At 40.2% G+C, this 140,158-nt stretch overlaps 3 protein-coding genes across 4 annotated transcripts; 1 reads left to right on the plus strand and 2 right to left on the minus strand.

The window, feature by feature from the left end:
- Window positions 1-1,543: 1,543 nt before the first annotated feature.
- obscna (obscurin, cytoskeletal calmodulin and titin-interacting RhoGEF a) lies at window positions 1,544-68,558 on the plus strand. Its single transcript, XM_087783647.1, has 87 exons — window positions 1,544-1,675; window positions 3,033-3,113; window positions 3,179-3,445; window positions 6,392-6,553; window positions 7,836-7,940; window positions 8,989-9,255; window positions 9,315-9,584; window positions 11,008-11,274; window positions 11,336-11,599; window positions 11,658-11,924; window positions 11,980-12,249; window positions 15,268-15,534; window positions 15,596-15,862; window positions 17,367-17,639; window positions 17,696-17,959; window positions 18,023-18,289; window positions 19,457-19,723; window positions 20,862-21,131; window positions 21,212-21,478; window positions 22,881-23,156; window positions 23,222-23,488; window positions 24,030-24,296; window positions 25,199-25,465; window positions 25,525-25,791; window positions 26,655-26,921; window positions 27,560-27,826; window positions 27,891-28,157; window positions 29,259-29,528; window positions 29,600-29,878; window positions 29,946-30,203; window positions 31,603-31,869; window positions 31,932-32,198; window positions 33,487-33,753; window positions 33,810-34,076; window positions 35,058-35,324; window positions 35,470-35,736; window positions 35,812-36,078; window positions 37,189-37,455; window positions 37,531-37,797; window positions 38,902-39,168; window positions 39,286-39,552; window positions 40,161-40,427; window positions 40,492-40,758; window positions 41,869-42,135; window positions 42,205-42,471; window positions 42,532-42,798; window positions 44,198-44,461; window positions 44,534-46,885; window positions 47,778-47,850; window positions 47,918-48,012; window positions 48,086-48,198; window positions 48,931-49,131; window positions 49,221-49,303; window positions 49,384-49,557; window positions 49,626-49,785; window positions 49,847-49,933; window positions 51,801-51,965; window positions 52,033-52,191; window positions 52,254-52,431; window positions 52,500-52,613; window positions 52,691-52,858; window positions 53,996-54,098; window positions 54,165-54,294; window positions 55,281-55,386; window positions 57,042-57,141; window positions 58,392-58,513; window positions 58,593-58,705; window positions 58,855-59,023; window positions 59,083-59,170; window positions 59,240-59,440; window positions 59,499-59,559; window positions 59,619-59,696; window positions 59,762-59,934; window positions 59,994-60,020; window positions 60,099-60,251; window positions 60,537-60,582; window positions 60,651-60,728; window positions 61,935-63,597; window positions 63,664-63,789; window positions 63,864-63,986; window positions 64,520-64,685; window positions 64,763-64,870; window positions 65,925-66,164; window positions 66,230-66,453; window positions 66,704-66,800; window positions 66,948-67,097; window positions 68,137-68,558. The coding sequence occupies exons 2-87, from the start codon at window positions 3,074-3,076 to the stop codon at window positions 68,315-68,317; spliced, it is 20,757 nt and encodes a 6,918-aa protein (XP_087639773.1). The 5' UTR covers window positions 1,544-1,675; window positions 3,033-3,073; the 3' UTR covers window positions 68,318-68,558.
- Window positions 68,559-68,773: 215 nt separating this feature from the next.
- guk1b (guanylate kinase 1b) lies at window positions 68,774-74,610 on the minus strand. 2 transcript variants are annotated; one of them, XM_087782578.1, is made up of 9 exons: window positions 74,534-74,610; window positions 72,951-73,066; window positions 72,812-72,853; window positions 72,547-72,660; window positions 70,754-70,850; window positions 70,228-70,366; window positions 69,026-69,110; window positions 68,877-68,962; window positions 68,774-68,813 (listed from the first exon to the last, which is right to left on the minus strand). In XM_087782578.1, exons 2-9 carry the CDS (start codon window positions 73,060-73,062, stop codon window positions 68,781-68,783), a joined length of 708 nt encoding a protein of 235 aa, XP_087638704.1. In that variant the 5' UTR covers window positions 73,063-73,066; window positions 74,534-74,610; the 3' UTR covers window positions 68,774-68,780. The 2 variants fall into 2 exon arrangements, with proteins under 2 accessions (XP_087638704.1, XP_087638705.1); XM_087782579.1 differs by lacking the exon at window positions 72,547-72,660.
- Window positions 74,611-76,653: 2,043 nt separating this feature from the next.
- rnf220b (ring finger protein 220b) lies at window positions 76,654-113,976 on the minus strand. The gene is made up of 16 exons (XM_087783670.1): window positions 113,842-113,976; window positions 111,369-111,967; window positions 87,822-87,948; window positions 87,257-87,299; window positions 87,094-87,186; window positions 85,896-85,938; window positions 85,511-85,600; window positions 81,946-81,989; window positions 81,702-81,783; window positions 81,335-81,431; window positions 80,878-80,934; window positions 79,363-79,421; window positions 79,174-79,258; window positions 78,267-78,375; window positions 77,140-77,214; window positions 76,654-77,078 (listed from the first exon to the last, which is right to left on the minus strand). The coding sequence occupies exons 2-16, from the start codon at window positions 111,958-111,960 to the stop codon at window positions 77,007-77,009; spliced, it is 1,668 nt and encodes a 555-aa protein (XP_087639796.1). The 5' UTR covers window positions 111,961-111,967; window positions 113,842-113,976; the 3' UTR covers window positions 76,654-77,006.
- Between the last annotated feature and the right edge of the window lie 26,182 nt (window positions 113,977-140,158).

The raw sequence follows: 140,158 nt of genomic DNA on the forward strand, positions 1-140,158 counted from the left end.
TTCATTGAAACCAGGTCACACATTTGCTTTCGGGCCTCTAGGTCACCTTGACCCTGAGATAACACAAGGGATACCAAAAACACATTAGGTTAGGTTAGGTTAATAAATATTTGTATTATTAGGTGTGATATTATGATGCCATCTGTCAATATGATGTCTCTGATACAAGCTCCAAAATAATCTTTCGACGAAGGACAAGAGGTCACATATTAGGGTTGGGTCGTGGTGGTACCAGCCAAAGCACAGATGTCCAGAACTCAATTCTCGAGCTCTTCAGTTCAGGTGTTTCCAGGACATTCAAGAGAGACTCTCCTGCATCTGCCCTTGGACCTCCTCCCAGTTGAACATGCCAGGAAGTCACTTCATCAGGAAGGCAAGACAGACGTACCCTTGAATTTAAATTGTTCTTAACAAAGTTCAGCTTTCGATAAATGTGTATTTGTTCCACGTCAAAATAATAAAAGACCTTAAGCGTATATGAGAGAGAACTCTGTGTAATACACAGTGATGGCCACTAGAGAGCGACAACATCCTGATGTGGATATAACGATTGAAAGAAAACAAGTTAGTAAAGTACACAGTCCGAAGTAAAATTATTTCACAAAGCTTGACTTTATTTAGACATTCCAAGTTACAAGGTCATCCATGAATGTGTTGATAGCCAACGTGAGTAAAACTTCCATTTTAGTTTGAGTAAATATCAAGAGGCTTAGATGGAGGTTCAGCTGTTTTCACTCCTCAGGGTATATTTAACTGGATACTTCGATATTTGTGTAGTATCTGTGGGTCTGTGACTCTATGGGAAGTGTCGGGTCATTGTTGCCCACCAGTCCCCCCCCCCCCCCCGTCTCCCCCTCAGTGACGACAAGTTGTTTTCGGTGTCACGGCGGGACAGATCATGGCTGATCCCTTCGATAGAGTTTCACTGGACTTGGAAGTGCTGGGACGCACATGCAGCTGTCAATCAAACACGGCTCACACAATAATGACTTTGTTGTCTCTGCCCTGAGCTTCAGAGAGATGGTATTATGGAGGTAGTTTTGGTTCTGACGGTCCATAAAAATATAAAAATATAATTGAGCCCTCGACTGTTAAAACAATGTGATGTTGAAGTAAGTTGCTCTCGAGATGATGACCTTTGACCTGTGGCGGTGTTGGAGGTTCCCCGAGGGCTTTAATGCATTTCCATCGCCTTAATTTAAGATGAAGGATATCGAGACACACTTAAGATTTGAACCCAAGATCCTCATAAATCAGACTTTTTTTTGGCTTCTCTCTCCGACTTCACTTCTCACCCGGTTAGACGATTTAAACTTTTTTTTAATTTTTCTGATTTCATACAAGAAAGGATCGACAAATCATTAAAGACAAAGCTATCTTTGCCTCTCATCCTGACAGAGGGGCTATTTTAGAGTTTAGTATGTGGGGAGAGATATGTCAGCTGTCGAGCGGGACCCTCCATCGTAGAAAAAAAGAAAGGCGACAACGGCGTCTGGTTTAGGACGAGCGGAGCAGCTTCTTCTTCTTCCTCTTTTTATTTGTAGAAGAAACGATTTGGACTTAATTTTGGTCATGGTTGGATCTTTTTTTTCAGGGTCTTTGTGTCATCCGTGAACGATGGAGACTTTCAAGGAGGGGGGACTCTTCACAGACGAGCTGAACTAGTTTGAATCAGGTGGTTTTCTTCTCTTTTCTGCTTATTGTTTCAGTTTATTTCCTTTGAAAATGATCGTAAAGTTGATGTCGGTGTGTTTTCACAGCATCTTCAGCAGAACATGAAGATATTTGGTGTTTATTATTGTATTAACCTTTGTGTTGTCTCTGGGTCAAGCTGACCCGGAGGCCAGAAAACAAATGTGTTTGTGGTATCCTCTTGTCACCCATCAGAAACCTCATATTGACAGATGACATCATAATATCAAACCTAATAATACATATTTTTATTAACCTTGTGTTATCTCAGGGTCAAGATGACCCAGAGGCCTGAAAACAATGTGTGACCTCCCTGGTTTCAATAAATACATATCCGGGGGTGGAGGTCGGCCACCCCTTCCCAGACACAACACAAGGGATACAACTAACACAATTTTTTTGGGGACTTCAGGCCACCTTGACCCAGTGACGACACAAGGGATACCACAAACACATTTGTTTCCTGTTCGCCGGGTCTCCTTGACCCGGAGACAACACAAGGGATACCACAAACACGTTTGTTTTTTGGCCCTCAGGCTACTTGACCCAGTGACAACCCAAGGGATACCAGAAACACATTTGTTTTCATGCCTTCGGGTCACATTGACCTTATAATAACACAAGGGATACCACAAACACATTTGTTTTCAGGCTTCCAGATCACATTGACCCTGAGATAACACAAGGTATACCACAAACACGTTTGTTTTCAGGATTTTGGGTCACATTGACCCTGATATAACACAAGGGATACCACAAACACATTTGTTTTCAGTCCTTCGGGTCACATTGACCCTAAGATAACACAAGGTTTACCTCTAAATACAACTTTCTTAAGTTGTTTATGGCCTTTTTCTTTTATTTCTTTGTCCTTAAAAATATTTCTGTCCCCCAAAAAATAAAAAAGTAAATATTTTTTGTTTACGAAAAAGATTTTAAATATTTTATTGACATATTTAGGGAAAGTTCATTTATTCATTACTTTTACTTTGCTTTGTTTTTCCATCATATTTTTGCTCCTCGCTCCCTCTCTCGTGTCTTGACGGCCCCTAACTGTAGTCACAGTTATCAACTGTGGCCCCTGGTCTTGTGTTTCTTGGCTCCTACAGTATCTTCATGAATAATTTATTAAGAATTCAGGAGAAACGGCTTCTATTCTCAGTTGCAACGGAGGAATTCAAAGGGTTCTATATCGGTGGTGCTGAGCTCAGAGCAGCAAGGTGACAGAGATTACTCCGTTCTTCATTACTAAGAGGGTTCTGGAACGTCGTCATCAGGATCCGAACCCGTGCAACCGATGCCGTCGTTGACCTATTTACGAGTCCAGTTCATGTGTGCAGGTCCGATGGGTTGTTGTTCAGCCTGAAAAAAAAAATCAAAGATGGGAGACAATAAAAGCGGAGGAATCGTCGCAGCTGCAAGTAAGTGTTTTGTCTTTCGCTGATGTTTTCCACGAGGCTCAGCTCGTCGCCCTGTCGCCCCCCAGAGAACCGTCTGCAGGTGGTCCGGGGTCTGGAGGACGTGGAGGTGGAGGAGTGCGAGAGCTGCTCCTTCGAGGTGACCCTGAACCTGGCCTACGTGGAGGGCACCTGGGCCCGGGACGGCGTCCGGCTCAAGTCCAGGCCCAACTACCGCATCAGCGCCCACGGGAAGAAGCACGCGCTGATCCTCAGCCGGGTGGCGCTGAAGGACGCCGGCGTGATCTGCTTCCAGGCTGACGACGTCCAGACCTCGGGGCGGCTCGGGGTCAGAGGTGAGACGGTGGAAGACGCTCACACTTTAGATGATTGTGGGCATAACAAACATTAAAATAAATAAAATAATAATTGACTTATCAATGGACAGGTTATTACAACAGATACCACTAGACTTGATAGTACATATGCTGTATATTCAAGTCTTTTTTTGATACAATGTTTCAACTTTAAATTCAGTCTTTTGAAGAAATTCCTGCCATTTTGTTGACACTGAAATACATTACAAAGAGTGCAGGTAGTACTGCTTTATATGGCATAAGGATCTATTTTTTATTCTAACTTTGGACTCGCACCAAAAGCGATCGCTGCACAGTTTTTTTTTTGACACGATTAATTCTCTCGTGTCTCCTGCTCCTCAAATCACGGTTGTCTTCTGTGAAGCTGACAGCAATGCATTGTTGAGATTTTTCATTGACAAAATTAAATTGCTCAAAGAGAAAATCTCTCCCCCTTTGTTTGGAACCCCTAATGTCTCTGAGCCTCTCTCCTCCTCTTGGTCTTCCTTCACTGCTGTATCTTTGGGTGATATTTCGGCACTAGTGAACAAGATGAAACCCTCCTCTTGCTCAGATGACGTCCTTCCTTGTAGGCTTTTTATCAAAGTATTTGATGTAATTGGCCCCTGGGTTACCAATATGGTGAACCTCTCCCTTTCCACAGGGGTTTTTCCCAATGCATTTAAACATGCCATTGTAGAGACTCTGCTCGAAAAGCCAGGCTTAGACCCAACTGACCTCAGTAATTTCAGGCCTATTTCTAAGCTCCCTTTCTTGTCCAAGATCTTGGAGAAGGTGGTGTCTGAGCAGCTGTCTTTGTTCCTGGATCAGAGCGACATCCATGAGAAGTTTCAGTCAGGCTTCCGTAAACATCACTCTACGGAGACAGCTTTGCTGAAGCTGTCCAGTGACATCATGATGTCGGCTGACTCAGGTAAATTCTCTGTTCTGGTTCTCTTGGATCTGTCCTCAGCCTTTGACATGACACAGTTGATCACCAGATCCTGCTGAGAAGACTGAGGGATGAAGTGGGACTGTCTGCGTCTGTGTTAGAATGGTTCTCATCATACCTTTCTGGGCGCAGTTTTAGTGTATCTGCCAATCAAATGAGGTCTGAATCGGCAGATCTGATGTGTGGAGTACCTCAAGGTTCTGTTCTGGGTCCTTGATTGTTTTTGCTGTAATAGATTCCCCTCGGTAAAATCATTCAGAGATTTCCTGATGTTTCTTATCACATTTTTGCTGATGACATCCAGCTCTACTGCTCTTTTGATCCAACTGAGCCCCAGAGGCTGAACAGCTTAGTCAATTGTTTGCTAGAAATCAAACAATGGCTGAGTGAAAACACTCTACAGCAAAATGTGGACAAAACTGAAACTCTGGTGATTGCTCCTGATGATAAGATTCCAGGGTTGAGTCAGTACTTGGGTAACTAAGGTTAGTCTGTCAAACTGAGCCTGAGAAACCTGGGTGTTGTATTTGATAAAGACATGTCTCTTGTTCGACATTGCAGAAAACTGACCAGAAACGGTTTCCTTCAACTGAGAAAAATCTCTAAATTTAGGAAAATGTTGTCGGAACATGATCTGGAGCTTGTAATCCATGCGTTTGTTTCTTCTTGCCTGGACTATTGTAACAGTTTATTTTCATGTCTTAACAAGAAGGATCTTTCTCGTCTGCAGTTGATACAAAACTCTGCAGCGAGAATTTTGACCCGCTCAAGTAGAAGAACTCACATTTCTCCGATCCTTAAAACTCTTCACTGGCTTCAAGTTTCTTTCAGGATCAACTTTAAAATTCTGGTTCTTACTTTCAGATCTATTCATGGTGAGACTCCTCCTTACATCAGTGATCTGATCCAGCCTTACACCCCAGCTCGGGCTCTGAGGTCTGTGGATCAGAATCTACTTATGGTTCCATGCACACGGTTCAGGACCAGAGGAGAGAAATCCTTCCAGACTGTTGCTCCTAAGCTTTGGAACGATCTTCCTCTCCCTCTGTGTTTGATGATCTACTGACTCCTTCAAGAAACATCTTAAGACGTTTTTATTTGTTCAGGCTTTTCCTTGATTTTCTGGAACTCCTGTTGTGTTATCAGTTTTATCTTGACCTTTAAAGTATATACTTTATTGAATATTGTTTTGATTGTTTAAGCGCTTTGTGACCCTGGTCTAGAAAAGCGCTATATAAATAAAATTACTTACTTACTTACTTACTTACTTACAGTCCAAAACAACTCACACGAAAACCCTTTTTAAATACCATTTGGTCTCTTTTTATCCCCTTTATGTCGCAGCACTAAAACGTTTGGACGAGTATCAAACATAAGAGTGTGAAAATGTACAAAATTAACCTCTTTCTGTAGCTTTTTAATTCTTTATAATACTTTATAACCGGTGATTCTTCATTTCGAAATGCCAGTTTCCTGTGTGCTAACATTATTGTGACTAAGAAAGCAGCCCATTGGTTCGTTTTGTAACTGTTGGAGGGGCTCGTCCAATCAGCCTGATCTTCACAAACATCGCTTCTAATTTTTTAATGCGATTTTAATAGTTTGTTTCCAGGCAACTTGTGGAGTTTGTATTTTCTCCCAGTGTTGCGTAGGTTTACTCCGGTTTCCTCCCACAGTCCAGAAACATACAGAGGTTGATTGAGAACTTGGGGGAAATTATCCGTAGGTATGGGTGTTTGTGTGAAAGGTTGTGTGTCTTTGTGTGTCCTGCGACAGATGTCCTGTCCAGGGTGTCCCTCGCCTCTCACCCGAAGAAACTGGGATAGACTCCAGACTTTTGTCTACTTCTGAATGGCAACCTTTCCAGGGTGTCCCTTTTCCTTTTTTTGAATGAATGAAAACAGGCATTTGTAGGAACTTATGTAGGGATTAACCATGAAAGTATATTGATATTCATGAGCCTCACAGATGATCTTTGTTCCGTGTCTCTGCAGCGAGGGACATCCGTATCCTCACACCGCTGGAGGACGTGGACACCATGGAGCGTCAGTCCGTCAGCTTCTTGTGCGAGGTCAACCAGCCGGATGTGGAGGGTCGCTGGTACCGGGACGAGTGTCGGATCAGACCCGGAGACAACATCAAGATCCGGCATCAGGGTGAGACCGTCCTCCGGAGGTTCTTACTGTTCTTACGCCATGATTCACTTATAACTTATTTTTATGAACTATCTTGGTGTAGATGGAGCAGCAGGAATGTCAGCAAAAGACTTCTAAAGCGGTTGCAACTTGACTGCTGCTTAATTGTCTAGTTTGTCATGAAAAACCTACTCAAAGTAAAATGAGTAATTGTGTTGATAAGCACACTACCATTTTTTCTGTTTATTTTTGCAGAGACATATTTTGGTCATTATATAGATTTATTGTTATACATGTTATTTCATGAATCTCCAGATGATCTATAAGAACCAAAAAATAATATTCTAGGGCTGTGTATTGACAAGAATCTGGCGATACGATACGTATCACGATACAGGGGCAGCAATACAATATATTGTGATACTGTAGTATCAAATATATATTTGTAGTGTCGTCGAGTACTTGACTCTGGTGTTGCAGAATTTGCAGACCACATTACTCTTGACGAAGTCTTAACTGTTTTCATTTGTTTTCAAACCAAAATATGTTCAAACATTAGCTTTAAAAGCTGCTGGAGTTACTGTATCCTCTTGTCCTCAGTCATTACAGGGATCTCACAGGTTTTCATTGTTCCTTCAAATTTGGAGGACGTAAAGACTGCAGTCGGTAGTTTAATTGCAACACAAAAAATGAACCAAAAAAATAAAAGCAAAAATTTACATAAAAACAAAGGCCAAAAATTAACACACAATTAAAACAAAAATGAACGCAAAAATGTACAGAGAATTAATACAAAAATGAACATAAAATAAAAACAAAAAAGGAACACAAAATAAAAACAAAAATGAACACAAAATGAACTCAAAATTAAAAAAAAAATGAACACAAAATCAAAACAAAAATGAATGCAGAATAAACACAAAAATGAAAACGAAATCAAATAAAAAAAATGAACACGAAATAAACACAAAATGAAAACATAAATGAACACAAAATGAAAACAAAAATGAACACGAAATAGAAATGAAAACAAAAATGAACACAAAATAAACACAAAATTAAAACATAAATGAACACAAAATGAAAACAAAAATGAACACAAAATGGAAATAGAAATGAACACAAAAATGAACACAAAATAAACACAAAAATCTAAAACAAAGTATTAACAGTGTATCAATACTTCCTCACACATCTAGTATATGTACAAATGTTTGGGTCTCCAGGGTCTGATGTCAAATCACTGCTACTAGTAAATCATGGACTGTTTCTCACACAAATGTTTCTCCTCGTCATCCTTCAGGTAAAACTCACAGTCTGTCCTTCAAGTCGGTGCGACCGGAGAACGCCGGACAGATCCGGTTCACGGCAGAGCGAGTCTCGTCTTATGCTTCGCTCACAGTTGAAGGTGAGAACCTTCTTGTCCTTGAGCCGGAGGAAGACTATCCTGACCGGAGCGATCTGCAACTACAACTGTTAGAATATATAGAATATATTCATGTTAAGTTAGGGATTTTCTTTAAGAAATCAAACGTGTTGTTTGGATGTTGTATTCTGTAATGAATAATAAGATAAAAGTTCAAATATTTAACTTTTTATTTTTTTTTAAATATTTTAATATCATTTAAAGAAATCTTTTTATTTTATTAAAATAAAAAGGTATAAGTTACATTAGCAAGACTCCAATATTTAAGATAATGCTTTGATTTCTTTATTTTATTTAAAATGTATTTTATTTTATTAAATTAATTAGGTAGAAATAACATAATGAAATCATAAATTAAGAATTATTTATTTATTATAACAAAATAATAAAATCAAATAAATAAATAAATTATTGAGACTTATGTATTTAAGATAATGGTCTTATTTCATTAAAATCATAATGTAAAAATTAAATTATTATGACTCATATATATTTAAGATAATGGTTTTAATTTATTAAAATAATAAGATAAAAATTACAATAATGAAACTCAAATATTAAAGATCATAATTTTATTTTAATAAAATAATAAGGTAAAAATTACATTTCTATGACTCATATATGTAAGAGGATGGTTGTATTTTATTAAAAATAATAATGCAAAAGTGACATTACTAAGACTTAAATATTTAGGATAAAGGTTGTATTTTATTAAAATTATAATTTAAAAGGTAAATTATTAAGACTTAAATATTTAAGATAATGGTTTAATAAAATAAGGTCAAAAATACATTATTGAGACTCAAATGTTTGAGATAATGGTTGTATTTTATTAAAATAATAATGTAAATATACTCATGTATTTAAGATAATGTTTGTACTTAAATAAAATAAGGTTAAAAATAAATAATTGAGACTCAAATATTTAAGATAATGGTTGTATTTTATTAAAATAGAGGTTTTAAATGTACATGGAAGAAAAAAAACATTAAATCCATCAGGTTTCTAAAGTTCTGGTTTCACCCTAAAGAGCTTCCGGTCCAGATCCTGCGACCTCTGAGGGTCAAGATCGCCATGTATCGTCACCGGGGTCTGCTGGAGTGCCAGGTGTCTCGCGCCAACGCTCAGGTCAGGTGGTACAAGAACAGGAAGGAGCTCCAGTCCAGCAGGAAGTACCAGCTGATCAGCCAGGACGTGTACCGGCAGCTGACCATCGCCGACGTCTGCTCCTCGGACGAGGACACCTACACCTGCGACGCCGGAGACGACAAGACCTCCTGTCAGCTCCTGGTTGAAGGTTCGACTTCGACCAATACAGTCGGCCATGAGACCCCTGACGCTGACGTGTGTGTGCAGAGCAGGCCATCACCATAGTGACGGGGATGAAGTCGGTGGAGGTGACGGAGCCGGACGCCGCTCTGTTCCAGGTGGAGACCAGCCTGAAGTCCGGGCGACCTCCGCGCTGGACCCTGAACGAGGAGGTCCTGGAGGCCGGCGCGGTGGTCAACATCTACAGGGAGGGCACCGTCCACAGCCTCTGTCTCACCTCCACCGACAGCTCCATGTCCGGCCCCGTCGTCTTCGTGGCCGGCAAGAGTCGCTGCACCGCTCAGCTGAAGGTCAAAGGTCAGTGACTCAGATACAGTCGCTGAAGACGTTTATTGACACAAGAACTAGCAAAACATATTTCATATTTAAGTTATCATAGATTGATAGATGGATGGATGGATGGATGGATGGATGGATGGATATAAAGCCTAATAGCACGAGGAAATAATGATTCCCTGAGTCTATAAGTGTTACATTATGGGAGGAGCAAAGGCCAGAAAGAAAGAAATTCACATGAATGTCCGCATGAATTTTACATAAATTGGATTATTAATTTTTTTAAAGCAATATTTATCTTTAGTTATTAGGTAGTTGTTGTTTTTTATTTAAAGAATGTAAATGTGTTGGTAAGATTCAAGTTCAAATATTGATACTCCTACTTTTACTACTGTGTAATACATTTATTTAAAAAAAAAAAAGCAAGATAGAAGTTACATCATTGAGAGTCAGATATTTAAGATTATGTTTTTTTAACCAAATAATAGAGTAACAATTTAATTAATGAGACTCCTATATTTAAGATAAAGGTTGTACTTTATCTTAAATATAGTAGGTAATTCTATTAACATAATGGTTTCATTTTACTCAAATAACAATGTAAAAGTTGCATTTTTATTACATTTTTCAGGTAAAAGAGACATTATATTAATTTATTAAAATAATAAGGTAGGTAAAGATAGAAGTTAAGATATTGAGACTCCAAATTTTAACGTAATGGATATATTTTATTAAAGTAAAAGGATAGAAATTACATTATTGAGACTAATATATTTAGGTTAAGGTCGCATTTTACAAGTAAATAGTGGCAAAAGTGAAACTAACTGAGTCTCATATTTAAGATAAAGGTTTTATTTTTCTAGTTAAAAATGTATTTTAGATAAAGAATGCATTTTAACAGAGCAATAAGGTAAAAATACATAATTCAGATTAATTTATTTAAGATAATGTGTCAATAATATGAATACATTACTATAAGAATGTGAAAGCTAAATACAAAAATATTTAAAAAAAAATAGTCATGTCAGACTGTCAAAAAAAACTTTAAAAACTCAAGGTAGAAACAACAAAATACACATAAAATTTGAGGTTAAAAGAAAACAAAAATTGGAATATGAAGTAAGCAATTTTTGCTTTTTTAATTCTGGAAAAATGTTAATTTATTTTTCATAAAATCCTGGTTAAATATTCTATATGTTTAAAAATAAATGTAAGGTTCATTAGTGTTTACTAGTGATGTGCTGATGGAGCTTCATGAAGCAGTGTCATGTTGTTTAGAGGTCAGTAGGTGGCGCCATCAGTTTCAAAATGATATTTCATTAGAACAGTTATAAGGAAAAATAATGCAGAGACCGCCATCTAGTGGACTATAAATAATGACACTGTTTCATGAAGCTTCATCAAACCATCAGTAGTATTTCTAGTTTTTCCTTCTCTCCTCCAGAGCGCCCTCTTCAGGTCGTCCAGCATCTAGAGGACGTGGAGGTGAAGGAGAGCAGCTCGGTGACGCTGAGTTGTGCGTTCGCTCCGTCCCCGCGGGTGGTCCGCTGGTTCAAAGGTCGCACGGCCCTGAAGGCGTCCAACAAGTACGGCATGAGGAGGGAGGGGCGGCGAGCGGAGCTGACTGTCCACGGCCTCATCGGGATGGATGCCGGTCAGTACCGCTGCGTGGCCGGGGGCTCGCAGAGCGCCGCGCACCTGAGGGTGGAAGGTGAGTTTGTGTCGAACTTTCAGCAGCAGAGAAAACATGTCTATCAACTTCTTCTTCGCAGTCAAGACGCTGAAGTTCGTCAAACACCTGGAGCCCGTGGAGATGGAGGAGGACGGCGTCGCCAAGTTCTCCTGCGAGCTCAACTACGTGGTCCCCAACGTGGAGTGGCTCCTGAACAGCGTGCGGCTCTACTGCGACGCCTTCAACAAGATCCAGCTCATGGGCACCATGCACAGCCTGAGCGTGAAGAAGCTGCGCCCTCAGAACAGCACGGTCACCTTCAAGGCGGGACTCCTGAACGAGACCACGTGTCTGAAGGTCAAAGGTGAGCGCGTTGGATCTGGTACGTGGTCGGTTGTTAACTGAGGCGTCGGTTTTCCCAGAGCGCCCCGCCGTCTTCCTGCGGCCTCTGGAGGACGTGTCCGGGGAAGAGCAGGGCGAGGTCTGCCTGCAGTGCGAGACCTCCAAGGAGTCGGTGACCCCCGTGTGGAGGAAGGACGGTCAGGTCCTGATGGCCGACGACAGGCGTGAGATGTGTCAGTTTGGGCGGCGCGTGGCTCTGATCCTCCGCGGGCTGAGCAAGGACGACGCCGGACATTACACCTGCGACCTTGGGACCAGTCAGACCAAGGCCAAGGTTTCCGTCCATGGTAGGTGTAGGTCCACGTAGAAGACACACGACTTCCTTACAATCTTTCCTTCCAGATCTTCACATCAGCATCTTGCATCGTTTGAAGACCACCACCGTGATGGAAGGAGAGACCTGCTTCTTCGAGTGTCTTCTCTCTCATGAGCTGAGCGACGGCGCCTCCTGGACCATCAACGGTCAGACCGTGGATCCCGACGGTCGTGTCCAGATGGTCAACAACGGGCGTAAATACCAGCTCAGCGTTAAAGACGCTTCGCTGTCGGACGCCGGGGAAGTGGTCTTCAGCATCAAAGAGCTGAGCTGCAGGACGATGCTGTTTGTCAAAGGTTTGAGTCATCAACGTTCATTATGAGCTACTGTTGACACTGTTTCCCTGTATGGGTGATGTGTGTCTAATATGTTTCTGTGTTGTAGTAGTATTTGTTTCTGTATGTTTTTGTTACTGTGTTGTGGAGGTTTTGTTTCTGTGTTATGAGAATGTATGTGGGTTTTTTCTTTATGCGTAGTTGTTGTGGGTTGTATTTGGATAGTGTGTATTTCTGTTCACATTTTGTGTTGGGGTGGTCCTTATGTGTGTTTTTTTATGTGTGTTGTGGTATGTTTCTTTGTTGTGGTGGTGTGTATTTCTGTTTTCTGTTCACATTTTTAGTTTTCTGTTGGAGTTGTGTGTATCTGTGTTTTTATGTGTGTGACAGTGTATGTGTTGTGGTGGGTTAATGTGTTGTGGTGGCGTATTTATATGTTGTGGTGGTGTGTTTACATTATGTTTTCTGGTGTTGTGTGTTTTGGTGGGGTGTCTACAGTATATGTTGTGGTTTTATGTTTCTGTGGTGATTTTCTGTAATTTAGTGGTGTGTGCATATGTTGGTGGTGTATGTGTATGTGTTGTGTTTATGTGTTATGGTGGTGTGTTTATAACAATCTTTAAATACAAATAAAGAATTCATGAGTGAGGTCAGGTCCACAGGAAGTGTAAGGTCCACAGGAAGTGTAAGATCAACAGGAAGTGTAAGATCAACAGGAAGTGTAAGGTCCACAGGAAGTGTAAGGTCTACAGGAAGTGTAGGATCCACAGGAAGTGTAAGGTCCACAGGAAGTGTAAGATCGACAGGAAGTGTAAGATCAACAGGAAGTGTAAGGTCCACAGGAAGTGTAAGATCGACAGGAAGTGTAAGGTTGACAGGAAGTGTAAGGTCCACAGGAAGTGTAAGATCGACAGGAAGTGTAAGGTTGACAGGAAGTGTAAGGTTTACAGTAAGTGTATGGTCAACAGGAAGTGTAAGGTTCACAGGAAGTGTAAGGTCAACAGGAAGTCTAAGGTCCACAGAAAGTGTAAGGTCGACAGGAAGTGTAAGATTAACAGAAGGTGTAAGATCAACAGGAAGTGTAAGGTTGACAGGAAGTGTAAGGTTTACAGTAAGTGTAAGGTTCACAGTAAGTGTATGGTCAACAGGAAGTGTAAGATCGACAGGAAGTGTAAGATCAACAGGAAGTGTAAGGTTTACAGTAAGTGTATGGTAAACAGGAAGTGTAAGGTTCACAGGAAGTGTAAGGTCAACAGGAAGTCTAAGGTCCACAGGAAGTGTAAGGTCAACAGGAAGTCTAAGGTCCACAGAAAGTGTAAGGTCGACAGGAAGTGTAAGATTAACAGAAGGTGTAAGATCAACAGGAAGTGTAAGGTTGACAGGAAGTGTAAGGTTTACAGCAAGTGTAAGGTTTACAGTAAGTGTATGGTCAACAGGAAGTGTAAGGTTCACAGGAAGTGTAAGGTCAACAGGAAGTCTAAGGTCCACAGGAAGGGTAAGGTCAACAGGAAGTCTAAGGTCCACAGAAAGTGTAAGGTCGACAGGAAGTGTAAGATTAACAGAAGGTGTAAGATCAACAGGAAGTGTAAGGTTGACAGGAAGTGTAAGGTTTACAGTAAGTGTAAGGTTCACAGTAAGTGTATGGTCAACAGGAAGTGTAAGATCGACAGGAAGTGTAAGATCAACAGGAAGTGTAAGGTTTACAGTAAGTGTATGGTCAACAGGAAGTGTAAGGTTCACAGGAAGTGTAAGATCGACAGGAAGTGTAAGATCAACAGCAAGTGTAAGGTTTACAGTAAGTGTATGGTCAACAGGAAGTGTAAGGTTCACAGGAAGTGTAAGATCGACTGGAAGTGTAAGGTCAACAGGAAGTGTAAGGTCGACAGGAAGTGTAAGATTAACAGAAGGTGTAAGATCAACAGGAAGTGTAAGGTTCACAGTAAGTGTATGGTCAACAGGAAGTGTAAGGTTCACAGGAAGTGTAAGGTCAACAGGAAGTCTAAGGTCCACAGAAATTGTAAGGTCGACAGGAAGTGTAAGATTAACAGAAGGTGTAAGATCAACAGGAAGTGTAAGGTCCACAGAAAGTGTAAGGTCCACAGGAAGTGTAAGGTTTACAGTAAGTGTAAGGTTCACAGTAAGTGTATGGTCAACAGGAAGTGTAAGGTTCACAGGAAGTGTAAGGTCAACAGGAAGTCTAAGGTCCACAGAAAGTGTAAGGTCGACAGGAAGTGTAAGATTAACAGAAGGTGTACGATCAACAGGAAGTGTAAGGTTGACAGGAAGTGTAAGGTTTACAGTAAGTGTATGGTCAACAGGAAGTGTAAGGTTCACAGGAAGTGTAAGGTCAACAGGAAGTGTAAGGTCCACAGAAAGTGTAAGGTCGACAGGAAGTGTAAGATTAACAGAAGGTGTAAGATCAACAGGAAGTGTAAGGTCCACAGAAAGTGTAAGGTCCACAGGAAGTGTAAGGTTTAGAGTAAGTGTAAGGTTCACAGGAAGTGTAAGGTTCACAGGAAGTGTAAGGTCAACAGGAAGTCTAAGGTCCACAGAAAGTGTAAGGTCGACAGGAAGTGTAAGATTAACAGAAAGTGTAAGATCAAGAGGAAGTGTAAGGTTGACAGAAATGTAAGGTCCACAGGAAGTGTAAGATCGACAGGAAGTGTAAGATCAACAGGAAGTGTAAGGTTGACAGGAAGTGTAAGGTTTACAGTAAGTGTATGGTCAACAGGAAGTGTAAGGTTTACAGTAAGTGTATGGTCAACAGGAAGTGTAAGGTCCACAGGAAGTGTAAGGTCGACAGGAAGTGTAAGATCAACAGGAAGTTTAAGATCAACAGGAAGTGTAAGGTTGACAGAAAGTTTAAGGTCCAAAGGAAGTGTAAGGTTGACAGGAAGTGTAAGATCAACAGGAAGTGTAAGGTAAATAGAAAGTGTAAGGTTGACAGGAAGTTTAAGATCAACAGGAAGTGTAAGGTTGACAGAAAGTGTAAGTTCCACAAGAAGTGTAAGGTGTCCAAACTCTGTGTTGTTCCTTCAGAGCGGCCGCTTCACATCTTCCGAGACCTGCTGAACGTCAAGGCCGTGCCCGGTGAGGACGCAGAGCTCAGCTGTGAGATCACCAAACCCGAGGTCACCATCCACTGGCTGAAGAACGGCCGCCTGCTCCGAGCCAGCCCGAAGTACGAGATGAGCGTGGAGAAGAACTCGGCGCGCCTGCTGGTCCGGAGCACCACGGTCAGAGACTCGGGGGAGTACTGCTGCGAGGCCGACGGTATCGCCACCCGGGCCAAGCTGGAAGTCAGAGGTCAGGACTTTTCTTCTCGTGGTGATGTGTTTTATTTTTTAAGTCGTCCGTGACCTTCCAGAGCTGCAGCACACCTTCGCCCGCGACCTCAGGGAGACCCAGGCCGAGGAGAAGAGCCGAGTGACCCTGGAGTGCGAGACCCGCCTGCCCGCCAAGAAGGTCACGTGGCTGAAGGGCATGATGGAGCTGAGGTCGGGACGGAAGTACGTCTTGAGGCAGAAGGGCGTGGTCCTGTCTCTGAGCATCGCCTGTGTGGAGCGCTCGGACCAGGACCTGTACACGTGTGACGTGGGCACCATGCAGAGCAGAGCCCAGCTGACCGTCAGGGGTGAGAACTCTGATAGTAATACACAATTATTTAACAAAACAAACAGATGAACACTATTCTCAAACATATGGAACAATTCTTTATTTAAAATGTGTTGATTTCTTAAGACAGAATTGTTCTTTTGAATGATTTAATTCAATAATTTGTTTATATTAAAGGTTAAATGTGTATTTATCTAACAGATTAAAAAATATTTATTAAAGGTTGAATTTTGTATAGTTAAATTCAATATTTACTTATTAACACATAACACATTATATGTAATATTTATTATATTGTGTGCAGGTTAATTTGTTTAATTTTCTTTTAATAATAATTACATTTTAAATCTGAAATTATTGCAAAAAAATGCATATATAAAAATAAACTTTTTAATACATGGCCCTTTAAATTCAATACAAAAACTGTCGTACGATGGTGCCAGCATTAATATATTATTATTAATTACAAAAATAATGCTTAAAAGTTTTAATTTGTAGCATTTTAAATTCACAAAAAAATGTGGTTTAATACTGGCAACATAATAAGAAATTAAATTTTTTTAATGCCATTATTTTTACCCTTGTGTTATCTCTGGATCAAGGTGACCCAATGCCCCCAAAACAAATGTGTTTTTGGTATCCTTTGTAATATCCCTGGATCAAGGTGACTTGGATCAAGGTGACCTGAAACAAATGCGTTTGTGGTATCCCTTGTGTTATTCCCTGGGTCAAGGTGACCCGTAGGCCCCAAAACAAATATGTTTGTGCTATCCCTTGTGTTGCCTTCAAACTTTCAACACTTGTTAAATTCAACTATTCAATACTATAATGGGACTGATATTCTTTCACAAAAAAAGAGAGGAGAAAACTTTCACCCACTCGTGTGGTGCGTTCAATAACGAAAGGCAAAATGAAGTCCATAAAGAAAACTGAATGCTTACTGAATAAAAGTAAAGTTGTTAAGTTACTTTTCAGTCCAATTCAGGAAGTTCCTGCTCACTCTTGATTCATGTTAAATCAATATTTCAGGTTTCTTCTTCTTTTTTAATGTCAAAGTATGATCATGTATAAAAGGTTCTAATGCATTTAAAAAGTGTATTTTGTATTTATTATTCATTTACATTTTCACATAACACTCATTTACTTTGTCCCTCCTTTTTGTTTATAATGTTTTAAGTATATATTAATCCCTCAAAATAGTTAGTTAGTTAGTTAGTTAGTTAGTTAGTTACTTCAAAGTTAGTTGAAGAAGTGTTTAAAAAAAACTTGTATATGCAATAATAAAATTGCAGCTTATTTATCTTAATAAATGTCACGGCCTAATGACGAATGTCCTTTTTTATAAGGATTTTCTGGTCTTTGTTTTTTGCTCGACGGCCCCCTGGTCTATAAGGTCATACAAAGTGTTGATAATAAGTTGTATTACTGAAATGTAAGAGAAAGTTTTCATCCATTGACAGGTTTCTTACTTAACAGTCAGAGAAACGAGTAAAATAATCTCTAACATGTGACACATGTTCCAGGTCAGAAGGTGCTGATCCTGGATGAGTTGGAGGACGTGGAGTGCCTGGAGGACGACACGGTCACCTTCCGGTGCCGCATCTGTCCGAGCGACTTCCTGGCCGTCAAGTGGTACCTGGACGAGACTCTGCTCTACACCAACCGGCTCAACGAGATCCAGGTGGTGGCGGGGGGATACCACACCCTCACGTTCCGGCAGCTGGCCCGCAAAGACACCGGAACCATCTCCTTCTCGGCGGGCGACAAGCGCTCGTACGCGTCTCTGCTGGTCCGAGGTAGGACCTCTTTTCTGGGTTCAGTCACAGGATCAGTTATGGTATGTCTCGTCTAGAGAGACGCCCGACCATCTGTAGGCCGCTGGAGGACTGTGAGGCCATCGAGGGCGGCGGTCTGGTCCTGTCCTGCGAGACCTCCAAGCCGTGCCACATCCTGTGGTACAAAGATGGCTGCCTGATGTGGCACTCCTCCAGATACATGGCCACGCGTTCGGGCTGCGAGGCGAGACTCAACATCCGGGAGGTCTCCAGCTGCGACGCCGGGGTGTACGAGTGCAGCGCCGGGTCCGTGACCACGAGAGCCGTCGTCACCGTCAAAGGTCTGACTCAGAATTCTTCCTTCTGGATTCCTTTTTTTTTTTAAAAGACTTGTTCTTCTCAAGCTATCCCTGCCGAGTTCATCCGCCCTCTGGCGCCCCTGGAGGCCAACGAAGGTGAGACGGTGACCCTCGGCTGCGAGTTCTCCCTGCCGGGCGTCGTCGTCCACTGGAGGAAAGGTCGCGAGGGTCTCAGGCAGGGAGACAAGTTCGTGATGAGACAGAAGAAGACGGTCAACTCGCTCACCATCAAGTACCTCAGACCGGAGGATTCTGGAGAGTACAGCTGCCAGTGCCGCGACCACCTCACGTCTGCAGGCCTGAAGGTCCAAGGTAGGAGCTCCTGGTTCATGTTCCTGACTGATAGATGATTGTATCAAAACTTTATACAATACTTTTAACTACTTATTGTTATATTTTTATTATTGTATGCACTTTTACTAATAACTCAAAAACAAAGTCAATAAAGTTCTAAAATGAGTTTTCTTTTTAATAATTAGAAAATAAAATCTAATATAAATATGATTTATTTTCCAATTTAGGATGAAATTAATATATCTTCATATAAGGTTTGTGCTTAGAAAAGTCACAATTGTGTTAATATACACTTAAGTTCAATATTCTAATAATTAAATCATAATAATTACAGTTTATAAAACATATATTCAATATAAAAATGTCGTACAATAGTAGCAACATCAATTATTTGTTTTAATAATCTAATTACGATAATTAAATGATTTGATAATAAATGATTTAGAAATTTAAATTCATTCGGTCACATCTGTAATTGTAATAATAATAGTTGAAAATGGTGAAGAAATGCAAGTCCTCTATGATGATGAAAACGACAACATCAATAATATTAATACATTTATATCTTCATTTGATCATAATGGGTTAGCTCTGAAAAATATGTCTTCAATAGTCTTTTGTTACCATTTCAGTAGAATTTCGTTTTACTTTATATAATTATTTTTTAATTAAATTTTTTCAATTATTTATATGGGTCTTAGATTAATTTCTTTCTATTTTTAATACACATTTATAACATTATTATTAAGTCATTCTGTTAAGTATTATAATAATTATTTCCTCTGTTATTGTGAAAATAACCTGTTTATTTCACAAAAGATTACCAAATACTTTATATAATTATAAATTATGCATGTTAAACAATATTTGTTTTTCTTTTTTGTGTGTAAAATGTTCCCTTTTTTTGTTTCAAAACCTTATATATAAGTGTATATTATCGTTTTGTGTTTTAATAAATTGCAACATGTAAATAAAATAATTAAAAAATCATGTTTTTAGGATGAAATCAATACTGTACATCGTTGGTACCATAGATTTGTGAATTGAAAAAAAAGTTAAGTCAGGAATGATTGATACACTTAATATTTATACCATTATCTGACGACAACAATAATAATAATAAGTTGTTAACCATTAAAACAAATAAATGTATCACAGTTCTAAAATGAAATTCTTTCCCTGCAGCTGTTCCGATAACATTCAAGCAGCAGTTGAAGAACGTTCTAGCAGAGGAAGGGAGCAGCGTCATTCTTCGATGTGAGCTTTCCAAACCTGGAATTCCAGTGGAATGGAGGAAGGGGAACGAGCTTCTGCGGAACGGGGTTAAATACCAGATCAGGAAGATGGAGACGACCATGGAGCTGCTGATATGGAAGCCTGTGTCGGGAGACAGTGGGATTTACTGCTGCGCGTGTGCCGATCAAATCACATCTGCTATCGTCAAAATCACAAGTACGTACATTAGTTTGGTTCAGTTTAAAATGTTCCATTTAAAGTTAAAATATATATTTTTTTATTTAATCATATATGTCAGGATCAGAAGACAACGCATTAAAAATGATATATGATCAAATAAAATTAATTTTATTTTCAACTGTAACAAAACACGCTACTAAAAGAAATCAAATCTTAAAAAATCCAGATTAATAGAAAAAAAGGAGGAAGTACAGAAAACTAGATGCGTGAACCGCTAAACCAAAATTATAAATAGAAAGTCAATGAACAAAATAAAAATCACCAAAACAGAGTAACTAAAAGCGCTGACAAACAAGAACCAGAAAAGGTCAAAAGAGTCTCGCTTCGGCTTGTCTTTTTCCACTTATCTGGGTTCGGGTTACAGGGCAGCAGCTTTAGCAGGGAGGCCCAGACTTCCCTCACCTCAGCTGAAAGAGTCTAGAAAATCAAAAATCCAATATTATTTAACGAATGATGGAACGACAGAAAGTCAGTCATACCAGTCAGAACAGTAAAACGAGCTGACGCTGATCCACGTAAAGTCCTGCGTATGAGATGGGTTGGATGATTGGCAGGGATCCCTGCCAGCCGTGCCATATAAGGGAGACCCTGAAACACCGCCTGGAACAACCACCGACATCTGCCAATAACACGAGGGAAAACAATGGACAAGACAGGAAATGCCTTGAACGTCATTAGAGGGAATCGTCACAGAATTGGGTCATACAGAGAAAATACCTGCAATAAAATTGTTGTTATTTCTTTAATAATGGAACTGTGTTGCGTTAATAGATATAGAAAGATATATTAATCAGTTATTAAGTACATTTTGTAACTGGAATGTTTTTTTTAATTGCTTCAAGTAGATTTTAGTAAAGGTACTTTGAATATAGAGGGTCAAGATCCTGCTTGTATCACAATCATGATGGAGATACAATAAAATGTCAGGCTCTGGACAAATCAACAATAGATATTATTAATGCTTAAAAATGAAATTGAATAGAAATGATTGAAACAACGTAGGGGGATAAGATTGGGTTCAAATATTCTTATGGGTTTGTATAAAGGACTTATGAAGGTCAACACGTTCATCTGTGCTTTTCTTGTCGTTTTATTCTTGTGAACTCATCCTCAGGTCTTCCAGTCACCTTCAAACAAAAGCTGAGGAACGTGACAATGGAGGAGGGCAACACGGCAACACTCCGCTGTGAGCTCTCCAAACCCAGTCACCAGGTGGAGTGGAGGAAGAGGGGAAACGAACTCATCGAGAACGGAGACAAATATCAGATCAGGCAGAGAGAGACGCTGATCGAGTTGAGGATCTTCGACGTGACGCCGGACGACAGCGACATCTACACCTGCATCTGTGGAGGTCTAGAGACGACGGCGACGCTGACCGTGAACGGTAGAACCCACAAACCTTCAACAATAACCACCTTCTGTTGACAATGGAATGATGATATGATTTTAATGTTTCTCTCGCAGCCATCCCCATCACCTTCAAACAAAAGCTGAAGAACGTCCAGACGGAGGAAGGAAACAACGTCTCGCTCTGCTGCGAGATCTCTAAGGCCGGCGTTCCCGTGGAGTGGAGACTTGCTGGAGAGCCGCTGGAGAACGGGGAGAAGATCCAGATCAAGCAGAGGGGGTCGGTTCTAGAGCTGACCATCAGAGACGCAGAACCCGAGGACAGTGGAGTTTACACGTGTGTGTGCAGAGAGCAGAAGACCAAGGCCACTGTCAAAGTCCTCGGTGAGGGAGTCTCTTGTGAAGTCACTTTTCTTTAACTTTAATTTTTCATTTCGACATTCAAAATATGAAGTTTTTTCTGGCTTTTGCATACAATCTAATTGTAAATAGTTGAAATTATAAAGCAAAAACTTCATTTAAACTTTAACTTTATTTAAATATAATTAGTAACTTGTCAAATGAAAATCTGGAATTCTATTTTTTGTAGTCGTGTTTATTAATTGGAAGACATGGCATGAGACACCAAACCCCAATGAACTAATAAAGTTAGAAATAAGTCAAATATGTTCTTTTATTTTTAACATTATTTTATATTGTGAAAAACTGAACTTAAAGATCACACACAGAAAAAGTAATTAGTAATAACAAATAAAATACAGTAAAACAAGTGAAAAAATTACATACCTGAATTGAAAATACATAAATAAATGAAAGTAAAATTTTAAATAATAGGTGGTTGGAGAGAGATTTGATACAACCATATGATAGAGATTTACAAAAACATACATACTTGGCAAAACTAGTCTAAGTGTATTTCAAGAGATTCAAAATTACAAATTAAACTTTGCCTTTTTCAATCATTTTCATTGAATGCTTAGTTTTTTCTCATTTCAAAAAGAAAACACAAATATATTGGTTTATTTTTGTTCAACAAAATTGGACATTAATCATATATAACATAATTTCACAAATTAGTAATATTCAATTTTTTTCTTATGAAGGGGAAAATGTCTAGAATGATTTTATGGAAAATAAAAATCTTAACAGTACCTTCTGCATTTAATTAATTTTTCTTTTAGCTTAATTCTCTTTAAGGTCTTTTGTAACTATATAGTGATAAGTTGTCTTCTGCCTTCTGTGTGCAGTGACTCTACTTCCACCTGCTGAGCTCATTGATTCACAAATGCTGACAAGGAGAACCACTTATAAAGAAAACATACATTTAATGACAATTTGGATAAAAATGTTTTACTTGGCAGATCTATTTACAACTTTTTTAAAACTATTTTGTTCCACATTAAACCTGGGCGGGCTGGATATTATCCTTGAGTTTGAAATACGTGTTACTTAATGTTTACTCGCAAAATAATGACAATCTTTGATTGACACCTGTCACAGCTGGCGCCTAGTTTTGACTAGTTTAACACTTAAATAAAATGAATGAAGGACAAATTCTTGGTACTTTCTCAGCTCAACTTCGACAAAAAAAATACTGAATTTGAAACATTGTTATATAATAATAATAGCTAGTGTTGACATGCTATATTATTAGCATGCATCCATTTGCTCATAAATATCCACTTTTACTCAAGGGTTTAAACTTTTTAGAATGCCATGCAGGTTTAGTACTGACTGCAGCTTTTCCTGAGAGACAAGCGTTGATGGTGTACAACCTTCTCTGCAGCAATTCCTGCCACGTTCAGAGTGGGTTTGAAGAACCAGGAGGTGGAAGAAGGAAAAGTGGTCACGCTACAGTGTGAGCTGTCCAAGGGAGTCTCAGTGCTGCAGTGGCAGAGGGACGGACGGCTGCTGTCCGAGGAGGTTTCTTCAGGAAAGTACAAGATCACTCTCGGAGGCAAGACTGCTCAGATGAGCATCGTGAACCTTCAACCAGAGGACGCGGGAAGATACAGCTGCATCATGGGAGACGAGAGAACAACGGCGGAGGTCAAAGTAAAAGGTGAGTTGAAAAGAAAAAAGAAAACTTCTTTCGTCTTATTTTAAGCCTTAATCTGTTTGCAACAGCTCTTCCCATCGCGTTCAAGAGAGGACTCAAGTCTCTGGTCATCAAGGAAGGAAACAGCGGCGTCTTCTGCTGTGAACTTTCCAAACCAGGAGCTCCTGTGACCTGGACAAAAGGCAGGAGCCCCGTGAAGCCTGGAGGCAAATATGAGCTGAGGCAAGAAGGACCTTATACTAAACTTGTCATCAACAACGTGGAAGAGGGCGACGCTGGGAAGTACACCTGCAGGACTCAAGACAGCCAGTCCACGGCTGAGCTCACAGTTCAAGGTAACTCAGACTTCCCTTGAAAATGAGGCTTAATCACAACTAGTGATTGTTGTTTGACAAAAATAAAGTTGTTAACATGTTCTTAGCTAGTACTCATGTAGAGACACGAGTCATCGGCGTATACGGTGTACGTTCACTGTAATATGATTCATTTCATGCCAAATAAATAATAATAATATTATAAAAACAAGGGCATGTTACATTTTTGCTTATGTCCATTTAAATGTGCAATAGATAGATATTTTCATTTATCTCCGGAATAGTGAGTTAAGTCAAAATAAGTAAATGACATAAAACGGCTTTTTACAGATTTTCTTTCTTTTTTAGAGACTTTTATTTTGAGAGGTAGGATTTATTTTCACAGAAACATTTTGACAGTGCTGATTTGAATTGATATAATCAATTAAAGTTGACTAAAACATCTCATGTAGCATCCCATCATGAGAATGAGTAGATGCGTTCGACTTAACTACGACTTCTTTATTAGCCTTTTTAACCGATAGGATGCTATTAAACGTTTGGAAACACTTTCCTTCATCAGGATTGCCCCCCAGTTTCAAGTTGCCGCTTGTCAACCAGGAGGTGACGGAAGGCAACAGTGTGTTTCTCCACTGCGAGCTCAACAAACCGGCTCCGTCGGTGGAGTGGAGACGAGGATCGGTGCCGCTGAGGACCGGAGAAAAGTTCCAGATGAGGAAAAAGGAGCTGCAGGTGGAGATGAAGATTGTGGAGGCCGCTCTAGAAGATGCTGGAGAATACAGTTGCTTGTGTGGTGAACAAAAGACCACAGCAAAGGTGCTGGTGAATGGTGAGTTTTGCAACGTTAGTCACTTTAGTTTAGAGAGAGTCGAGCTGTTGAACAGAACCTTGGTTAATACTGGTCTGTATTAACATGGCTCTCCTGGGATAAGAACCCAAACCAGCCTATAGAAATGTTACTGGTGTCATTAAAATGATTTCTGAATTACGTGTCTAATATACATTTAATTTATGATCACATGTTTATTTTTATTCACTTATAAAAACTATTTAAAGCCATTTCAATTCATCCTCATAGCACTATTAGATCATTATTCAATTAATACTTAATATTTCCATGTTGCATCTATTAATTTGTTTTCTACATAAATGTTTTATATTTTTAGTTTTTTTATGGTACACACTGTTGATGTTTTTTAACAGTGCCTTTGTTAATAATGTGTTATTTATATAAAATTAAATGTCCTTTGTATTACTGTACGCAGACGTGGACTTCTTTAAATGAATGTATGATCCAGCATATTATTTAAAAAACAAACATATTTCAATAATTCACTTTTATATACTGGACTTTCTCTTTTTACCAAATAATTGAATGTATTCATTTCTTAAAATAAGCTCAATACCACAACATTTTAACATTAGATTGTCTCAAAAAGCATGAATACCATGTCCACAAGAGTTGATTGGGTAGATCCAAAAAGTCCAAAATTCCAAGAAGTATCTGGGAACAAACAACTGGTGGCAACTTGGAGGTGAAGGCAAACAACTAGAGAAAACTGAAGCTCAAAGAAACACATTTTGTCACAACATGATACAGGAAGTTTCTATCAATTGTAAAACATGCAGGAAGTAAAACCGTTCAGGAGAGTAAACACAGAGAATGCAGGTCATAATGTTATGGTTTATTATCTGTAATCCAGTGATCAGTGAGGTTCAATCTTCTTTTAGAGCGACCCATCAAATTTGTCCAAGAGCTGAAGAACGTTCAGGTCCAGGAGGGAAATGGAGTGACTCTCTGCTCCCAGCTCTCCAAACCTGGGTTCATGGTCAAGTGGCTGAAGGCAGAGAAGGGGTTGACCAACGGTGAGAAGTTCCAGATGAAGCAGAGCGGCTGCAACGTGGAACTTCTCATTCGGAAGAGCCAGCCTGAAGACAGCGGCATCTACAGCTGCATCTGTGAGGATGTGAAAACATCTGCCACCATAATCATCACTGGTTAGTTTTCCAGTCCAGATGCTGATTTCACACGTCTCATCGTGACTCTCACTTCTCAGGAATTCCACTGACGTTCAAGCAGAAGCTGAAGAACATGGAGGCGGTTGAGGAAGGGAGTATGACGCTGCACTGTGAGCTGTCCAAAGCAGGAGCTCAGGTCCAGTGGAGCAAAGATGCTCAGCTTCTGAAGCAGGGAGGAAGATACCAGATGAAGCAGGAGGGCAGAGTCTGTGAGATGCTGATCAATGATCTGACCTTGAAGGATGCTGGAGAATACAGTTGCTTCGTTGGTACCACTGAAACATCTGCAGACGTCAAGATAAGAGGTACTTGATCGTGGATGGATGGATTATGGACGAATGGTTGCAGGGATGGATGATGGATGGTTGAGGAATAGATGAATGGATGAGGGATGGATGATGGATGGATTAATGGATGATGGATGAAGGGATGTATGATGGATGTATGGGTGGATGGATGGATGGATGGATGAATGGATAGATCAATAAAGGTTGGATGGTTGATATATGGATGGATGGATGAAGTGATGGATGATGGATGGTTGAGGAATGGATGAGGGATGGATGATGGATGGATGGATGGATGATGGATGAAGGGATGTATGATGGAATGATGGGTGGATGGATGGATGATGGATGGATTAATGGATGATGGATGAGGAATGGATGAGGGATGGATGATGGATGGATGGATGATGGATGAAGGGATGTATGATGGATGGATGGGTGGATGGATGGTTGAGGGAGGGATGATGGATGGATTAATGGATGATGGATGAAGGGATGGATGATGGATGGATGATTGACGAAGGGATGATGGATGGATGAATGGGTGATGAATGAAGGGATGAATGGATGAATGGATAGATAAATGGAGGGTGTATGGTTGATATAGGGATGGATGGATGGATGAAGTGATGGAGAGAGGGATTAATGGATGATGGATGGATGGATGGATGGATGGATGGATGGATGGATGGATGGATGGATGGATGGATTGACATATAGATGAATAGATAGATAGCTGGATGGATGGATGGATTGACATATAGATGAAGGGACAGATAAATGGAAAGACAGATCGGTGGATGGATAAATAAATGGATGGAGGGATGAATGTCTATGACAAGTGTTTATTGATGCAATCATGTGCTTTTATTTTATTGTAGAACTTCCTGTAACGTTCAACCAAGAGGTCAACAGTTTGGAGGTGAAGGAGGGCGACTCAGCAGTCTTCTCCTGTGAGATCTCCAAACCCGGAGCGCCCGTGGACTGGAGGAAGGGGAGGGTGGTCCTCAAGCCTGGTTACAAGTACGAGATGAAGCAGGAAGCACAACAGGCGACCCTCATCATCAACAATGTGGAAGAGAACGATGGCGGGAAGTACACCTGCAAGACCAGGGACTGCCAGTCCTCGGCCGAGCTGACTGTCAAGGGTGAGAAGTGTGTGTCAGCAAGAATCTGGTGTTTCATGATACAGGTGCAACGATACAATGTATCGTGATACTGTAGTAGCAAGAATATATTTGTACTTGACTCTGGCTGTAACTACTTTCATTTGTTTTGAAACCAAAATATGTCCAAACATCAACTTTAAAAGCCCAGTCATAGTCGGAGATCTCACATGATTTTATGGCTACGTTTGAGGACTGCTGCCATCTAGTGGTTACAACACTCAAATTAAGAAACACTTGTATATTAAGAAACACTTGTAAATTACAAAAACATAAAAAAAACCGAATTATTTTACTTTATACACTCTTCATTGAACTATAAACCAAAAAAAGAACTATGATAAATAATAAAATAAAGATAAAATAAAATAAGACTTGGAAAAGAAAAAATGAAAAAAGATAAGATTCCAATAAAAATATGAAAAAAATGTATTTGAGAAATCGATACAGTGTAGTTGAATATTGATATGGTAATGTGTAACAAAAAAGCTCTGAATATTTAAGTATATATTTCTTTATATTTTCTTACACCTCTACAAAATATTATAGTTTTTTTTCCAATAAACCATCCTTTATTATGTTTGAACTGATGCACATTATTTTCTCGTCTTCATCAACAGCTCCTCCCATCACCTTCAAAACCAAAGTGAGGAACCAGCAGGTGGAGGAGGAAGCCACGGTGACGTTGACTTGCGAGTTGTCCAAGCCGGGCCTGAGTGCGGAGTGGAGGAAAGGCGAGGAGGTTCTCAAGAACAACTTCAAGTATCAAATGAAAAACCGAAGCGGCATGTTGGAGTTGATCATCAAGAGCTGTCAGGTGGACGACAGCGGACCTTACAGCTGCGTCTACGGTGATGTCAAGACTTCCGCCGTCGTTACCGTGAAACGTGAGCAGAGAAAACCAACGCACGATCATGTCGAAAATCCATTCAACTTCTTTTCCACCCACAGCGATCCCGCTTTCATTCCGAATGGGTTTGAAGAACCAGGAGGCCCCTGAGGGAGGAGATGTGATCCTGCGCTGCGAGCTGTCCAGGGACGGGGTTCCTGTGCAGTGGTGGAAGGGGGAGGACCAGCTCTACCAGGGGGGACGATACCAGATGTCACTGAGAGGAAAGATGGCAGAGATGCAGATTAAGAACATCCAGCCGGAGGATGTCGGGGAGTACAGTTGCATTTTCGGCGAGCAGAAGACAACAGCTGAAGTGAACGTGAGAGGTAACTCCCTTCTTTACAACTCACATTACTGTGCATGAATTGGAATTTACCGTTATCTGGACAAGTGGGACTAATTCTTCAAAAGAAAATAACTTATATCACAACAAAAACTGATTCATCCACACCATGTGCCATGAATGCCCCAATAAGTAAGAATGATCATTTAATAAAAGTTGTTTCTGGCACCCCCTTGTGTCAGAAAAGTGTAAGTGCAATGTCATACGATAAATCTTTTTGTAGATAGCTAGTGCTCACATGACACTCACAGATTTTCTGAACCATGACCTTCTACTAGTGATGGTCTTGTGAAGCTTCATGAAGCAGTGTCATTATTTTCCGAGTCCACTAGATGGCGGTCCCTGCACTATTTTCCTTTGTTTTAAAGAACTATTCTAATGAAACATCACATAATTTTTAAACTGATGGTGCCACCTACTGACCTCTAAAAAACATGACACAATCACAGCACATTGTTCCGGCAATATAAATCTATAGTAGCTAGCTTTGTCCCGGAACAGCAAAGCACTTTGACATTGTCAACACTGTGACATAAAAGGACATTTATTTGAACTTCGAGGAGGCACTAATTACTGCACCGATCTTGCTTATGGTGCCAAGGTAACAGTGAACTCCCATGATGCCTTTCTACACACTGCTCTATTTCGTGCAGATTTGTCGCTACAGTACTGTATTTAAATTATAAGGCTATGATGCTATGTCAAAAGGGCATAGCAGTGATTGGTTGGCTGGGCGGCAAAGCATAAAGGGAGCTGAGATGATTGTGGCGACTGAGATGGCACATCAAATGCACTTTTTAGTTTGCAAATTCAAATAAATATTGTTGATTTAAAGAAGTGAAAAATGATATTGTCACTACTTTGTGGATTTTGAACGTGACCCCCGTAATAATCGAGAAACCAATTAAATTTATTAAATGCTTATTATTGATTATATTAAGGCATTTTTTCCTCTTTTCAATTTGTTTAAAACATCTGTTATCATTGATCAAATGGCAATTAATTGATGACCACCTTTATTCTGGTTCACTTACTTTAGAGAATACATTTGTTTTCATTCAAACTATGTTTTTTCTTTTCTCAGCGGCAGCATCGGTGTTCGTCGAGAAGGAGCTGGAGGGTCAGGCAGTGATGGAGGGGAAATCGGTGCTTTTCTCTTGCGAGTTCTCGAGCGCCAACGTGCCCGTCACGTGGAAGAAGGACGGCGTGGTCTTGGAGGACGGTGGGCGATGCATCCTGAAGAAGAACGGCCCACAACATTCCCTGAAAATCCAGAGGTTGCAGCAGGAGGACGCCGGCGAATACTGTTGCATCACCAGGGGCAAGAAGACGGCGGCCCAGCTGATCGTGAGAGGTGGGTGCAGACAAGTGACCTCTTCATCTCCTGGTGGTCCGGCCGTATCTAGCTCCCATCTTCCTCCTCAGAGCGCGTGAGGATCGTGAAGGAGCTGCAGAACGTCTCGGTGACGGCGGGAGAAGACGCCGTGTTCGTGTGCGAGCTCAGCCACGCGGACGTGAGCGACGGCGTGTGGTGGTTGGGATCCACCCCGCTGCAGCAGAACGAGATGAACCAGATGATGTGCCGGGGTCGGCAGCACCGCCTGGTCCTCACCATGGCGACCACCGAGGAGACCGGGACGGTGGCCTTCGTGGTCGGGGAGGAGAGGACTTCTGCGAGTCTGCTTGTGACCGTTAAACCTAAAGGTGAGAAGATAAATAAACTTTACCTCCTGATATGGCTGTACATGAATCAGTCTTTCGAAACTTTCAGTGTTATTTGAGAAGAAGCCTCAAGATGTCTCCACCGTGGAAGGAGAAACCGCCAGGTTGATGTGCACCGTCTCGATTCTCAACTCCTGTGTGTCCTGGAAACGCAACCACATCCCTCTTTGTACGGGAGACAAGTATGAGATCCGTCAGGAAGGAAGAAACAACGTCCTGCTCATTCACAATGTGGATCCTCTGGATACTGGAGTTTATTTTTGTGACACGGGAGACGAGCAAAGCAGCGCCAAGCTCACCGTGACAGGTCTGTTCCATTGTTGAGCACACACACCAGTGAACACACACCTCAACCTCAGATCCGTTTCTTCATCCCTCTTATCGTAGAACTAATATCTATGAATTGAAAATCCTATTCACCCTATATTCCAACTTCACTCATTTTCTACTCACCATTGTTGGTAGAATTTTCAGTCATTTGTGTCTTTTTGTAGTGAAAGGTTCTTCTCTAAAAAACTGCTCGACTGTAACATCCATCTTGTATTGAAACCTCAACATAAGGAATTGTTGGTGAAAAAGATAAACAAGTCTTTATTTTAGGTTTGTCAGTGGAGGCTACAAGGCTACTTGGGCTAAATGGTGTGTAAGGTGCCAGTGTCTCTGCTACAAATGAGGTTAAAATATAGACTTTATTCATTTTTTTCTGAAATAATTATCTTGTCTGGGCTTCAATACGAGAGTGACGTTACAGATGAGTAGTATGGAGGTATTTGGATGTTTCTTGAATGAAGATGAAAAGGGAATCCTGGTCGCTACATTAGCATGGAAATGCATTTTTGTCATAACCCTTAGTCGACACGAGGGTGAGAAGAAAAGTGTGACAAACTCTCTTCAATCCATTCCACATCAGTTTTCCAGATCTACTGTTGTCGTTTAGAATATCTTCTAGCTAGCTGCTAACACTGTAAATGTGGCTCACAATGTTGGTATCCAAAAGTTTTTTTGTGGCCCTTGAGACAAATAGGTGCTCATGGATTGACATAAACCTGGATTATTTACATTTTTGGGCACCAATACTTTGTTTTAATTGAAGATTGCTTCAGGAATATGTTTACCAAATAATTGACAAAAGAGGGAAGAAGGGTTGTTCTATGAAAACTGGCATTATTTCAATTTGTTTTTTCATTTTAAACCCATTTCATACATGTTAAAGACATGGTCAGAGACTTTCTATTGTAACCCAGGTTGTCAGTTTTAATTGATCAGTTGGATTCATAATATTAATTCATCCAAATTGGGTTAAAAAAGAAAAAAATAATTCAGTTTCTCGTTCTATGTTGGATTGTGCTGAAGTAATTTTCAATGATCTTGAAACATTCATTCATTTGTATATGTTCTATGTTACACACACTACAGACACTTTTTAAAACTTTATATGTTTTTGGACTGTGGGAGGAACCGGAGTTCCTGGAGTCACCCCAATAGTAAAACATGTATTCAAAAACCATTCAATCGACAATAGTTTTTGACAGTTTTGAATTGGACGAGACACGAAAGGCACCCATTTTTTTTAAAAAGCTTGTCACTGATTTTAAAGTTGATATTCTGACGACAATAATTAATCTAAACCATACATTCGTCAACAAGCTATTAAACTGAACACTTTATTAAGACAATAGTTGTAATTCTTCTTCTCTTTCACACAGAACTGCCTCCCTTCTTCCAGGAGGAGCTGCAGAACGTGGAGACGGAGGAGGGAGGGTCGGCTTCACTCTTCTGTGAGCTCTCTAAACTGGGGGTCCCCATCCAATGGAAGAAAAACAACCTCCCGTTGAGAGCCAACAGGAAGTATGAGATGAAACAAGATGGCTGCTTCTTGCAGCTCCACATCAAGGAGCTCAAGGTGGACGACAGCGGCGTCTACTCGTGTCAGGCCGGAGGCGCCGAGACCAGCTCGACTGTCAAGGTCAAAGGTGAGTTGAGGGAGGATTTAACCAATCGTGTTTCACTTCATTGTGTTTTTCTTTGCGTCCAGAGCTCCCTCCCTTCTTCAAGAGAGAGTTGAGGAACGTGAATGGCGAGGAGGGCGGGGTCGTGTCGCTCCAGTGCGAGCTGTCCAAGGCCGCGGCAGCAGTGCAGTGGAAGAAGAACGGACTACCCTTCAGAGCCGGCAGGAGCTGCGAGACCAAGCAGGACGGATGTTTCCTCACGCTGGTCATCGGAGACCTCAAGGTGGAGGACGGCGGACGCTTCTCCTGTCGGGTGGGAGGAGCCGAGACCTGTGCGACGGTGACTGTGACGGGTATGTATGAACATGGAGATCACCCTGGATGAACTCCAGCCTGAGAAGTTTATCAACACTTTTTCATGATTAGAAGAAGAAAAGCTTCAATTTTGTTCGACAACTAATTCAGATTTTGGTCTTTGAGCATCTCAGAACCCTAAAGGTTCTAGTATAGTGTCTTGAGATAACTTTGTTATGATAAGACACTTTAAATAAAATTGAATTGAATTGAATTGAATTGAATTAAAGGTTCAAAAACCACAATAAGTTAATTAATTATTACTAAAATATTAGCTATTATTGTTAAAGGGCAGTCAATTCAATTGTTGTGAATCCCAATAGTAACGGGAACAAAACCTTTTTTTTAATTTTAAGCTATTTCAGCTAAATAAGCTCTATAAAGTATGAAATATTAAAATAAAAAAGAAAGAAATGTGCATCAAGGAAAAATATAAAAGGAAAAAAAGGGCCTAAAACAGAAGGAACATGTTGTTGTTATATGTTAAAAATTATGAATAAAAATGGATACAAAATAAAATGTTAGTTCACTATCAGAGGATTTCTGTTGGGTTTTTTTATTTGGTGGATTTTCATTAAGTAACTGTTTTTTATGAGAGTTGTATTCGTCCCATGCCATTGAATACAACACAGCCAGGTCTGCGGTATTGATCGCATCACACTCTTGCGATTAATCCAAATTAGTGAATGTTTAGTATTGTTTTATCCAAAGCATTTTAAGTATAAGTTTCGTCAACATAATTTTTAACGTTGTGTTTTGTCTTGTTTTCCTCACATGGTTTGTTGACGACATTTATTTTTTGTCAAACGTTCGTTTATTATTATTTAAACCAACTGTTTTCTTACTGTCGCTATCATGTGTGTGTTAAATCTGCCTGATAAGATGAGAAGTTATAGTTTATGTTTAAGTTTATAGTATATGTTTTATTTTAATTTTCAGGAAACATTGAATTTGGGTTTCATTTGAAATGAGGGAATTCACTTGTACGGCTGCTAACTGCTGATGCTCCGGCGCCACATAGTCTGTTTAGAACTAGCAAAACATGCTAAATACATTATCAGTATATACAGTAAATACAATATCAGTAAAATATTTAAACTTAATTATAATTCATCTAGAGACAAAATACGTCGCAATTTATCATTCGACATTGTTAACATTGCTAGATATCATCGCTTTAGTATTGACAACCTACCACGCCAACGTTAGATTTCAACCGTGTCTTTCTTGTTGCCATACAATGTTGAAGTACTTCTGCGTTTTTTATTTAATTATCTTTCTTTGTAGAGCGTCCAGCATTTTTCATAGAAGAGCTGCAGAATTCAAAGGCTGAGGAGGGCAGCACGGCGCTCCTGCGCTGCCAGCTCTCCAGACCAGGCGTGTCCGTTCAGTGGATGAAGAACAGGTCGCCGCTGAGGAGCAGCAAAAAGTACGACATTCGACAAGAGGGCGCTCTTCTGGAGCTCCACATCAAAAACCTTGAACTTGACGACTGTGGGACCTACTCGTGTCGGGCGGACAGTGCAGAAACCACAGCAGTTTTGACAGTGAAAGGTGCGTAAAGAGAAATCTTTATTTTTATATCGACTTATTTTTTTTATGATTTCCAGAACTTCCCGTGTTCTTTGAGAACAACCTGGAAAACATTGAGGCCGAGGAGAAAAGTTCCGCCTCACTGTGTTGTCGACTGTCCAAACCTGGAGTAACAGTGCAGTGGAAGAAGAACAAGCTTCTCCTCAGACCCAACAGGAAGTACGACATGAAGCAGGACGGATGCGACGTAGAGCTTCTCATCAAAGACCTCAACATGGACGACAGCGGAGGATACACATGCCAGGCCGAAGATGCAGAGACCAACGCAACCTTAACTGTTAAAGGTTTGGAAATCCTCACTTTTATTTTGTTTTTCTCTTTAACTCATCAACTTTTGGTCTTTAGCTTCATCATCAAAACATTTACCAGATCTATGTTTCTCAGACATACTTCATTATTTCATCATTATAAATGATTTCCAAATAATTTTCAAGTTGAAAACATGTTTGGCATGTGGCAAAATCTCGAAAAACTATGCAGATGTGGTGATGAGTTCACTGGGAGGGAGCAGGGCGGAGAAAGAAGGGTCTTGAAATGCATATGAAGAGTGTTTATTGACATAGAAAGTGACTCGTAGCAAGGGATTTTGTCTAAGTAAGAAAGCTAGCTAGGCAATGTTTACATTTTTAAGAATAAAAAAAGTTTCACTTTTAGATCAAGAACTGTTCCAATCTCACTAAACTGGCTAAAAATCAATAATTCATTTTATAAAGTAAAAAAAAAGTCAACTTCGACTGACCAAAGATAATAATTATTAATCAGATATAAACTAAAGTTACAAAAAAAAAACTTGGAAACTGACAAACAATGATCCAATCCAACAATTAGGGATGTAAGGAAATGTTCTTACATTTTAACCTTGCAATATATTTTTTTTAAATTTACAATAAACACGCAATTATTCAAAGAATTTGTTCATTTTTGTGTTAAAATGAAAAAGTCAGGCCGCTGGATGCTAGCAGTCATTACGTCCTCAAGATCCAGAAGATGACTGAGAACGAGAGGATACAGTGGACTCTTTTAAAGCTGACGTTTGGACATATTTTGGTTTCAAAACAAATTAAAGCAGTTACGACTTGTCGAGGGTCATGTGGTCTGTAAATATGAGAGTCAAGTACTCGACAATACTACAAATATACCCTTGTTTCTACGGTATTGAAATCCATATATTATCATCGCCCCTGTAGCGTGAAACATATCATATCACCCGATTGTTGCCACTACACATCCTGAATCTAGCTCAAGTATTTTTGTTTTTTTCACAGAACTTCCACTTTTCTTCCAAAAACATCTTGAAGACGCAACATTTGAAGAAGGTTCTTCTGCGACACTGTGTTGCGAGATATCCAAACCGGGAGAATCAGCGCGATGGACGAAAAACAATCTTTCTTTAAGGGCTGGTAGGAAGTATGAGATGATTCAAGATGGCCACTGTCTGTGGCTTAAAGTGAAGGAGGTCACGGTGGAGGACGGTGGAGAATATACGTGTCAAGTGGGAAGTGCAGAGACAACAGCGACTGTATCAGTGAAAGGTTAGTGAAGAGGAACTTAATAATAGTTTTATAGGTGAGCCACCATTATCCTTCCAAAATAATCACAGATTGTAGATCAGCTGGCACTAAATAAATGGTTTACTTTTATTTCTGAGCTTGAAGTTCGTCTCTGTGTTCCCTGCAGAGCTGCCAGCTTTCTTCAAGAAGGAACTAGAAGGTGTTGAGTGTCAGGAGGGAGATTCTCTCACTCTCACATGTGAGTTATCAAAGCCTGGAGTGTCAGTCCAGTGGAAGAAGAACAGGTCGACTCTAAGAGCCGGCAGGAACTGTGAGATGAAGCAAGACGGCTGCTTGGTCCAGCTTCTCCTGAGAGAGGTTCAACTTGAAGACAGTGGAAGCTACGTCTGTCAGGCAGGACGAGCAGAGACAAGTGCCAGAGTCTCAGTGAAAGGTGAGTCCTTTAAATCTCTGATGCTCAATGAAATAAAAAGAATGAATAATACTAAATCTTCTGCTGGTTTCTCAGAAATCCCACTTTACTTCAAGGAGGAGCTGAAGGAAGTGGAGGCAGAAGAAGGGGAGTCGTTGTCTCTGAGCTGTGAGTTGTCCAAGTCTGGTGTCTCTGCTCAGTGGAAGAAGGATGGGCGGCCGCTGAGAGCCGGGACAAAGTACCAACTGGAGCAAGATGGTTGTTTCTTCAAGCTTCACGTGGAGGAGATTCAATCTGGAGACAGTGGGAGCTACACTTGTGAAGCTGGAGGTGTCAAGACGAGAGCGACTGTCTCAGTGAAAGGTATATCTACACAAAGTACTTTATCTGATTTAGATTTCTTTGTTCGTACTTAATTAAACTTTAAATGGTTCCTTTGGTTTTCAAAAAATAACAACCAGGTCTCACTCTTGACTGGAAATGTGATCTGTTATTGATCTTTGTCTCTTCTAACGCTGACCTATTAGACAGAATAAGACACAGTACCTGGAACCATCTTGTTGTGATATCACAAAATTACACCAGGAAGGAAGAAATGTCAGCAAAAGACCTCTAAAGCAACTAATAAAAGTTGAATCATTCAATCCAAATCAGTTTATGTTTGTCCAATAAAGACTCCGGTTTCTTGAAGCATTGAAATTCAAAACACAATAAAAGTATTAATAAAATATATTATAATATAGTTGTTTATAGTTATGAAGCAACTCTACATATACAAGGATTTATACAATTTTTGTTTTCATTAAATTTTAAGAATTCAACTTTTATTAGAAACCAGCTGATGTCTAAAAAGTTAAAATTTTTTATAAATTGTTTTATTGTGAGACGAAACTGGAGTGCCTGGAGTAAACCCATACAACACGAGGAGAACATACAATCTTAAGACACAGTACCTGGAACCATCTTGTATGATATCAGAAAATTACACCAGGAAGGCAGAAATTTCAGCAAAAGACTTTTAAAGCAACTTATGAATCCAGAATCATTCAATCCAAATTTTTAAGAAAGAAACAAGTTTACGTTTGTCCCATAAAGTCTCTGTTTTCTAACAACATTCAAATGTAAAACACAATAATAGTATTAACAAAAATGATCATAATATCATTATACATAGACATTAAACATCTACCTATACAAGGATAAATGCAATTTTTCTTTTGATTAAATTCTTCCTTTTTTGAGGATTTCAAATGAAGAATTCAAATGACAATGTTTTGAATAAAATGGTAGTAAAAATAAAAAATAATGAATCAAAATATACATTTTAAGATACATTCCCACTGTAACTTTTTTCAATGTACTTCGAACCACCATTATCCTTCCAAAATAATCACAGATTTTGGATCAGCTGGCACTAAATAAATGGTTCACTTTTATTTCTGAGCTTGAAGTTCGTCTCTGTGTTCCCTGCAGAGCTGCCAGCTTTCTTCAAGAAGGAACTAGAAGGTGTTGAGTGTCAGGAGGGAGATTCTCTCACTCTCACATGTGAGTTATCAAAGCCTGGAGTGTCAGTCCAGTGGAAGAAGAACAGGTCGACTCTAAGAGCCGGCAGGAACTGTGAGATGAAGCAAGACGGCTGCTTGGTCCAGCTTCTCCTGAGAGAGGTTCAACTTGAAGACAGTGGAAGCTACGTCTGTCAGGCAGGACGAGCAGAGACAAGTGCCAGAGTCTCAGTGAAAGGTGAGTCCTTTAAATCTCTGATGCTCAATGAAATAAAAAGAATGAATAAAACTAAATCTTCTGCTGGTTTCTTAGAAATCCCACTTTACTTCAAGGAGGAGCTGAAGGAAGTGGAGGCAGAAGAAGGGGAGTCGTTGTCTCTGAGCTGTGAGTTGTCCAAGTCTGGTGTCTCTGCTCAGTGGAAGAAGGATGGGCGGCCGCTGAGAGCCGGGACAAAGTACCAACTGGAGCAAGATGGTTGTTTCTTCAAGCTTCACGTGGAGGAGATTCAATCTGGAGACAGTGGGAGCTACACTTGTGAAGCTGGAGGTGTCAAGACGAGAGCAACTGTCTCAGTGAAAGGTAGATCTACACAAACTACTTTATCTGATGTAGATTTGTTTGTTTGTACATCATTCAACTTTAAACAGTTCCTTTGGTTTTCAAAAAACAACAACCAGGTCTGACTCTTAACTGGAAATTTGATCTGTTATTGATCTTTGTCTCTTCTAACGCGTCAGCTATTAGACAGATTAAAACACAGTACCTGGAACCATCTTGTTGTGATTTTACAAAATTACACCAGAAAAGGAATAAAGTTCAGCAAAAGACTTCTAAAGCAACTAATAAAAGTTGAATCATTAAATCCAAATGTTTAATAAAGAAATACCTTTATGTTAGTCCAATTAAGTCTCTGGCTTCTCAGGGCATTACAATTAAAAACACAATAAAAGTCTAAAACATATTATTATATAGTTTTTTATATTTATGAACCAACTCTACATATACAAGGAACTTTTTTTCATTACATTTTGATAGTATTTTTTTGTATTTGAAGCCAGCAAAAGACCACTTAAGCAACTTATAAAAGTTAAAATCCAAAATAAATAGTTTTATTGTGAGAGGAAACCGGAGTGCCAGGAGTAAACCCATGCAACACGAGTAGAACATCCAAACTTAAGTCACTGTAACTCGAACCATCTTGTATGATATCAGAAAATTACACCAAGGAGGCAGACATTTTAGCAAAAGACTTCTAAAGTAACTCATGAAACCTGAATCATTCAATCCAAATTTTAAAGAAAGAAACAAGTTAATGTTTGTCCAATAAAGTCTCTGTTTTCTAAAAAAATTCAAATGTAAAAAACAATAATAGTATTAATAAAAATGATCATAATATCATTATACATGGACATTAAAAATCTACCTATACAAGGATAAATGCATTTTTTCTTTTGATTAAAATTAGGAATTCAAAGGACAATGTCATGAATAAAATAGTAGTAAAAATAAAAAATAATGAATCAAAATATAAATTTTAAGATACATTCCCACTCTAACTTTTTTCAATGTACTTCGAACCACCATTATCCTTCCAAAATAATCACAGATTGTATATCAGCTGGCACTAAATAAATGGTTCACTTTTATTTCTGATCTTGATGTTTGTCTCTGTGTTCCCTGCAGAGCTGCCAGCTTTCTTCAAGAAGGAACTAGAAGGTGTTGAGTGTCAGGAGGGAGATTCTCTCACTCTCACATGTGAGTTATCAAAGCCTGGAGTGTCAGTCCAGTGGAAGAAGAACAGGTCGACTCTAAGAGCCGGCAGGAACTGTGAGATGAAGCAAGACGGCTGCTTGGTCCAGCTTCTCCTGAGAGAGGTTCAACTTGAAGACAGTGGAAGCTACGTCTGTCAGGCAGGACGAGCAGAGACAAGTGCCAGAGTCTCAGTGAAAGGTGAGTCCTTTAAATCTCTGATGCTCGATGAAATAAAAAGAATGAATAAAACTAATACCTGTGTCGAACACGTCATTGCCTCCATGATCTCATCAAATCTTCTGCTGGTTTTCTTAGAAATCCCACTTTACTTCAAGGAGGAGCTGAAGGAAGTGGAGGCAGAAGAAGGGGAGTCGTTGTCTCTGAGCTGTGAGTTGTCCAAGTCTGGTGTCTCTGCTCAGTGGAAGAAGGATGGGCGGCCGCTGAGAGCCGGGACAAAGTACCAACTGGAGCAAGATGGTTGTTTCTTCAAGCTTCACGTGGAGGAGATTCAATCTGGAGACAGTGGGAGCTACACTTGTGAAGCTGGAGGTGTCAAGACGAGAGCGACTGTCTCAGTGAAAGGTATATCTACACAAAGTACTGTATCTGATTTAGATTTGTTTGTTTGTACATCATTCAACTTTTTATGATATCACAAAAGTACACCATGAAGGCATTTATGTCAGCAAAAGACTTCTAAAGCAACTAATAAAAGTTTAATCATTCATTCCAAATGTTTAAGAAAGAAACAAGTTTGTTTGTGTCCAATTAAGTTTCTAACAGCATTCAAATGTAAAACTAATTTTAAACACAGCGTATTAATTAAATATATTATAATATATTTGTTTGTAGGTAATAACCAACTCAAGATATGCAAGGATATAAACTATTAATTTGAAGGCAGTGATCTCCAAAATGTCAGCAAAAGACTTCTAAAGCAACTTGTAAAAGTTAAAATTTCAAACCATTTGTAAACTCACGGAACACAGCGAGAACATACAAACAAAAAAGTAATTATACAAATAATAAATCAAAACAATAATTTTAAGATCCGAATTCTATCCTTCCATTTCAATAAAACAATTCTCTCTCACATTCTTTGAATAAATAGTAATAATAATTAAAGTAATACATCAAAATTTATTTTGAAGGTTAATTCGTAATCGTTCCCCCTTGCTAAACTTTCTTAGAGGCACCAGTAACCTTCCAGAAAGAATTACAAAGTGTGGAGATGCAGGAAGGAAGCGTCGCCTCCTTGTGCTGTGAGGTCTCCAAACCCGGCGTCCTAGTCCAGTGGAAGAAGAACCAGGTTCCTCTGAGAGCCAACAGGAAGTACGACATGAAGCAAGACGGCTGCGTCGTGACGCTCCTCATCAAGGATCTCAAAATGGACGACAGCGGAAGTTACTCGTGCCAAGTGCAAAATGCAGAAACTACAGCGACTCTGACAGTGAAAGGTGTATTCAGTGGACTTACATGTTTGAATTAAATGATCTTCATCGTCTTAATCATTATTTCCAGAACTTCCCGTATACTTTAAGAACAACCTAAACAACCTGGAGGCTGAGGAGAGAAGTTCAGCCTCTCTCTGTTGCGAGCTGTCCAAACCTGGAGCGTCCGTGCAGTGGAAGAAGAACGAACTGCCGCTGAGATCCAACAGGAAGTTTGAGATGAAGCAGGACGGCTGCAGAGTCCAGCTGCTCATCAGAGATCTGACCGCGGACGACAGCGGGAGTTACACCTGTCATGCAGGGAGTGAAGAAACTGGTGCAACTCTGACTGTTACAGGTGTGTGAGATTAGAAATATTTTACTCAGGATCTTTAGTGCACGTGTACCATATCTGCCCCAAAACTTTCTTATTGTGTAGGTAGAAAAAATTCCAGGCTTGTACCTAGAAAATGATCTAGAAATGTAAAAGGAAAAAAAAGAGTGATGGAAAATATCAATATGGTGATATATCGTGGTATTCTTTTCCAACAGGCTCTATTATTTTGTGATAACACATTAAATATGTATATTTTCCAAATCATATTTCATGAGTTACCATGGTTTTTCTAGGGTTTATAGTTCAATAATGTGTGTGAAATATAGAATACTTCTATTTTTTACAATGAACATGGGGATATTCACGGTGTTTGTTCATTTTTCTGTTGCAATTAAACCTCCTCCGCAGCTAAATGAACATTAGAATGCCGCAAGATCCCGGCAATGACTGGGGTCGAGAGGATACAGTCGACTCCAGAAGCTTTTAAAGCTGATGTTTAGACATATTTTTGTTTCAAATGAAAAAAAGGAGTTACAACTCTATGTGTGGTCTGTAAACTTCCATTCCAGAAGGAAGTACTCGGACAGTACAGTAAATATGTGGTTGTTCCTACATTTTTCCAATATATCGTATCGGTGCTCCTGCATCGTGATACGTATCATATTGCCAGATTCTTGCCATTACAAAGCCTTACTCAATACTTCTAATCCGTCCATCGATTAAGCCTTTTTTTTATTGAACATATCAACCATTCATGTCAATTCAGTGCATGCAAAATTCAAAATAATTATTTAAAATCATAAATTTAATACTAATAGTTCAAACAGAAATGATGCTTCATCAATAAATGTATAAGATGAAAAAATGGTTACTTAGGAAATGGGAAGGTCTTATCAAAAAAATTGTCGTGGTGAAGCTTCATGAAACAGTGTCACTAGATGTCCACTAGATTGTGGTCTCTGCACTATTTTTCTTCGTTTTAAACAACTGTTCTAATGACAAAATACACTTTTAACTGCTGGCGCCACCTACTGACCTCTTAATAACATGACACTGTTTCATGAAGCTTCATCAGACCATCACTACTTTTTTCTCTGCAACCTATTTTCAACATCTGTTTGTCGCTTCCAGAGCTTCCGCCGTTCTTCGAGAAAACCCTGGAGAAGAAGGAGGTTCAGGAAGGAGAATCGGCTTCTCTGCTGTGCGTCGTGTCCAAACCTGGCTTACCTGTGCAGTGGCAGAAGAACAAGGTGCCACTGAGGGCGAACAGGAAGTACGAAATGAAGCAGGACGGATGTTCACTGCAGCTCACCATCAGAGAGCTCAGTCCTCAGGACGGTGGCGAGTACACGTGTCAGGCTGGAGCTGTGGAGACCAGTGCAAGCGTGACGGTGAAAGGTAACATTAAAGGTGTTTTTTTTTACTCCAGATGCTCATGAATAAGATCTCTAAAATTGTTGTTTTCAGAGCTGCCGCCGTTCTTTAAGCAAGAGTTGGAAAACATCACGGTCACAGAGGAGGAGTCCGTTTCTCTGCGCTGTGAACTGTCCAAACCTGGCGTCGCGGTCCAGTGGAAGAAGAACGACGTCCTCCTGAGAGCCAACAGGAAGTATGAGATGAAGCACGACGGTTGTTCGCTCCTGTTGACCATCAGAGAGCTCAGTTCGCAGGACAGCGGCAGCTACTCCTGCCATGCTGGAACTGTACAGACTCGCTCAAATGTCACAATTACAGGTTAGACAATTGTATCCATCTTATCTATCAGTTTTAAATATCCTTGCGTGTCCCTTGTAGAAGCCCCGCCTCTTTTCTTAAAAGACTTGGAAAGCCAAGAGGCCGAAGAAGGAGAGTCCGTCTCTCTATCCTGTGAGCTTTCCAAACCGGGAGTACGAGTGCAGTGGAAGAGAGACCACGTGCTTCTGAGAGGAAGCAGGAATTATGAGATGAAACAAGAAGGTTGTGTTGTCACTCTTCTGATCAAGGAGCTTCAGCTGGAGGACGGAGGGAACTTCTGCTGTGAGACAGGGGAGCTGAAGACATGGGCCACAGTCACCGTGAAAGGTTATTATCATTATTATCGTACATCCACCAAGGAGTTTAATTCACAATATTTTACACACTGTATAAAGTAAATAAATGTTACATGACTCAAAACTTTTCAACTATTATGTTGATTTAAGTGTGCTTTAAATATATGTTGGATTCTATTGTACTCATCAGTGTTTGTTTGTACAAAACTCTCTTTTCATTTAAATATTTACATTGTGACCCTGCTCTACAAAGGCGCTATATAAATAGAGATTATTATTATTAGTAGTAGTAAATTTACTTAAGCCCCGCCCACTGGAAACACTTGTGTTTTTCTGGAGATTAAATCTTGTATACCATAATCATACGATTGGTCAAACATCAAGGGTTGTCACCGCATATCATCCATCCTGGAAGTCTCCACCTCCAAGGGCCTCATTGTATAAACAAAGCGGGGCGTGAAGCCTTTATTATGTCATAATTGTCACGAACTGATCAGGGCAGGAGACCCAGATGCGGAAGTCAAAACGTCCACGAAGGAAAAGTTCAGGAAAAAAGTCTTTAATAAATCCAGAGCGGTCCGTAATAGGAACAAAAAACAAAACAGGCACTCTGGACGAAGGCAGGGCACGGCTGGAGATCGGGGTCCCAACAGCAACTAAAACAAAAAGACAAAAGACTCACGTGAGTAAATAAAAGTGCTGACAACGTCAGGAGTATCCAAAGGATTATCCAGTTCTGATTCAAAGGCGAGGAGCGAGATCGAAGGGATAGCCAACCTGGTCTGGAAACACAATACTCTGGCGAGTTCCTCCGGGTAGAGACGCTCCTTATCAATGGGAAGAACCCGCCACTCAATCATCACCAGCCGCGCACCTGCCAGCGTCTGTCAACTCAAAACACAGGACACATAAAAACGAAAAACCACCTTCAAAATAAAACAAAAGAACATAAGCGTGACAATAATGGCTTTCGTAACCTCTCGTTCGCCGAGATTTCAGACGGGAGATTTAAACTTTATAAAGTAATAACTAATATAATAATAATAATAATAATGTTCTACTAGTATTTGTCACTGAAATGTTTCTCTTTATGTGATTGTGTTTTGTATTGAGTGTATGAGATATTTGGACTAGGAATTTGTCGTTTTTGCAGTGTAGAGGCTTTACGGTTAATGACAAAACCTTCTGTAAATGAAACTAAACACCAACTAAATTGGATTTGGGTTAGCCCATTTCTAATAAATCCTAAATGTTTCCACTCCTGTCCAGAGGTAATAAATATGGTTTAATTTCCAAAAACGTGTTATTTTGATCAAGTACAAAAGACGACAAAACATTTTTATTGTGTACATGTTAACCACTTTCTCCCTCGTGCACCACTATTATAAGGTTTTAATACTTAATGTACATTATCTTTATGTGACTTCCAGGACGAGCTCATTTTACAAGCGAGCTACGAAACATGGAGGCCGAGGAGGGAGCCACAGCAGTTCTCTCCTGTGAGTTCTCTAAGCCAGGAGTTCCAGTTCAGTGGAAGAAAAACAAATTGCCGCTGAGGGCGAACCAGAAGTATGAGATGAAGCAACATGGCGCGGCCGTCCAGCTGCACATTAAAGATCTCAACAAGGATGACGGTGGAAGCTACACGTGTCAGGCAGGAGGTGCAGAGACAACTGCAAGTGTTTCTGTCAAACGTAAGTTAATTTCAATCATTTTAATGAGTGAGAAGACAAGCTGGTGATGTTTCTCTGCTTCTTTCTTCTCAGCACTTCCAAAAGTGGAAGCACCAGCCATTCTTCCGAGGTCAAGAGGATCTATTTCAAAAGCTCCAGAGGAGAACTTGGTTCAAGTCGCGGCACTTGTTCCACCAGAGCCTAAAAAACGTTTGAGAAAAGCCTCTATGACGCCATCGGAAAAAGACCTGGAACTCATGCTGGATGCAACACCGTCCAAGTCGTCACTGGAAAGAGAACGTGATCAAGAACAGAAAGGATTTGAAAGGATGGAGAAATGGACGGATGTTGCTGACACTAGGAAAACAGATGTGAGCGAAGATGAAAAAGGAGAGAAAGTCTTTGAGAAAACATCTACTGGAGAAAAGTTGCTCAGGCCAGAGATGAAACCTGAGAAGAGTCTGGGGAAGTTCTTGAAGGTGGACCAGGAAGTGAGTCGAGTGTCTCAGTCAGACGTTGTAGATCAACTTGAAGTTGAAGAGAATACAAAACCAAAAGCTCCTGGAAATAGACTTGAGGTCAGGGAGGACGGTTCAGAATCACGGTGGAGGAACAGCAAGGAGGAGAAGCAGCCGGAGACACTCAAGGCAGATCTGAACGTGACGAAAGACAAATCTATTTCTCTCCTGAAAGAGGACGAGAGCGAGAACAGTGAAGTTGATTCTATTAAACCACCATCAAGGTCTAAAGTGAGGGTAACATCAGGAATTAAGGAACCTCTGAAGCAAACGACAAAGGAAGTCAACCAGAGAACTCAACAAGAGAAGTCCAACGACACCATTCAGTCCGAGAGCGATCAAAGACAGAGGATTAACGTGAATAAAGTCTCCAGAGATGAGGAACCAGAAAAGAAAACTGTTACTGTAGCCAATGAAAGACCTGAATACAAGGAGTCCGATATCATCCCCAAAGCTCCCATGAGAGCGAAGAGTAGAACAAGGACAGGAGGCGAGAAGCGACTTTCACAGGATATTGAGACTGATCAGCAGGAGCAGGTGACAGAACCAGCCGTGATGAAACCCGACGGTCGTTCAGTCAAGACTCTTGAGAGTCAATCAGCTGATAAAACGACATTTATGAGGCACGTCAGTGAAGAGAAGCGAGAAGCAAAAGTTGAAGCTAAGAAGCCGATCGAACAGCCAGTGAAGCCGATGGTGGTAGAAGATGAGCCGGTGAGAAGGACGGAGGTGAAACATTTACCAAAAGTGGCCGAAGACGTTCCTCTTCTGCCAGAACCAGCCATGATTAAACCTGAAGATCATTCAGTCAAGCCTCTCGAGGGTCCTTTGAAAAGAGAAACTGCTGATAAAAGGGCAAACGTGAGGCACGTCAGTGAAGATAAGCAAGAAGTGAAAGTTAAACCAGTGAAACCATTGGTGGTAGAAGATGAGCCGGTGAGAAGGACGGAGGTGAAACATTTACCAAAAATGGCAGAAGACGTTCCTCTTCTGACAGAACCAGCCGTGATAAAACCTAACGATCCTTCAGTCAAGCCTCTCGAAGGTCCTTTGAAAAGAGAAACCGCTGATAAAACGGCATATGTGAGGCACGTCAGTGAAGATAAGCAAGAAGTGAAACCAGTGAAGCCAATGGTGGTTGAAGGTGAGCCCGTGAGAAGAACGGAAGTGAAACATTTACCAAAAGTGGCCGAAGACGTTCCTCTTCTGTATATCTCAGAAGATGAAACCTTCTCAGAGGCTTTGTCCGAGCTCCCGGACAGTCGCGTCCAGTCAGGAGCCGGACCATCAGGACCTGACACTGAGAGCAGAGAGACGGAGGTCGATCATCTGGACTTCTCAGACGAACCTGAGATGCGAGAAGCCGCGGTTAAGATCCAGGCGGCGTTCAAAGGATACAAAACCCGAAAAGACATGAGACCAGCCTTCAAGGAGGTGTTTAAGAACCAGACCGTGGACGTGGACGACAGCATCAGTTTGGTCTGCGCCGTGGACGGGGGTCCCACCAGGGTCCGGTGGCTGAAGAACGGCCTGGAAATAAGCGCCGACTCGAGGAGTCACGTGGACACTTCAGCCGACGGTGTTTCCAGGCTGGTGATCACCAACCTGAGCAGCAGCGACAGCGGCATCTACACGTGCGAGGCGTGGAATAAATTCGGCGTCACCTCCTACAATGGAAACATAAAAGTGGTGCGGCCCGATGAGGCGACCTCCAAGTCGCTGCTTCCGCCTCTGGCCGCCGTCACGCCGCTGCAGCTCGCACCCGAGACCAAACCAGAGGGTGGAGTTTCTCCGGCTGCAGCAGACGCCGACAACTATGTGGAGAGTGTGAACGTATCGTGGTGGGAGGCCTACAACCTGACGGAGCAGGACGCTCAGATGAGTCCGAGTGACAGGAGGAGAGCGTCACTGGTGGCCTCCAGCTCTGGTGAGTAAAACTATTTTGAGAACAGGACGACGCATACCTCTGCCAAGGAGCAAACATGCATGTACATGTAGGTGTGTGAGAAAATATCCATACACAGGTGTATCTTGATGTTTGTTTTTACAAATGATAATTGATTTTATTTCAAATATTTTGTCCTATCAAAGTTATTTTATGGCTTGAGATTTATTAGTCTTTGCAAAATAAAATAATCACATTTTTTTTCGATTAATGCAGTCTTGAAAATACTGCGTTTTTGTGTTTCAATTAAACTTCCGGCCGCTCGTCCCCTGCGACAAAAGAAATTCCACGGGATACCGGCGATGACTGAGGATGAGAGGATACAGTTGATGTTTAGGCAAATTTTTAATTTAAAACAACTTCGCCAAGACTCTGTAAATCCTGCCACACTAGAGTCAAGTACTCGGACAGCAGTACAAATCCCAATATAACACAATATATTATATTTTTGCCTTGTATCGTGTACGTATCGTATCACCAGATTCTTGCCACTAAAGACTTATACATTCTAATTTATGAAATAACACCTACCATAATTTTAAAACGTGGTTGGCTCACGGAAAAAGCTTGGTCTTAAACCGAGAATAAAACTCACAAAGCTTGAGGAAAAAAATCTGATGCTTTCTCACTACAGTCACGTTAATTTAATTGATTTAAAGTTTTATAAAGTTAATTTTGTTAGCTAGTTCTGAATGAATCCGGCAGCACGAGGTGAAGTATATAGGCAGCAAAGAGAGGCCATACAATAAATCCCTATAAAACTATCGAACAACACCAACATTTAATCCCCTCTAATAACCAGCGATTCATTTTTTAAACTAATGAACACAAAAAAGGTTTAAGGAAGACTCATCCATGATTTTAACTCCAACAGCGTCGAGTCCTTCTGACTACGATACAGCTCCAGATATGATCGAGTCCAATGAGAGCAGTCCTGCTACCACAAGGTCAGTGAACACTCACATTTCATTTTTAGATGTATCTAGCTGTAAACTTTTAATGTTTTCTTTACAGAGCTGCACCCAAAGAGTCAACTAAAGCTCAGATGCCTTTAATTCCGACAAAAGATCCTCGTCCACAACCTGCTCTGGATCTTCTGGTCGTCAAAGGTCAGAATATATTTACTTTTACACTTAATTTAAAAGTATTATTCACTTATCTATTTGTTAACTCGTCCTGCAGAGGCCCATGATTCCAGACTCAAAACACCGTCTCCCAAGCATCCACGTGCTCACACACCTCTGACTAGTACAGTGTCTGGATCAGAGTCTGACGGAGAAGAGAACCAGCGAGAGGTCGGATTGAACTAGTATGATTTAGATGAGATTAGATCGACTTTATTAATCCCTGAGTCTATTAGTGTTGCATCAGCGGATAGGCGTTAGTAAATCTTAATTATTAAAGTCTAAAGTCTTAAAACATATGAGCGGACTCAAATCATAGCTCAAATATACACATGAAAATAACATGTGAATAGAGAAAAGCGAGGGAAGAGTTGTGATTATAAATAGAAACTAATCAGTACCTATGTCCAGTACTGACCATTACCATCCAGAGGTCTTATAGTCTTTTACTGTAAATGTCACAAAAAGTCATAGTTTTACCAGATTAATATTTAAAAGAAAAATATGTGAACGAACCTCCTTAGACCCTCATACAAGGAAATTACATTTGTTTTCAAATACAATTTAAAATAAATATACAAAAACCTATATATTAACCACATTAGCTTCACCATATATTTAAGGGACTGTCAAACCAAAAAAAGAAGAAAAGAAACAACATATTTAAATATTCACATAGAGGACAATAAAAAATAAAAATAATTAATTGCTAAAACATGGAGTTGTTATACGTTGAAATGAGTAACTTTCGTTACCCAGATCTGAGTTGGACTAGTTAGACTAACAGTAAATGTGTTTTATTAAAAGAGAAATATATCATAATTAAGTATATGTCAATGCAGTTCACTGTCTGATAATGTTTTGTTCTTCACACATGATGTTATTGACGATCAACTCCTTCAGACCTTCGAGATCTTCGTGGCCAGAGCAGATTGTAACCCCAACAGTGGAAGTAAGGACAGCTTCGTTCTGAAGGAGGGTCAGTACGTGGAGGTGCTGGACTCGGTTCATCCTGACCGTTGGCTCGTCAGAACCAAACCCACCAAAACCAGCCCAGCTCGCCAGGGTTGGGTTTGTCCCGCTTACCTTGAGAAGAAGAGAAAGGTTGAGATAAAAAAACTAAAAAAAACAGCGATAATGTTCTTTAAATGATCATTTAATTCAAAAAAATATGTTTGGGTTGTTTCAAACAGGAGATCTTCTCACAAATAAGACAAGCTCAGGAAGATCTCGACGGCATCGGTTCCACAAGAGAAGAATACAGAAAAGTGCTGAGGTTAGGTTTTTTATCACAACATCTATTCTTTTTTTTAAATTTGAATTAAAATCTTGACAAAACAACAATTTTTGCTCCAGTCAACTGGTCCAAGGTCTGATAGATGGCGAGGAGGAGTTCGTGGAGGAGATGAAGGAGTTCACCTCTCATCCGCTGCTCTCTGCCGACACCAGCCAGAACCTCCCTGTGAACATCTGCAGCCAGAAGGACCTCATCTTCAGGAACATCAAGGACATCGTCCTCCTCCACGAGCGGTGAAAACCATCGCGTCCACGACGAAACGTTTGACCTGAAATCATGTGTGATTCTCTCCTCGTTCAAGGTCCATCCTGCCGAACCTGAGGGAGTGTTTGACCGACGACGACGTCGCCGCTCATCTGATCCAACACGCCGAAGACCTGGAGAAGCATCTTCACTACATGGAGGGTCAGGCTCAAGCCGAGGCGTGTCTAAGTGACAAAGCCACTCAGGAATTCTTCCAAGTAACGGCGGCAAATCAGATCCATTATTCTAGAAGCTTTATTTAATGGGTTCTTATGTTAGGAGAGCACTGAACCCAGAGGCATGGACGTCATCACGTTCCTCCAGAGACCAGTCGAGAGGATTCAGACGTACCAGACTCTAATGAAGGTCAGTGACCAACCTAATGTGTTCAACATATTCTCCAGACGGTGTAACACTTAAACAATAGAATTGGAAGTATATCGGAGCCATCGGAATATTTAATGGTTGAATTTAACATTTCAAATGTTAACACTTTACATTTTAAACAAATGATACCAAAACAGTAAATGAACTTTCAGCCAATCATGCGACGCAGAGATGATCACATGATCAAATAGCCTGGAACTCTTCCGGTATTGTCTGGTGGCGCTTTTGTAACAACATTTTTATGTTGAATTTAAAAGACAAAGAATCAAAACAATATAAATCATACTCTATGTGTTAATGCAATTCAATAATTTTGAAAATATACCATTTTTTTAATTCCATTATTAACCCTTGTGTTACCTCGAGGTCAAGGTGACCCTCAGGCCTAAAAACAAATGTGTTTGCCTGGGTCACCCTGACCCAGAGATAACACAAGGAATAAGACAAACACATTTTTTTTCGGGCCTTTGGGTCAATTTGATCCTGAGATAACACAAGGAATAAGACAAACACATTTTTTATTCGGGCCTTCGGGTCAACTTGATCCTGAGATAACACAAGGAATAAGACAAACACATTTTTTATTCAGGCTTTCGGGTCAACTTGATCCTGAGATAACACAAGGAATAAGACAAACACATTTTTTATTCGGGCCTTCGGGTCAACTTGATCCTGAGATAACACAAGGAATAAGACAAACACATTTTTTATTTGGGCCTTCGGGTCAAATTGATCCTGAGATAACACAAGGAATAAGACAAACACATTTTTTATTCAGGCTTTCGGGTCAACTTGATCCTGAGATAACACAAGGAATAAGACAAACACATTTTTTATTCAGGCTTTCGGGTCAACTTGATCCTGAGATAACACAAAGAATAAGTCAAACACATTTTTTATTCGGGCCTTCGGGTCAACTTGACCCTGCGATAACACAAGGGATACAACAAACACATTTTTTTTCGGGCCTTCGGGTCAACTTGATCCTGAGATAACACAAGGAATAAGACAAAGACATTTTTTTATTCAGGCTTTCGGGTCAACTTGACCCTGAGATAACACAAGGAATAAGACAAACACATTTTTTATTCGGGCCTTCGGGTCAACTTGACCCTGCGATAACACAAGGGATACGACAAACACATTTTTTTTCGGGCCTTCGGGTCAACTTGATCCTGAGATAACACAAGGAATAAGACAAAGACATTTTTTTTCCCGGGCCTTCGGGTCAACTTGATGCTGAGATAACACAAGGGATACCACAAACACATTTGTTTTCAGGCGTTCGGGTCACCTTGACCCTGAGATAACACAAGGGATACCACAAACACATTTGTTTTCGGGCCTTCAAATCACCTTGATCCTGAGATAACGAAAGGGATAACTAAAACACATTTGTTTTCAGGTCTTCGGGTCACCTTGACCCAGAGACAACACAAGGGATACCACAAACACATTTGTTTTCGAGTTTTCGGGTCACTTTGACCCTGAGATAACACACAGGATACGACAAACACATTTGTTTTCAGGCCTTCGGGTCACCTTGACCCGGAGATAACAATAACTTCCATTGTTTTGTAAACAAATTCAAAATGACTGTTAGAACACTGGGGGAAGTGTTAGGGATCATTATGAACTGTTTCCGCCCCAAAAAGATTATATAAACGTGGCCAAAGAGCCTCAAAAGAGACTCTCTCTGAAGAGTTAACGAAAAGAACCCTGTTAACTAGAATGTATAAAGATATTTACTTATCTTCTCTGAGGAACGCAATAATCCTTTTTTTTGGTAAAGTCTGGTTCACCAAGAGTATTTCGTCCTGCTCCAAACCCTGATGTCTTCCTTCAGGAGCTGATCAAGAACAAGGCCAAAAGCGGGCAGACGTGCGGTCTCCTCGAGGACGCCTTCTCCATAGTGTCTTGTCTACCGTTGAGGTCTGAAAACCTGCACCAGGTCTTGCTAATCGAGAACTATCCAGCTCCTCTCTCGGCCCTGGGTGAACCTGTGCGGCAGGTATAACATCTCCAGCTTCTCTCTGTGTCCAACAAGAACAACAATCCTGCTTCTGTCCATCGTCCAGGGTCGCTTCACCGTCTGGGAGGACTCTCCTGAAATGAAGACCACCTCCAGAGGGCATCAGAGACAGGTCTTCCTCTTCAGAGAGTGCGTTGTACTTTGTAAGCTGAAGCGAGACGCCAACACCAACAGTGACACCTTCACCTTCAAGAATAAAATGAAGGTACCTCAGTAGTACTCATCGGAAGTGTGTATTGTTACGACTGACTCGGGGTGTGTTCGCAGCTGAACGACGTGGAGCTGAAGGAGAGTCTGGGGGGCGACGAGAGGTCTTGGGGGTTGTGGCACGAGCACCGGGGGTCCATGCGAAGGTACACACTCCAGGGTCGGTCGGCGATGGTGAAGCTTTCCTGGCTGAAGGACCTGAAGGACTTGAAGCAGCAGTTGAACCTGCTCAGTAGCAGTGAGTAGAGAAACGTGGTCGCCCCCAATGAACGTGTTGTGAGGTCCACCTTCACTCGTGTCCAACAGGTCCTCCCGCCTTTCAGTCGTCGCTGTCGGACTGCACGACCAAAGTAGGTCAAACCATCAAACTGACCTGTAAGGTCAAGGGTTCGCCCAAACCTGCCGTCAGCTGGCTCAAAGGTGAGGGTTTCGAGTCCTGGATCACATTCTCCTGAAGTGATTTTTCAGCCAGAACTTCGTTTAAACTCGCCTCACAGACGGGCTGCCTCTGGAGGACGACCCTCGCCACATCATCTCAGAGGACCGGACGGGGAACTGCAGTCTGATCCTGGACAGCGTGACAGCCGAGGACTCCGGGCAGTACACGTGTTACGCCACCAGTTGTGTGGGCAAGGCTGGCACTCTGGCCAAGGTCGTTGTTCAAGGTTAGTCTTGGATTTGGTTTGATTCATTCTAAACTTCAGATATGTTTTCTTGAATTATAAACAGAATTTTTTCCTCATTTGTGTGACTTTCCAACGTTTTATTAATACATTTATTTGAATGTTTTCTGAATTGTGATTTTAACCAATCATATTGTTGTATTTTTATATGATAATTTATACTTTTTACAAATGTTTAAATATTCTCTGGCATTTCTGTACCCACTGTGACATGCTGTGAACAATGGTGCACATTAAGAGTCGAGTCGAGAAATATTTTTAATAAATGATAAACAAATGATTAGATTAGATTAGATTAGATTAGATAAGGTTTCCAGTTCACAACAGACAATATTTTCATAAAACAAGATGGGCAAAGCTAAAACAAACAACAAAACAAAGTGCAAATAAAAAGGACAGAGTGCAAAAAAAAGATAAATTGCAAAGAGATGACAACGTGCAAATAAAAAGACCAAAGTACAAAGAGTAAAAAAGGCGCAAATAAAAAGATCAAAGTGCAAAGAGATGACAAAGTGCAATAAAAAAAACAAGCACAAAAAGATAACAACGTGCAAATAAAAAGAATAAAGTGCAAAGAGATGACAAAGTGCAAATAAAAAGACCAAAGTGCAAAGAGTAAAAAAGGCGCAAATAAAAAGAACAAACAGCAAAGAGATGACAAAGTGTAATAAAAAAAAAGCACAAAAAGATAACAAAGTTCAAATAAAAATAATAAAGTGCAAAGAGATGACAAAGTGCAAATAAAAAGACCAAAGTGCAAAGAGTAAACAAGGTGCAAATAAAATGAAAAAACTGCAAAGAGATGACAAAGTGCAATAACAAAATAAAGCACAAAAAGATAACAACGTGCAAATAAAAACAACAAAGTGCAAAGAGATGACAAAGTGCAACTATAAAGTGCATAGATCAAACTTGAAGGAAACAAACCCAAGTAGCACATGTACAACTAACTGGTGCCATGGAACACACACAGATACACAAAAAAAAAGAAAAAAAGGAGGGGGACCCTTTTTGAACACCAGGGCAGGAACCAGAAAAAGTCAAATGAACAAAATAAGTCGTTTCTAAAAAGAGTAGCATCTTGTAGTTCTACACAGTAATTGTGTTTCTTCTCGGCAGCTCCGCCCAGGTTTGTGAGTCGTCTGGAGAGTGCGTGTCTGATGGAGGAGGAGAACATCCAGTTCACCTGCTCCACGTTCACGACTCCTCTGCCGAGGATCCGGTAAAGTGATGCTCCTTCACATGATGACTCTCCTGAGACTCAAGATCTACTTCTCTGACACGACAGCTGGTTAAAAGATGGCAGCGAGCTGACGGACCAGCAGAAACATGTCATTGTGAACGACGCCCGGAGCGGAATCTTGTCTCTGACTGTCACCAGTGCTGCTGAAGAAGATATCGGGCAGTACGAGTGTGAGGTAGGATCTCTTGACTACGTACTTCTCTGTGGTTCAATCCAAAAAAGTTGCTTAAATAAAAAAGATATTACATTTTTTTTCAAGTTGCTTATTCAAAAATATTTTCATATATAAATATTTTCAATTTTAAAAAGTTGCTTCAATCAAATACAAATTTTATCAATTAAAAAAAGTTGATTCAATTGAAAAATATTTTCAATCCAAAACATTTTTATCAAAAAAAACAGTTTATAATCAGATAAAATTTGCTTTAATCAAAAGAAAATTTTCGATGAAAAAGTTACTTAAATTGTATTTATTTTTTCATTTAAAAATGTGTGTCTTAATAATTCGATCCCAAATAAGTTGCTTTTATCAAAAATATATTTTCAATTTAAGAAAGAGTTGCTTGAATCAAAATATTTTAATAAAAAAAAGTGTCTTCCAACAAAACATTTTCGATAAAAAAAAATGGCTTCAATCAAAAAATATATTTTCTATTTAGAAATGTTGCTTTAATAAAAAGAAACATTTTCCCCCCAAAAAAATTGCTTTAATCAAAAAAAAGAAATTCATGAGAAAAGTTGCTTCCGACAAAAACCTTTTTTTCAATTAAAAATAAATATTTTCAATTATATAAAAAAAAACATTTTTAATCAAATAAAAATTTGCTTCATTAATAAAAAATGAAATCCCTAAAAAAAGTTGGTTAAAAAAATCGTTTTTTCAATAAAAATACAATCTGTTTCTTAATAATTAAATCCCAAATTAGTTGCTTTAATCACTTAAAGTATTTTATTAAAGTATAATTGAAGTTCTTTATCAAAGAAAAAAAGGTATTGAAGTATTTTTTTCTAATTGAAATAAAAAAAAATTGTTGAGATATTGTCTTTTGATTGAAGTAGCTTTTTATGTGTTTGGAGCTCCTTTCTTTGATTGAATATATATCTACTTTGATTGGATAAAAAAGAAACAAACGTGAACAAGTCACTTCTTTTATGTTGCAGCTGTGGAACGAGTTAGGTTGTGTCAAGTGCAAGGCAGGCCTGTGTCCCGCCTACGTGCCGTCCATCCAGGTGGAGGAGGACGAGTCACATGACCTGCCAACGAAAGGTAGGACCTGCGACAGTCTTCAAGGTAACTCGTCATCCTTCCACTTCCAGTCCCATCCAACCATTCATGTCACACACGGGAAACCCATCGACTTTCATTCTCCATTCCAGTCGCACTTACGTCGCGTAATAAAACCTGCAGCACGAGTTCTTCAAAGTCATGGAAGGTTTGACACCATCATTTTGATGAAGATTCAAATGCAGAAGACTTCATTCAAAATGGCGGAATTGAAACAGAAATTACTTTTTTTTTAAGATTTAGTGAAAGAATAAAATGTATCTGAAAATATGTGAAGACTTAGGCTTTTCCTTGATTTCCTGTAACTCCTGTTGTGTTATCAGTTTTATCTTGACCTTTAAAGTATATACTTTATTGAATATTGTTTAAGCGCTTTGTGACCCTGGTCTAGAAAAGCGCTATACAAATAAAAATGACTTACTTACTTACTTAATTACTGACTCCTTTAAGAAACATCTTAAGACCGTTCTATTTGTTCAGGCTTTTCCTTGATTTTCTGGAACTCCTGTGTTGTTATCAGTGTTATCTTGATCTTTAGAGTATGTACTTTTTTGAGTATTGTTTTGATTGTTTAAGCGCTTTGTGACCCTGGTCTGGAAAAGCGCTATATAAATAAATATTACTTACTTACTTACTTACTTACTTACTTAATTAGATAGTTGTTACCTCTGCCAAGAAGGTGACGTGATCGTCTCAAGGATTTCGACTCTGACACCACCTACTGGTCATAGCTATGGATGCACTTCAGATGCTAAAAAAAGAAAAATAAAAGGTTTCAAATTATATTGATTAAATAATAATATTGACACAATAATATTGCAGTAAAGACAAAATAACAATACGGTCTAAATGAAATATGGAGTGATCGAATTTTCAGCAAATCACGTGACGCACTGACGATCACATGACTGTTCAAGTATAGCTCTGTACTTTAAGGACATTTTTATATTGAGTTTAAAAGGCTACGAAATGAAAATGTTGAATAAAAAAGTATATATTTTTTAGTTATTGGAATAAGAATAAGAATATTTATATAAAAAAAAAAGTTTTTGTGCCAAACCTTGTGGACATGATGAAGAGAGAACCTGTGACTGCTTCCTGAACATACCTCCTTCATCCTGGACATCCCAACATCTTCATCCATGGACACACATTAATACATTCATTGTATTTAATGTTTGTTTTCAGTCTCCACAGGCTCCATCAAACCATTTCACTCATCCCTCAATCAAACAGGAAATGAAACGCATGAAAGAAAACAAACACACATTTGTACTGAAGTGATGGTGAGGAGGGTAAGACGCACATAGAAGATTCTTTCTCTCCTTCTTAACTCTGGGATGTCGTCCCGCCACGTTTGCATTTTCCATGTCAGTAACCAGTTTCCATCTTCCCTCGCCGGAGCAGGAAGTTCCTCGCATGGATCGCTCCATGTAAGTCTTCATCGCCATGACTAACTCACGTCAAGCTAACTCTCGTCATGAACGACTCGTCTACTAACTGTTGGTGGTGAAGCCTCACCTGTCCAGGTAAGACGTGTCTGCTGCTGGTATGAAGGTAACATGGAAGATTCAGACGCTTCTAAACAATAGTTAAGAACTTGAATCTCTCTGTGAATGATTCTCTTGTTGTCGTAGAAGAAGAGTCTGAGGGCTGGTCCTCGTCCTTCGTGAAGAAGTGGCTACAAACGGACTTCTCTCCGGCCACCATCGGACAGACTGTGGATCCACATGACAAGTCAGTCCTTCCTTCCTTCCTTCCTTCCTTCCTTCCTTCCTTCCTTCCTTCCTTCCTTCCTTCCTTCCTTCCTTCCTTCCTACCTTCCTTCCTTCCTTCCTTCCTTCCTTCCTTCCTTCCTTCCTTCCTTCCTTCCTTCCGTATTTGTCTTTTCTTTCCTTCCTCCTTCCTTCCTTCTTTTTTTTATTTATGCCTATTTTTCTTTCCTTCCTTCCTTCCCTCCTTCCATCCTTCCTGTATTTATGCCTTTTTTCTTTCCTTCCTTCCTTATTTATTAGTCTTTTTTTCCTTCCTTCCTTCCTTCCTTCCTTCCTTCCTTCCTTCCTTCCTTCCTTCCTTCCTTCCTTCCTTCCTTCCTTCCTTTCTAAATTTGTATTTTCTTTCCTTCCTCCTTCCTTCCTTCCTTCCTTTCTAAATTTGTCTTTTCTTTCCTTCCTCCTTCCTTCCTTCTTTTTTTATTGAATGTCTTATTTCCTTCCTTCCCTCCATCCCTCCTTCCTGTATGTATGCCTTTTTTCTTTCCTTCCTTCCTTATTTATTAGTCTTTTTTTCCTTCCTTCCTTCCTTCCTTCCTTCCTTATTTGTCTTTTTTTCCTTCCTTCCTTCGTTCTTTATTTACGTTGCCTTCCCTTTCTTCCTTTTTTCTTAATTTGTCTTTTCTTCCCTTCCTCCTTCCTCCCTTTCTTTATCTATGCCTTTTTTATTTCGTTCCTACTTTCTTTATTTGTTTTTTGTTTGTTGTTTCTTTTTTCTTTCTTTGTACCTTTTTTCCTTCCTTCCTTCTTTCTTTATTTGCCTTTTTTCCTTCCTTCCTTCCTTTCTTATTTATGTATTTATTTATTTCCAACTTGTTTATTTTCTTTTCTTTTTTCCATTTCTTCTTCATTTTACTTATTTTCTGACTTCTTTCTTTCCTTCCTCTTTTCTTTCCTTGTTTCCATCTTTGCGTCATTCTTTTCTTATGTCTTTCTTTTCAGCAGTATCTCTTTCAGAGTTACAGTTATCTCTCCACACACACAAACACACACATGCATACACACAATCATGTACACAAATAAAGAAATCTAAGATGAAATTTAACCTTTTGTACAAAAATAAAATATAAAATAGTAAAATAGTTTCTGCAATCAACTGTTAAGTGCCTTATAATCCTAAAGTTTAAATATTCTATGACGTTTTTTCATCAGTCAGTAATAAAACGCTCCTAACTGACCAGTATTTCACTGGCACAAATGTGTCGTCTACTGCAGAGCCATGTGTGCGTCTGAAGATCTTGTCCTTCAGTATTCGTCGAAGGATCAACCTCTGTATTTCATCGAAGAGGAAGAGGAAGAGATTTACGTCTCTGACCAGATGCAGGAGATCGCAGACGGTACGATTATGAGCGAGACGACATAGGTATACAAGTTCATACCACTAATGTACCACTAATCTATCATGTGATCGTCCAGCTCCGCCTTCGATCCAGATCCCTATTGACGACGTGTTTGTGGAGCCCGGTCGACCGGCCACGTTCACTGCCATCATCACTGGACGGCCCACTCCCACTGTGCAGTGGTACAAGGTCCAAACACTTAAATATTTCTTAACTCTTATTTTAAAATATTTTTTTACATCTTGTAGCAGATACTTTTCGTGAAAATCTGCTCAGGATTTACTTGATGAAGCATCAGGAAACTATGCTGCTGTTATATTCGTCCTGTCATGTTGAAGGATGGAGAGGAGGTGGTTTCCGACGAGAACGTGGACGTCGCTCAGCATGGAGCTCGCTGCTCGCTGACCATCCTGTGCACTGAGGTCGAGGACGGCGGCCTCTACACCTGCTTCTCCTTCAACGTCTCTGGTCATGCCTCCTGCCAGGCTCAGCTCACGGTGGAGGAAGGTGAGGCGCCGCCTCCTTCACCAAAATGTCATTGAATGATGCCAACATCTCACCTCCAGGCCAGATGGAATTCCAGGAGAGAGAAGTTGAACTGGGGAAGAGGAGGAGGCTTTTCTCCGTCTACGACGTTCACGAGGAAATTGGACGGTGGGTCTGATTCTCTCACTCGTCTGACCTTCTCTGATCAACTCTGGAAACCTCTGGTCTGTCCGGCAGGGGGACGTTTGGGGTGGTGAAACGGGTCGTCCACCGACGGACGGGTGAAATCTTCGCCGCCAAATTCCTCCCACTGAGGAGCAGCAATCGTACCAGAGCTTTCCAGGAGAGAGACCTGCTGTCCCGCTTGGCTCACCCCAGAGTGGCCTGTCTGCTGGACTTCTTCTGCACCAGACGCACTCTCGTGCTCATCACTGAAATGTATCGTTGATGATGGATTCTTCATTATCTCCTCCTCTGACCTGTGCTTCTTCTCCAGCTGCTGCTCTCATGGACTTGTGGATCATCTTCTGCTGAGAGGATCAGTGTCAGAGAACGAGGTTTAAAGAGTTATTTTTCTACTGAAGCTTCAGATCCATAACAAATGTTTTAATTCCAGGTTCAATTCTTCATTCAACAAATCCTGGAAGGCGTGGGCCACATCCACAGCATGAACATCATGCATCTGGACCTCAAAGTGAGAGTGTCATGAGAGCAGGTGTCAATAAAGATTGATCCAAATCGTGTTTACCTTCAATTCAGCCGGAGAACCTTCTGATGGTGTATCCGCCCAGAGACGAGATCAAGATCTGTGACTTCGGCTTCTGCCAGGAAGTGGACGCCTCCAGACACCAGTACAGTATGTTCGGCACGCCCGAGTTTGTGGCCCCGGAAATCGTCCACCTCGAACCGGTCACCATGGCGACGGACATTTGGTAAGTTTTGTAAAAAATCTGTGCTGAAAACATTTGAACTGTAATCCTCTCTGTGACAGGTCGGTGGGTGTGATCGCCTTCCTGTGGTACGTGACGCTTTAAAGAAGCCGAGTTCAGAAGAATCTTAACGACTGATTCCTGCAACATTGTTGTTTCTTCCACAGCCTTGTTGGTCGATGCCCCTTCGTGGGCGAGACGGATCGTACCACCCTGCTCAGAGTGGGCGAAGGGACTGTGAACTGGGGCTCCCCGGATATTGTTTACAGAAGCCCTGAAGCTCAGAACTTCCTCCACATGCTGCTCCAGCCAGACCCAGAGTAGGAAGATTTACCTTTTTTTATAGATGATTTTGTTAAACGTAAAATATAGAACAGTGATGTCAATCACACGAGTGGTCAACATCCATCTATTTTACTTATATTTTATTAAACATTGGCATAATACTCTGTCATGTATTGGCTCATTAGGTGCAAAAAGAGATTGAAAGAAAGCAGTTTATTTAATCTTTAAAATATTTTTATTTTGAGTATGATTTGATTTCCTGAAATGTTTATATTTTTACAATTCATTAATTTCTAATCCAAATTCCCTTCGTCCCACAGGAAGCGACCTTCAGCTTTTGAGTGTTTGAGCCACGACTGGATGCAGGTGAGGTCAAAGAGATGTTGCTTATAAATCAAACTTGAAAGTGAAACTTTCCTTTTTGTTGGCTGTAGGACGAACACGCTGGCGAGGACACTGATGAGATCAACACCAAGTCTTTAAAGGCTTTCATAAGCAAAAGAAAGTGGCAGGTGAGTCGCATGTTCTGGAACTTGTTTGAAAAGTCTTTGTCCAAGTATTTTTTTCAAATTTTATAAGAGGAATTCAAATATAATGTGTTTGTATGTTGATTTATATTTAAAATGTCTATTCTAATCTATTAAAAAGTGTTGATTGCATTAATGGTCCCTGATTAATCACAATTAATCACAAATATAAAATAAGATTTCCTTCCAAACATGCATTTTTTTTAATTAAAAAATACATGATAAGTGGTTAGGAAGAAACATTTAATTGTAACATTTATTTAACAAATGGAAAAAGCAACATTTTAGAGGATAAACTTTATATACTGTGTATATATATACTGTATATATATGATTATACAGCAATAAATACATTTAAAGAGGTTTGGCCAAAATGGAAAAGACAAGAAAAGAGTGTTGATAAAACTGCAAAGATTGAATAAACCCATAACTGAGTTAGGAAGTTAGGATGTCAGAAATATTGTCATACAAAAAATAGGGAAAAGAAAAAGCATCAAATACAAAAATAAAATTAGATTTAAACATGTAACTGTCTTAGGTATATCATTAAAAAAAATCGGTCAGAAACATTCCTATTGACATGAGCACCTCCTTGTTCCTTGTTCAGCCCCGAGACACACTTGACCATTGTGTTGTCTAAAATTGTGCAATTCTCTAAGTGCGCTGCTTTACAGTACACTGTAAGACAGTGCACTTACTTGCGCAGTGCGTAAATTTCGACAGGGTTGTACTGTCCCCAGTACGCACTTACCGGAAATGACTCGACCGTTTCTTCTTCTTCTACTTTTTAACGCTGATAGCATCCAGCCGTTAGAACACTATCGTCAGCGACACTTGACAGCGATTTTCGCCAAATGAAACAAGTTATTAAGTTTTGTTCATTGTGTTATTATTGTTGTTGTAAAATGAGTGTTTTCTAGAGACATTTACGCCGCTAGAGACAAGTCGTACATATGTTCCTTCTCCCATCATTTAGGTCACTAAGATGGTGGCCGTTAAGGGTGGAAAGTGTCCATCGATCCACACTCAATTTTCTTGCTGTTTGAGTGCGCTAATTGAGTGTGCATAGCGCACTACATTATTGCACACTGTGGATGTGAACACACTAGCACTATATACAATATTAAGTGTAAGTGCGGAAGTGCAGAATTTTGGACACACCACATGACTTTGTCTCTCTAATCCCTTCAGCGTTCCCTGACTTCCGTGGGCTCCGTTCTAACACTGCGCCCCATCCCCGAGCTCCTGGACGCCCCCCTGAGGGAGACGGCGGTGACGGTGCCTCGCGAGCCTCAGGAGCGCAGCAGCAGCTCGCCCAGCAGCGGCTCCTCCTCCGAGTACGACGAGGCCGACTCCTGGAACTTCTTCCAGCAGTGCAGCCAGACCGAGGAGGAGGACGAGACGGAGGAGGACTATGACCCCGTGATGGAGAGAGCCCAGATCCCCGAACCTTTCACCGGTGTCCACCTGCAGGATGAAGACGAAGGGACGCTGTGGGGAGAAGAAGAAGAAGAAGGAGAAATGGAGGAGAGGAGAAGCGTAATGGAGCGCAGTGTGAGTCGACAGTCGGCAGCTTCTTCGGAGGTCTCGTACCAGTACACCCCTCAGAGGGAGAGGAGGTTCGGCAAGGACAGTAGTCCGTGCCTCAACGTGTCCGACGGCGACGAAGGCTCGGGCAGCGACAGCGGTCGGATTCCTCGAGGAAGCGTCATCAGAAGCACTTTCTACAACTCGTCTCAGCAGCTGTCGCCCATGTCCGCCAGACACATGACGCTGAGGGACAAATTCCAGGCCAAAAAGCAGGAGCGAGGTCGCAAGCCGCTTCGGAGAAGCCTCTCCGGTCGCCTCAGCGAACCTCTCATCGAATACGTGGAGGACGAGACGGAGACGAACCGCGGTCAGAGACGAGGATCCGTCCTGACCACCATGCAGAAGTCCTGTTCCTTTGACAGCGGCGTGGGTCTGGCCCACACCAACCCGCCTCCTGCCAGGAGGAGCAGGTCTTTGGACGATCACTCGCGAAGATCCTCCAGCTCGCCTCAGAGAACCAAACCAGGTGAAGAAGAAGGGACTCAAAGTCTGAAAGAGGATTCCACTGAAAGTGAAGGTGGAGGAAAGAACTTTCTGGCCATTCCGAGCCCCAGTAAACCCACAAGAAGAAGAGGTGTAGTTATTCCGAACCCAGTAACGAAGGTTTCCGGAGGTCAATTCTTCGCAGGACAAAGGCGGACCATTAAGACGGAGCACCACGAGGAGGAAAGCTTCTCCGGATCAAAAGGCTCCTTGGCTGAGTCCTCCATCCCGGAACACTGTAGCTCTGGATCATCAAGTAGACTTGGGTCTTATGAGGATTTAAGTTTCCGAGGACGTGGAGCGTCTCCTCGCTCCTTTCAAGAAGTTAAACCCAGAAGTTCACTTCCTCAAGCGCCGCCACGTAACCGCACCCGCTCCAACCCAAACCTGGCCATCAACATCAGAGGCCAGGTTGAGTGCTCACCAACCCCGAGTCCAAGTCCCAGCATGTCCTCCCTCCAAAGCCCAGAGAGGCCTCCAAGGGCCCGGGACGAGAAGGAGGGCAGAGGTCTCCAGAGACATGCGTCTGCTCCTGCACTTGAGGTTCTTCCGGTGCCCCAGAAATCCCCAAAGCTTGGACTGTTGAATATTTTCAGACGGCAATCCTGGACTGGACATTCCTACGGCCAGCTGGAGGACTCAGGGTTGGGACCCACCCTTGGGGAGATCATGAAGCCGGACACTCCGACGATGTCTCTCAGGAAAAAGATGAGAGCGTCAGCCTCCAGTCTGACCAAACTCTTCACCAGGTCGTCCAGTAGAGAGGATGTCAGGAAAAAAGGTTTTCATCTTTTTTATTATTATTTTTTAAAGTGGTGTAACCAGAATAATTTTGTTTTGTATGTAGGTCCGATCGTGAGATCAACCACCAGCCTTCCAGAGATGGTGCAGGATTCCAGTCCTGAGATTCCAAAGAGAAGAAAAAACAAACTTTTGCCCTCAATCAGGATTCCCACGTTTAAAAAGCCTAAAGGTGCGACTTTTAAAAGTGATCTGTATATGACCTGAGATCAATATTTATTTTATTTTTTTCGACTATTCCTCCAGATCTTCTAGTCCGTCCCAGCAAACCCGAAGTCCTCCAGTTAGATGGAGGTCGAGTCCTTCTGGTATGGAAACCTGTCAAATCCAAGGAGATCGTCAAGTACTGTGTGCAATACTGCACTGATGGTGGGTTTAGAAATGTTGCAGGAATCTTGATTACTAAGAAACAAGAAGCTTGGCAGAGGTTTGCACTAGGAGTGTGTATTGGCAAGAATCTGGAATAACAATACGAAGGATATATTTGTAGTATTTCCCAAGTACTTGACTGTGGTGTTGCAGAATGTACAGACCACATGAACCTTGACGAAGTCCTAACTGATTTATGTCCAAACATCAGCTTTAAAAACTGATGAATGTCAGTAGTATCCTCTCGTCCTCTGTCATCGCTGAGATCTCGCGTCATTTCACTGTTCCTTAAGCAGTGCAGGACGTAATGACTGCTGCCATCTAGGGGCCAGATGTTTAAGTGCAACACAGCGATGAACAAATGCTGTGAATATTCACGTGTAATTGTATATTTTAAGAGGTGTATTGATATTTTTAACGCCCCTAGTACGCTCTGTCTCTATGCTTCTCTATATTTCTACAACTCTAAACACTTTGATACAAGAACATATAAGTGGGAGTAGAACCAGGTTGACACAGTCATTGGTCTTCAGGTGCTGACTGGACCGTCCTGTCAGAGGAAGTGACCGACAGCTGCTACGTGGTGAGCGACCTGCCCAGAGGAGCCTCGTATGTGTTCAGGGTCAACTGCATCTCCAAGACGGTTGCAGGACCGTTCAGTGAAGCTTCAGCTCCGGTCGTCATGGCGACGCACACAGAAGGAAAGAATTTAGAAAATAACTTGTGGAAAAATTTCCTTTCAATAACGACTGTTTGTGGTTTGATTTTTTTTGTATAGAAACTCACATTCCTCTGATTCAGACTGACACGCTCGGGTCAAAGGCTGCTGGGTCTGAACATGAGGCGGTTCAGAAAAACTACAACTTCCTCTCTGAGATCCACAGGTGAGCGATGAAGATGTCACACACAGCATAAAGCAGTGGTTCTTAAAGTGGTTCATGCGCCCCCACAAGGTGGGGTGGCGTAATAACAAGAGGAGGGTGCATAGTTTACCGAAATAGTAAAAGATACTATGGATCCTGGGAAATTATAAGGTGAAATAAAAATGTAATTTGTGACCACGAAATACTACTTCATGGCCACAAATCAGTATTTCGTAATTAAAGGTACAGGCAAAATTTGGCCAACTGTTTTCTTTTATCTTTTTTCTGTTTGTATCTTAAATACTTTATTTCAATTTAGTATTATTAAGCCATGAAATATCCATTTAAATATTAATTTAACTCTTAAAATCTACTTCTGTTTTTCTCACTATCTCAAAGAGCTCAATGGGTAGAGCACACTTACGTTAGACACCTTATTTTGTTGCGGCTGCAGTAGCTGACTTGTGTTCTCCAGGCTTCTTTCTTTAGTTAGTAAAGTATTTACTCTGGTAACACATATGTACCTACGATGTAATGGCTTTTTATACTGCATTTTGTATCCTACGATTGTTTTAATAGCCACTGCAAACCCTTATTGTCACCTTAAAGTGGCGTTACCAGAATAAATCTATTTATTAAATAAAGAAAAAGGCCGGAGAGCACGAGTCTAACCACCTTAACATGACAATGCTGGATGCGAATCGTCCTCGAAATCCAGAGTAGTGTCCTCTACCAAATAAGATATGTGGGCTAGTGACGAAATAGAAGTAGATTGTATTGTCGTGATGAAGGATGTTTCTATTACACAAATTAGTATTTCATGGCCATGAAATATTGAATTACATTTTTGTTTTGGTCTGTAAGATCCAAATAAAAGTAGAAAATATCCATCAAATATGGAACTGATATCGTCTCTATCTGTAAGGTGTCTTTGAACGCAGCACGGTTGTCTTCTGCTCCTCAGATGACTAATTCAAGCAGGAAATAATCTTGAAACTTTTAGCTGACTTTACCTACTTGTATCATCCAAGGCTGGATTGTAAGATGAGTTATCACGTGTCGATCTGTCTCTCAGAGGTCGTTTCAGCATCATCTCCATGTGTCGAGATGTTCAGACGAGCCAAGTGTTCGCGGCAAAGATCACTCCGTACCAGGCGGAGCAGAGGCAGCTGGTCCTGCGGGAGTATCAGCTGCTGAAGAGGCTTCATCATCCTCACATCGTCCAGCTGCACGCCGCCTACATCACCCCTCGCTACCTGGCGCTGGTGGAGGAACTGTGTCCCGGCAAGGAGCTGCTCTACAGTCTGGCCAGCAGGTAGAATCAAATGATGTTCGTGAAGATGGGACGCTCAAAACTCAATTTTCGTTTTTCTTCTTTAGAGATTTGTATTCGGAGAATTACGTTGCCGACCTGCTGTCCCAGATCCTGAGCGCCGTCGACCACCTGCACAGCCGCCGGATCATGCACCTGGACCTGAAGTCGGACAACATGCTGGTGGACGAGCGGAACCTGGTGAAGATCGTGGATTTCGGCTCGGCCCTGTCCTTCATCCCGGGTCAACCGCTCACCGTCGAGCACATCCACGGCCTCTCCGACAGCAAAGGTGACGACACCTGCCAGAGCAGTCGATCAAAGTAGAATCTAGTCTAATCCACTAAACTGTAACTGTCGTGGCTTCTACAGACCGCAGCAAAGGTACGCAGTCTTTTAACGGATGGTGACCTAACTCCCACGTCAGCTAACAAGTCTGTAGGAGTTTTTCCTTCGAGACGTAACTTAGCTTAACATGTGAATACAGGAAGTAAATAACAGTCACTGACTAACTCATCATGCACACGTGTCTGTTTTGTCAGTTTATATTGTCCTTCCTAAAGCTCCGGAGGTTCTGGAGGGTCAGGGTGTGGGACCTGAGACCGACATATGGGCCGTTGGACTTCTCCTGTTCATCATGTGAGTAGAAACAATGGGTTCTATGGGCTGTTCTGATAAAACCATGAGACACATTACAATAATAAGAAGTTTAAGCTACTGTTTAGCTCTTGCGGTTAGCATGTTAGCGTCATGCTAACGTGGTTAAGCCTCCACGTGCTTCCATAGGTTGAGTGCCGACAACCCATTTCACTCCGAGCTGGGCTGGGAACAAGACAGAAACATCAAGAAAGGGAAGATCCAGTTCGGGCGATGTTACCCGGGTCTGTCGGAAGGAGCCTTGAACTTGATGAAGAGCAGCCTCAACAACAAATCCTGGTGAGCGCCGTGACAGAAACGTGCTCTGCTTTTACTCTCAAACTGTGATGGTGTCGCATTTAAATGTAAAGGCTGGTTTCTCATGCATGACAACACATGTGTCGAACTCGAGCCTTCGGGTCAAAATCTTAAGCGACCAACCAATAGACCGTTTAATCTTTCACTATTCAAATATATAACCCTTCTCGGATTCTTATGAAGATTTTTCCAATTCAAAAACCTACATCATTTTAAAAACATGCAATTCGTAATGATTACTAAACCTTTATATTTTAATAAGATTCTTTATCTTTATCTTTAGACTTAGATTGTATCATCTTGTTCTTTCTCTTTATTTCTCTTTGTTCTTGTTCTTATTTTATTTTGATTATTTTTTATAAAAAATTGCTGTATTTGCTGTGGATAATTGGAAAAAAACAATTTCCTGAAGGAGACCTCCTGAGGGATCAATAAAGTTCTACCTAACCTAACCCAACCCTCGGACAATATTTTACAGCTCCTCTAATCACACTGCGCCCCCACTCTTGTTTTTTGTTTTTGTTTTTTTATCTATGCATTTATACATCGAAACGAAGATTAATTTATTTTAAAGCAGTTAAGTACAAGGTTTTACACAGGTCAGTTAAGGTGTGCTGAGACGATTGGCTGTAAAGGGAGAAAAAGGGTTATGAGAAATAGTTGTTATTTTTTTGGCGTTGGCTTAAAACAGCTTATGTATTAGTTACCAAGTAAAATTGTGATAATTACGGACCATCTCACAGCCTTGTCATTCTGGAATCCTACAATACAGTTATATTCAGTATGCAGTACTGCGAACAGTCAGAGATATACTGAATATGTAGCATCTATTAGCATCAAAGGCGCTGTAAGAGAACAGCAGCTTTCCAGTAGCTCCACACCAGATTTTTTAACCCAAGTTCCTGAAGGAAATCTCTTGATGGATTAATAGAGTTTATCTATTTATATATCCATCCATATTTAAATGTCTGTCTGTGCATGTGTTTTGCCCGATCTTAACGTCTATTTTTCTAACTTTCAGGGGGCGTCCGACAGCAGCCGAGTGTCTCCAGCACCAGTGGCTCAGAGCCCAACGCACACCCCACAAGGCCCGACAGTCCAAGGTGTGTTTCTCCACCGACAAGCTGAAGGCGTACCTCAAACAGAAGGAGGAGAAGAGAGACCTGGTCCAAACCAAAGTCCAGGGCCCCTTCTTAAAGTGAGGCGAAGCACGAACGTAGGATTCTCTCTTCGACTTCTGCTACTTTTTTTTGCACTTGTCGGGCGATGACTCGTGTTGTTTAGAACAAGATTGTGTCTTAAGGAGTGGTCGCCTTCTGTTTGCAAGTGGATAGAAGCTTAAAAACCTGGACGAGGTTTGATCATTTACAATCTCTTAAAAACCTGGAAGCATGTTGAATGTATAAAGAAAGTAGGCTTTACCGTATGAACATTTGTACTATTAGCGACAGTGTGAGGTTTAATAAAAATGAGTGATCTTTCCAAATGTTTTTATTTGAGTACAAATACACAAGCACTGATTTGGTTCTACAACGACGATTCATTCTAATACCATAAAGATGTGGTCAACTAAATACAAAAACAAACCTCCAGGTTTTATTTCACGCGTCAAAGTCGGTCGAACAAACCGGAACATTTCATCGATCAATCGTGGTGACTTCTTCATTATGATTGTGCTTCTTGGACTTTTTTGATCTCCTGTGCGGAGAGAGACAGAAGTTTAATTTCAGATCCAACCGCCGGTCAGAACGGTTCACTCACGTCATTAAGGATATCTTTCAGCTCCTCGTAGGCTCTTTCTAAGTCGTCGTTGATTATCACGACGTCGAACACTCCGGGTTCATTACCTGTGAAACAGAACCCGAAGTCAGAGCCGCTGTTGGTCATTTCTTCATCTTACTTCAACCCACTGAGCTCCATGTCGACACGAGCAGCTTCCAAACGCTTCTGTAGACTCTCCTCCGTCTCCGTCTGCCGGTCCCTCAGTCGTTTCTCCTGAGAGCAGCAAATAATAATGTGTTATCTCGGTCAAGCAGGTAATGTTTTGGAAGTATGGAATTATTGTAGTGGGTTCTCTAAAGTTCTCTTTGGATTTAAAGATGTTTTGAATTCACTTGTATGGCTTCTAACTGCTGCTGCACACAAGTCTAGCTTTGTAACATTTAGATAAAAAAAAACATACATTAAAACCACTTAAGTAAGTCGTGTGACCATATACATTTGTTTTAGGTTTATGGGTGAGTTAATGTTACTGGTGGAGTAGTGGTTAAAAATGCAGGTGTCCATCTCTCGATATTAGTTTACAAATCCTGGATCCTTTTTTTATTTTTTATTTTTTTGCTGTAAGCCAGGAAAGTTCTTGAACTTGAGTCATGTGGAATTATCTCCTTATTAGCTCCGTGGCAGAGGTATGCTTTTTTTTTTGCAGTTTAAAATAGTTTATAAATAAATTCATTTTTTCAACATTATAGATTATTAATGAATCCACAAATATGATTCATAATAGTAGGTTATGTGTAAAAGTTAGTTAAAATATAAAATCAATAATATGTCGAGAAAATTACACCATATTGAATCTACAACAGTGAAGAATATATGCATTATGATCATTGGTCAGCATGTTCCTATTCTTTTGAGGTTATTGTAAACAATTTATTATTTATTTGATGTTTAATGTATTTATTGTTTCATTTTTCTGTGCGTATCCTGCTATATAAATGATCAATAAGCAACTCTGTATAATTTCCTTCCTAAAATACAATTTCCTACATACGTATGAAACTCTTTTCTAGTTTATGACTGATTTTCATTTTTCTTCCTTTTTGTAAACTGAAAATATCATCAGATAACAAGAGATTATTATGTATTCACACAAGTCCCATATTGCACTGCTATAGTTAGAGCACTTATAACAGCGCATGTTGTTGTAGTTTAAATCATGCTACTGAATTCAGTAAATCCAGTTTTTGACCTTTGTCTCACATTGAATTCATTGTTTTGGCCACGACTGAGTTCACGGTTCTAAGCCCATAAAGTGGCCGGATCATGGTGTTCACGTCTGGGACGAGCGTGTCCTTCTCATCAGCTTTAATCTGAAGGTAAATAAAAGTACCAGGATCTCCATGGAAGGAGGTTGAATGGAGATGTAAATGGGGTTTAGGTCGGTCTCTTTAATCCTTCTCACTCCCTGGATGTCCACGTCCAGGATGCAGATTAGATTCTTGGCCTGGACGTCCTCGATGGCAGATTTACTGGAGACAACGGATAAATGTCAAACAGGAGGCTTTTTTTTTTTTTCAAACCGTCCAACAGGAACAAGCGACTCAACACGTTTGCGCTCGCGACAGTTAATCTGAGTGGATCTCTGAGCAACACTGGGTTATCGTCAGAGATTAGAGGCGGCACACAAGGTGCTGATCCTCCTTGAGGTTGAGTTCAAAGTCCATCTGTCCAGACACGGCCGGACACTTGCCTTTGATCCGAGTCGTGAACACTCAAGCGTGTCTCAGCCTTTTGCTAACATCGTCATGTGAGATATTCAGATAACTAGCGACAGGCAAGTGTGAGATAATCCAAACTCTGTCCACCATGTTTTTATTTCTATCATAAGCATTTTTATATGAAATATAGGAAAGTACCTTGTGCCATAAAGGTTCCCGGAAAACTCTGCGTTTTCGATAAAATCTCCGTTCTCGATGCCGTCCTGCATGGCCTCCCTCGTGGTGAAGTGGTAGTCTGGAATATTCAACAATCAAAGGTATAAAAAATGAATTAAAATAACCTTAAAACTAAGGAGAGAGGAGACGAAAAGAGACTTGGAATTGCTGGAAATCATAGTCACGACAGGGCAGTACTTGGTGTCAAATATTTTAACCAACTTCCACCTTAAAAAATAAATGTCCACAGATAGATTTCATGAAAAAGTTTCATGTTTAAATATGATCTTAAGAAGATTTCAGAGAAATTTACTAAGATTGCAGGTGAAAAGTTTTCAACTAAATGAGGTCGCAGAGACTCGAGTCCTAAAAGGAATCGTACCAGTTGAATTATTGTTGGTGCACAAACTGGTTCACAAGCACAGCATCAAGAGCAACAACTCTGAGCTCTGATAGCAACACTTAGCTCTGGCAATCATCCATCCTCCCTGTAACATTAGTCACTGAAGCCAAACATCCTTGACTTGATCAAGACAAGGTGTCAAGTGCTTTTCTACTCAGGTCAGAAACTGACCGATGTTAGAACGGTGCACACTGATTTATATCACTTTGATTGACATGCAGGACAAACCCGGCTCGGACAAAACCTCGGTTCTATGAATGCATGTGAGGTCTTTCAGCCACGCCACCAGGGAAGCCTGGCAGGACGGTTGAAGCATGCATGATGTAGAAACCCAGGTTACCTAACGTAACCTAGGTTTTATGAATGATGTATAGCCAGTTAAAACAACTCTGAGAGATAAAGTTGTCAAAAAGTATTTTCACCTTGGTTTTCCATCAGTTGTTTTCAGAAATGTGTTTTTTTGTTTCTCTGTATAAAGTTTTCACCTAGAACTACAATCACTGCAGCCATGTGTGCACAATATACATCCCAAAGTTTGTATCTACATTCAAAAGAAACTGAATCGTGTTAGTTCCAGCAAAATGTATGAACTGACTTTGATCACATCAAAGGCACAAACCATCACGTTTTGGGCTCTTGATTAATGCACAAGTATTTAAACCTTCTGGCACATTTACAAGAACTTCGACTGCGGGATGAGACCGAAGGAACTTCAGCCAATCATCAGCATGACAACATGAACATAACCAGACCAGAGCAGCTTTTTGAACAATCAGGCCATTGACTTTTATTATTTACCAGTATTTTTATTTTTATTTTATTAGGATGTTTTCAACAAGCCACGTCTTTCTCTTATAACATTTTCTTTAAATTTCCTGAATTATTAATATTAATCTTAAAAACCTATTTGCTATGTTCGATAAATAGTTTTCACAGATTTATTTTAGCATTCATTGGACCCGGGCGTAGAGTCGGGTCTCATAAATCTCCCTCCGCGTTGTCTCATTACGATGATGTGATACAAGAAATTTGCTTCATTTCCGTGTCGGCCGCCGTTAAATTGGGCTCAGCAGCTGGTAAATCTGGTCGAAATGTTCTCATGTGGTGCTAATGGTTGACGCTCCGACAGCCACGGAGGGGGGAGCAGGTGTGGGAGTCACGAATTGGGGGCATCACAGGGGGCTATTTTCAAAAGCTTTTTACTCCGAGGTGTTGACTGTCTGATTCTGATTCCTTAAGTCAATGAATTTCATTTATCTTTTTTTGTTGTGTTCGTCCAAAGTGCCAGGATGATGAAAGTAACCCCCAGTAATAAAGGCGGCGGGAGCCTTTACTTGAGACAAGAATCATCTGGAATCTGACAGCATGTCACCTTTAGCTGCGGTTTCGGTTTGGTTTGAAATTGAAGTTTCTAAGTCTTCGGAAGAAAAGACGTCTGCTACGGGCAGTAAAGTAGCCCCCAGTAGCATGGGGAGCATGTTCAGGCCTACGGAGAGAACAAGACAAGGCACAGAAAGCAATGATGGCGTTGTAGACGCTGGGCCTGAACGTAGGAACATCCCTGCAGGAGTCACAGACTAGATCCAGAGGGGGTCTAGGGGGTCAGAGTTCAATAAAAGGGGTTTGCGGTGCCGTACCTTTGCCGTCTTCCTCTCCTGGACGAGGGTTTCTCGTTGTATCTGTGTCAGGAAAAGATTCAAGTCTCGGTAAGAATCAACCAAACACTAAAACAACTCTAGGTTTTGGGCCCAAAATCCCGGTTGTCGGTTCACATACGAGAGACTGAGAATCCAAAGATGCCCTCGTGTTCCTTCATCAGGCGCTTCATCAGAGTGCTCTTGCCTGCCCCGGAGGGGCCGCTGAGGACCACGGGCCTGGGTCCTGACATGGTCCTGGAACATGAATGAACTCGTCATTTTCCGCAAAAAAAGGGAACCGTTTTTTCTTCACATACATTGTATCCTTGGATTCGCTGAAGATCGTTCCCCCCGACTTTTGTAAAATTAAATCTGTAACATATTCCTACCAGACCATAAGACCATATTGACTTCAGTCATTGGGACTATTAGCTTTTACCAGTTCCAAAGAGGTACTTTTAGTCAGGTGCAGATACTACCAAAAACAAAGAAACTTGTTAATAGTAAAATACAAATGCCTTTTCAACAGTTTCGAACAAGCCCAAACTTGTAAGAAACTATTGTCCCTGTTATGTTCTGTCAGTATTTTCTGGCGAATATTTATATTTGAACAGACTTTAAATCATTTTTTGGCGACTAAATTATTTGAGTGCTACAAATTCATGGCAACTGAGAGTCGTGTAACTATATATATTTTAATATTACATTTTCAGTTTTTGGGGGGTTGAAATTGTATCTAGAAAACAAAGTGATGCAAAAATGTCATTGCTTTTTCATTGGGTTAATACTGTTATGTCAGTACTGTTGCTATGATTTATACCCATTGGGAGCTTCAGACAGTTTCCTTTTGGTTTTTACATCAAAAGGAACACCGAAAGGTCTCTTCCACTTTTGACCAAAGATATTAACTGTAAAGCGTTTTCTAGCAAACCTGCTTCAAGTATCTTTAGGTGGTGAATTCCAAGTTCTGTTTCCAACAAACATGCTGTTACTAATGCTGTCTTGATCCACAATCATGAAAGTTTTCTTTAACTCTGAGAATTTCTGCTGTGACTTACAGTCTTGACTAGGTAGTCAACCTGGTTGAGTGCTAGTTAATTAGCACCTAGCTAAACTAAATGGACAAACATCTTTATTTTCCTGGCCAAGAAAACCCTCTTCCTTTAACAATATACCGTCCATTATCACGTGAATTACCAGTGACTTGCACGATATCTTGACCTTCCATGATCACTAGCATGAACTAGTCACTGCCAGCAGCGTCTCAGTAAACAACTTTGTTAACCCATTTCTGAAAGAGCTAATCCCTTGATCCTGGTTCTGTTAAATCATCGGGAGAAAAAAAAAAAAAAGGTCAACAAGACCCAACGAATCTTTGGCCGTTGACACTGTGAGTGACTGTCGCTTACAGAACATTGTTGTTAATGTCGCCTGATGAAGAAGTCTGTGCTCGGGATTAATGTCCTGACCAGGTGGCGTACGAGCGGTCAAGTGACCTGATTACACGATGATGGCGATGATGATGATGATGAACTTTTGAATGAAACTGCTTTACTTTTAAGTATACAGTGTGTGTATTGTGTGAGATACTAACATCAAGTCTATCTTAAGACTTATTTGCAGAATAATATTGATTTTTTTAATCATCAAACTCATCAAACATTTATAAATAACTCCAACTGTGATGATCTTGTGATAATAAAATGTAAATATTTCTCTTACCTGTAAGACCGGAACGACGTCTAGCAGAGGATTCTTCACCCTGGTGTGTGTAAATGGACGGTATAAATGTGTGTGTGTGCGAATTAGTGAAGTAGCTCACTGTCATTCTGAATTAGCCTCCACTCGTCGACCAATCAGGAACCAGCAGCACAAGGCTTGTTTTCAATCCTCGCTGGAGGAACCGAGGCCTGGATTCATGTGAAGAGCATGTTAGCTTGTCCTTATACAGTAACTACTTTTGATTGGTTATGATCAGGATCTCGTCAACTGCAATTAAACTTTAGTTTGTGGGGGGAAAAGGAAACTGACAGGTGTTTGTTGCAGGTATAGTGTAGAAAATACACATAATATTGTGACTTTAATGGAATATAACAGATATATTTAAACAATTTCCCGAAGGAGACCTCCTGAGGGATCAATCAAGTTTTACCTTACCTTACCTTACCAATGTGTGTCTAACGTGTGCTTAGAATTTGTGAGCTTTGCATCCGGTTTTGTTCTTACATAACTGGCATTAAGCCTGATTCTGATCCAGAAAATAACATCGCAATTCAAAATGAAAATATTAGTTAAATAACTACAATATTGAAATAGAAAATAAAAGAAAATTAAGCAGCCAAAAGAAGAAACACGTCAAATAAAACCTTTTTATTCTTTAATTATTTTCCATTATCATTTGGTTTTCTTACTTAGTACGAAAATGTTACATCCATTTCTTCTTTTCAGCCAATAAATTAATTTTTCAATGCCTATTTAAGATGGTACTATTCTAATAATGTACAGGATTCTACTAGAAATCTGCAACAAAAAAAAAAAAAAATTAAAAAATTAAAAAGAAAAAAAAGACAAGTCAAACCGACAAAACGACAGGTTGTCAGAAAGAATATTGGATATTTATTTAAACTTGTGCAGAATAACCAAGTCTACAAATTTAAGTGTTTCCGTTTTCAAATTATTATTATGTATTTAAATTCTGGATAATAAAAAATGTTTTATTTGTGACCTTTAAAACGTTTTATAGTTTTTTTCTTAAAAACAAAACATAATATTATAATTATTAATTAATGTCTTATTGAGGGCGGGACATAGAAGATCGATCCAATAGTAAAGCTTCAGAATTCAAGGTAATCTTGTCATTGGTCGAACCATTTCTCTACAATTCTAAGTTGACATAAGAAAAAGGAAGGACGGTGAATTATTTTCTGGAAGACAGTATAATGTAACATGAACGTGTTTAAACAAAGAAGAGTAAGATAGTGTCAGAAAATATCTCTAAAAAAGAGAAATATAACAACCAAACATAAGTCATAATTAGCAACAGAATGCTAAGCTAATAGGCTAAATAATAATGTTTTATCCAGCTTGTGTTTTAAAATCTCCAGTTGGTATTTGAAGTTTTAAATTAATAAAATAGTTCATGTTTAAGTCGTTTTTTTCTGGTTTTAGTTACTATAAGGGACGATAACTGACATAATTATAAATAATTATATAATAAAAATACATGTATTTATACACGGAAATGGCACATTAATTATTTCGACAATTGGATATTAACTCACACAATTATAAATGTATGATTGTGTAATTTATCGTCCTTCATAAATGACTGACTGAGACGTGTTAAAGAAAAAGCGAAACTCAGGTTCGGTGAGCTTGAATGAAGTAACTCCGTCTTCTAAAGTTTCTCACGTGACCTTCACTCAACCATCTGTTTCCATATTCTGATCACTTGTCCGGATGCAAAGTCATCGTCCGAGAGTCTCGACTTCATCGATCGTCTCGTTCCGAACGTCCTCGGCGAAGAGTCGAATAAACAAGAAGCTTAAACGTAGCTTCCATCGAAAACACGACCTTTGACTGGTGTCGCTGTCACTGGTGTTGGAAATGTCAGGCCTGCAGACTTGAGGATTCTAAAAAAAAAAAAACAACCACCCTTACACCGGGGTCTTCGGCTCAGCTTGAGTAAACGTTAAAAATAGCAGGGTTTAGTCTGTGGACTTCCTAATGAGCCGCCGTGACCTCTGACTGGCTAATCCAGCATCGACCCACTTCTTAGAGGACGAGGACGTAAGACACCTGCTCGACACCGGCTTTACCTCCAGGACGCTTTTTATTGTCGGAACACTGGGAAAAAAAAGGCGAGAGACACGGGAGTTTCAGGAAACATGGGTGACCGACTGTACAGTACTCAACGATGCAAACATACACAAAAATCTATGTACATGTGCTTCCAGACAGATTATATTTCCCCACAAAAAAAAGGTTACAAATCACATAAATATCATCCCCAAAAGTTGCTTTTTTTTTTTCGGTGCCTGAGGTCTAAGGTCGGGAGGTTGGAGACCACGCTGGGTTGGTGGAGGAAGAGGAGGAGGAGGAGGGTGGAGTCATGACAGACCAGCTGCTCGCGGGTCCACCCTGATTGGCTGGAAATGACGAAAAAAAAAAAGAAAGGGGGTTCTGGTCTGGCGGGTCACAGGTAGACCCGCCGCAGGTCTCCGGGCGAGGTGATGGTGTTGCACTGAGGACACAACTTCTTCGCTCCCTGGAGGACATTTTATGATGAATATATTATCAGGAGAGTTTATTTATTGTTAATATCGTACCAGTGTTCGGAGCCAACACTCTTCACAGTGAACGTGCCAGCACTGGATGGAGGTCAGTGGAGTAGTGTAGGTGTCCTGCAGGAACACACACACACACAGGTTCTTAATGCGAGCAATATGCATATCAACCACTAGGTGGCGACAAATATAAAGTCTTCATCTTCTTCTTCTTTTCCTTTCGGCGACAGATATAATGTATTACATTTATTTACGGTTCAATTCAGTGAGTAGATATGATAGCGGTCTATGTTATTTTATGTAGGAGACAAAATAATAAATAAAATTTGATATAATTTTTACGAAGACTAAAAAAGAAAATCTCAATCTTTATATCTTTATATCGATAACTCACGATCCTGACCCTTAACAGGGAGTTCTGAATATTACAATAAATATAATAAGATAATAGTAAATTTGAGATGAGAAATATTTATAAATAAAACCAAACCTTAATAATATAATATATATGATATTGATCTAATGATATAAGCATGTATTTATACTAATTTAACTAAGATTTGTGAATAATCAAATTAAATAAATTGAAATTAAGGGAGTAAAGTATGTATTTTATAAGACAGTGTGTTAATGTAATACATCACAAAAATGAAACGTTTATGTAAAAGTTACTTAAAATGAAGCACTGACATAATAAGGTGTAAAATAAAGCGTTTTTATCCCATAATAATTCTAATTGTTTTAGGGTCAGAGACAAATAATGTGGCCTGTATTAGTGTCGTCTTGATAAAGAAGTATTGCATCAATATTCATGTCCAGGAATACGTTGAAGTCTCCCATAACATTACGACCACCTATTTTAAAGCCCTCTATAATGATGTTCGGACTTAAACACCCAAATATATGTCTCTTATTTTACAAATAAAAATAAAAATATTTAATTGGGAAATATCAAAATAAAAAATGTCGTTTTTTTCCTTTTAGTGACTTGTAAGACATGGAAAAAAAGACGGAAAAATGCACTTGTAAAATGTTTAAAAACAGAAATAAAGCAAAATGTATTGATTGAAAACCCAATGATTCAGTTGTTTTAATACAGATGTAAAAAGTTGTCAGATCACTTTGTGTGTGTGTGTGTGTGTGTGTGTGTCACTTGTTAACACACTCACCATGCAGATGAGGCATTTAAATCTGTCTCCTTTTGACAACTGCTTCTCTAAATCCCGTATCCGAGCTTTAAGAGCATCAAGAGACGTCAGCGCGGAATCCTCGGAGAGCCTACACACACACACACACACGCACACACACACGCACGCACACACACACACGGACAGTAACAGGAGAGGAGATGGGAGGGCACGAGTTAGGCAGACACCGGAGAGTCATTTATAAATCGAAGACAGATTAAATTATTCGCTGGCCAACATGGACACTGAGCATGAAATTTAGCAGCAATCACATCGGCTGCATTCGCTGTCTCATTTATCATGGGCCGAGAGAGGGGGGGAGTTAAAGGGGGTAGGGGTGGGCAGGTGTCGGGGGTCCGCACAGAGAAAGACATACACACAATTACAGGCCAGACAGCGTGCGCAAACACGCCGTACAGTGAAGCCAGGGGCCGCTGCGAGGCATTAAGTGTGATGAAATGTGTGTACATGTGTGCGTCGGCGGCGGCGTGATGGATGATATCATCACGTTGATAAAGTAATATGTTGCCGGCTGGCGGGAGCACGGAACCCTGGCTGGAGGGGAAGCTGACGGAAAAAATAATGCTCCAAAGACTTGTCTGTGTGGATCGTGGTGCATTCAGGGACACGGACGATGCGTGACACATGTGATGGGAGATTCACGTTGGAACCGGTTTTGATAAATGACTGACGGAGGGAATAGATTTATGACTCAGAAATTACACTTGTTTAAAACTTCCATCAAGTTGTTTTTTTATTTGTTTGTTTTTTTTTTACTTTCCAGCTACTAATCGATAAATCCTTCACATGTATTTGGCCTGTTTTTCTTCTTTTACTCCAAATATTATTGTTAAATTCATCGATCCAAGCCCCATAAAAAGAAACTCACATCTCCAGCTCTGCGTTTTTGCATGTTTTTGGAAGCCCTGATGAACTGACGTCCAGCTTGTCTCCGCTGCTGGTCGAGGGACTTCCTGAAGCGGAGAAGAAAAAGCCTTAAAATCTTAGTGATATCGCTAATAACTGTAGGTTTTAAGGTGAGCTCATGGAAGTGGTTTGAACAGGAGATGTTTCTTACCTTCACTGGACCATTTGGGGAATTCCTGCTTCATTGCAGCTTCTGTTGTCGTGTTGATGCTGAAACACATTTATGTCTACAATTACTTCCAATACTTAGGTAAATAGAAAAGTGTACTCGTGTCTCAACAGTAGATCACAACAATTAGTCGACAACAAAGGGGACAAGTTTTTATCCAAGACTTTTATGGCCTAGAAAACTTAAAGAAGTAAAATCAGTTTAAGAGTTCAGACATGTGTTGAAAACAAGTTTTTTTTTTGACGGACAGGTGGAACTTTGTTATATTATTGATGGTGCTGGATTGAAAAATCATCAGATCATCAAAACTTTTTTTTCCAAACTGGCTCAGGATCTATTTTAAGAGCATTGAGAATATATTGTAAGTATTTATGAGAGGTTTATTTCTATAAAAGTGTCTTTTTAACCAAAGGCTTAAAAAATGCTTAATTTAATGAGGAAAATTAAAATAAGTTAATATGAGATCTAATACATTAAATCTTAATATGCTTAAATTATGGTATTTTATTTAACGTTTTTAGTTAAATATAGGAAAATAAAAACAGTTTTTCCAATATTTTTCTTTTACATTTGCTTAAATGTTTTGACAGGGAATTGATCCTTGCAGTAAGTTACTAAGAAATCTCATAAATTCAAGCTAAATATGCCAAAATTATTATGTAATTGTATTTTATTTAAACTTTTTTTTTAATTATTTGAAATAAAAGCACTTTTTTCTAAATATTATTTTACATTCACTTAATTAGTCTTAGAGGAAATAAATCAAAAAGTTGCTAATTAATCTGTTTAAATTCAAGCTAAATATGCTCAAATTATTATTTAAATGTATTTATTTAACCTTTCTTATAAAAAAATTAGATATAAAAGCACTTGTTTTCAAATATATTTTGTATTAACTTATATATAAAAACCCTTTTCTAATTTTTAAAAAAATATTTAAATATATACAATAAGTAAATAAAAAAGCTGCTTAAATTCAAAAATTCAAAATATGCAGAAAATATAATTTAATTATATTTAATTTCATCCTTTTTAATTAAAATAAAAACACTTTTTTTCGTTTTAGTTTTCTTTAATATCTTTGAGAGGAAATGAATCGTTAAAATAAATTACTAAGAAATCTAATACATTTAAGCTACCTTTTTTACAGAAATTCTGACAAAAAGAATATAGTTTTACATTCACTCAAATCTTTTTGAGATGAAATAAATCCTTAGTAAACATTACTAAGAAATAACTAATACATTAAATCTACATATGTTCAAATAATTATCTGAATGTACTTTAGATAACCTTTTAAAAGATCCCCAAAAAAATGTCTATCCACTTAAATAGTTTTGAGAGGAAATAAATCAGGACAAGAACTGAGGACAAATGAGCAAAAACCTTATGATCTAATCAAGACTTGACCTGCTAGTTAAAGTTAGTTTGTTTCTCCATGATCTTGACCTGATGAGGGCCACATAAATACAGACAAAGGGCCACATGTTAACTTACTTGACTGGGGTCTCTTTAGGGCTCCCTGAGCAGAGGATCACGTCTGTCTCGGTGTATCTGAGGACGGCTCAGGAAAACTCGTGGAGACCAAAAAATGATGTTGAACAATATATAGTCAGTAAATAAGTAAGTAATAGTTATTTGTAAAGCGTCTTTCTAGACCTCAGAGCCCGAGCTGGGGTGTAAGTCTGGATCAGATCACTGATGGAAGGTCTGACCATGAATAGATCTGAAAGTAAGAACCAGAATTGTAAAGTCAATCCTGAAAGAAACTGGCAGCCAGTGAAGAGTTTTAAGGATCAGAGAAATGTGAGTTCTTCTACTAGAGCAGCTCAGAATTCTCGCTGCAGGGTTTTGTATGAACTGCAGGCGAGACAGATCCTTCTTGTTTAGACATGAACCATGTGTGAGAGACTGAAGTCCATCTATGATGTCAGAGAACATGTTGAGAGGATACTGTGCTCGCCCGTACTGCTGCGTGTCGTCTCCATCCACGTCCAAGTCGGCGTCGCTGTCCCGACACTCCTTTGTCGCGGCGTTCACCGCCACGGAACCTGAGACGAGAGTTTGACGCCTTGAGTTTCCGTGGGCCACAGAACCAAAAAAATAACAAGCCGCCAGTCTTGACAGACGGTGAGTGACAAGCGAACGGGTCAGAACTTCCTGCCCGGTTAAAGGAAACCGTTACATTTCAGCCTCCAAGGCATCCTGTTCTGCCGTAATCTGGACTGAAAAGTTCAGTGGTTTTTCAACTGCCACTCACTCACATTACTTGCAGTGTGTTGAACACACACACACACACACACACACACACACACACGCACCTTTAAAGCCGCCCACCAGAGACATCATCTGGATCTTCCTCCTCTCGTTCCACTCGTCCTCCACGGGCTCGGCAGCGTTCTCCTGAGACACAGACACTTGTGTGAGGCGCAGGAATGGAACCTGTGCAGCTTCAGGCTGAAGCTGCTCTCAGATACTCGCGAGGGTTTTTTTTTGATCTTGACGACACGAGAAACATGTCCACGAGTGGGTTTTTTTTTCTCCAACGAGGAGATAAGAACGTACCTGCCCGTCCTCTGGTTTCCTTCGCCTCAGTTTGTTGATCCTGACTGTTGACGCAGAGAGAGAGAAAAACAGTCTTAAAAGTGTTGAAAATGAAGGAGGAACTTTTGTGTTTCTGTTTTGACGTGGATTTCTTGTTCTACTGGGTTGTGCGACGTCATTTTTATTTGACTATGAATGACATTTCAAATAAATGTCATGGCAGAGGGTTGAAACAAGCTGCTTGGCAGAGGTCTGCACTCTCTGTTTTACTAGTTTACAACCATTAGGTAAAATAATCCTCGTTTAATCCTGGGATTCACTTTCTGAAACTTCCTCCATTCAAAGTAATCAGTGTTTTTTTCACTTGTTAACCCTTGTGTTATCTCAGGGTCAAGATGACTGGAAGGCCTGAAAAAATTGTGTTTGTGGTATCCCTTGTGGTTTCTCTGGGTCAAGGTGACCCAAAGGCCTAAAAACAATTGTGTTTGTCGTATCCCTTGAGTTATCTCAAGGTCAAAGTGACCCGAAGGCTGGAAACAAATGTGTTTGAGGTATCCCTTGTGTTATCTCAGGGTCAAGGTGACCGAAGGCTGGAAACAAATGTGTTTGTGGTATCTCTTGTGTTATCTCAGGGTCAAGGTGACCCGAAGGCCGGAAACAAATGTGTTTGTGGTATCCCTTGAGTTATCTCAGGGTCAAAGTGACCCAAAGGCTGGAAACGAATGTGTTTGAGATTTCCCTTGTGTTATCTCAGGGTCAGGGTGACCCAAAGGCCAGAAGAAAAAATGTGTTTGAGGTATCCCTTGTGTTGTCTTTGGGTCAAGGTAAACAACCTCCACCACTGCATATGTATTTATGGAAGCCAGGGAGGTTGTTCACCTTGACCCAGAGACAACACAAGGGATACCTCAAACACATTTGTTTTCAAGCCTTTGGGTCAACTTGACCCTGAGATAACAAACATTTATCTGAACTTGCAAACTCAACGTTGCTTATGAGGTACCAACCCTTCAACACACCACTCTCAGTGGCGGTGACCTGTACCAGCTACCGTAATGCTTTGTCGCCCAGCCAATCACTTGTGTAGAACGGCATCATGGGAGTTTACTTTTTTTTTGTTGGAACTGTCAGTGCGGGATTCGGGAAATCTGCACGATCCGTGAACATATTTGCGTAATATTTGTAGTGTAAAACATCACCTGGGAAACCTGCGATTAATTTGCGTTGCATGTGACTTCAAAATACCTTTATTTAAATTAAGCGATAACACAGCGTCAAGCATTGATTCTATGGAAGATGAAGAGACATTTTCTCCTTCCTTCCTGTAAGTAACAATGTGAGCAAGCTTTGGTGTTCTTGACTGAATCTTTGAGAGTATCTTAGGAATGTGAACTGATTAATGTTTATAGTTATGGACCAATGCATGTTTCTCTTTCATATAATTTGATTTAAAGACACGTTTACAAAACATGACGCTTCATACACACGACTCTTTATTCATCCAGACGGTCGGAGTTTCACGAGTCGATCTGTCGTGTTTCACAACCCTGAACTACAACAGTCTCATAACCGTAAATCGACCACAATCACACACATCCTGGTGTTGGAGTATGAAGAAGTGTGTGTGTGTGTGTGTGTGTGTGAGGGGGGGAGGGGGGGGGGGTGTATTAATACAGAAACGTTTCTTCCTCTTTTCTTCTGCGCTGATGTGAAAGTTAAAACGGCATAACTGCACCTCACCTCTCGCCGCGACCCGCTCAAGGGACATTAAGCTTTAGGACCCCTTTAATCCCGGGCTGACGGGGGTTCAAGTGTGGTGTGGGGGGGGCAGCGTCGTAATGAGGGTTAAAGAGACAGTGAAGACGAGGAAGAGCTCATCAGACGTGGAGGTTGATTAATCCACTCCCTCCTCCTCCTCCTCCTCTCACCACGACGCTCATTATGAAGATGATTACGTCGTCCAGATTAAAAAAGCTCAATAAAGGCTAACGGGGCGACAGTTGGGAGGGTCGGAGGCGAGCGCCGCGAATAACAGAAGTGAGACAAAGAGAAGGAAGATCTGTTGGATGACGCAAGGTTAGTGAAACTCTGAGGGCGAGCACCTGCGCGTCGGTTTGAAGAACGGGCGTCAAAAAAAAAAAGAACAAAGATTCAGGTGAGATCTCGACATTGACGAGTCTCTGATATGATGAGGAAACTTGAAAATACTCATGAAATAAAGGAAACAACGTTGTGAGTTATTGCAGTTATGACGAGGTATTAAAGAAATCTGCTTTAAATTTTATGTGATTGTGTATTATAATTTTTTTTAGGTGTTACACATAAAAATGTCTTTTGAGTGAAGAAGAGATGATCAACGTCAGGGTGAGAATAAAATAGAAATAAGAAGCAAAGGTGAGTCCAAAGCATAACTTATTTGACTCAAATACTTTTATATAATTTTCATTATTGTCTCTATTGTGAGCATATGTTGAAATAAAAATAGGTTGTTTTTTTTTGGTTTAAAGTCTGTTATATTATGAGTAAAATTACTCACGAAATAAATAAGTGCATAAGTAAAGTCACGACTAGGTATTATATAAATCTGCTATGAATGCTATTTGGTTGTGTAGTATTTTATTTAAAAATTAATCACTGAAAAAATGTGCACCTAATGTGAAATATGAAGGTATTAGGTTTTAATTAATTTGAATGAACATTATTTTAATTAAAAAATATTACATTCAACATTTTTATTTTAATATAAATCACAAAATAACTATGATGAAATGAAATAAACGCTTTTATATGTATTATTTTTTCAGAGGTATAAGAAACCCCCACAAAAATGATTGAGTAAACCTTGTAAATGTAGTAAATGATATATTTTTTAAAACAAATTACTCCTGAGGTTTAAGGGTTTCACAATCACAGTGAAAAGCTGATTAAGAAACACATCCCTTAAAAGCGTAATTTTAAAAATACAAATATTTAAAAATATGTCTTCATGAGAATATTCTGAATATTTAAACATTATTTAATGATGTTTAGGTGATTTCTTTTTTTATGAACGTGATTTCTAATGAAATCTGATTAAATTCACAGTTTTATTTAAATATAAATCACAAAATAAATATATGCACTTAATATGAAAATATAATAAATACATTTTTTAAGGTATAAGAAATTCTCACAAAGAAAAGATAAATAAACCATGAAAATAATAAAATATATATGTTTTAAAACACATAACTCATGAGGTGTAAGGGCATCAGAATCACTAGTTATGGTCTGATGAAGCTTCATGAAACAGTGTCATGTCAGTAGGTGGCGCCATCCGTTTAAAAATGAGCTTTTTTGTAATTAAAACAGTTGAAGGAAATTAGTGCAGAGACCGCCATCTAGTGGACTCTGATAATAATGACACTGTTTCATGAAGCTTCACCAGACCTTCCCTAAGAATTACAGTCAAAGGTTTATGTTGAAAAACACGTCAATTAAATGAAAACTCTTTAACTTTTTTTGAATAAAACTATTTAAAAAGATGTTGATGATGATTTTTCTGACTATTAAAACATTATTAAATGTTTTTTTTCTGGTCTCTTACCCGCTTGTGTGCAGTCTAGGTGGGCTCCTGCGCTGTGGGGACGTAATGGGCCAGATTTGACGTAGCACCTGCACCAGCAGAGGTCATCAACTGTTAACATATCAAGAGGTCAGAGTTGAAAGGTTAATAGCTCCTCTGCTCGTGTGGGCGCTAGGCCGCTGGAGATGATGTGGGGAGAAAAAAAAGCGGGAAACTATCTGAGCAAGCGAGGAGGACGTGGGGGCGGTGTGACACACACACACACACACACACACACACACACACACACACACTGACTGTGTTAACAATAGTCTCCCGGATTATTGAGAAACTCTCTTTTTTTTCACTTTTAAAGGCGTTTTAACGACAGACTGAGTCAGCAGCAGTGAAACACAAGTCAACGTACCGTTCAGTCGAGTGTGTCTGTTCGCTCGCACACGAAGAAACGTCTGCACAGAGAAACACACGTTGAAACATCCTTTTTTAAAAAGCAGGACAGAGACTTTTTACAGTAAATTCTACCAAATACAATACAAGCTGAATTCTTAGCCCTCATTAGAGCGCAAAACTATTCAATCGCTGTAGCAGACTTTTAAGTAGCATTTTTTTTAACTATGTCAAATATTTTGTTCTATAATAAAAGTGAGCTTTTGATTTAATACAAGAGAACGATCACACATTTTGATTTATTCTCATTTATCTTAAAAAAACTGATTTAGTTGAATTAATATCTAAATAAATCTAAATGTTCATTGCAAACATCGTTGTGTTATTTAACTTTTTGTGTTTTATTGCTGAAAATGTTACTTTTGTCACATTAAAAAAAAGTTAATGACATTCTCATGGATCAAAACCTCGATTTTTAGGAGCAGTTTTGATCTGATTATTTGACTTTTGAGACAACTTAATGCATTCAAACTTTCATCTGGGCCACAAGCATAAGACCAAATTAATCTGGTCAGGATTTTACGTTTTTTTTAATGTGTTAATGTTTCTTGATTTTAAGAGATAAGGTAAAATAAAACAGATAATAACCAACTTGAAAAAAGAAACTACAAACAATTAAAATAAATTAAAACCATCATTAATTTGTGGAATATATTACAATAAAAATAATAATATATGATAAAATAATTATAAACATAAACCATGCACTCCCAAAGACCAGCCTGTGTGTTTTTATGATGCTACTTACATTTAGTTAATTTCCAATATTGATAGAAACTGATTTCTGTATTGAACAAAAATCCACTTTTATTTATACCATAATCTCCACCTCCAAGGCACTCGTTGTATAAACAAAGCGGGGCGTAATTACAGCTGGCTGGAGTAGAACTGAAGCCATTCTTAATACGTCATAATGGACTACGCTCTCGTAACCTCTCGTTCGCCCAGATTTTAGACGAACTTTATAAAGTAATAAGTTGAAAACATGGTCATGATGACAGACTTACTGCATCTTGGAGAGAAAGACATCAACATTTGAAACATGGGAGTGAGTCAGTTGTTGTTGTGACATTAGTTGTCGTTGAAACACGATTATTAAACTGCGTTGTTTGTTTTGTGTTCTTGATGCTCTTCAGCCTCTCGGGTTATGAACTGACCTGGTATCTGTCCGAGTGTGTGTCATCGGCCGGCCGGAGCGGAGAAGCCGGACAAGCTCCTTCACGCTTGATATGCAGGGATAATGAAAGAGACTAGATAGAGAAGAAGCAAAAAAAAAAGAAGTGAATCCAAGAACAAAGCAACACAACAAAGTGTTTCTACCTTGGACGTCCTCATGAGGAGGTCGTGCTGCACTGGGTTGATGCTGCAGAGAGACCAGCCCATGTTAGAAAACATGTTATTTCGCACAAACAAATATTCAAACGTGGTCATGTCAATAATGTGTGTGGGTTTTGTGAAACGACATCTCGTGGCACACAAACACACACGGGTCCAAGACCACTGTCCCCCTGGGCCAAGTACAATTTGAAAGCATTACCGTCGGCCGAGCGTTCGTTAAGCAGATTTGGAGTGTAATGTCTTTATTGGAGGAATCATTCTTCTGTTCTTAGCAGCACGTAATGTGCGTGTCTATTTCTGTGTGTGTGTTTATTTGTGTGCGAGAGTGGCTCACACAGGCCATTAGCAGGACATTATCTAGCTCGCTGTATGATTTGTCGCCTCCAGGCGGAGGACCTAATATGAAATATGTTCGGGACAACGAGGCGGCTTGTAAACACGGCGCGGAGGTGACGGGGAAGACGGAGGACGGAAGACGACACCGGAGGAGGCTCAGACGACGTGACTCGTCGCTCCTGGAAATCGACAGACATGTTGAAAGACGTACTTGATCTGAAGCTGGCTGAGTTTGTTTAACTCCTGCTCCATGTGGTCCTGCAGTTCACCGGGTCTCAGCAGCGTCTGACACACCGGGCACACCGGGGCCTGGGAGTCGTACAGAACCTTGACTTTACCTGCAGGGAGAAGATACTTGAGAATAGAATCGTGTTTCCTGTTTAGTCGCAAATAAAATCACACAAAGAGAACAAACTTTTTACTACAATTCAACCCTTTTTACATGTATGTTGTAAAAACAGAAAACAATAGATGGATGGATGGATGGATGGATGGATGGATGGATGGATGGATGGATGGATGGATGGATGGATGGATGGATGGATGGATGGATGGATGGATGGATGGATGGATGGATGGATGGATGGATGGATGGATGGATGGATGGATGGATGGATGGATGGATGGATGGATGGATGGATGGATGGATGGATGGATGGATGGATGGATGGATGGATGGATGGATGGATGGATGGATGGATGGATGGATGGATGGATGGATGGATGGATGGATGGATGGATGGATGGATGGATGGATGGATGGATGGATGGATGGATGGATGGATGGATGGATTCGATTAGATAGGAAATTGGGTTTCCAGTTTACAGCATACGATATATTCATAAAATCTATAACAAGAACAAAGTTCAAATAAAAATAACTAACTGCAAATATGAAGAACATACTGTATATCAAAAGAAATAACACAAAGAAAAGGATACAAAGATTAACATAGAATAGAATCATCTTTTCACTTCACTCCTGCCCCAAAACTCAGAATTAAAACATCTAATAGCACAAGGAATGAATAAGTCCCTGAGTCTATTAGTGTTGCATCATGGGAGGAGCATTCTTGCACTTCATCTGCTTCTCTGCTCTGTTGTGTTTTTTGGGGGATTTTTTTTTTTACTCATAGCAGTAACCCCAAAAAACACTTTACTAAGTCATTTCCCACCTGAAATAAGCAGAATATTTCCTTGATTTTGATTTAAAAACTGTTTTCAAGTATGTATCATTTTGGAAAGAGCCTCTCAATTCGACAAATACTGAACCTCATGTACTTGATGTGTCTCATTCTGTGGCAGTAAATTGTCAAATATTTGGTATATAAGTAGAATATATAAACAGTGATCATTTACAACTTTGATGGAAAAGAGAGAAGTTTTACACACTGACACGTCATTACAGTGAGAAGATAATGTATCAGGTTGTTACTATAAACTGTTTTAACAAAGAAAAAAAAGATCCTTCCTCTCGAACACCTGCACGCTGACATCACCGGCCGTCAACAGGAACATTACCCTGCAGGACGGCTCCAGGTCCACTGGGCTCCACTAATGGAAAGTACCGTGAGCGGCCAGGTGGAGTCCAGAGGACCTGGACTACATCAACCCTTTTACCAACAACATGTGGTGGTTTACTCGTGAAGGCAGTCAATCACTCGTGGCCTCGTCACGAAGGCTGGAAACTCAACGTCTCGCTGGCAGACAAACGACTTGTTGTTTTATTTGGAATCATGGGTAAAAAAAAAAAAAAAAGTCTCTATGTGACGCTTTGGAAGATTCCAGTTAAAGGCAAGTGACCCTTAACAAGGGATTGAAAAATGGGAAAGTGGAGTCAGGTGTCCTGTCCCTCCCCCCCCCCATCACTTCCACCTCCCTCCTCTCTCAAGCCCTTTTTGCATCTCCTCACCGTCGCCTAAATGACTTTTCCTGACATGCATCGAACGTTCCGGGCTTTCTGCGCTCCCGCGCCCGGAACATGCAGGCATCAGTAAACAATGAAATCTCTGGGCTGAAATTGAATTTATAACCACATTACCTGGACAGATAACGTCTCTGAATGGCGCCGCGATAAGAGCGCCGGGATTTGATTTCCAGGTGTTTTATTGGTCCACCTTTTTTTTTGGGATAAGCCTCATCCATCCCACACGCACACACCCCTTGTCCACACAAACATTTAATGATGTGACTGGCATTTTTGTACTCGAGATAAGTGTGTGTGTTTGCATGTTGTCTCCGAGGCCGGACTGTTGCTCTCGTAAGCGTTTGGTTCACTTTTTCTTTTTTTTTTTACACATCTCCGTCTCCGCCTCCTGCGCACATAAAGCCTGTCAGTGTTAGTCAGACTCAGCGCTTCTTCAGCCTGGGGGGTCTCAGACACACAACAGGGGTCTGTAAAACCTGCCTATGGGGGCCTGTTAACTGCTCCCTCACTACGGCAACTGCCTTGGATGGTTTGGCCCTCTCTGGTTCAGCTATGCTAAGGTTGACTGGCCCATCTCCTGATGTATTTAGGGTCTCTCTGTGTCCTGTTTTGTTCTTTTGTCTCCTCGCTCTCGCCCCCCCTCTCCCACCGTCAGACCGTTGTCACGGTTTTTATCGCTACATTTAGACGTTTGAAACTCACAGAGAACGCCGCTTGATTTAGATTTTTTGGAGCCAAAGTTCAACCAAAATTCTCTCGTTTTCCAGTCACCCTCATGTCGACTAAGAGTTGGGAGTAGTTGGGACTTAAAAACATCCAAATACCTCCGTACTGCTCGTCTGTAACGTCCCTCTTGCATTGAAGCCTCGACATGAAGAATTGTTCCCCGAAAGTATGACGTTACAGACGAGCAGTATGGAGGTATTTGGATGTTTTAAAGTGTCTTTTTGGACAAAGATAAAGACAACTGAGCTCCAGTCGCTACATTAAAATCAACATTTTTGTCTATAACTCTAAAAAGGAACAAATAATCCCAACCCTTAGTCGTCCATATTTTAAGATTGTTTGTAGCAGCACTTGCTAGGCCAACATCCTACACAGACAGGAAGTACTCCGGGTAAATTTCACAAGCGTTTCTAATCTACTGTCTAAACTGAAAGCGCTTGAGATGTTTTCCCGAAATACTTCCTGTCTGTGTAGCACGTTGAACTAGCAACTTACCTAGTAGCATCCGCTAAAACCAAGCTTTAAATATAAACTTGTTTAAGTTTTTTCGGAAAAATTACTACTTCAATAAAAGAGGGACGTTACAGATGAGAGGTATGGATGTATTTGTATGTTTTTTAGACAAAGAAGAAGATGAAGGCAACTAAACTCCAGTCGCTCCATTAAAATGAAAAAACATTTTCCCTATAACTCTAAAAAGGAACATATTACTCTGAAAGCAATCCTAACCCTTAGTCGACATGAGGGTGAGTAGAAATGAGTGAAGTTTGAATTTTGGGTGAACTATCACTTTAAACTGTAACAATACATCAATTAAAACTATTTATCCTGCTTTAACAAAGGGTATGAACTTGTATAGTCATTAAGTACCAATAAGTCCTGTGTAGAGCTTTATTATTTAGCCAACATTTGAGCGAACAAATGCAAACATTCCTGAACACGTCCTCTTTTTATCCCTAAGATTCGGCAAAGAAGAGTCTGGTGCGTCACTCGGTTCAAGATCAGCCTTGTGAACCAAAACAAGATATCATCGTCATTCACCTTCAGCTTTTGTTGTTCCTCCGCTCTGCAGGGTTCACTTGTTGCCCCTTCAGCACAAAGATCTAAATCCTCTTCAACCAATCCTCAAAACACAGCATCCCCCCCACCCCCGGGGGCGGCGGGTAATGGCCGATGCCAGCGCCCATATGACGGCTGCCAGTTCCGCTGATGCAGATGGAGCAGAGATGCTTAACGTGACCTTTAGTGAATGCCACATCACATCAGGCCTGGATGTCACCTGCTGACATTATGCCGGGGCATGAAAAGGCTATTCTGCAGGGGGAGACGTGGTGACAAACATCCCCCCCGGTGACACATATGTGGACGTGGGATAATTCTGATTGACATGAGGGCAGCTGGATGATGTTGAATGGCAGGAGACATGAAGCTTGAGAAGAAGACTTTTCCACAAAACTGAAATCTCAGATGAGTTAATGTTCTCAATTTTTTGGGGGGGTTATTCTGATTCAGCTAAAAAAAAAAACTTTTCACAATTCTGTATTTGGTTGTAGTTTCCCTGAAGGAAAATAATTATTTTAGCGATAAAACTAATTTGATTTATCCTGAAAACTTTTTCACAATAGACATAAGACACCGTAAAAAAAAAAAAAAAGTGGGTCAGAGACGGCGTTTCCACTCATTTAAAGTACTTTAGACTTTCTTATATTGTCATTGTACAGAAAACACAGCAGAGAAACTGGCTTAAAATTATTTTTTAATGTAATGGTGAAATTTAGAGTGTGTTAAAATGCTTTCATGCGGGATATCTTTTTCGAGATATGGGAAATGAGAAAACCTGATTCTGCTTTGAGTTTGTTATAACAAGGGAGAGCCAGCGATATAATATCAAGTGGTTAAATGCCAATAGTTTAGGGAACCATTAGGCTCAGTTTCAAAAGTAAGTGGACTTTGTTACTGGTTAAGATCTAATGATACCCATTTTAGGGTAGATGAGGACCAGATCACACTATTGACTTTATTATAGTTATTATTTGGATTGTTTTTTTGTGTTACTCATTAATAACCTAATTATTTTCGCAGTAATATGTTCCTTTTAAGAGTTATAGTCCAAAATGTTTGTTCATTTTAATGTAGCGACTGGTGTCAGTTGTTTTCGTCTTCACATTTGTCCAAAAAGACACTTAAAAAACATCCAAATACCTCCATACTGCTCGTCTGTAACGTCCCTTTTGTATTGAAGCCTTGACAAGAAGAATTGTTCCGAATAAACTTAAACAAGTATATATTTTAAGCTTGTTTTTAACAGACGCTTCTAGGCCATCGTCTTAATCTTGCGCACTGACATTTGCAATATGTTTCATGAGGAAAGACTTCCGTCAGCAGCTGAGAAACCTTGAGCTGCCGCTATAAACACACTTATTATTATTATCATTAGTTTATTTAAAGGGGACAGTGCAATTTCATAATAAAACACATGGTTAAAAAAGCCAGAATTACTTAAAAGGCTAGTTTTCATCTGTAGTCTCCTTGCCATGATGTGAGAAGGCAATAAAATACATTTAAAAAACAGAATACATGTACAATATAATACAAAATCCATATGTAAACACTTACAATGAAGAAATAAAACAAAAAAGGATTCCTCATGTCGAGGCTTCAATACAAGATGGACGTTACAGACGAGCAGTATGGAGGTATTTGGATGTTTTTAAGTGTCTTTTTGGACACAAGAATGTGTAATAAACTGTTGGGCAAAAATACACTTCGAACTAAAACTAGTTGAAATCATTTATCATAACCATGTGTGGATTATTTTAGTGCATTAGATGTGAATAATACACGTCTACTGTCTACACTGGGAAAACTCTGTCAGCCACAAACAAACTTAAACTATATAGACTTGTTCAATACAAGATGGACGTTATAGCCGAGCAGTATGGAGGTATTTGAATGTTTTTAAGTGACTTCTTGGACGAAGATGAAGACGACTGAGCTCCAGTCGCTACATTAAAACGAAGATAGAACATAGAAAATGAACTCCAACTCAAAGTTTAAGCAAGGAATCCCAATGTTCAAATAAAGCATGGTCGGATTCATCCCTTAGATTTGAACACATACAAATGTTACCAACAGTGTTTTGCTGTTGATCACCCCAAGATCAAATAAAGGGTGCAAAGAAAGTTGCAGATCTCGGCGGGAGATGGATCTTATTTGCGTCTGCTGCTCCCTGACAATAAAGTGCCAGTCGAGTCAGCCCCGACTGGCATCATTATCCCAATCATCAAACAATTCTCTAAGCACATCAGAAATCCCTCTATAAAGCCGTAACAAGCACAGACTCTATATAACAAGTAGAAATCTCGGGGGGTTGGGGAGGGGGGGCGAAGTTAACGCTTGGCGGCGAACGCTGCGACGCTCTGTTGTGCAGGCAGGTCCTTGGCACACTTTCAGAGGAGATGGAGGCTATAAAAGCGGTTGGCTCCTGCCACACCTGTACCCCACCCTGTCCCACAGCCTGCTTCCTATTTAAAGCATCGCATGCAGGATATTAGTCAGGCTTTTTCTGCCGTCTGTGAGGTACGGCGAACCTCTGAAGCGGAGGGGGAGGGAAAAGTATGCAGGCCCGCCGTTTGTTTTTTATTGGGGAAATAATGGCCTATTGAGAGGTTGGGTATTTAATGAGCAACATAATAGGCCCTGTAGTAACACATCTGCTATGAGCAGAGTCATTTCCTCGACTTTCAAAGGCCTTTACAAGTCCACTCACTTTGACTTCTGCATATCTGCTTTTTATTAATTACGGGATTGCGTCGGCGCATGACAAGACGCTCGGCTTCCTCTCCCGGCGTGACCTCGGATCTCCGGCCGTCCGATCCAATTGAAGAAAAAAAACAACCCCCCCCCATGCCCCCCTACTGCGATCAATTGTATTAAATGTGTTAAAGATACTCGCGGCGATGGCGGCGACCTCTGGCCTCGGCTCCGATCGATGCCTCGTTAGAGCCCTAATGATCGTTCATTGACTAATAAGATCTGTATCAACCTCTTGTGAAGCATCGATTGGCCTTTGTCCTCTGTAGTGCGCGGTGAATTATGTCGAGCGGCGGGGAGGCGGCAGCTGTAAGTCCGGGGAGAATCGGATGATGAAAAAGCTCCTGGTGGGAATGGACAGGAATCCTAAACCTCAAATGGACTCATTCTGAAACGCCCGCAGGGCCTAAAGCTTCTCCAACCTGGTTCGGCGGATCAATGGACATAACCTCTTCGACCACAGGTCAATCAGCTCACGAACCCTCCAGTTTCCCTCGTCCTCCGGGCGCTACGATTGCTCCATCTTGTGCGGGCGTGGCCCCGCATCTGTGAGTCCAATCATCGCGTTGATGGAGAGTGAACTGGAATCGCCGTGCGACTCTGTCCGTGTGACTTTATTTCCCTTTTTGCTGGACCCAAGGGCAAAGATCGAACCCTGCCTGAGCTCCGGTCCAGCCAATCAATCTGGCGCTCATTGAGATGCATGGCTCGATGATCTTTGATAGCGACTTACGGATCAGGGAGGAGGGGGGAGGGGAGGCGAGTCGGAGGGATGGGTGTTGAACTGTCCTTGGGTATCGAGTGTCACGCGAGGCTACTTAAAGGCTTCCTCAGTCTTTCAACCAGGCCCGGTACGACGATTTGAGAGAGTTGTTATATTCAAAAGTCCTTTCATTCTTGGTTTCCATATGTGTTTTAGTTTTTTTTTTTACAGAACGGCTCATTGTAGTTAGACTGGGATAGTGTAGGGAAGAGAGGAAAAGGTCATTGCATTGGCAGGAATCTGGCGTTACGATAAATTCCAACTACCTGACAGACCAGCATGACTCTTGACGAAGTTGTAACTGCTTTTGATTTGAAACCAAAAATATGTCCAAACATCAGCTTTAGCAGCGGATGGAGTCCACTGTATCCTCCTGTCCTCAGTCTTCGCCAGGATCTCGCGAGATTTCATTGTTCCTTAATCTGGCAAGAAGTCATTACTGCTGCCATGTAGTGGCCAAAGGTTTAATTGTAAAACAAAACTTATAAAACGCTGTGCATATCATTTTTGGGGCGAATTACGGTACAAAAACAAAGTTTAGCAAGTGCTCATGGGAAATGTGGTCTCCCGTCGGGCTAACCTACACTAAAAATCGCATTGAGCTGCTTTAATTGTTAATAGAATTTATTATTATTTGACAGTTATTTAAATTACATTTAAAATAAGATACAGTGTTGTTTTATATTGATAAGCGATATAAATAATTATAAGGATAATAATACATTTTATTTAAAAGCAATTTTCGAAAAAAAACTCAAGATCTCTTCACAGAAAGCAACCATCAAATCACACAATACAAAGAAACCAGAAAGTTTTTGTGATTTCTTTTTCTCTCTGAAATCTTTTGCTTGAGTGTAGTTTCTTGTGTACAATCATTCAAAATCTGATGCTGTATATATCATAAAAAACAACTACTTGAGTCAAATGATCTTTTGCTTAATTAAGTGTAGGCCTGTGTAGTCCAAGAAATAATGAATAAATATTAATAGCAGGTGTGTGTTTTCATACTTTTTAAGCATTTGAAATATTGTTCAACAAAAAAACGATACCTCAGTTGACACTAGCAACAACTCAAGCTATAGTTATAAATATCTAGTAAGTAAGTGTTGAATGACAGACGACATTTTCCATTTTGTGTTTTTATTTGGGATATTTCTAAAGATTCTCCGTGCACACTCTCGGCAGGTGTTAACGTTTGTGCTCCAAAGTTGACACATGACAATAGTTAAAAAAGAACATTGACTTGCTTTAGCTGTCAATCATCCAGACTAATAATCCCGACGAGCCACACTCTCGTCCTAAAATGACTACGGCGAGTTGTGTTGTTTGTGTACGAGACGATCCGTGTGTGTATCTTGATTCAGTCATAATGACTGTAAAACTAAGACTATTAGTCGGACCAGTGATTAACTCAAATGAACGCCCCCTCGGCAACGATTTCATTGTCGTCACATCAATAAGCTCTTGTTTAATTTCCCCCACTGCGATCTAATGACACCATCACACAGACGCGCGGTTAATTCAGACTCCATCAAGCAAGCAGGAGAAGAAAAAACATTTCCTCTTCTGTTTACTGAGAGCGAAGCTTAACGATCGTTCTATGAAAACAATTCTACTATTTTTAGACATTCACACATGGCCTGCAAAAATACTGCATTCAATCATTCAAAGCATTTGACATGTTGTTGTCTTAAATGTAATGTTATATACCATTGTTTTGCAGTTTAGTTGAAATTTGAGCGTCTAAAGGCAAAATTTCACAGCCTTTTTCAATTGTTAGTAATCAAAGCTAGCAATGTAGCATTCAGTTCATTCACTTAACTTTACAGTTGTTGTTGTTTTTTGTATTCTCTTATCAGTTTAAGCTAAAAAAAAAAGAAAAAAAAGTAATAGTAGTAGTAGTAGTAGTACCAGTTTGAGACCTTGACTCTTACAAGGGTTTGAGTTGCTTTGTAGTAGTCAGATACATGTTAGCACAACGGAGAGTCATGTTAAACGGTGACGAGCATTTAGCATCATATGCTTTTTATTAAATAAATGTTTCTTAAAAGAACATATAGCGTAAGAAAATGAATAAAAGATTGGTTAAAAAATAGAATAAAAAAATTCTTGTCATGAAGTAATTTTCCATGTACTTGGTAAAAGTGTACTTTGTACTTTGATTCTCCAATTACATTGAAACATAAATTATTTTATTCGCAATAATTTAACAGTTTGAATGAACTTAAAGCAACATCAACAAAACACTAAAAGTGATAATATTATAAAGATGAATATCCAGTATCAGCAAGGTACTCTTTAGAAAAAATGTTTTGAGTATTGACAGTTTCAAACCAACGTATACTGTAAAAACAACATATTATAATTAATTGATCACCTCATCATATTCTTGCAGTGTCTTGTCAAGTCGAGTAACTTTAGCATATAAAAAGTGACTTCACATCCGCCATCTTGGTTATGTTGCGGGAGCTGACCCATTATCGTGTGCATTGCAGTGCTCTATACTGACACCTTCAGGTGAGATTTTCTAGATCAGAACTGCAGAGAATAACATTTTTACTTCACTGTAAGTCATTGTACTTCAAAGATAGCGAAGTTAAGTACTGTTTCAAAAACAGTTTTTCGTGATAACATCTTCAAATGTGTCCGGGGTTAAGAAACATTACTGATAATCTCCCCCCCGACCCCCTGACCCCCTCACACACCTGTCCCACATGCAGCGCAGGTGAGTAAATGGCTAAAAAGCTGCACTTAAACTCAATAGTGGCACATATATGGGTCATGTGACCACCAAAAAAAAAAAAAAAAAAAAAAAGCCCACATGAGACTCGAAGTGTCAAAAAGCTAAGATAAGATCCGATACTGTGTGAAGTGCTGTGACGGTCATGCTGGTGTCGGAGGATTCATGTTTGGGTGGAGACGACCATGTTGTGTCTGAGTCGAGGATCTTTATCGTCACACTTTACGTCGCTTGATTTAAAGCCATGTTAATGGATCAGCCGGGGAAATAAAGACCCGCGCAGGTGCACGACCACAAACAGTGCAGTCGTATATACATCCGTGTGAAGCCTGTCTACACACTTGTGTATCAGCCATGTATCCGTGGTGAGCGCGGCCCCCCAGACCACCCCCCTCTACACGCCCGTGTGATCCTCCTTTGTCAGCAAACACGCAGGAACAAAGAGGCCTCGGGCAGAGCCAGCAGGCATAGATCTTCTGCTCTCTGTTCTTCTCCACTGGGGTCACTCGGGAGCTGCTCATGGGTTCAATCTCCTCTACTTGACCGATCAAAAGTCCTCCCTCTGACCGGCTGCCAAAACCCTTCTCTGGCTTTCATCTGGGATTCATAGCACCGTGGTTACATCGGAGACTCCGGGTTTAAGGTCTTTGGCAACGACGCCGGGTCAAACTGTCCGGCCTGAGAAGACGCTTTGACGTCACCAGCACAATTGATTAAAGAAAATTACAAACTCTATGTTCTCATCGCACGCTTTTTTATTTACTTTTAAAAAGGTTTATTTAAAGTAATGTTGACGTCAAAATGACAACATTATTTTACTTTAAATCATATAGTTTCAGACGAAAAAGTTTGATCAAAGACGTGACTTCATTGTTGCTTTTTTCAAATGTTTTAATGATGTTTAAATGTGGTTTGCTGGTCTAAATGTTCATGTTTGGTGTCCTTGATTATCCACAATGGCGCCTTAAAATGTATTTATTGTTATAATGTGTAACGATTTTTACTCAGATTTAATTTTAAATGATTGCTATCCATGTATCTGAATTATTCCTTCCATGTATATGAATTATTCCTACCAAAAATGTAATAAAAAAGGGTTTAAAAGAAATGGTCAACCCTATGTGTTATCTTAGGGTCAAGGTGACCCGGAGGCCAAAAAACAAACGCCTTTGTGGTATCCCTTGTGTTGTCTCTGGGTCAAGATGAGTGATCAAAGCCAGAATTTGACTCAGAGACAAAACAAGGGATACCACAAGGACATTTGTTTTTCGGCCTCCGGGTCATCTTGAACCCTGAGACCCTAAGAGTTAAGGATTATTTTGAATTAAACATGATGCTTTTAATAATTGAAAAAATATATATAAAATGTCAGATGTTATTATATTTAAGAAGTTTTAAATCAAATATATTAATTGTAATGAAGTTTAAATGTCTTTAAACTAACCGATTATTATTTAATTATTATCATTGTATCGCAAAACATCCCAATAATAATGATAATTCAAACTTTTAAACTTATTGATATTTATTTAAAAATCTAAAAGGTAACTTTAAAAAGGAAAAAGGGGTAATACTTTAAAGTAATATTTCAAGCTAACAATTGTAAATAATTTATTAAAATAAACACTTACAACTTGTTATATTTATAGCAAGTTTCAACAAAAAATTGATTTATTTGTTGAGTTAAATCCTATAAAAAAAACAACTAGTATTTAATACTGAAAAACGCTTTAATAACGCAGGTGAAATTAAACAAAAGTTAATTACGAAGATGTTTCTCTTGGAAACTGTGTTCACCGGAGAGAAACCTAATTAGACGTCGTGTTGCTTTGGGAAAAAAAAAAAAGAAGGTGTTATTTACATTGAAACAAACCTCGGCATGCCTCCCATAATCATTCAGTGATTGATTTGTAATCACACTAATAGGGTCACGGCCCAGACAAAAGGCACGTGTGACGCCCGGGCCGCGGTTCTTACTCAGCATCAGGGACTCACAGCGGGCCTGCCGAGCGCCCGCCTGTGTGGTCTATGGGGACAATTAGCACAATCTCCATACTAATGCTGGCCTGTAATGGACACTGCTGAGCCTGCCAGCTACTGTGCGTTTGCATATGCATGTGTGTGTGTGTGTGTGTGTGTGCGGGGGAATGTTAGCATACGCGCATTTCCTTCACCATAGTCACTTCCTGTGAGCAGCTGAGCATCTGTCAGCCCTCCGGCCGCTACCGTGTATTTATGTTTTTTTCGGTGCTTCATGCTCTTGCTAGCAGATCCCAACCAACGTCAGCTCATTAGCGCCATAATAAAGAGCCGAGATGACACGTAAAAGGTTATATACTGCCGCACCAATTATCAGGTTCCTGATTTATGACCCAGACTCTCTCTGAGGAGAATCAGGGGGTGGGTTGGTTGGGTGTTTACACCCCTGCACAGCGGGGTGAGGGGGTCAATCGTGGTCAACTTTGACCTTTTTAGGGGCTCTAAGGTGCAGCAGCAGCGCTGATGGGCGTTTGACTCGATCGATGATGTTTAGCATGCAAATGTGAGTCGTTTGTTAAGTACATTTGTATTCTGCACGACTCGGACGTCGGAATATTTGCACCAGCAACACTCATTTGGTCTTCATTATCTGAGCTGGCGAAGAAAGAACACAACTCCCCTGTTTTCTCAACAAAAATACTGAATATATTCAAGAAATATAGTATCAGCTCATGACAAAAAAACAGAAGCACGTCAGAGATATAAACTGGACATTTAAAAAAACTACAGAAAATGACCTAAATTTTTTTTTTCTGGTTCTGCTATCAATATTTTGAACGAAACAATGTTTTTCTTTGCTAACAAAAATAAATCTGCTCAACGAAGTCTCACAGCCGAGCGTCATCTTGTGTCCAACTTGTCAATTCTCTCACCTCCTAATGGTTAGTTAGAGTAAGGGTTAATAGAGCATCTCTTGTCCGTCATGGGGTGGTAAGGAAGGAATCATCTGCTCGTTCTACTATTAAACCGAAACTGTAACAATAAAAACAATATTAATGATCAGGATTTATACCTGAGGTGGAAAAATAATGTGTTTCAGCTCATCATACATGTCTTGTTCTTCTAATAATAAACTTCGGTTCAAACCATGCTTCGACTTTTGGTTTAAGGTTTATGTGTATTTATGTTGTCATTGTGTGACGAGCGTTTAGTTTATTTAGTCTTGTTCACCAAAAGGAACGAGTATTTTTCGTTAGTAGCATTTAGTTGACATTTCAGCTTGGCTATAGTACGTAGATTAAAAAAATTAATTATTTAAAAATGTAAAAAATGACCCTTTTCTATAAACTTTCACCTCATTTGCTATTTTTACACAATTATATATGTACTGTATAAACACTGAAAATTATTTATTGTAATTTTTACAGTAAGAAAACTGTAGTGGAAATTTCCAAAGCTGAAAAAACGTTTTTTAAATGCATGATATTATTTACTGTATTGATCTTTGGTATTAAAGAGAAAGTATTGTGTTAGTACCAGCATCTAAAATGTTAAGAGTGAACCTCAGCCCTACTTGTTCTCCACGTTGTTGTATTTTTTAAAATAAATGGCAGCAGTTCAGCAGAAAGACTCACATCTATACGTTGACAAACATCACACTCACACAGACAGAAAACACAACGCCAAGTTCCAATTACGCAGCAAGTACTTCCGCGGATGATCCCGGTTGTCTCATGTGTCCCGTACGGACGACGAGATTTACTCCGACACGTCGGCGTTAACATGGTTCTATACGTGCGGCTGCTCTCGGGCGCGTCGAACGCCGGTTCGAGTTGACAGAAATCCTCCGTATGAAGACACAAATCAAGACGGTCGCTGCGTTCAGGATGTGAAACCATCAACGGCACGTCAGCTTCTCCTTCTTGGAGCTTTGAGGCCGGGGACGAGTGACACGCCGTAACGAGGTCTTGAAGGTCTTTGACGACGCGAACGCAAACGCCCCGGCGTGGCGTGGCTGTGGCGCTCGAGCTGCCGCCCTGATGACCGTCTGTCGCGCTCATTAGCGGCGAAGTCTAAACGGAGCGTTTGACCTCCGCCGACCTCGGTATGTACCTGACTGATCTTTTTCCAAAGGCTTTGACAGGAGGGACACATGTGTGTGTGTCGCTATCAAGCTTGTCTCACACACACACCGTGTTGGACGTCTTTGAAGCGAGATCAGAGAGCGGCTCAGATGCAGGTTGATCAGGTGCGAGAGAGGAAATATTTTTTGTGTTGCTTTTAACGACCCTGAGGCTCCTCGCTCGACAAAAGAGTGGTGTCGAGGCAGATGGAGACGAGACAAGATATGTAATGAGTGTCTGCGGGACGTACAGCTGACCGTCCTGCACCTGTCGGACGCCACTAAAAGGAGAAACGAAACATTTTCGGATCCCCCTGCTACTGTTAAAAAAGAAAAACCTCCTGCCAGACTTATAGAGATCCTGTCTGCCTCCCACCAGCCGTGTGGTCGCCTGTCTGAGATCTTAGCCCGGGAGCTCCTGGGAAAAAACACTTCGGGGGGGGGGGATCCTCAACTAGTCCAGCTAGATAGTAGAGGTGTCAGCGTTTACCGTTTTTTGTAACCGAAGCTTCTCACTGACGTGTAGCCGGTTAGACGGCGGGTGATCTCTTTCTATCGCAGTTGTGTAGGTTCCTGTCTCCATTCAAACACCTCCTATTGCCATTGCAGCAAAGCCCTCCAAGTAGTTATCTGATAAAACGATAATTAGTATTTTGAGACTATAAAATATTTTAATTTTGACAAAAATCAACAGCATGCCTTATAAACCTTATGTATTAACCTGGTTTTACTTACTGACCTCGAACCGAATTTCTGAGTTAAACTTTTCTGTCAAAATATTGATATGTCACTGTAGAGTTTCTCCGCAACTTGTACTATAACTCTGTGAGACTACTTAGTATTACTCCGTGAGTTACCGTGGTATTACTCAATATGTCACAATAGTATAACTCCCAGAGACACATTAGTAGTAGTCTGGAAATTACCGGAGTATAACTCTGAGAAAATCCCCCAAATTACTCCATTCAAACACGTCCTAATCCCATTACAACAAAGCCCTCTAAGTAGTTATCTGACAAAACTGCGATAACAGATAAATCATATAACTTCATTTACCGTATTTCTTAAGACTATGATACGGTGGTATTACTCCCCGAGTCACCGTAGAGTTACTCAAGGAGTCACCAGGGTATAACTCCATGAGTCACCGTAGTATAACTTCAAAAGACTCCTTGGTACTACTTCGGAGTCACCGTAGTATAACTCTGCGGGACTTCTTAGTATTACTCCAGGAATTACAGTAGTATAACTACGCAAGTTACCATAGTATAACTCTGAGACACTCCCTAGAATTAGTCCAAGATTCACAGTACTATTACTCCACGAGTTAGCGTAGTATAACTCCACAAGTCAATGTAGTATTACTCCAGCACTCATCGTAGTGTAAGTCTGATGGACTTTTTAGTATTACTCCACGAGTCACCATACTATTACTCCAGGAGTCACCATATTAAAACTCTGAGGGACTTCCTAGTATTTCCCAACGAGTCACCGTAGTATTACTCTTTGAGGCTCAAAGCATTTCGCAGGCTCTTACATTTACATTTTAAACGCTGTATAAGTACAATAAATACTTGAATACACATGTATGTTTAAACAATCTTTCATAAAAGTTAGTAAGTTTCCTGCCTAAGTCCAACATCACATGACAAACACACACACCTAGTTCTTACACTTGCAGGCAAGACATAAATCTAAGGAGTTAAAGTAGTCGACAATCTGTTCTTATCCTCTTCCTCAAAGTAATCAGCAGCGTCTGCAGCCGGACCACCCCAAAGTCCAAACAGTTCCTCCCGGTCGGCCCGGATTCTAACATGCCAGCAGAAAAAGACAGAGGAAGAGTTTCCCCTCCCGCCGGGATGAAAGCTGCCTTTTACTTGAGAACATTAGGAGAACAAACTAGCATCCCAGCGGGGGGGCAACAGTCGACCGCGGAGCGCGCTCACATCAAACACACCCACCATTAATATTGAAATGTTTCCGCCCCGACTGTTTGAAAACCAGAACAAGACAACCAGTGTGGTCAGCGGAGGAGCGGCAGATGTGACATCATCTGGATCAACAGAAGCTTTTCTGGCAAACAATATTTACTCACTGACTTGAGGCGCTCACGTGTTGATCTGTGGTGACTCAGCAGACTAGCTGGTCGAGGGACTTTAAGTCGGTTTAGGATTTATTCATCCAAAAATGTAAAGAAACATAAAATATATACTGTATATATATACACAGTAATACAGGTTTGTATATATATATATATGTATATGTATGTATATATATAGATATATAAAGTAACTTTATATAACTATATAGTTACTTTGTGTATATATATATATATATAAAGATTGAATTAATTTGTTGAGTTTTTGGAAGAGACTTAAATCCTATAAAACGATTTTTCAAAATATTTTTTTTTTTATATGAAAACTGTTTGTATATATATATATACTTTTTATATATATATAAAAGTATATATATATATACATATATAAAAGTATATATATATATACTTTTTATATATATATAAAAGTATATATATATATACATATATAAAAGTATATATATATATACTTTTTATATATATATAAAAGTATATATATATACATATATAAAAGTATATATATATACTTTTTATATATATAAAAATATATATATAAAAATATATATATATATATATATAAAAGTATGTATATATACAAACAGATTTAATATAAAAAAAAACTACTTTGAATCGTTTTATAGGATTTAAGTCTCTTCCAGAAACTCAACAAATTAATTCAATTTCCATTTTCGTTGAGACTTGGCGCCAATTCTAACAGGTTTTAACAGTGTTTTTGTTTTTTTAAATGATTTAAAAAGTTGTAGAAATTTTTCCTTTTGGTGATAGGGTATTTAAGGCCTAAACCTACTACCACGTTACACATACTTTTTATATATATATATGTTCTCAAATGAATGCTATACTTGCTAGCTTAGCTAGTTGCTAACAGTGCTAGCTGCAGTTATTTAGAGGGTAAATTTAATGCTCAGTATCTTTTGGAAGATTAGAATCAAAATTCCAAAAATGTATAATGTATGATATTAAGTTAAGGACATTTTATTGCATTAAAATATTTTATTTAAAGTACATGCATGTCTCAAATGGCTGCTACAGGGGGATGAAATAGAAAAATGACAAATTACAGTAAACAATATATGAAAAGGAAGGTTTTTTTAATACTATGTAAAAATTAAAAAAAATACAAATAAATTCCATATCGTCTTGACGTATATAAGATATGTAGTGTACTAATGAATATGCTAAAAAGCAAGTTTGTAGTAGAGTTATCAGGGCATATTAATCTCATTTATTGATATATTCCCTCAAAGATCTGCTGGTACAACAAACCTCATTATTGCTCCATCACTCTATGATTTAGTAAACCTGTTTAACCGGATCACGGCGGCGGCGGCGAGCATATGGAGAGCGAGGCTGTTGACGCGGGTGTCGCACGTGGCGTCCTGGGAATAACAAACTCGCTCCCGATACTATATGTGTATTCATGAACGTCGGGAGGCTGTTATTGATCCCCCGCAGTCTGCCAGTGGGATGTAAACACTGTCTTTCAACAGGACGCCTCGCTCAATACCGGTCGCCGGCGCTGACAGGTGCGCGGAAAACATAGAGCGAGGACGAGGCTTGTTTGCACATCGGCTGAGATGTATGTGCAGCGAAGGTAGATAAGTGTTCGCCGATGTTGTGGTTTGTGTCGAAACAATAATGGCCGACATTATTATTGTCAATTAATTTGAGTTAAAGTGCGGTAAAAGCCTATGTTAGGCTACTTTTTTAATTGTTTGAGGCAAACTTTAGCATTTATTCTAATCCAACAGACACGGATCCACGTTTTCCATTTCATTGAATTCCTTTTTTCGGAATCAATTCTTGACATTCTGATCTCAACTACAAAGCAGCCGCTCAACCCTGAACCCCCCCGTTCACGACCCACAGTATCGACGAGCTGTAATTTACTGCTAAATTTGTCTTTTTGAATCTATTTTAATGCTCTTAGATGACTTGACGGGCTGACATTAGTCATGATATTGACACTTCTTTTTTAAATTGATAAGTATAAGAATTGAAGGCGATTTTAAAGAAGTATCGTAACATAAAGTAAATATATTTTTGCCTCCACTTTACATTTCTTTTCACCTCAAAAGTGTGTCGAACTTCTTGTTTCCATTAAAAGAGTAAATCAGCGGAGCGTTACGACTTTTGCTACAAACTTTTTTTTTAACAGGCTTCCCTTTAAACATGGCGCTCGTTTCAGGTGATGGGGTTCCCGAGTTTCCGCGGCCTCAGTCCTCCCAGGTTCACGGGCGCAAATGGCCGTCCTTAGACATCTGGAGCCAGTTACACCAGCTCCGCGCTGGCACCCACATATATTCAGATGCGTGCAGGCATAAACACACACACTGCCGACATCTGGACAATGTGTTTTTTGCCACCAACTACTATTTCTGGTTAAAGAAAAAAAAAAAAATAAGAAAACAACTCCCGACCCGGGGCCCGCGAGAGTCTCCCCGTGGAAAACAAGCAGGACTCGCTCCAGTGAGGAACATCTGCCCTTTGAAAAGTTAGCGAGGCTGTTTGAACAGCTGTCATAGCAGCGGCCGCTCTCAGACCTTCGTGATAAAAGCGAGGACTGCAACAGACGGAAGACACCGGCGGCCCGGACAGGGGGATGATGTCTGGAATGCCTGAGATGAAGCACTGGTGAGACGAAAAAAAAAAACCTGAGCCCACCGGTGACACAGAACAACTCTCTGCGACAGATGACGGGGGAACATGTGTTCGCGGAGCAGGAAGTGAAGTGTCAGTCGTTGGGATGGATGTCTGGAGAAGATAGGACTGAGTATCGATCGGAAAATACTCTCACAGTTTCTCTCCAACCCTCTTAGCCGGTCACAGCAGGAGGTCGTCAACACTGAGTCTGGTTCTGAACAAGTTTCTGCCTTCTAAAAAAAAGGTTTTTCCTCGCCACTGTCACACTGACATTCACTCGTTGTTGATTTGCTGGGATCTGTTTTTCTTTTTTCTAATATAGTTTCATTTAAACTTTAAAGCGTTTTAAGATCTGTTATGATATGACACTTTAAATAAAATGTAATTAATTGAAAATGTTCCATATAGTAATACAGATATGTTCACTTTAATACCGGTTTTCTGATTGACACTTTTTCGATAACATTTTTGAAAGATCAATTATGAAAGAAAGAACATTAAATTACACATAAATATATATATTATGAGTTTAATTGTTCATCTTTGGTACATTTTCAAGCCGTTTTCTTGTGTAAAAAAGAAAAAGAACAATTGTTAATAAGTCACAAATTATCTGATGTTCTGTATATTTGTCAATACTCAGTTGTTCTACAGAAAAATGCATATTTTATCAAGTTTTGATCACCATGCGTAAAGGTAAACTTGGCACCGAAAGACAAAGTATGTCTCAATACTCGGTCTTAAAGGAACCATCTTGATAAAAAATAAAAAACAGAGTTTGACACACAGCCCTAAGAGAAGATGAACACAAATAATTAAATAATAATTCACCTTAAAAGTAGATATTTTACACCACAAGACAAATTCTTCATGGACATTGACCCAAAAAACTGTAATTTTAAACAGAAGACTGAAAATCTTAAACAAGTTTCAAAGGTGTTGTATTCGCCTCGACGTCACTGCAGGCGTAACAAACTCTGTCTGAGCAGATTTCAAGCTTAACAAGTAAGACTTTTGGTGGTGAAGTGACAGACCCTTACTCAGCCAAGAGGAACAAGTGTGTGTCAGACTTAGAAAAGTACTTGGAGCTCAATTGCATTAAAGCTTAGTTTTGCCTTTGCTGCCGTCTAATTGGATAAAGCTGGAAAAGCAGCTTCCAGTGTGAAAGGAAAGGGTTCTCTTCCTCAACTTTTTTTGTTGTTTTTTTTTTTGCTCCCTGTGTTCTATCCTTCTACGTCTTTTGTCCTCGCCTGCATTCTCTGGAGGTGAGAGAGGCGTACGCTCAGAGTAAACACAGTCAGACAGACACACCTCTCGCACCAACACTCCGCCTGGCGTCTCCCTCTTTTCCCGGCCTTATTAAAATTCCATATTGAGATTCCTTCTTGCCGCTCCCCCGCCCGCTACCTGTCACTCAAAGACAAAACCAGCAAGTTTGGAACAAACGCATAAGGCAGAGACTCGGGATGTAACGTCATTTTTTTTTTATTACCTACTGAAAGTAGTTCATGTTTTTGTTTGTCTGTTAACAAAAGAGCTCAAAAAACGATTTAAATTCTTTCATTATTTTTTGGATAAATTGCAGCTGCGTAAATGAAAATTAAACATTTAGACTAAAATAACCATCTGGATCCACAAATAATTTGAAGAATTAGCAACTAGCTGATTTTAAAATGCAAAAAATTGTATACAATTATAGGCTTAGCAGTAATGATAAGTAAAACATATTAGGTGAAAATTAAATTCAGATTTTTCATTATAACAGACTAACACATTTATTTGATTTCAAATCTTATTTTGTAGTATTGATTTCAAAAGGTAAAGAAAATATATAATACATGGGTATAAGTCAAAATAATGCATTATGTTTCTATTCATATTTAAGTTGCACCAGAAAATAACCAACAGGCACTTTTTTAAAGACTGCAAATTGTGTATATACTGTATATTTGTGTATTAACAAGTCTTTAAATTTAGAATTATATTTGGATTATATTATTATTATTATTATTATTATTATTATTATTTTGTGTGTTCTTCTTCTTATTGTATTTTCTTCCCTGATGCTGCTGTAAAGTAAAATTTCCCCTTGTGTGACTAATAAAATAAATAATAATCTAATCTAATCTAATAAAGTTTTAAAGTTACAAAAGTACTAATATTTGTCACTCAGTGAAGACAAATAACAATTTGTTTCTAGTTTACTCCGAATGGCTCAAAACTTTCATTATCGTACACTTGTTAACAGCAGGCTGTTGTCTATCCCAGCTACTCAGGGCAAGAGACTGAAATATCTTCAGTCCATAAAAAGCTGCAAAGTCACTTAAAGTGGGTCACAGGAGTGAAAATGTGCTTTAATATTGATGTGAAATGAATTAAGAACTGCAGAGCAAAACTCCACCATGGACTTAAATGCAGGTTATTATTTAAAGCAATTTATTTTCATCTGAAAGTGACTTCACCAGCAGAAGTTATGATGCTTTTTATAACCTTACTTTTAATAAGTGACCTCTAACTTTGTGTTGTATCCAATCTCCAGTTCAAACCCTAACCCTAACTTTTATTTAAGTCGATTTTTGTTCTCTTGATTAGGGGGACAGCTTGATAATATGGGGAGATGCTGCTGCAATATTGACCTCAAAATATTTTTGTGACACCCCCCCCGAAAAAGTGTGGGTTGGTGGTGGGGGCTCCCTGATGATGTCACGGATCAGAACCGTTTCATCAAATAAAAAAACGCCGCTCTGGTTTCTTCCCGCCTCACAAGTTTCAACACATTCACGCCGAAGCAGCTCCCGAAAAAAAAAAAAAAAAAAAAACCCAAACTTTTCTTAAGACAACGTTCCTGCCCTTCATGTGTGGGATGAAAGTTTCCTTTAGGTGATATGTAGAGCGTGAATCCCCCCCCCCCACCCTCCCACTTTAACATTGTCATTATTCTCAACAGTGTCCCCCTCTGATGTGCCGAGCCTTTGGGTGCTCTTCCTCTTTCTCTTCCCCCCCCTGTCTTCCTCCGGTCCCTTTCATCTGTCAGGCCGAAGCGCCGCCTTGCCGCCGCCGCCAGGAGTTTGATTCCCCCATCATGCCGAGCGCCGACTCCCCGCTCTCCCTGCTCTCTGTCTCCCTCTGAGGCGAATGTTGCGCCCTGCGTCTCCGGGCAATTATCCCCAGGAGTAATGAGGAGCCTCACGTCCTCCTCGACGCTCTGACTGACACCTCTCCCACTCATTTGTCAACAAATCAGACGGCTGGTGTGGGCGGCCATATTGAGCTGAGGGTTGTCGCCCGGGAAGCCGAGGCATGAGGCGCTTCGCCACGTCTCTCTCTTTTTTTTTTTCCCTCTATCCTCCTCCATCTCTCTATCTCTTGCCACCTCGTTATCTCTGACAGGATGTCACTTGTTTCCAGCGCTCACTCCTCCGATGTCAAACCCCTCCATACGCTTCCTCTATTTGTGTTGCCGCAGCCCGGGCGAAAGGGAAAAACGGCTGACTCCCAAAAGGGCCTAATGGTCAAATATGGCTAATGATCACTGGGCTGAGTAAGTGACTCTGTACATGTTGTCGCTCGCGAGAAACACTTTGTCCGACTGGCTGAGGAAAAAAAGGAGACAAATAATCGCCGCCGCGTTTGTCTTTACCGAGCGAAAGCCTCTTTCAACTGTCGTGGGCTGTTGATGATGATGTCACATCGGGGACGCGTCAATTAAAGAGCGCGAGCGGCTCTTTGATTCCCATCGTGTTTCGCATGTGTGAACCCGACAAGCAGCCCCCAGCGGGGGTTGATACCATTTATGCAGCCCTGATCAGTCGAGGTGTTAGATAATATCGCGATATTCATTTGCATGATACAGTATCAATATTCAACAACACCGTATTTTTTATTTTTAGGTAGAAAATCAAATTTGATGTATTATATTACCATTTTCTTTTTATGGTTTATAGTTCAGTTTGTGTAAAACAACATTTTGAGGGATCCCCAAGGATGACTGAGGACGAGAGGATACGGTTGACTTCAGCAGTTTTGGATATATTTTGATTTCAAAACAAATGAAAGCAGTTACGACTTCATTGAGTCATGCGGTCTGTAAATTCTGCAACACCAGAAGTTGTCGACAATACTACAAATATATCCTACAGTATCACAATAGTATCTTGTATCGTGATATGCATAGTATCGGCCGATTCTTGCAGTCCTACTGATCACCTGATCACTCATACATTCCAATAGACATAGACAGATAAGTGTCCGGGGCGATTAAAGAGCTTTTAAAGTAAACTTTATATGACAAGTAGCAGAGTTAGAAAAGTCAGAGTTGAAGATGCTCAAGATTTCATTGAGAGGATATAAGAGGTATAAAAGTCACGAAAGAATTGAGGAGTAGCAAGACTGTTGGACCAAGAGAGTTAGAAATGAAGCAACTGAGAATTGTGGTCCTTGGCAGAGGTATGCCACGTCTAAGTGCCTTATTTCAGGTTAACCTTTATGTGTGATTAAGTGTAAGTGGAGTAATTAACCAACATTTCACACATGATGTGCTTTAAAAATGTAGGCCAGGGAGAGAGTTTGGCTCGTAAAAATACATTTGTAAAAACTCAATGTGAACCACGTGTGACTCCAAAAATGACTATTATCTGACTAGGTTAACATTTTTACTTTATAAACCAGATAATCCATTAACTTAACTTTAAGCTAAAACAGTACTCTTATTTATTAAGGTTTATTTTTTAATTTATAAATTAATTCCCTTTTCTTATGGGCATTAAAAGTCAAATTATAGCTTAAAAAAAAAGAGTAAGGTTTGAAACTAACAACTCAAAAATCAAATAAACTTTAAATAATTGATTAATTAAATAATAGCTGGAGTTAAGTTTTCTGTTTTCTTTACAACCCGAAAACATAATTCTTCACGGTCTTGAACTCACTGTGATCTTTTCTGTCCTCCGGGCTGGACGAAGCTTCTCGGTCTGAGAGGAGACCCGACATGGAGAACAGCTTCCTCCCCGAGTCGTCTCCGGATTTGAGGGAACCTCCCGGGGAACCAAAGTCAAACTCCTTCCCCTCGGCGTCAGAGAAACAGCTCTTCAAGCGCTTGGCCGGCGTGAACGCCGAGTGATACCCCACGGACTCCCTCTCCTCCTGGGGCGAGGTGAAAGGTCGGAAGGCGCCGACCCCGCCGTGGCCCAGCATCCCCAGGTGGGAGCAGTCCAGGTTGGGGGGCGTGAACTGCGGGTGCAGGTGGAGCAGAGAGGCCGGGAAGTCTCTGTGTGGAAAGGCGCCCGAGATGGGACCCTGGCGCTGATACATGGAGGTGAAGGTGTAGGAGGCGGAGGGGAAGGGCAGGTGGAGGTCTTTCTCCACCGACACCGGGACGCCGAAGGGTCTGGGAGCCTGGCAGGGGACGGAAGCGTCCCGTCCCGCCTCGGCAGTGGACGCCAGGACCATCAGGGCCGGGGAGGCCAGAGGAGCCGGCAGGTAAGAGGAGCTGTCCATCTTAAAGGGGCGGTGGAGGTCCATTCACCTCCTGAGGAGAAAAAGAAATCCTCCGTCTTCAATCCATTTTAACATAATAAAACACACTTTATGAAGTTTCCACCACTTTTCTTTCAAGTTGCCAAACTCCCTCCTGTTATTAAACACTTTTCATTTTGCTGGAGAGCCGTGGATGCATTTGAACAATTACACTTTTGGAGCAGTTTCAGTAGAGAGCAGTTGGAGGCCTACTGTGCCTGTAAATAATTACGACTGAATAAATTGCCTATAAAACACACATGTAGCTCAAGTTAGCGAGTGATAAATATACCATGATGTAAGCAAATGGGTTTGGAGGAAAATGCACTTTTGAAACATGGAATTTTGTTCATTCGAAACGCAGCGCGAGAGCCAACACTTGTTTTCCCATGAAATGACAGAATCAAGGGGTTTCCAAAAAAGTGATGTAAGATCACTGCAGTAGCTGTAAAAGTAAAGTAGGAGCAGAACAAATTGGGAAAAAAGACGCAACAATGACTTTAACAGAGTTGCAATTCATTTTTTCTTGATTTATCAAGTCATAAATCCACTTTAAGTGGATTAACTTCACTTCAAGTCTTCTAATGACCCCACAATATTGAAGGTATATTAAAAAACACAGAAAAAAGTCAAACAATTACACACATTAAATAATGGAAATACATATTTTTTTAAGGTTATATGCAACTTTGTTGTTGTTGAAAGTAAAGCCTTCACTTTAAACACTCGAGATGTTTTGTAAAATATTGTTTTCGAAAATGTCCCGTGTTCAACTGATAATGTACTTAAATAAAAGTCATCCTACCATGATTAAAAATGCATTTTAACCCATTACTTTTACTGGAAGTAAAAATACTTCTAATAACCGTAATGATAAATAAATAGTGAACATAATACATGTTGCAGACAAAAAAGAAACATATATAGTTGATTTCTTGATATTATCTTGAATAAGTCAATCTTTTATAAACTATATTATAGTGTTTTATTTATTAAATGTCTTTATAAAATATATATTATATATTTATAAAAACTTTATTTATTTATTCTTCGGTATAAAAAAACTTGTGATTATTTCATATTTTATGTTATTTACAAAAAACACTAATTAATTAATCGCTACAGAAATACATAAAGTACATCTGAACTCGTTGTCAGAGGTTTATCAACAGACATTGTTTACATTAAGTGAGAATTGGATTTTACCCGTAAATAGTATTACTGTATAAATGTTGAAAACACGTTAGACAAAGTAGGAAAGTCATTGCAAAGGCGTGTAAATAATAACATAGCTTAAGGTTTATTAAATATGTTGTTAAATAATACATTAAAGTGGTTTAAATTTTCCAGCAGAACAAAAACTCTTAAAGAATTGTTCCTTTTTATATTAAACATTTATCTTCACTCTGCTTTACCTCCAGAATTATATGTATATAATTTTAAATCCTTTAGAATCCACGTGCAAGTATCGGTTAACCTTAAATAAAAAGGAAAAAAAAACTTAAATACAAATATTAAAAGCGATGTCATTCATCGATACGATTTCAGTTTACATCTTGTAACTGTAAATAGTGTCGAAAAAATATACTTTAACCTGTTATAATAGCAATAAATTCAAAATATAAATGCAAAAACGTGATATTTAAAATGTAAGTTGACGAAAAATGATGAATAAAGAAATCACATTTGTATCAATTAAGTTTTGCGACAAAGAGGAAGACATTTCAACAACTTTTTCTCAAGTGTAGAAATTGTTGAGCGTGTTTTTCCTCCATAAACGCGCGGAATAGTTCCGCTGCACGTGAACGTCGCACGAGAGTTTCCACCTGAAGTGAAGTCATTTAAACTCAAGAACCAATTAAATCAATTAAAGTAAATGAGACTCACCGAGGTCAACTTCTGCAGGAGTCACTCCACAAATCGACTTCTTCTTTCTCTTCTTCTTCTTCTTCTCCTTCAAAAAAAACCTCCGCAACTTCTCCCGCTGAAGTGTGTGCGTGAGTCCGTGAGCGCACTCTCGTGTCTGCGCGCGGATGGAAGTGAGTGCCTCTGCTGGTCTCTCCCTCATGAGCTCCGTGTGACACCCACCTCCTCCCACCTCCTCCCAGCCCTCACCCCCTGCTCTCTCCCGGCCCTCCCCCTCCGTCACCTCCCCTCCTCACCGCCACAGTGACGGACACACACAAGGTGCTGCAACAAGAGTTGATTTATACACTTTTAACTGACTCCAAACCATCCGCCGTAACATTATGACCAACCTGAGGTTGTGTGTTTCTGCCAGGAGGGAACACAAACACACGTTTAAATCACACACAACTCACTGAACACTCTCAATACAGACCCACACTCGTACACAATCTGCTACACACGTTTGAAAACACATCCAAATCCATACTTACACACACACTAAGCTACACAACAACAAGACGAGAACATACACACACAACAGCAACACAACTTGTATAATATCTATTGCCTACTTAAGCTACACTTATACACACTATAAGACACTTCAGTGAAAAATCATTGACACAAGCCTAAGTACACACTCATAGACACCTAAGAACACAACCTACACAACTGGCGACACACATATAAAACTTCTTAACAAAGACACATCAAATGCATTCAAGGTATACACTTAATACACACTTTTACATGCCGACACACACCAGATGCACAAACCACACCGTCACGCACAAACAGAAACATACCATTTTAAATACCTCCTACACCAAAACACCTACACACACGAAACATTATCGAAATCGCGCACACATTTACATTGTGCAAGACTTAACACAACTAGATCTACTGCACACTACTCACACCTACGTGAAAAGCATTGTATTTAAACAACACATCGCACAACATCAACTGCAGTTGAACAACACTCCAACACACTTGAAAAACAAACAAAAAAGCACACACTGACACAAAATCAGGAAGAACACAAAAATCCAAAAACGGCAACACAATTGAAAAACACAAATTTTAACATTATCCTCGCAACTATATACACAAATAAAATAACACAAATGTAGTCTTTACTGCCCACAAAGTTACACAATAGGAAAGACACTAACACACAAAATACCAGCTACACAGATGAACGAAAATTCTCACAGACCAAAGCACACTCACACTAAAAAAATGTCACACAAACTTTTTACAAAACTACACCATCCCACTTTTTGTAACCAAATATGGGTGTGAGAAAACATAAACAGATATGGTAGATACACTAAAAAACACAATAGACTGTATATACCCAAAATCCCATTCATCTATATACACTCTCACAAACTCACACACTTCAATACACAACCAACAGCACTTGACTTGAAAAACACCTAAACAAAAACCCCTACATACTCACTTGTACACATTTAGACCAGAACTAACACACATCAAACCAAAGTTACAACCAACACACATTTAAAAGAACATCCTTACACAACTACAACACAACACAATAAACATACACAAACTAAACACATCAAAAGAAGTTGATTTATATATTTATAGAATATATTTAGATCTTTTAGACACAATTTCTCCACCAATAGTTTTAGTGTTTTGTCGACTGATCTTGAGACAAATATATACCTACACACACACACTAACCTACACCACGTCCCATTCATTTATATACACTCTCACAAACTCACACACTTGAATACACAACCAAAAAGCAAAAGCACTGACTCAAAAAACACCTAAACTAAAACCCCTACATACTCACTTGTACACATTTAGACCAGAACTAACACACATCAAACCAAAGTTACAACCAACACACATTAAAAAGAACATCCTTACACAACTACAACACAACACAATAAACATACACAAACTAAAACACATCAAAAGAAGTTGATTTATATATTTATAGAATATATTTAGATCTTTTAGACACAATTTCTCCACCAATAGTTTTAGTGTTTTGTCGACTGATCTTGAGACAAATATATACCTACACACACACACTAACCTACACCACGTCCCATTCATTTATATACACTCTCACAAACTCACACACTTATATACACAACCAAAAAGCAAAAGCACTGACTCAAAAAACACCTAAACTAAAACCCCTACATACTCACTTGTACACATTTAGACCAGAACTAACACACAGCAAACCAAAGTTACAACCAACACACATTAAAAAGAACATCCTTACACAACAACAACACAACACAATAAACATACACAAACTAAAACACATCAAAAGAAGTTGATTTATATATTTATAGAATATATTTAGATCTTTTAGACACAATTTCTCCACCAATAGTTTTAGTGTTTTGTCGACTGATCTTGAGACAAATCCATACCTACACACACATTCATCTATAAACACTCTCACAAACTCACACACTTGAATACACAACCAACAGCACTTGACTTGAAAAACACCTAAACAAAAACCCCTACATACTCACTTGTACACATTTAGACCAGAACTAACACACATCAAACCAAAGTTACAACCAAAACAACACACATTAAAAAGCACACCCTTACACAACTACAACACAATAAACATACACAAACTAAAACACATCAAAAGAAGTTGATTTATAGAATATATTTTGATCTTTTAGACACAATTTCTACGCCGATAGTTTTAGTGTTTTGATGACTGATCTTGAGACAAATATATACCTACACACACACACTAACCTACACACCGTACCATTCATTTATATACACTCTCACAAACTCGCAAACTTGAATATACAACCAAAAAGCAAAAGCACTGACTCAAAAAAAACATAAACTAAAACCCCTACATACTCACTTGTACACATTTAGACCAGAACTAACACACAGCAAACCAAAGTTACAACCAACACAACACACATTAAAAAGCACATCCTTACACAACTACAACACAATAAACATACACAAACTAAAACACATCAAAATAATAAAATATTTTGATCTTCTAGACACAACTTCTCCAGCAATACTCTAGTGTTTTGAGGAGTGATCTTGAGAACAAGTGAAGACACTTTTATTTACGAGAGTAAAGAGCGACTCTCGGTGGATCCAGTGTTTCACTGGAACTCATTAGAACTTCCTCGGTAGTGAGTCGAGGAGTCTTGTCGCTCGGGTGGGTCGGGACCGTCGCGAGCTCTCCACGCCGTTCCCCCGGCCCTTGAGTGACAGCTGGGAACATTCCCCTTTGATGAGACACAATGCAAAGCAATGGTACGATTTGTCACAGATAATCTGCCTTCAACTACCGCGCATTAGACGGCGTAATATCTCCGTAATTCATATCTGATTCCAAGCACATTGTCAGAAAGCAGAGCTCAGAGCGACGACAAATCGGGGGGCCCCGGAATCACTCTTAATTTGTTTTTATCGGAATTGGTATTGCTTAAAGACTTTTTGAAATAATGTAATTGAAATAATTCTTTATTCCCCCGGAGCCAATCCAGAGGCTTTACACCGCTAATCTAATGTGACACGCAATTTCCGTCTCTCAGACGATTGCTTCCCCTCAGGTCTCCGTCTCTAATGAACAGCCATTTGGCTGTGAGCCTGTTGTGCGCACGCACCGGCCTGTGTGTGTGTGTGTGTGTGTGTGTGTGTGTGTGTGTGTGTGTCCGGTCTGAGATGAGTGAGCTGGGAATACACCCCGGAGAGGGAGGGCAGCGAGCGTGCCGGTGACACCATGGGATCATGGGAAGTGGACGAGAAAAATATGGGACTGACTTGAAACGTCACAAACGCCACCCTGTGACGGGACGCTGACCTTTCACCTCCAGGCCCCCATTTTTTTTGCCGAATGTTTGATCGGGACTAATCGCGGAGTGTTTTTTGCAAGTGTGGAGTGAACGATGGGCAGCCATGGTTCCTGCAGGCCCCACGCTCAAGTGTTAATGATGTCCCCGCCGCCGCCGCCGCCGCCGCCGCCGCCAGGTCAGGGCACCGGGGGGCCCCGCGAGCCGCCCTGAATAAATTGCCACCCGGAGCCACGCAGGTTGGTCAGCCAGCCAATTACAGGCCCGCTCCGCTCAGCCGAGGATGATGGGGGCCGCCATGTTAATTGTACGTCTTCATTTTTCTGGCAGGAGGTGACTCACTTGTCTCCGCCGCTGTCACAAACACAAACAGCGTGTTAATGCGCAGACAACGCTCGCCGTCGCCCCCTTTTGTTGTCGCAGGAATTCCGACACACTTGAAATCAGATTTTTTTTTTTTTTCCTTCGTGAGACATTGTTGGCTTTGAAGCCGATAAAATCATGTCTTGAAAGTCGCACGGAAGATTAGAATCAGACATACTGTTTTAAAATTACATTTTTTAAACAAAATTTGTGTTAAATTAATAAAAATAAATAAAGATACTAAACCATATATACTGGAACTATTGTTCTATCTCCGTTATATGGATTTCCAAGAGTAAAATAATTAGTTAATAATAAAGTGTTTGGAAAAAGAGACAAAAAGGAAAAGAAGTAAAATATATATATTGAAATACGTTTAAACCTTTATATATAAAATATATGTATCCACCTTAAAAATACGTACTATAAGGTCGAAACACATATTTCCTTGTTGATGTGCACATGTTGCGTGTATTTATTCACTATAGCTATTTAAAGGAGTGTATTTAGAAACTTATTTTAATATATTATTGTTACTTCTTATTAGGGAAGGTCTGGTGAAGATTCATGAAGCAGTGTCATTATTTTCAGAGTCCACTAGATGGCGGTCTCTGCACTATTTTCCTTTGTTTTGAACAACTGGTCTAATGAAACATCACCTCATTTTTAAACTGATGGCGCCACCTACTGACCTCTAAACAACATGACACTGCTTTATGAAGCTTCATCAGACCATCACTACTTCTTATCCCCCGATGTCTCTATTTCCAAACACTTTACTATTAACTAATTTTGGCACATCCAGTGTTCCGTACGATCAAGTAAAACGTTTATAAAGACTTAATGAATTTCCAGAAAAAATAATAATGAAAAGACAAAAATATTAAAAATAATAATAATGAATTAATAAACCAAACTACACCAATAATATATTGATAAACCTTACATTAAAAAATAAAACAAATATAAATTAACTTATTTCTAAATATAATTTCAATATTCAATGGAATTATGTTGATGGTCAAGAAAAAAGGGGGGAAAGTCCTAAACAAAGAACTCAAGGAAGTTGTATTTACAGTTAACACAATAATAAACACAAAACAAAATCAGTCACTGTCAGCATTTTTATCATGTGTTCTACGCATAAGTTAAAACAGTTTGTCCATGTTTGTTTTTCTTATAAAAAATAACGATTGATATGATTTAAACAATGATGGAATAATGTTAGCATATCGCTAACAATTTTATTCAAAACACACTGCTTTCTCAAGTGACACTTGAACCCTTGCAGGAGCCAAGGTCTCAAGTTGTTCCCACACAAATTTCAATTTGATCTTTATTTGTTGACTGTTTGTTGAGTTAATTTGACATTACCCAACAATCCAGTAACACACTTTAAATTAGAAAAAAAACAAACCCAAATGTAATATAAAACATGTAATATAAAAACAAGTTAATTTAAAAGTAATGATATACTTGCTAGCTGAAGTCAATCTCAGGTGAAGTCGACCACAATCGAGTAAATCTATGAAAACCTGTATTTTATGATATTCAATTAAGGATTTATTACTTTTTTTTTACGACATGAAAACATTGAATGTTTTTTAATTTAATGTATTAAAAAATATATATATATTACGGGTTGTTCTTGATGAAAAATGACACCTGGGTCACAATATAATTAATTAAAAGCGATGTCAATTGAAGCAGAAAATAACTTTAAAAATACAAATATCTTGAAAATAAAAAAAAATGCGAAGAATTCAGGTCATATTTTGAAACAGGTGTTTTATTCCAGTTTGTTCATCTTCTGTTTGAAGCTTGATGCAGCCCAGAGGCAGCAACTGTGACAGGAGGCGTCCTCACGTCACCTCTTCATCATCAACACAAACACGCACACACACACACACACACACACACACACACACACACACACACACACACACACACACACACACACACACACACACACGCACGCACACACACACACACACACACAAACACTCCTCCTCAGGTGAAACAGTAAACAGCTGCTTTAAATTCAAACTCCACTGTCCCGGCCCCGTCCCCGCAGAACACTGCCGGAGATGAAGAGAGTTGTGCGTTTTATGGAGTCAGTTGGGTTGTAGTTGTGCGTTTGAGGGCGACACTCTTGCTCAGTATATCAACACGGAGAGTGTGCGGCGGCAGCGGTGAGAGACGGGCCCGGCTACTATATTAACATAGGCAGAGACAGCGCCAGAGCTTCCTGCCAAATACTGAGAGGGCGAGGCCATCGACCAGACAGCGACAAGATGGAGTGGAAGGGAACGTGTGAGAGATGAGCTGTCCCACGTGTGACAATGTGTGTGCGCGCGAAAGCGGAACTATGTGTGTCTTTGTCTGTGTGTGTGTGTGTGTGTGTGTGTGACAGGTCCCCAAAGCAGCCAGCGAGCGTGAATGTGAGGACGAATACAGAGAGGTGCATTATGGTCTCAATCATTGATCGCTTCCTCCCAAGGGTGCTGGTGACTGCCCTGCACACACACAAACACACACACACACACACACACACACACACACACACACACACACACACACACACACACACACACACACACACACACACACACACACACACACACACACACTCACACACTCTTCTGTGTTTTCACTCGATACTGTTTGCATGTCCTCAACTCTGTCTCAAGTTGGTCGTCGAGCCAGTATGTCTCACAGCAGGATGAAGATCTGATGGTGAGACGGATGATTCCACTTCCAGCTTCTAAATGGGATTTAATTCAACATTATTTTAAACGTTATTTACTAATAATTGGCAAAAAAACACTTGACACTGGTTGCGAAGCAAGATTGGACAAGTTCCTTGAGGGATGAATAACACAAAGAAAATTATGAGGACACAAAAAGTGTGTTTGTGACAAAAGAAATAAACATAAAATATAATAAACTTGTTTTAAATAAAAGTTATAAGCAAAGCATTAACGACACTTATAAAAAATATATATTTCTAATCAATTTCAATTAAGGTCAAACATGATTATTTAACAAAAACATTTAAATTGTATTGCTTTTATTTCACCCTTTTGTTATCTCAGGGTCACCTTGACCCAAGAACAACACAAGGGATACTACAAACTCATTTGTTTTGGGGCTTCGGGTTACCTTGACCCAGAAACAACACAAGGGATACCACGATCGCATTTGTTTTGGGCCTCCGGGTTACCTTGACCCAGAAACAACACAAGGGATACCACAATCACATTTGTTTTGGGCCTCCAGGTTAGTTTCATTAGTTTACAGGTTTATTTTTTATATAAACTTAAAGTGTTGAAGCCACAAACAGTTTTTACTTTGGATAAAACACCATCTCTTTGTCAAAACAATATACAATTTATACAGTACAAATTGTTCTTTTGTTCGGCCCGGTTAACAAATGCCTCAAGGACCGGTACCAGATATGAGCCACAACGTGTAACTTTTACATATTATTCATACACTTTTTGCATAATATATTTACATATATTTATATATGTTGAGAACTCCTGTGGGTTTTTAACAACAGTTTTTTATTGAGTAGGTTATGTTTTTTTTATTATGCAATTGTTGTTGTTTAACTAGAGATTGTTCAGTAGAGAAAGACTTGTGGACTTTTTCCCACCTTTTTTCATAAACTGTAATATTTTATACTTAATTTTAACTTTTTTTGTTATTCTCAATCGAGATTGACCCTAGAATTGTCAGTATGTAAAACTTGTTGTTCATTTTATAAACAACTGTAATCACCCAATCAATCCTCGTCAGATATATGTCAACTTGAAGTGATGGTTCACCCCAAAATCAAACTTCACTTATTTTCTACTGACCTTCATGTCAACTAAAAGCTGGGATTATTTTTAGAAGAAATCTGTTCTTTTTTTAGAGTTAAAGTCAGAAAAGTACGTCCACAGGAAGGTTGCGAATGGCGCCGAATTTATTCATCTTCGTCAAAAAAAAGACACTTAAAAACATCTAAATAGATAGATAGATAGATGCCTCCATATTGCTCGTCCATTTTGACAAGAAGAATCGTTCCGGAAAAAATAGATAAGTATATATTTTACACTCTTTTGGCGGATGTTTAAAGAATATCAAGCGATATCTAGGAGTAGTACTCCGGATAAATACAGCAAGCACTTCTAGTGTAGTCAGTAGACTGTGGGCAGTATTTACCCGGAGTACTTCAACTTTAAATGGCTTGATATTCTTTAAACGTCCGCCAAAAGAGTGTAAAATATATACTATTTTTTTTATGGAAAAATAATTCTCGTCAAGATGGACGTTACAGTTGAGCAGTATTGAGGTATTTGGTAAGTTTTAAGTGTATTTTTGGACAAAGATGACGACGAAGACAACTGAGCTCCAGTCACTACATTAAAATGAAAAAACATTTCTGTCTATAACTCTAAAAAGGAACAGATTACTCTTTAAAAATAATCCCAACTCTCAGTCGACACGAGGCTGAGTAGAAAATAAGTGAAGATGAATGTTGGGTTAAACCATCACGTCGATGTGAAGGACGACGTTTAAATAAAGTTAACCCGGAAGATTGTTGTGTCGTCGTCTCCTGCTCTTACGTCTCAGGACAGATTTAGGATCAAAAACCATATTACCCAAATCTTTCCCTTCACATCAATCTTCAGCCTTGTGTAGCCGGGAGCAGGTTTTTTTTTTTTCCTCAAACCACCACCAAAATCTTCCATCAACACACACACACACACACACACACACAGACCGTCCACTACCAAACATCACACCCTCTCTCTCTCTCTCTCTCTCTCTCCCTCCTCTGTCGTCCTCACCCGACGGCCACGAGGCTGACACTAATGTGACACTCTGGAAAATAATTACCAACAAACGCACTGCTGACTGCAAACAGCTCGCTCCCCTCAGTGGACTGTCACTAGTCATTAGTCTGAACCCTGCGAGAGGACAGGACCACCGAGGAGGAGGAGGAGGAAGAGGGGGTGATGATGATGATGAGGATGAGGATGAAGAGACTAGAGACTAGGGGAGTCACAGGTGAGGGACGTGGATCCTATGACACCTGGTGTAGGACTGGGATGACCCGGGACTTCCTGGATGCTACGATCAAGAGACGAATAAAACAAGTGCTGGTCGTCGAAGCTGTTAAAGGTGCCAGTGATTCCAACACAATTATCCAAATGCCACAGGGAGCATCAATCCCCCCCCTCTTCCCCATCCCTCCCTCTCTCTTTCCTCAACATTGTTATTGGACTTGCCTCCAGGGGCAGCGGTGTCGCTGAGAAATTAAAAAAAAAAAAAAAAAATTCCCCAGCTCCTGTATTGGCCAATATTAAAATGTCTTTGTAAATCTGCCCGGCAATGCTGATTGGTGAGTTAACCCCTGACTTCTTGGTGAGGAAAAGAGCTGGATCTCTGGGAAAATTGTCATCACCGCCGAGGTCTAATTCCCGCGTATGATCCGGGGCTAATGAGCCGGTAATAGGTCCGGAGTGTGGATGAGGAGGATATTACAGTGGAGTGTGTGTGGGGGGAGGAAGGGGGGTGAGAGTGGAGGGTTCTCATTGTTCAATAATCAAGGTTTAATCTGTGAGCAATAACCTGTTTCTACCACCACTGAACATTCTTTGTTTGTACTCAGTTTCTCCAGAAGACGAAGAGTCGACGTAGAAATACATTCACCGCGGTAACGATAGTGATCCTGGATGAGAGGATGAGAAGTCAGAGTTGAACACGAGAAAAAGTTGAAAAAGATCATTCGAAAGTCTGGTTGATTTTAGGATTTCCCTTCAAATGTAGTGATGGGTAGATGAAGCTTCGTGAAAGAGTGTCGTGTTGTTTAGAGGTCAGTAGGTGGCGCCATCAGTTTAAAAATGATGTGTTTTGTTTTTTGAAACGGTAAAATAGCGCCATCTAGTGGACTCTAAAGATAATGACACTGCTTCATGACGCTTCACCGGAATGTCACTATTGAAATTGTGAACAGAGTGATTCTGAAAAAAGTTATATTTAGAAATGAAATTCATTTAAAAAAAATAAAAGGAAATTATTTCTCGGGGACTTCAATGTTTAAGTCCACAAGTTTCCTTGTTACAATTATTTCCTTGTTATGTCCAATTACACTAATAATTTTTAAGTAAGTTAAGAGATTTTTAAAGGGCCCTCAAGTGTGCATCGCTTTTCCTCCCACATTTGTTAAGCAAAATAATTAATAAACAGCTAAAAAATGATTTTAGTATTTAAAAAAGAGTTTTAAAAATGTCAATACAGCTTTCTCTACTTCTTAGTTTAAGAATTACTTACGTTTTTGCATCATATTTTGGCACTCCTCTTTTGCCTGACGGCCCCTCATAACAGTCACAGTATATAATGTAATTAAAGTAAGTAATTTCCTCAGGAAATGTATATACTATATATATATATATCCCGACTTTATGTGCATCTATTTGCACTTGTACTAATGTTATTGACTTATTTATAATTGTATAAATTATTATGTTTTTTTTTTTTTTGTATTATATTTGTTAAAAAAATCATCATTAGAATGTATTATTATTTATTTTCTTGTTGTAGTTTTTGGTTTTTATTTATTTATTATTGTTTTCCTATGGTTTTTGGTTTGATAAATATATGTTTAATCTTCATGAAACTGCTGTGACAACTCAAATTTCCCAAACATGAGCGGAAAAAAAACGATATTTGTTATGTTTTTATTATTATTATTTATTTATTTTTATTGTTTTTTTGCTTTATTTTTATGTGATGTATTTTGTAAACTGTCTACATCTTTGTTGAGGACTACAGAAGGACACTAAAAATAAACTGAACTGAACTGAATATTTTATTATCTTGATATATGACCAGGTTTAAAGGATTATTAGTGTGTAACAGCTCCACTGAACATCAAAATACGTCCGTTTATCATAATGTACATCACATGAAGAAGGTTTCACAGAGTTTTAACATGTTAAAAGAGTTCACGTTCAATGCTAGAGATAGGGTAGAAGACCGGGCATCCAGGAGAGGCTTGAGAAGTCTAGAGTCCGGTCAGGTGGCCTGGGAGAGGAGACCCAGGACTGCAGTCATGTGGACTCAATCCAGCCATGACTCCTCCAGCTCGTGGACGCAGTCGTAGGTCTGTGTCAGCAACACTCACTCTCATGTCTGCTCCAATTAAGACTCATCAGAAGAAGGTTTCGTGTCATCATAGAGTCCCACGGGCGGAGTGGACTGTGTACAAGTGACTGAGAGAGAGAGAGGGAGAGAGAGAGAGAGAAGGAGAGAGAGACGGGGTGAGAGGAAACATTTCCGTCGGTGTGACTCAGAGCCAATGGCTTTATCCAGCCTTATCCTGAACTATGGGAGCACAGTGCATGACACCCCTCTATGGGCTGCACAGATATGGCTATTCACTGTTAGCACAGAGATTTGACAAGCCAGACTGCCTTCACTCACCCGCCTGGGTCAAATGGGTGACAATCTTTTTTATCTTCCTCGCTCTTCCTGTCGACACACACACACACACACACACACACTGTTCACTTCCCTTCAATCTCCCAACTTTGCCTGTTCAAATTGACAAATTCAAGCAGCCACAAAAGAATAAATGAAAGTGAGAGCAGGAGCCTCTGAAGGGGATAATCTTTGCAGGAGGAAGATGTGCTTGACTGACACACACTATGAACACATCTGAGGAAGGTTGCTGTTATTCATAATGTAAATATGTGTGTTTGCATGCTGATAACACAGGGGAGGAATAATGTTTTGTGGAGGTTTCGTTTGATGATTCAAATACAACATTATTAAGAAATCATAGAAATCATTTACATTTAAACAATTTGTATAAAGTTATTTGGGGTCGTTGTGAAGCTATGACATTGATATAAACATGTTTCTAGCAACTAACATTTAACTTGAAAAAAAAAAACATTTACAGTATACATATTTATTACTTGTAGAACTCGAAATTTAACATGTTTATTAAGTTAGTTTTTTCCCTGATTATCTGAGACTCCTGTGTTTTTCTCTGTGTTATCTTGATCTTTTTAGTATATATTTTTTGAGTATTATTTTTTTTATTGTTTAAGCGCTTTGTGACCCTGGTCTAGAAAAGCGCTCTATAAATATAAATTACTTACTTACTTACTTAAGTAATGACCTCCCATCACTAGATGGCAGCCTTTCCCCCTCAGATTTTTTCCCCCAAATAATTTTATATTTATATATATATATACATACTGTATATATATATATATAAATATCAAGAATCATTTTAATAAAGAACTGAATCCTACTTAGTTTAGCAAGTTCATCTTATTACGTTGATGATCTGTATCTGTTTGTAGGCAAAATAACTAAAAAATTAGAAAATTATTGAATTATTTTATTTTTGGTATTTTCAGGAAATCTAAATCTAATAGAACAAGGACAGAATAATAAAATGTTGCTGGAGTTATGGATGATCATCCGGATCCACTGATCTTTTAAAGGTTCCTTCACCACATAGGCAACTTTAACAACTCTTCTTCGCTTACTTTTGAGTTGTCCGAGGACTTTTTGTAACACTACCGCCATCTGGTGTACGATTTTATTTGTTTCAATCAACTATAATTTATTTGTTAAAAAACTGTATAAAACCATGTAGATAAAATCTAAGTATGGCATTAATTTTAGTAATTAAAAAACAACCTTTATGACCCTATGAATTATTTACAGTATTTATTTTATTTGTGGAAAAAAACTAGTTAAGCTCTTTGCTCGTTAGTGCTTTTCTAATGTCTGTTGATAAATAAAACAGAATAATGTTTAAAATCCAAATATATTTTGTGGATTTATTGTATTCATGTGAAATACCAGTTCTTTAAACAATGGTATAACCCAAATTAAAATTTCAGAAAGAAGATCTCCAGAGGGATTAGTAAAGTCTATCCAATCTATTTTCCCCCACAGAAATCAAGAAAGAGTATTAACAAATGTGGCTGTAATGTCAACTGTCAACTTTCAAAAATCATCATTTTAATTTACTTAGTTTCACAAATGTACCTTTTACGCTCTGTTTCTGTTTGATGGCAATTTTTTGTTATATTTTATTGAGATTTTCAGGAAATCTCAACTAGAACAAGAACAAACACTTACATTTTTGTGGTGTTATGGATGATCATCGGGATCCATCAAACTTTTGAAGGTTTCTTCACTACATAACAAGAGAGCTGGCAACTCAAACAACTCTTCTTCGCTTACTTTTGAGTTGTTGCAGGTTTTGTAAGCTGTTCGATTGTCTCTATAAATTATATTTACAATCTTAAAAAATTATCAAGCTAAATCATTTAAATAAAATAATTCCTATTGAAATATCTTTATGGGTGGAAAAACTTGTTGTAGGTCAATTAATGTCTCCTGACTCACTCTCATGTTTCAAATGTTGAAGTCTTTCTCTCCAAGATGCAGTAAGTCTCTCATCATGACCATGTTTTCAACTTATTACTTTATAAAGTTCTCCCCCGTCTGAAATCTGGGCGAACGAGAGGTTACGAGAGCGGAGTCCATTACGACTTAATAATGGCTTCACTCCTCCAGCCAGCTGTAATCACACCCTGTTTTGTTTATACAATGAGTCCCTTGGAGTTGGAGACTTCCAGGATTGATGATGTGCTGTGACAAACCTGGATGCTTGACCAATCACAGTTTCAGTGGGCGGGGCTAAAGATCATTTTCTACTGTAAATATTTAAATGAAAAGGGATTTTTGTACAAACAGACACTGATGATACAATAGAGTCCAACATCTATTTAAGACTCACTTAAAACAACACATTAGTTTTTTCATGTGGAAAATCTACAGCTTTTTTGATTTATGACTTCAATGTTGTCTAAAGTGTCGGCGACTCAAACGCAGCTGTGAGTCTCAACTACTGTGGCTGCGGTGTCACCTCTCTTCCCGTCCATCCCACTCCGGGGGTCCCCGGGGGTTCCATCTGAGCCGCCCGTGAGTTTTGTGTGTGTGTGTGTGTGTGTCAAAATTCCTGGCCGGCTCAGCGTCAGTGTTCAGTCAGGTAAAGGTCTTGTGTTGTGCTCGGTGAGCGGCCTCTGCTCAAACAGATCGATCCACGCTGGCACGTCGCTCCACCAACCAAGAGAAAACAATTAAAAGCCATCGATCCTGTGCCAGGCTCCTCCATGAATATGCATGTGTCCTTGACCTTCCCCCGGTGAGAGTGTTGGACAAGCAGACTGACAGACAGGTCCAGATATCCCCCCCCCCCCCCCCTCTGACGACCCCCCCAACACTAGTCTGTGTTTACTGCTGCTCTGTGTCACCCCGACTCTGAATCACGTCACCCCTCACACGTCGGCCTCCAGCCCTCGCAAATCGTCGCGTTAAAGCCTGTGAACCAGTTGCTCTTTTCCGAGCGTGTTATAGGCGTGATTGCTCTTTCCCCGGCCACGTCAGGAACATAGATCAAGTGCTCCCGTAATATCTGTCCCCCCCGGCGCTCCCCCTCTCTCTCTCTAATTCCAGAGTTGTGACATGCACATGGGGGACGTCTCCATGTTAGCACATCGCCGTGCCTGTCCTGACACATCCCGTGGTCACGGAGAGCGTCGGCTACAGGGGACAGCCTCGCCCTGTCTCCCGTCACCCGGGATTAGCATTAGCATGCTAACGGACCCCCCCCCCGAGGGGTGGCGGGTTGTTAAGGGTCATGCCGACGATTTGTCGACGGCCCGCTTTAATTAGCCGCGTCTGGGCGTCAAAGCTCGGACCGACTCTTGGATGTGAAGACGTTTGAACGGTTCATTAAATGATTTTTTTTTGTGTTGGATAGAGACGCCGTTTTCATCCTCGTGGAGGAGCTGCTGTCCATCATGGATGATGACAGTCACCCTCTGAACACCGTCATCGGTGAGCAGCAGACGGAGCGAACGAATGCTCCTCCCATGATGCAACACTAATAGACTCCGGGACTCATTCATTCCTCGTGCTATTAGACTGTTTAAAGGGCACCTAATGTGCTGATTTAAGTGTCTCTTCAATTGTTCTAGGACCTCTATTATACTCATCAGTATGTTTCTTTTTGCACAAAACTCTCATTTAAAAAAGATAAATATAATATTTATTATAGGTTTTGGCTGGAGAAGAATTCTCGTCCAAGCAACCACGCCCACTCTGCTCTGATTGGTCACAAAACACGAGTTGCATTCAAGGACTCTCGTAAATTTCAAACTCACCCCTAAAACTCCTGTTTTGTACATTAAAAACAAATGATAAAAATAAGGTTTGCTGCTTAATGTACACATTACAAAAACACCTAAAGGCAGAAGTAACTCTCACCATGTTTACATAAATATTTATTTACATTAACAACCAGGGAACTTAACTGATTTAGGGCTTCTAGGGGAGGACACCTGCACCAGAGTGATGTCAGAATGTTTAATTTAAACCGTAGTCTCGTTTGGCGAGATTTAAGACGGGAGAGAACTTTTTTAATAAAAATTCAAAACATGGTCATGATGAATGAACTACTGCATGTTGAAGAGGACGACTTCAACATTTACAACATGTGAATAAGTCAGGAGAGTTGGGTTTTCACATTAGGTGCCCTTTAATTCTGAGTTTGGCAGTGAAAAAACTTTTAGTTTAGACTTAGATTATATTCTCTTGTTCTTTCTCTTTATTTCTCTTTGTTCTTGTTCTCTTTTTATTTTATGCAAAATTGCTGTATTGCTGTGAGTAATTGGAAAAAAAAATAATTCCAATCAATAAAGTTCTACCTAACCTAAAAAATATGTTATTTAATGTTAATCTTAGTTTTCTTTTCTTTGTTATTTTTCTTTGATCTATGTTCTTTCCAGTAAGATTTTGTCATCTTGCACTTTGTTCTTTTTATTGCCCTTTGTTCTTGCTTTTATCAATCGTATCATCTGTGTTGCTGTGAGCTTGAAAACCAATTTCCCGAAGGAGGACCTCCAGAGGGATCAATAAAGTTTATCTATCCATCTATCATTCGTCATCAATGTCGACGAGGACGTCCGACAACATCAAGACGCTCTCGAGGTTCAGTGTGTCGTCGCTCCCTCACCGCGGCGGAGCGATGGCAGCGTCACACACTAGCAGACAGACTCACTATTCACCTGAGAGGCGGCGTCCACGCACACCACCTGCTAACTGACTGCCAGCCAGACTGAGGTTCTCCTGTCGGCCGCACAGAAAAAAAAAAAAGCTGTCAGGAACATCCTGGCGGCGCCGTGACTGTCAGCGAGCGGTCACGAAGCATTTACCCGCTGACAGAATTGCAATTAGTCCAGAGAATGTTGTTACTGAGGGAAGCGGGATTCAGAGGCAACAGAGATGGAGAGGTGGGAAGATAAAAGGTGATTCAGGACAGGTGAGGCGAGGTGTGGAGACAGCGGCGGTGAGAGGCGAGGAGATGGAAAGATAGCACAGTCTTGGCCTCATTTGATAACTAAAGCATCGGTTGATCTCGGAGCCTCAGTCTCAGGGTCTATTTTGGAATCCTGCTCTAGCTTTGGAGCCAAGTGTCTGGACTTGCCGAGAGGGATTTTGAAGGAATTATATTTAGGTGAAGGGAAAGTTAACTCTAAATTAAACTTTTTCCAAGATAACAAACTTGTTGTCTCCTCAAAATCAATCTCATTGCACTTGATCTCCTATAAATGTGGCGGCCATTACTCTTTTAATGAAATAATATTATATGATTTTCAGTTATCTACGCAAATTGGGCGGAAAAAACGTCTATAATCAAAGGTACATTATTAAATATGCCTGGTTATAACGAATAAAACAATCTATTGTTATTTATAATGCATGTGGTTTTCCTAAATAATCTCAGAATTTCATACACATTGTTGTTTTGTGTCGGACAATAAACAAATAAAACAAATTAACATTAAACAATGGAATATGATCAGTGGACAGTTCATTACTTATTTGTCCAGTGCAGACCGGAGGCAACAAACTAATTTTATTTACTTTTTATTTCTGTTATTCATTAATAGTCAATAAATATGAGGAGGGGTTTTTTTTTCCCCTGGTTTTAAATATTTATTGCCCCCCAAAAATGTTATCAATTAATTAGGAGAAAAAGTAATGTAATGTGAGATTAAAACATTTAAAAAGTGATATAAAATACAATAGAATCACTATTTTTTTTAACATATTACTACCTTCTCCCATCATTTTTGCGTGATGGCCCTTCACAACATTCTTGTGGCCCCTTAGGAAATTTAATTTGCCCATTAAGTTAAGTCAAGTTTGGTAGTTTGTAGTCGCTCTTGGTTTTTGAAAATCCTTTTTTCTGCCCCCTCCTACCCTCAGTAGGCCTCCACTGTTGTTAGATTGCATCAGTGTAAACTGTCGTGAAAACTGAACGATCTCTTTACCACATACCACATGAGCATCATTTTACAAAAGAGTAAAAGGCTCTTGTTGGGCTGGTTTTCTGTTTGCTTTTTCCTGGAAACATAGAAAAAGTCCTCTCTTTACTTCAGCCAATATGGAAATGAATGCAAGCGCCGTCCACGACTCCATGCCTTTTTTTGTCGCAAAAGTTGTGCAGTGAGAAACCATCACAGGAAATGGTTATAAAAAATGTCAAAATGTTACATATCCACCCGCAATGGAACTCAACTGAAAAATACTTACACATTTTTCATATCATTCATTCATTTTCTTTGCCGCTTAATCGCTTATGGGGGTTGCGAGGGGTCTGGAGTCTATCCCAGCTTCATCAGGCGGGAGGCGGGGGACACCCTGGACAGGACGCCAGTCTGATGCAGGACACACAAAGACACACAACCATTCAAACTCATACTTAAGGACAATTTCCCAAAGTTCCCAATCAACCTCTGTTTTTTTTGGACTGTGGGAGGAAACTGGAGTGTCTGGAGTAAACCCACGGAACACGGGGAGAACATACAAACTCACACAGAAAGTTCACAAGTTGGCTCCCCCCCACCTGGATGCAAACCGGCAACCTTTTTATATCAAAATAAAATAAAAATTAAATCGTAAAAAAGTCTGTTTTTCTGTAATATTGACTCGATAAAAAAAGCCAACAATGAAATCTTCGAGGTGACGAAACTTCCTTTTGTTTTTGTGTCGCCGCAACGTCAACGTTTTGACTCCGTAACGACCCTCGTGACGCCGGACTCATCCTGAAGTCTCTGCCTGCGACCTTTTACCACGGATGGCGAGATCAGAGCTCACCAGTCCTTCACAGAAACCAGCATACTGGCTAATTCACTATTGATCCCGGGCCTGTGGACCAATTTCCACTTGTGTTTGGTTTGGGACTAGAGTTTCGGTCACGCTCCGTCTCTCCCTTAGGGACCGGAGAGAGGACCCCCACGTTACTCCCTTATCAGTCGGGCGGACACACACACACACACACACACAACAAAGGGGGTGTGTGGGCAGGAGAGCAGCGGAGATTGAAAGGCGGGTAACCATGTGCCGCCGCTGCCACAGGAAGGCAGGCAGGTCATTAGTGGATGGTGATGAGTTTGGGAGAAGCAGGACACTCCGGCTATTGTGGCGTGTTATGAAGCCGCTTGTTCACAAAGAAGACGGGAATCCTATTGTGCTCCTGAATGAACGACGGCGGACCTGATCCAGATGATGGAGAGAGAGGGACGGCGCTGTCCGTGGTGCTGAAAGACGGTTGCATTTTTTGATGAAGACGCGCTTCTGTCGGACAATAACATTTCGGCCAAGAGAATAGAATCCGAGGGGTTCTTTTGAGGGACGTTCATTTTCAGGTGGTCTCAAATGTCGTGATATGAGGAAGTTCGAGAAATCGTTTCTCGAGTGTTACGACTCCGGAGACATGTTTTTGTCATCAGGGCGTGTGTGTGTGTGTGTGTGTGTGTGTTCGTCAGTGTGTGTGTTTCAGTGTCTTCCCCGGTGATTAATGAGTGGCAGCAACTGATGGATTGTCCTGATCACAGAGGGGACAGTGTTGAGACGCACACTTACACACACACTAATGAAGGTTAAGATTGTTGCCCAACACACACACACACACACACATTCACACACACATGAATGAAACCTGTGCAAACACATGTAAATGTTAACAAGCGACAGGATTAGATATAAACTGAGAGTGAAGCTAGAGTTGGCTTTGACCTCTGACCCCGGCGGAGGACCACGTCAGTTTGCTGATGAGGAGAGACAGTGAAGCTGGTTGTTAACATTCTCACAATAACTATGTTAAAATACTTCCCAGTGTGCCAGGGACACATGGAGCTCTGGTGAGAGAACTAAAGTTATGTTCCTTATTGTATTGTGTCAACATTGTTTCATTGAAATCTGTTCACATACACACACACCAAAATATTAAAACGAGAAACACACACAACCAATATGTAGGAAGACAAACACAGACACATAGAAACACATCCACCAAAACACAGAACCACACACACACATCCCAACATAGAAAAAGATACACACATCAGGCACAACACGGAAACACACACGCACATTCAGCCCAACACAGAAACACACACATACTAACATAGAAAAACATACACATCCACCCCAAAATAGAAACAGACACACACCACCACAACACAGAAACACACTTACACATCTGCCCCAACACAGAAACACATACATCCACCCCAACATAGACACACACACCTTCCACCCCAACACAGAAGCACACTCACCCATCCACCCCAACACAAAAACCAACCACACATCCACCCCAACAAAGAAATAAAGGCCCACACACCTAACCCAAAACACACTCACACATCCACCCCAACACAGAAACAAATCACACATCCCACCCCAACAAAGAAACAAAGGCCCACATACCCCATCCCAAAGCACACTCACACATCCACCCCAACACAGAAACACACAAATCCACCCCAACACAGAAACACATCCACCCCAACAGAGAAACAAACAGACACACACACACATCCACCCCAACACAGAAACACACAAATCCACCCCAACACAGAAACACATCCACCCCAACACAGAAACACATCCACCCCAACAGAGAAACAAACAGACACACATTCACTCAAACACAGAAACACATCCACCCCAACAAAGAGACAAACAGACACACACACAACCACCCCAACACAGAAACACACAAATCCACCCCAACACAGAAACACATCCAGCACAACAAAGAAACAGACAGACACATATTAACCAAAACACAAAAACACATCCCATCAACAAAGAAACACACAGACACACACAGAAACACATCTACCCCAACACAGAAACACATCTACCCCAACACAGAAACACATCTACCCCAACAAATAAACACATCCACCCCAAAACAGAAACAAACACACATTCACCACAACACAGAAACACATCCACCCCAAAAAAGAAACACACAGACACACACAGAAACACATCTACCCCAACTCAGAAACACATCTACCCCAACACAGAAACACATCTACCCCAACAAATAAACACATCCACCCCAAAACAGAAACAAACACACATTCACCCCAACACAGAAACACATCCACCCCAAAAAAGAAACACACAGACACACACAGAAACACATCTACCCCAACTCAGAAACACATCCATCCCAACACAGAAACACATACACCCCGACACAGAAACAGACACATCCATCCAAACACCAACAAACACACAGACATCCACCCCAATTCAGATACACACATACTGTCAATTTGTATAAAAACTCAACAGAGGAAAAAAAATACAAGTTTTATGACAACAAATATTTTTTGCATTTATTTAAAGCAGTTAAACATGTCAAGTTTAGCAGGAAGACTTATACACAATAGTGTGAACACAACACTATGCAAGACTGAGCTGACACACACTGACAGACTCACAATTCTCAGTCAATTAACCTTTTCTGTACTGCGGGAGGAAACCAGAGTTCTTTGGGAAAAATGATTAATTATTGAAGTTCAATTTTAAAAAAACACTTTAGATTCAAAGAACACGTGTAACTCTTCAATCCAAGCATGTTTCTGGGGCGCACGTGTCCTGCAGCCGCACAGGTGGAGTCTCTCACTCACTCCTGCAGCAGAGGAGCCGCCCGAGGGGGTCGGAGTGACCCGTGTGGTTCCAACCCCGCCATCATCTCATCTCTCTTGAAGGTTGTGATGTGTTGCTGAGATGAGAGGTACCTGCGCCCCCTCAGGTGAGACACACACATATTGAAGGTGGATTCTAACCTCGGGCCTCAATGTGAGCAGATGTTTCCATTTTTTTTTTTTTCTCCTCCTGATCCACTCCTCGCTGATTCCTGTTTGACGGACTTCTTAAGATGATTTACATCTCGAGTCGGGTTTTCCTGGCTCCGCTGAATCCCATTTGGAATTCCCCCCATTTTGCAACACAAACACATGCAAAAAGGAAGGGATGCATACACTTCTCCGGAGCCGACTGATAAGACTCTCTTATCAGAGAGCGGAGGGAGAGTGGGGCGACCGTGGAGGTGGTGGGGGGGCGACTGTGATAATGGCTTTCAACAAATCCCTCCTCTGTCACAGATTAAAATGCCTGCTTGCAGAGCATTAGCAATCTTTCTTTTCATCTGTCTCCCCGCTGTCGGCCAGTTCCATCGGATTTCTGGGCCAATCTATTGTCACACATACAAGGAGAAGTCAACCTCCATCTGATAGGACATTGTCTTATTCTCCCCATCGCTGATTCCTGCATCGATCGCGCCGCTGTGGCCCTCGTGTCTCCTGACATTAGCGCCGGGCGTCTGTGGAACCAGTTTTTTTTTTCTGTGCTAGAATATTTGAACCTTTGTTACCAAGTTTGAGGATCATATTATATGGATCACTTTGAAAATCATTGTTATTTGAAGGATGATGATGTTTGCTGATGATATAGTGATTTGCAGTGAAGCATGAAGAAGACTTAAAGAAATCTTCTCAAGGGCCGTGATTGACCCCCATAGTGAACTTTTGACTGTAGCTAGTAAACAAAGTTCAAGATCAGACAAAAAGATCAAAGGACAAGAAAACAGGGGAGGCGAAGAAGAGAGTGTGTCCATATGTGCTTCTATTTGGGGGTTTGATGTGTGTGTCTCCTTGTTGGGGTGTTTTTATATTGGGGTGATATATGTTCATTTTTATATTGGGGTGATATATGTGCGTTTTCACTTTGGCGTTATATGTGTGCCTTTTAATTTCCGGTTATATGTGCGCTTTTTTTATTTTGGGGTTATCTGTGTGCGTTTTATATTGTGGTGGTTTATGTGTTTTCATTTTGGCATGATATGTGTGCATTTTATTTTGGGGTTATATGTGCGCTTTTTTATTTTGGGGTTATCTGTGTGCATTTTTATATTGGGGTGATATGTGTGCATTTTATTTTTGGGTGATATGTGTGCATTTTTATATTGGGGTGGTATGTATGCATTTTTATTTTGGGGTAGTGTTTTTTTTTTTTTAAGTTCAGTGTGTCGATGTGCAATGTGTGTGTACCTGTGTGTTTGGGTCATGGGTGTATCTGTGTTGAGGTATTATAAGTGTTTTTGTATGTTTGGGGTTGTTAGTGTGTGTGTTTCCTTTTATCTTTTCATGAAGATCCAAGGACAATAAACAGGGGGAAGCGAAGAAGAGAGTGAGGTCAGGGCGGAACAGGTGCGTTCTCACAAGCGACACTCTCTGTGGAGGGGTCAGAGGTCAACGTAAAGTCTGTCACCGTCGTCGCACACACTCGTAACGTAGCAGGGAAGTCACTCCGGGTATCAAGAGATCTTCTTCTGGAGTGCACGGAGGAAACCACTGGAAACTAACTGTGACAGTGCTCAGCCACAAACCCACCCCCCTACTCTCCTCCCCATCACCCCCCCCCCCCCCTCCTCAGTCATGCGCCTCCTCGCGACGCCTCGCAGGCCCGTCTGTCACCCCCGCTATAATTATGAGGAGTGAGAGTAATGTGTTGCAGTATGAATAGGATTGTCGGCCTGATTGTGATGTATAGGCTTTCATTACCATGTCCGGGCCGGTGCCCTTCGCCCATGTAGGAAATCCTATTTAGGCCCCTAATTTGGGGAGCCTCCCGGACCGTCCCGCCTGATAGCAATCACACACAGTAATTGTGTGCCCAGGCAATTGACAAGAGTGGAGGCTCCGACACGGAGGGAGGTTAAAGAGAGGAGGGCGGGAGGGAGGGATGGAAGGAAGGGAGGGATGGAGGGACCCTGACAGAGATGTATCTGCATAGTCCGACACATTATCCACAGGAAGTTCAAAGGTGTGTTTCAGGAAAAAAAAAGCCTCTTTCCTCTCGTGTCATTATCGCAATAATTACGATTTATTGAAACCGTCTCCGTGTCGATATCCCCGCGGCCGTCAATATCCAAACTTTTTTTTTCGGGAATCTTTCATTCCCCGCCTGTAATGAAGGGGCTAATTGAGTCATTGAGATAGCGACGGCCTGCAGGAGGCGCCGTGCGTTAAGTGTTTGATTGCCCTTCGCATTAACAGTCATTAATCCCTCGCGCTTTTAATAAGCACTTGATGAGGCTTTCTTTGCTCTTTTTTCCCGCCTTTTTTCTTCGTATAATAATTAAGTAGAATGCTCTAGAAATATGCAAATGAAGAGGCGCTCAGGTTCTGACTCACGGTCTCCAGGAACTTCTATTTTATTTTTTTTAACCATCAGCGTCGGGGGGCCACGGGTCACGGCGTTTTTTCGACTTCCTCGTTCGCGCTCAGATTAGACGGGTGGAAGTTTTTTGATTTGTGTTTTTTCCCGACACTCCGGCAGACGGTCATGCATCACAGTGAAGGGAAAAGATCCACGGCACAACTTTTGACATCCGCCACAAACTGTCAGAGTGAGACACAAACTTGTCTGTGTTTATAGCTTAACTGATCCTATTATTCTATACTCCTCCAGTGTCTGCGCCGCTCTAATCTCTCCAGGGGTCTTAGTGGCCCAGGATGACAAATGGCGAGAGCAGTCCAGCCAAGCGTGGGCTCTGTGGAGAGGCTAATGCTGAGGGTCTCGCTAAGCCCCTTCAACTGCACCCTGGATCATCTCTGACAAGGCCCCAGTATGAAGAAGTGCACCACACACACACACTCCACTTCAGACACACACACACTCCACTTCAGACACACACACTCCACTTCAGACACACACACACTCCACTTCAGACACACAAGTTTTTTTGACTTAAACGTGTGAGTTTCTGTTGCAGACTCTGATGTGTTAAGATTCTGCTGAATGTCTCTGTTACATGTTTCCACTCGAACTTCATCAAAAGATTTAACTTCCTGTTGTTTCTGGATTAAACCTGCTGGCCAGGGAGCATCAAAACCACCCCAAAATAATATGCACCAAAATATTATGTACACACTTACCACCCCAAAATGTAACCCATACACATACCACCCCAAAATATAATGCACACACATTCCACACCAAAATCGAAATGCACACATATATCACCCCCAAAATAAACATGCACACACATACCGCTCTAGTATATAATGCACACATATACCACCCCAAAATATAAATGCACACACATACCACCCCAAAATATAATGTACACATATACCAACCCAAAATATAAATGCCTACACATAACACCCCAAAATATAATGTACACACATACCACCCCCGAAATATAATGCACACACATACTACCCCAAAATATAAATGCAAACACATTCCACCCCAAAATATAAATGAACACACATACCACCCCAAAATGGAAATGCACACACATACCACCCCAATATATAAATGCACACAGATACCACCCCAAAATAGAAATGGACACACATACAACCCCAAAATTGAAAGGCACACAGATACCACCCCAATGCATAAATGGACACATATATCACCCCAGAATAGAGATGGACACACATATCGCCACAGAATATAAATGCACACACATACCACCCCAAAATATAAATGCACACACATACCACCCCAAAATAGAAATGGACACACATACCACCCCAAAATTGAAAGGCACACAGATACCACCCCAATGCATAAATGGACACATATATCACCCCAGAATAGAGATGGACACACATATCGCCACAGAATATAAATGCACACACATACCACCCCAATATATAAATGCACTCATCCCCACTAAATACAGATGAACACACATACCACCCCTAAATAAAAAGAACATGAACATACCTCCCCAAATTAGAACCATGACACACATAGACCCCAGAATAGAAACACAACACATACAACACAACAACAAAAAAAAGACATATATTTACCACTCCCTACCCAGAAAAAAACACACACACGCATAATACCGAGACACAAAGAAACCCACATACAGGTGATGAGTTAATGAGGCCTCATGGAACAGCAGTGAAGACACCAAACCTTCACTTCACACACATTTAATGCACAAAATCCGAGCACAGAAATACATACACAACCCCAAAATATAAACAAACAAATACCACCTTGGCTTTGTGAAAACTGTCCACATGTTATGGAAACTTCCTGCTTGGAATGGTTGGAATTTTCTAGAATCCAGTGAAGATTGTGGACTAAAATAATGTAGGAATAAACACAACAGGATGAAGAGAAACTTGTCAATCGTCGTGACAGTGTTCAAGTCAACAGTGTGGAGGTGCAGTGGTGGTGCAGCAAACAGGGCTGGATGAGAGCAGGTACTAAATGAGTGCAGTGTAATGAGTATCTGCGAGGATGTAGTCAGTGACACTGACAGCACATGAGAATGTAATGCATGGAGGCGCCGTTCCCCGTCTCCCTCTCCGGCTGCCGGGCTCTCCTCGCCCCGCTGCCTCTCAGCCCCAGGATCAGCTGCAGACGCTAATGAAACGTCAGTCAGGTAATTGAGGCTCTGGTGGTGGCGGGTCGGTCCAGGCGAGCGTGTGAGGCTGATGACACCGGGACACCAGCCGGATCCTGACAACCCCCTATGGAGCTCCGCACAAGACTCCGGGACGCGCTGGGATGTAAAATATTGCATTTATGTTGCTCCTTGTTTACCCGGCTTCAAATCAATCAGACAGATACACACAAGTTACTCC

The sequence above is a fragment of the Callionymus lyra genome, chromosome 2 (genome assembly GCF_982586985.1).
Source record: "Callionymus lyra chromosome 2, fCalLyr1.hap1.1, whole genome shotgun sequence".
In the NCBI taxonomy this organism is placed as follows: Eukaryota; Metazoa; Chordata; class Actinopteri; order Syngnathiformes; family Callionymidae; genus Callionymus; species Callionymus lyra.

Excerpts from the sequence above, each read along its gene's own strand:
- guk1b (XM_087782578.1), bottom strand. The coding sequence starts at position 73,062 with ATGTCAGGACCCAGGCCCGTGGTCCTCAGCGGCCCCTCCGGGGCAGGC. Across the intron at positions 70,851-72,546 it reads AACCGAAACCGCAGCTAAAG|ACTACCACTTCACCACGAGG; the intron begins GTGACATGCTGT and ends TGAATATTCCAG. Across the intron at positions 70,367-70,753 it reads GGGAACCTTTATGGCACAAG|TAAATCTGCCATCGAGGACG; the intron begins GTACTTTCCTAT and ends CGTTGTCTCCAG.
- rnf220b (XM_087783670.1), bottom strand. The coding sequence starts at position 111,960 with ATGGACCTCCACCGCCCCTTTAAGATGGACAGCTCCTCTTACCTGCCG. Across the intron at positions 81,784-81,945 it reads GGAAACCAGAGGACGGGCAG|GAGAACGCTGCCGAGCCCGT; the intron begins GTACGTTCTTAT and ends TCTGTGTCTCAG. Across the intron at positions 79,259-79,362 it reads CCCCAAATGGTCCAGTGAAG|GAAGTCCCTCGACCAGCAGC; the intron begins GTAAGAAACATC and ends TCTCCGCTTCAG.
- obscna (XM_087783647.1), top strand. The coding sequence starts at position 3,074 with ATGGGAGACAATAAAAGCGGAGGAATCGTCGCAGCTGCAA. Across the intron at positions 21,132-21,211 it reads GGCGACGCTGACCGTGAACG|CCATCCCCATCACCTTCAAA; the intron begins GTAGAACCCACA and ends TTTCTCTCGCAG. Across the intron at positions 25,466-25,524 it reads TGCCACCATAATCATCACTG|GAATTCCACTGACGTTCAAG; the intron begins GTTAGTTTTCCA and ends CTCACTTCTCAG.